The sequence below is a fragment of the Nycticebus coucang genome, chromosome 8, assembly GCF_027406575.1.
Source record: "Nycticebus coucang isolate mNycCou1 chromosome 8, mNycCou1.pri, whole genome shotgun sequence".
Lineage (NCBI taxonomy): Eukaryota > Metazoa > Chordata > Mammalia > Primates > Lorisidae > Nycticebus > Nycticebus coucang.
Window position 1 is genome coordinate 89,597,018 of NC_069787.1, and position 123,467 is coordinate 89,720,484.

The window sequence follows — 123,467 nt, forward strand, 5'->3', positions numbered from 1 at the left end:
CAACGCCCAGCTATTTTTTTGTTGTTGCAGTTTGGCCGGGGCTGGGTTTGAACCCACCACCCTCAGCATATGGGGCCGGCGCCCTACTCACTGAGCCATAGGCACCGCCCTTTATTTTTTTAGAGACAGAGTTTTATTTTATTTTATTTTTTTTTTTTGGCCGGGGCTAGGTTTGAACCCGTCACCTCTGGCATATGGGACCGGGGCCCTACTCCTTGAGCCACAGGCACCACCCAGAGACAGAGTTTTATTTTGTCGCCCTCAGTAGAGTGCCATAGCGTCACAGCTCACAGCAACCTCCAGCTCTTGAGCTTAGGTGATTCTCTTGCCTCAGCCTCCCGAGGAGCTGGGACCACAGGTGCCCGCTACAACACCTGGCAATTTTTTGGTTGCAGTTCAGCTGGGGCTGGGTTTGAACCCGCCACCCTCGGCATATGGGGCCGGCGCCCTACTCACTGAGCCAGAGGCGCCTCCCATTACCTAAAACATTCTAATTCCCTTTCCTCTCCTTTAAAACCAAAGTCCCATGCATTCTTCCGTTTCTTACATCTATCTGTCTCCATTCTACTCACCCCAGTTCAGGCATTAATCACATCACATCACATCTATCCTACTCCACCCATCTTCCACGGAGGCTCCCTCTCACTCAATCCACAATGTTCAAGATTGTCAGAGCAATACTCATGCTATACATCACCCTCTGCCCCCCCAAATCCTACTGTCCTCAACCTCAAGGTCCTGGACAATTCAGGCCCACGTTTCCAAACATGGCCCTCCCTAACTCTACCCAGCTGGGACTCAAGGAACACCAAGCTTAAAGTCTGTGTTTATATCCTTTTCTAATCGGAAGTCTACTGCTTTTCCCTCCCCTTCAAAATCCTGCCCTATTTTCCAGTTTAATCCACTGCTACCTCCTTCATGAAGTATCCTCTACTAGTTCCAGTCCACAACAGTCATACCTTTTATCCCATGATCACCTTTTGAGGGTTTTTTTTGTTTTGTTTTGTTTTTGTTTTGTTGTTGCAGTTTGGCTGGAGCTGGGTGTGAACTGGCCACCCTCGGCATATGGGGCTGGTGCCCCACTCACTGAGCCACAGGTGCCACCCCATGATCACTTTTTTACAATGGCCACATCACTCATTTGTGACAGGATTAACTGCCTAAGGACAGACGTAATTCATAGGTATCTCATGAGGTTGCCCCTTTATGTACGACTGACTTTCTACCATTTAAACAGCACGCTCTTTGAAAGCACTAAAAATGTACTGTATGTCTCTGGTCTCCCACATTGCCTATGGCATGTGTTTGACAAAATCTTACTAAAATCATGAATGTTTGGAGAATAAGGAAAAGAGCAGACGAGGTCACTGGGAAGGAGGACAGATGGCAAGGCAGTGAGGGATTCCAACAAGGAGGGAGACGGGCAGAAATGAAGGAAAGAAGACTGTAGGGTACAGCTTTACATTTCTTTAAAAACTGCATTTCTGGGTGGCGTCTGTGGCTCAAAGGAGTAGGGCACTGGCCCTATATGCCGGAGGTGGCAGGTTCAAACCTAGCCCTGGCCAAAAACTGCAAAAAAAAAAAACAAACAACAACAACAAAAAAAAAACCTCTGCATTTCCTATACTGATTTTGTCATTTTGAAAAACAATCACCCTAACAAACAAGCTTTGCTATTTTTCAACAAGTGATCACTTGCTGATCACTTATAGTGTGACTATGGCAAGGCAGGGCTCGGTGGCTCAGGGCTATAATCCTAGCACTGAGAATTCTAGACCAAGGTGGGAAAATCACTTAAGCTTAGGAATTCAAGACCACCCTAAGCAACAGTGACCAAGAGTTAGCCCCTGTCTGTATTAAAAATAGAAAAACTGGGCAGCGCCTGTGGCTCAAGGAGTAGGGCGCCAGTCCCATATGCCGGAGGTGGCAGGTTCAAAGCCAGTCCCGGCCAAAAAACACACACACAAAAAAAAAATAGAAAAACTGGCTTGGCACCCATAGCTCAGTGAGTAGGGCGCTGACCATATACACCAGGGCTGGTGGGTTCAAACTTGGCCTGGGCCTGCTACAACAATGACAACTACAATAAAAAAAAAAAAAAAAAAAAAATGCCGGGTGTTGTGGCTACTTGGGAGGCTGAGGCAAGAGAATTGCTGAAGCCCAAGAGTCTCAGGTTGCTGTGAGCTGTGATGCCACTTTACTTTAGCAAAGGGTGTCATAGTGAGACTCTGTCTCAATAAAAATAGAAAAACTGGCCAGGGTGGCGACTGTGGCTCAAGGAGTAGGGTGCTGGCCCCATATACAGGGGGTGGTGGGTTCAAGCCCAGCCCCAGCCAAAACTGCAAAAAAAAGAAAAGAAAAAGAAAAAAAAAAAAAGAAAGAAAAACTGGCCAGGCATGGAGGCTCACGTCTGTATTCCTGCCACTCTGGGAGGCCTCTGTGGCTCGAACCCCACAAATCAGCACTACTCAAATCTAGAAGAATATTTCTGCCCTTACTGGTCCTGCATGGCCATTGCCACATATGAGGGAGGACCAAATAACAAAGAGTGGTAGGCTGGAAAAGACACCCAACCACCTGTCCTGTGGGCTCCTGCAATCCCATCTTCATCTGAGTTAAAAATCCCCTACATTATACCTGGAAGGGAAGGCAGACCTGGAGGATACGCTTTTGGATAACTGGTCCCAATAAAGGAACTTTATTCACCATCCAGCGACGCGCCCTAAAGTGGGTTCTCCAAAAGCCTATGGGTCCCCTAAATGAGAGAGAAGACCCGGTATTCTATCCTTACCTCCTTGTAAAGGACCCCCCTAGGAAAGGGACCCTCCATCCCTCAAGCTTATTCAGTATGCTGAACAGAATTCACCAGCCATTCAACCAGACCCAGCCAGACCTAGCCCAGGACTGTTGGTTATGCCTGAAAAGGCATGCCCAACCTTATTACATAGGCATGGGCATAATGGCCCCCCTAGACATCCAGACCAACCTCTCCAGTTGCCCCCACATGACTCCCCCTTAACCCTGGGAGACCTTACTGGGAAAGCCACCTGCCTGGCTACTGCAGGATATGACCTGTCAAACTTCCTCTTCGCTGATATCTGTAATTCAACCACAATTCTAAACCCTCTCTGGTCCACTTTGTGCAAAATGGCACATGGCTGATGTGCACCTCTAGCTTAACCAGTTGCTTCATTGCTACTCCCCTGAATGGCCAGCCCAGCTTTGCCCCGCAATCCATGTGCTTCCCAGTTCTATATTTATAGCAGCCCAGGAGAGGGCCTCATCTCCTCATCCAGCCTCATTGCCCTACGAAAACAGGCCCCCCTCCTAGTACCAATGCTGTTGGGACTCAGTGTGGCAGGGTTGGCAGCAGTGGGTACAGCCACCCTAGTGGAAGGGGAACTAGAACTGGCTGCTATAACCCAGCACATTGATGAAGACCTTGGGAGTTTGCAATCTGCCACAGACCTGCTTCACAACCAAGTCCTTAGTGCAGTGGTTCTCAACCTTCCTAATGCCGCAACCCTTTAATACAGTTCCTGTGGGTCATGACCCACAGGTTGAGAACCACTGCCTTAGCAGAAGTAGCCCTCTAGAATAGGCAAGGACTAGACCTCTTATTCATGACTCAAGGAGGTCTATGTGCCATCTATGCCAACAAGTCAGGAATAATTTAAAACTACCCTCCAAAAGGTATGGGACAATCTTAACAAAAGACAAAAAGAATGGGAGGTTTCCGGGTCCTGGTTCCATAGTTCCATGGCTCACCACTAAGGACCCTTAATCCTTCTCCTCTTAGGGCTACTCATAGGACCGTGTGTACTGAATTGAATTATTAGCTTTATAAAACAGAGAATAAAACTCATGGTAATTGGAACCCAATACCACCCCAGCCTGGAACAAGATGAGCCAACGCTTTGACTCAGCGCATAACATAAGTGGGGAATGAAGTGCCTAGAAGGCCAGACTGACTCCATTTTGTGATAGGCCTATGCAGGCCCCTAACTTGCACTCTCCCCACCATGTTCCGCTTGGCCAGCGCTATCAAACTGCATGGTTGGCAAGAACAGCCAAAACCCCAGAAATAGCATAAACGCAACCATCTCCTCCCCTGCAAACCTTTCTGTTAACCATGCAAAACTCTGCTTCTATAAAATTCCGGTTCGCTCCCCCTGAACCCTCCCCGCTAGAAAGAGACTACAAGGAAACCTAACCCCAGGTCGAGAGTTCTTTAGGCATGAGCCTGCTCTTTATCACCGGCAATAAAGCACTTGAACCCTAATTCTTTTTTTTTTTTTTTGTGGTTTTTGGCCGGGGCTGGGTTTGAACCCGCCACCTCCGGCATATGGGACCAGCGCCCTACTCCTTGAGCCACAGGCGCCGCCCTGAACCCTAATTCTGTCTCAGTGTGCTGGTACTCTGTCCATAACCCTGTACTCCCGTGGGCACAACAGCATGACCTTTCATAATAAAATATATGTGAGTGTGATAATTATGCACAAATGTTTAAATGTCAGGCTTAGAGACTACAATTTTCGGATTGCGGCTACCTTCACTTTTCTTCCACTTTCCTATGTCATCTGTCTCTAAAGAATACGCTTTATATGCAAAATTGGGTGAAAAGGCAAGAGTCCGAGGAAAGCAGGATTCCAAATTCCCTAGCGGACACAGGGTTGTGAAGAAGTCCCCGAGAGGCACGGACGGAATCCCATCCTTAGGCCGTCCTCCGCGAGCCCCGCGTCCGCACAGCCCTCCCCACCGTCCCCGCACGCCGCCGGGCGTCTCACCCACTCCGGCCGCGGACCCACAGCCGACCCTCCAAGTGAGCCATCGGCCGCCGGGCCCGCGCCTATCTCCAGGCTGCCCATGTCGCGCACGCGCGTCGCCTCCCCGGGCCCTCCAGAGCCTCTCTAGCAATCTGGGAGGGCCAACATCTCTGCTGCTCCCGGCGCCGAGGAGGCGGTGGGCGGCCACCCGGCCGGCGGCGTGGGAACGCGGCCTCCCGGCGGGGGGCAAAACCTGTCCCCCATACCTCTCATCTTTCCGCGCGTGGCACCTCCCTTCCACGCTCAGATCTCAGATGCCCCGTCACGCCCCAGAGCTTGATCTGGCTGAGCCTGTTTCCCCTTATCCCTCCCATTGTGTCTGCGGAGCTGCCCTGGAGGCCCCTGTCCCTGAGGGAAGAAAGGGACCCAAACTGTGGTAACAATAGGGAACAGCTCAGGGTCTCCCCCTTACTCCAGACCTCTGGAATCATTTGCAAGGTCCACGACTGTCAATATACAAAATTATAAAATTTAGTTTATAAAACTAATTAACTTTATTTGCAATTCATGAATCAGGACATTGTCCCATTCTTTAAAATAGAAGAGTTCTCACATGACAAAACAGTGGTCTTGTAAAGTGACAAGGAAATGATAGAATAAATGATAGACTAAAAAGCGGGTTGGCTAACGTCGGGTTACTTTTCTAACCAGAGTTAAAGCAGAGGCTCGGCGCCTGAAGCTCAGCGGCTAGGGCGCCGGCCACATACACCTTAGCTAGTGGGTTCGAATCCAGCCCGCCCTGCCAATCAACAATGACAACTACAACAACAAAAGAGAGAAAGGTAAAGCAGAGGGGATTTCCTTCCTGTGGTGACTCAGGCCTCTTTCTGATTGGTTACTGTGAATCTCTTGTTTTCAGGAAAGACCGATCTGTTTGGGGAGTTCTTTACTTCCTCAAAGTTTCAGTTTAATTATATGGCATTAAGCAGGAGTGACTCCATTTTTTAAAAAATTATTATCATTGAGGGCGGCGCCTGTGGCTCAGTGAGTAGGGAGCCGGCCCCATATGCCGAGGGTGGCGGGTTCGAACCCAGCCCCGGCCAAACTGCAACAAAAAAATAGCCGGGTAGGGCGGCGCCTGTGGCTCAGTGAGTAGGGCGCCGGCCCCATATGCCGAGGGTGGCGGGTTCGGACCCAGCCCCAGCCAAACTGCAACCAAAAAAAAAAAAAATAGCCGGGCGTTGTGGCGGGCGCCTGTAGTCCCAGCTGCTCGGGAGGCTGAGGCAAGAGAATCGCGTAAACCCAAGAGTTAGAGGTTGCTGTGAGCCGTGTGACGCCACGGCACTCTACCCGAGGGCGGTACAGTGAGACTCTGTCTCTACCAAAAAAAAAAAAATTATTATCATTGGCAGCAACTGTGGCTCAAGGGAGTAGAGCGCCGGCCCCATATGCCGGAGGTGGCGGGTTCAAACCCAGCCCCGGCCAAAAACTGCAAAAAAAAAAAAAAAAAAATTATTATCGGGCGGCGCCTGTGGCTCAGTGAGTAGGGCGCCGGCCCCATATGCCGAGGGTGGCGTGTTCAAACCCAGCCCCGGCCAAACTGCAACAAAAAAATAGCCGGGCGTTGTGGCGGGCGCCTGTAGTCCCAGCTGCTCAGGAGGCTGAGGCAGGAGAATCGCATAAGCCCAAGAGTTGGAGGTTGCTGTGAGCCGTGTGACGCCACGGCACTCTGCCCGAGGGCGGTACAGTGAGACTCTCTCTACAAAAAAAATAAAATAAAATTATTATCATTATTCCCCCCACCCCGGCCTGGTGTGTTGGGGCTTCTTACCCAGCTCTGTTAAAAACAAAAGCCTCTCCTAATCTTGTTTAACACAACTAAAGGGGTTAATGCCTGGCCTGCCCCAGGGCCCTTTAGGACCTGCTCAGATCCAGTGACACCGGTCCCGGGTTGTTAACATATTTTAAATATCGCTCTTGAGGGGAAAAAGACCTAAGCTGTGGACTAGAAGGAAATCCTTGAGGAGGCCAAGTTCTCCTCCCAGCTACTCCTTCGCACTTGTAGACTGACCTTTGAATCTGGGTGGGAAAAGAGTTCTTTCAGTGCTGCTCCAATCCCCAAATTAACCCTTTAGTTACTGGGTCATATGAATGATTCAGTCTTGGACTGTAGAGCAATGAAAGAGGAGGGGGATGCACAGGTTGGGGACAACTGGTATCAGAGGGCTATGGGATTAAGGACCTTTTACATTTTCCTCTGATTACCTTAATTAATTAATTAATTAATTTTTATTTTTGAGACAGCATCTCACTATGTCAGCCTCAGTAGAGTGCTGGGGCATCATAGCTCACAGTACTCTCAAACTCTTGGGCTTAAGTGATACTCTTACCTCAGCCTCCCGAGTAGCTGGAACTACAGGTGCCCACCACAACGCCTGGCTTTTAGAGACTGGGTCTCACGCTTGCTCAGGCTGGTCTCTAACCCATGAGCTCAGGCAATCCACCAGCCTTGGCTTCCCAGAGTGCTAGGATTACAGGTGTGAGCCACTGTGCCCAGCCTTGATTACCTTAATTTCTGAGCCAGCAGAAAGTAGTTTCTCTAGCATGGTCTGGCTGCTAGGATGTTAGTGAAGGTAGGGGGTACAGGGAAGCATCTAGTTGTAGAACCATAATTGTTTTGCTGGAAATGTTGGAGTGTAACAAGTAGGACACAGGCTTTTAAGAGAGAAGTTAAAAAGACCAGAGGAGACTTTAGGAGGAAGATGTAATGAAAAATCAAGTGGCTAGGTGGTCACAGGGGCCAGGCATCTCCTTGATGAACACTGTTACCAGTGTAGACAGGGAACTCATGCTATCGACTGCCATCCCATGAGGGCTGTAGGTCAGTGATGAGGTCTGGGTAACCCATCTGAGGTTTGTCTGGGGATAGTGTTACAAACACTCAGGCCTTCCAGGCTAGGCAATAGGTTTCATGAATGGCAAAATATGGATGTGATTCCTGACATGAGGAGTGGTGGGTACTAAAGAAAGACTTTGAGATCTTTAAAGAAAAAGGCTGTAATTTAGGTGGAATAGTGGTCTGTCTGGAGCAGCGAGGCTATGGCAACTTTTACAGCCTCTGTAGGGATGACAAGCGTAGTACTTTTCAAATACAGTTGAGCTTTAAACAACCCTGGTTTAACCTGCATGAGTCCACTTATAACAGACTCTCTTCTGCTTCTGCTGCCCCCGAGACCGAAAGCCAACCCCTCCTTGTCCTCAGCCTATTCACCATAAAGATAACGGAGAAGGAAGATGTTTATGTTGAGCCACTTCCACATACTGAATAGTAGAATAGTAATTATATTTTCTCTTCCTGTGATTTATCTTTTCTTTTTAGAGACAGAGTCTCACTTTATTGCCCTCAGTAGAGTGCTGTGACATCACAGCTCACAGCAACCTCCAGCTCTTGGGCTTAGGTGATTCTCTTTTTTGTTGTTGTTGTTGCAGTTTGGCCAGGGCCGGGTTTGAACTTGCCACCTTCGGTATATGGGGCCGGCGCCCTACTCACTGAGCCATAGGCACCGCCCGGGCTTAGGTGATTCTCTTGCCTCAGCCTCCCAAGTAGCTGGAACTACAGCCACCTGCCAGAATGTTCGGCTATTTTTTTGTTGCAGTTTGGTCAGAGCTGGGTTTAAACCCACCACCCTCAGTATATGGGGCCAGGGCCCTACTCATTAAGCAACAGGCACTGCCCCAATTTTTTTTTTTTTTTTTTTTTTGAGACAGAATCTCACTTTGTCACCCTGGCTAAAGTGCCGTGATGTTATCATAGCTACCACCAACCTCAAACTCATAGGTTCAAGCGATCCTCCTGCCTCAGCCTACAGAGTAACTAAATACTATAAGCACCCACTACCATGCCCAGCCAATTTTTCTAGTTTTAATAGAGATAGGGTCTCAATCTTGTTCTAGAACTGGCCTGGAACTCCTGAGCTCAAGCAATCCTTCTGCCTTGGCCTCCCAGAGTACTAGGATTATAGGTGTGAGCTGTGTCCAGCCCCTTATGATATGTTTATTGATATTTTCTTTTATTTGTTTATTTATTCACTTATTCATTTATTCAGTTGTTTTTTTTTTTTTTGAGACAGAGCCTCAAGCTGTCGCCCTGGGTAGAGTGCCATGGCAAGATCATTCCTGTAATCCTAGCACAATGGGAGGATGAGGAAGGTAGATAGCCTGAGCTCAGGAGTTTGAGACTAGCCTGAGCCAGAGTGAGACCACTCTGAATACAGCTGGGTGTTGTGGTGGGCACCTGTAGTACCAGATACTTGGGAAGCTGAGGCAAGAGAATTGGTTAAGCCCAGGAGTTTGAGGTTGTTGTGAGCTGTGATACCACGACACTCTACTAAGGGTGACAAAATGAGACTCTGTCTCAGTAAATAAGTATTAGTTCATACATCCCATGAACAAAAAATGTTGGACAAAGCCCTCCCCAGGTTGGGGATTTTAGTATTATAAGGAGCTAAGATTAATATTGTCCATTCTTTCAGCCTTGTGTGCAGGCTCCGTGGCTCTTTGGTAACAATCTGTGGTGGCGTATTGCTTAACTTGTCTTTCTCCAGACATTCTGGTAGAGTAAGTCGCTGTAGTTATCTCAGGGCTGTAAGGAGGTTCCGTTGGTCCTAGGAAAAACTTAAAAGAATTGCATCAGTGTACAGGAAGTTACAAAGTTCTGTTCAGCAGTTTGTGCTGAGACCTCTCTGTCTCTTCTCTACTTTGTCTGAGACTGCCGTTGCAAGGCCACTGGAGCTGAGATAACACTCACTGTTCTACACCTGTTCAGTCAAAGCCACTTAGCACTGGCTCCAGTTCTGTTGTGAACCCTGAAAACTCTTTTGGAATATGAGGGAGCTAAGACACTCGAGAATTGTAAAATTTTAGTTATAAAGCCAGTCACAATAGCTCACAGCAACAAGTATTTTAAAACAAGACAAGGGGCGGCGCCTGTGGCTCAGTCGGTAAGGCGCCGGCCCCATATGCCGAGGGTGGCGGGTTCAAACCTGGCCCTGGCCAAACTGCAACCAAAAAATAGCCGGGCGTTGTGGCGGGCGCCTGTAGTCCCAGCTACTCGGGAGGCTGAGGCAAGAGAGTCGCTTGAGCCCAGGAGTTGGAGGTTGCTGTGAGCTGTGTGAGGCCACGGCACTCTACCGAGGGCCATGAAGTGAGACTCTGTCTCTACAAAAAAAAAAATAAATAAAACAGGAGAATCACTTGAGCACAAGAGTTTGAGGTTGCTGTGAGCTATGACGCCATGGCACTCTACCAAGGGCCACAAAGTGAGACTCTGTTTCAAATAAATAAATAAGATACTGTATTTATAAAAAATAAATAAAACTTCTTTGGTTCAAGTGATCCTCTTGCCTCAGTCTCCCAAGTACCGAGGACTATCGCACCTGCCACACCACCTGGCTATTTTTTTATTTTATTTTTTATTAAGTCTTTTGTACATAGATCATAAATACATTTATGCCCATTTCAGTGTGTTGATTATTTGTACAAATTGGAGTGCATACATTATACTAATCAGCATAGCTTTCATCTCATTTACCCAATTATAGCACTAGGACATTTGTGTTCTACACATGATAGAACCAACTTGTACTTGCAATGTGCTCCATAGTTGGGGTCCCCCTACTATCCCTCCCACCCTGGCTATTTTATTTTTAAGAGACAGGGGTCTCACTCATACTCAGGCTGGTCTCAAACTCCTAGCTCAAGCAATCTACCCACCTCAGCCTTCCAAAGTGCTAGGATTACAGACGTGAGCCACTGCACCTGGCCCAAGGAGGTGATTTTCTTTTCTTCTTCTTCTTTTTTTTTTTTCAGTTTTTTTTGACCGGGGGTCAAGTTTGAACCCAACACCTCCAGTATATGTATGGGCCCGGGGCTCTACTCCTTTGAGTCACAGGCGCCGCCCCTAAGAAGTGAATTTTTAAAATGATACTTGTCAAAATGGGTGCATCAGAATTACTGCAATTGTCTATTGTTACTACCTTTATAAATAAACTTTTGAAAGTCTATACTACTTAGATTAGTCTGTGAAATACTGAGTTATGATGAAAAGAGCAGAGAACTGAGGATTCTCCTTCAAATAGTCCTATTTATTTCTCTGTAAAGCATTCATTCCCTGAGATTTTCTTTTTTTTTTTTTTTGTAGAGACAGAGTCTCACTTTATGGCCCTTGGTAGAGTGCCGGGGCCTCACACAGCTCACAGCAACCTCCAACTCATGGGCTCAAGCGATTCTCTTGCCTCAGCCTCCCGAGTAGCTGGGACTACAGGCGCCCGCCACAACGCCCAGCTATTTTTTGGTTGCAGTTTGGCCGGGGCCGGGCTTGAACCCGCCACCCTCGGTATATGGGGCCGGCGCCTTACCGACTGAGCCACAGGCGCCGCCCACCGAGATTTTCTTATATATTTAATTTGTCTTTTTCCTTCCGCTAGACGGAGCCTTTATCCTTTTTGTGACGGTGTTCTCAGAACCCTGGATCGTAGCTGCCATAAAGTAAATGCTCAGTAACTCTTAAATGACTGTCATAAACATACACGCACCTCTCCTATCAGCATAGCTTTAAAAAAATATATGTAAGATAATACTAATGGATCTGTAAAAGGAAATAGACAGAGTGGGAGACCAACACACCTCCCTGCAAAACACACCAAGCAAACCAAAAACAACGAAGAACTTTTTTTTTTGTGGTTTTTGGCCAGGGCTGGGTTTGAACCCACCACCTCCAGCATATGGGACTGGCGCCCTACTCCTTGAGCCACAGGCGCCACCCAACAACCAAGAACTTTTAAAACTCAAAAGCAGAATAATGAGTGCTTTACTGTCTATATTTCTGAATTTGTTTCATAATTAACATGTATTACTTTTACAAAGGATATTAAATGTTGCTTCATCTTTCCTTCCAACATTGAAGCCTTTGTATGCTTCTGAGGAGCTGGTCAAACCTATTCCTGGGTGTTAGTTAGATGCTCACTAAGATGAAAGGTGACAAGAAAGTGCATAACATGAGGACTATGTTTAGGATTACTCTACAAAACATAACTGCTTGGACTTTTTAAAAAAAAGTTCTATACTCCCAGCTGCTCGGGAGGCTGAGGCAGGAGAATCGCTTAAGCCCAGGAGTTGGAGGTTGCTGTGAGCTGTGTGAGGCCACCGCATTCTACCAAGGGCCATAAAGTGAGACTCTGTCTCTACAAAAAAAAAAGTTCTATACTAATAATCCTTTCTATAGCTGATATGGTCTGCCAGCACCCATCTGTCATCCATAGTGACCAGAGTTTTGTTCTGTTCGTGGCAGAGTTCATTGCACAGCATGGGGTGACCTGCCAGGCTGAATTCTCTCCCAGCAACAGGGGCTACAAATCACAATAAAGTTATTGGAAGACTTGACCTAAATTCACAGCAAAACTTCATTTATTCCACCATCTGGTTTTAAAAGGGAAAAAGTGGCTCAAGTAGCTAAGGCGCCAGCCACGTACACCTTAGCTGGTGGGTTCAAATCCAGCCCAGGCCTGCCAAACAACAATGATGGCTGCAACAACAACAACAAAAAAAGCTGGGTACTGTGGCGGGCACCTGTAGTCCCAGCTACTTGGGAGACAGAGGCAGGAGAATCTCTTGAGCCCAGGAGTTGGAGGTTGCTGTGAGCTGTGATGCCACGGCACTGTACCCAGGGCAACAGCTTTCGACTCTGTCTCAAAAAATAAATAAATAAGAAAAAAGTATGTGGGTGTGTTTCTGCCTGTGCATTTCTTTTAGCACTACTGCTTAATCTAGAAATTTATGAGAAATAGACCAAAGCTTAACTGTTTATCTTTGAAATATGATTTTTTTTATTTTCTTCTTTCACCTATTTATATTTTCTTATATTTCTACAATAAATAAGTACTGCTTAGGTAGAAAAGAAAATGATAGAAAAGAAACACAGTTAACTACCAAATCAAATTCTCTGGATGAGACAATGCCCCACCAGATGGGCAGGCTGTGGAAAAGAGGGTGCTGCTGACTTCTGGCCCACTTCCCATCCTTCCTGAACAATGGTAAGGTTGAGGGCTAGACCGTGGGTGGCCTATTGGATAGCACTCCAAGCTCAGGGCAATGTATATGGTACCTCATTAGGAGAGCAGGTGACAGCTGATCTCCTGTCCAGAGAATCTTTTGGGCAGCTATACTGATCACTGCAACAGACAAGGATAAATAGACTTCTTCATATCTTAGAATCTGCATTAAATTCAGCAACAGCAGTGATTCTGTAGTGCCTCCCAGCACACAAACAGGTTGACTTTATGAATTTCTACAAACCCAAAACCTCATTTCCTTTTCTTTTGTAGAGACAGAGTCTCACTTTACCACCTTTGGTAGAGTGCCATGATGTCACAGGACTCACAGCAACCTCTAGCTCTTGGCTTCTGCAATTCTCCTGCCTCAGCCTCCCGAGCAGCTGGGACTACAGGCGCCCGCCACAACACCTGGCTATTTTTTTTTGTTGCAGTTCAGCCGGGGCTGGGTTTGAACCCGCCACCCTCGGTATATGGGGCCAGCGCCCTACTCACTGAGCCACAGGCGCCACCCCAAACCTCATTTCCTTTGTTTCCTCTCTTGACTCCATCTAGGGATACTTCTGTCTGGAGACTTACAGGCTGGTCAACTGGAGACCACATTGGGCACACACTTTTTTTTTTTTTTTTTTGACAGAGTCTTACTTTGTCGCCCTTGGTAGAGTGCTGTGGCATCACAGCTCATAGCAACCTCAAACTCTTGAGCTTAAGCGATTCTTCTGCCTCAGCCTCCCAAGTAACTGGGACTACAGGCACCTGCCTAAATGCCCAGCTATTTTTTGTTGCAGTTGTCATTGTTGTTCAGTTGGCCTGGGCCGGGTTTGAATCTGCCACCTTGGTGTATGTGACTGGTGCTGTAACCATTGTGGTATGGATGCTGAGCCCAGGCCCACACTTTTGAGTTATTTTCCTTATGGTATCATTGCAAATCATAGATAATCTTCCTGGGGATAATCCAAATATTTTTTTTTTTTTTTTGTGCTTTTTGGCCGGGGCTAAGTTTGAACCCACCACCTCCGGCATATGGGACCGGCACCCTACTCCTTGAGCCACAGGCACCACCCAGATAATCCAAATCTTCATCAATTTTTTTCTGAGAGTGAGAAAACTAAATTTCTGTGATTAAGAGCAGGGAAACTTGGGCGGCGCCTGTGGCTCAGTCGGTAAGGCGCTGGCCCCATATACTGAGGGTGGCGGGTTCAAACCCGGCCCCGGCCAAACTGCAACCAAAAAATAGCCGGGCGTTGTGGCGGGCGCCTGTAGTCCCAGCTACTCGGGAGGCTGAGGCAAGAGAATCGCTTAAGCCCAGGAGCTGGAGGATGCTGTGAGCTGTGATGCCATAGCACTCTAACTTAGGGGCATAAAGTGAGACAGAGTCTCACTACAAAAAAAAAAAAAAAAGAGCAGGGAAACTTGGGCAGCGCCTGTGGCTCTGTGAGTAGGGCGCTGGCCCCATATACCAAGGGTGGTGGGTTCGAACCCAGCCCAGCCAAACCACAACAAAAAAAAAAAATAGCCAGGTGTTGGGCAGTGCCTGTGGCTCAGCGGGTAGGGCGCCGGTCCCATATGCCGGAGGTGGCGGGTTCAAACCCAGCCCCGGCCAAATTAAAAAAAAAAAAATAGCCAGGTGTTGTGGTGGGTGCCTGTAGTCCCAGCTACTCGGGAGACTGAGGCAAGAGAATAGCCTAAGCCCAAGAGCTGGAGGTTGGGCTGTGATGCCACAGCACTCTACTGAGGGCGACAAAGTGAAACTCTGTCTCTAAAAAAAAAAAAAAGAGAGAGAGGGCAGCGCCTGTGGCTCAAAGGAGTAGGGTGCCGGCCCCATATGCCAGAGGTGGTGGGTTCAAACCCAGCCCTGGCCAAAAACTGCAAAAAAAAAAAGTGCAGGGACACTTACTTTTAATAGATGTTCCTTTCCCATATACCTGGTAGATGCCAATTACTGTCAAATTGACCAACGTGCCCTCCCTTTAACTGCAACTGGCAGACCAACCAGTTGTTAATATGCTCCCAGGAAGAGCAGGACTTCCTACCATACCCCTTGACTCTGGGTTCTACCCTGCTTCTTCTTTTTCAGAGCTCCCATTTGGACCACAACTGCTCACCTCCAGCCCCCATGATAACAGAACCCTCCCAGACCATCCCCTTTAGACCTGGCACAGGCCTAACCAGCATCTGCCTACTCATAACATTGCCCTCCCTCCCTGGGAAGCTGAGGCATCTTCGGGGTTTTTGGTCTTCTAATTCTAAGATTTTATAAGCTCATCCCTGAGCTAAGGTGGCATGGTTGCTATAGCCATCTAAATGCTGAGTGAAGTAGGCACCTCCCTGCAGACCCAAGAGAACATGGTGGGACCCAACACTTGTTGAGAATCTTACTATGTACCTTGAATTGTGTTTGATTTCCCAGGGACCTTATCCCATTTATTCCTCATGGCCACCTAAAAATAGCTACTTCCATTTTACAGACAGAGGAAACAGAGGCTCAAAAAGATGAGGCCCTCTGTCCAAAATCACACATTTAGGAAGTGTTACAGTTAGGAGTTACAGAGTTGAGAAATGATTACCCAAAGATGCGTTATGGTTTCCCCTCAAGAGGAAGGTATCCCTTAATCCCATCAGCATGGGGTCTCTGGCATCTTCCAAGTCCAGCTTGTGCCTAGTCTCTGTGGACTGAACAGCCTTGTCAGCTGTCCTTGTTTGCCAGCATCATCTCAGAGTGAGTGACATTGCCACATGGTCTGAACACCGCCAGCTCTGTGCAAAGGTGCTGTGGCTCAGCCACTGCCATGGAAAGGCCTGATCCACTCCCTAACTGCTGTCATTACCCTGAGGTGGTGACTTCTCTCCTAACCCTAGGGCTAAAAAAGCCTTCCCAGAAAGAGGACACGACACAAAATCTCTTCTTTCACCACCTTTCCAGGGCTTCTAGATTCCCATCTCATTCTGCCTACCCAGAAACATGGGGAGAACTGAAGCCCCCGGGACCTTTGGCCACATCTTATTAAAAAAATATCATAAGGATGGTTGTATTAGTCAAGGACCCCCAGAGAAACACAATAAACATAGAGAGACATTTATTATAAGAAATGAGGTCGTGTGATTGTGGAGGCTAAATCACACAGTCTGCTAACTGCAAGCTGCAGACCCTGGCAAGCTGTTAGTTCAGACTGAAAGCCTGAGGTCTATAGTGTAGCTTCCAGTCTGAGTTTGAAGGTCTGAGAACCAGGAGTGCCAAGGGCAGGAGAAGATCAATATCCCAACTCAAATAGGCAGAAAGAGAATTCAACCATCCTCTGCCTTTTTGTTCTTTCTCTTAAGGCCCTCAGAAGACAGGATTGTGCCCACCACACTGGGAAGGGCCTCTGCTTTACTCAGTTCACTAATTCAAATACTGATCTCTCATAGACACAGCCCGAAATAATGTCTAACCAGACTTCTGGGCATCCTGTAGCCTAGTCACGTTGATACATAAAATTAACCACCACAATAATGGTAGATTAGTTCCCAAAATTCAACACAATTCCACCTTTTGGCCAGGTGCTGTGGCTCACACCTGTAATCCCAACACTTGGGAGGCTGAGGTGGGTGGATTGCCTGAGCTCACAGGTTTGAGACCAGCCTGAGTGACAGTGAGACCTCATCTGTAAAAATATCTGGGTATTGTGGTGGGCATCTGTAGTCCCACCTACTTGGGAGACTGAGGTGGGAGAATCACTTGAGCCTAGTTTGAGGTTGCTGTGAGCTGTGATGCCAGAGCACTCTACCAAGGGCGACAGAGTAAAACTCTGTCTCAAAACAAACAAACAAATGAAAAAAAAAAAAAAATTCCACCTTTTTACCACTCCTGGACACAGAAATTAACTCAAAACAATGATCCCTTTCCTCTTTTTATAATTTTGAAAATCATATACCAGCGGTTCTCAACCTGTGGGTCGTGACCCCTTTGGACTGTATTAAAGGTTCGTGGCATTAGGAAGGTTGAGAACCACTGATATATACCATTATGTTGGAATCCCATTCTAGAAACCTGCAGGTTTCTATGAAGGGACGGTCAGACAAAGATAGGCACAGCCTTTTATGGAGTGAAAAGAAGGCCTTAGCCGGGTGTTGTGGTGGGCGCCTGTAGTCCCAGCTGCTCGGGAGGCTGAGGCAAGAGAATCGCGTAAGCCCAAGAGTTAGAGGTTGCTGTGAGCCGTGTGACGCCACGGCACTCTACCAGAGGGCGGTACAGTGAGACTTCTGTCTCTACAAAAAAAAAAAAAAAAGAAAAGAAGGCCTTACAAAAAAAAAAAAAACTCATTTTCAGAGGTCCAGGCACTAAACTTTGCTTGGATGAGCCAATCTGCCTTTTTTGGTGGTGGTTGTTGTTGGGTTTTGTTTTGTTTTTGTTTGTGAGACACAGTCTCATCTGTCACCAAGGCCGGAGTGCAGTGGCGTCATCATAGCTCACACCAACTCAAATTCCAGGGCTCAAGTGATCCATGTGCCTCAGCTTCCCAAATAGCTGGGACTACAGGTCCTGTCACAACGCCCAGCTGTTTTATTGTTGTAGTTGTCGTTGTTTGGCAGGCCCGGGCTAGTTTGAACCTGCTAGCTCCGGTGTATGTGGCTGGCGCCCTAGTTGCTGAGCTACAGGACTGAGCCCAGAATAACTTTTTTTTTTTTTCAGACAGAGTCTGACTATGTTGCCCTCGGTAGAGTGCCGTGGCAACCTCCAACTCCTGGGCTTAAGTGATTCTCTTGCCTCAGCCTCCCAAGTAGATTTTATTTTTTTGCAGTTTTTGCTGGGGCTGGGCTTGAACCTGCCACCCCCGGTATATGGGGCCGGCACCCCACTCCTTGAGCCATAGGTGCCGCCCAACACCTGGCTATTTATTTTTTGTTGCAGTTATTTAGCTGGCCCAGGCCTGGGTTTGAACCTACCACCCTCAGTGTATGTGGCTGGCTCCATAACCACTGTGCTACGGAACCTGAGCCACCAGAATAACTTTTTTTTTTTTTGAGACAGAGCCTGAAGCTGTCACCCTAGGTAGAGTGCTGTGGCATCGCAGCTCACAGCAACCTACAACTCCTGGGCTCAAGGGAGTCTCCTGCCTCCGCCTCCCAAGTAGCTGGGACCACAGGCACCCGCCACAATGCCCCGCTATTTTTTGGTTGTAGCCGTCGTTGTTGTTTGGTGGGCCCAGGCTGGATTCGGACCTCAGGTGTATGTGGCTGGCACCTTAGCCACTTGAGCCACAGGCACACGGAGCCCAGAATAACTTTTTAAAAGCCTTCTGGGAGGGCAGCGCCTGTGGCTCAGTTGGTAGGGCGCTGGCCCCATATACCGAGGGTGGCGGGTTCAAACCCGGCCCTGGCCAAACTGCAACCAAAAAAAAAAAAAAAATAGCTGGGTGTTGTGGAGGGCGCCTGTAGTCCCAGCTACTCGGGAGGCTGAGGCAAGAGAATCGCTTCAGCCCAGGAGTTGGAGGTTGCTGTGAGCTGTGTGAGGCCACGGCACTCTACCGAGGGCCATAAAGTGAGACTCTGTCTCTACAAAAAAAAAAAAAAGAAGCCTTCTGGGAAGAAGATTTGACCTCCCCCCTCAGTCCTGTTTAAAATTCAAGTCTGAGTCCTGGACGTATTGAGGAAAAGAAACAACTTATTTGTTTCAGCTGCTGTTTTTCAGGTTTCTATTAGAGGTGAAAGCATTATTCGTGGGTTCTGAATTTGGAACTTGTAGTGCAGTGGTTCTCAACTAGGATTTTCCGGTGATTTTGTTCTCTGGTACATCTGACAATATCTGTAGACATTTTTGATGGTCACAACTGGAAGGGGGTGCTACTGGGCTGTGGTAGGAGACACCAGGGATGCTGTTAAATATCCTACATGCACAGGACAGCCTTCTACAACAAAGAATTGTCTGATGCGGGTGGCAGCAGGTGGCTCAAAGGGCTAGGGCGCCAGCCCCATATGCCAGAGGTGGTGGGTTCAAACCCAGCTTCAGCCAAAAACTGCAAAAAAAAATAAAAATAAAAATATTAAAAAAAAAAAAAAAGAATTGTTTGATGCAAAAGGCCTGGGATTGAGAAATCTTGCTGCAATGGGATGCTGTCTGGTGATCCTGGGTATACAGAGAAAAAGCATTTGTTCAGGAACATGCTGTAACACACCACATGGTGACTAAAGCTATAATGTGGCTCGGCACCTGTGGCTCAAGCAGCTAAGGCACCAGCCACATATACTAGAGCTGGAGGGTTCGAATCCAGGCTGAGCCTGCCAAACAACAATGACAACTACAACCAAAAAGTAGCAGGGCACCTATAGTCCCAGCTGCTTGGGAGGCTGAGGCAAGAGAATCGCTTAAGCCCAGATATTGGAGATTGCTGTGAGCTGTGATGTCACAGTACTCTACGCAGGGTGACAGCTTGAGGCTCTGTCTCAAAAAAAAGCTATAATGTTAGAGGAAATGACAAGAGAGAGAATTTTGGTGTGTGCTCTTTACTTTCACTGTTAGCAGAGTTCTGCAAGAGAATAGTTAGAGATTAAAGAAAATACAATTTTCAATAGCCGGGCGTTGTGGCAGGTGCCTGTAGTCTCAGCTGCTCAGGAGGCTGAGGCAAGAGAATCACGTAAGCCCAAGAGCTGGAGGTTGCTGTGAGCCGTGTGACGCCACGGCACTCTACTGAGGGTGGTAAAGTGAGACTCTGTCTCTACAAAAAAGAAAATACAATTTTCCTAAGCAGATGTTACTCTGCCTGGGCTTTTTAATAATAATCCCATAGATTGAACCCAAGGAATATTCATAGTAATGGATTCAAGTATTTGACAAAAGAGGCAACATAATTTTAGATTGGGCTGAATTTAATTGCTCTAAGTGCACTTATTAGAGATTTTTAACTTGACTGAAGTAATTAATTTTTCGCTTGATTAGTTGGCTAAAGACTACTTTAACAGACAACCTCCTGTGCATTCAATAATTGGGATAGAATCAATAACGTGATGGCTAATTTTACTTTTTTTTTTTTTTTTTTTTGCAGTTTTTGGCTGGGGCTGGGTTTGAACCCGCCACCTCAGCATATGGGGCCAGTGCCCTACTCCTTTGAGCCACAGGCGCTGCCTGTAATGGCTAATTTTATGTGTCAGCTTGACTGAGCACAGGATGCTCAGATGTCTGGTTAGACACTATTTCCGGGTGTCTATGAGAGATCAACATTTGAACTGGTGGACTGACTAAAGCCAAGGTCCCTTCTTAGTGTGGGTGGGCACAATTCTGTCTGTTGAGGGCCTCAATAGAAAGAAAACAGGGCATGGTGGCTCATGCCTATAATCCTAGCACTCTAGGAGGCCAAGGCAGATGGATAGCTGAACCTCAGGAGTTCACTTGAGCCCAAGGGTCTAAGGTTGCTGTGAGACTCTAGCTCTGAGACAAAGTGAGACTGTAGCTCAAGAAAAAAAAGAAAAGGAAAGGAAAGAAAAAAAAGAAAGAAAAAAAAGCAAAGAAAGAAAGAAAAAACACAAAAGGGCGAGAAAAGTCAAATTCTCTCTCTGCCTTGAGTTTGGATATTGACCTTCTGTCCTTGACGTCTCTCATTCTCAAGCCTCAGGCTCAGACTGGAATCTACACTATTGGTTCTCTGGCTCTCAGGCCTTCAAACTACACCACTGGCTTTCTTGGGTCTCTAGCTTGCAGTTGGCAGTTTGTGAGGCTTCTCAGTCTTCACAACCATGAGCCCAACTCCTTGTAATAAATCTCATTGTAGGGCGGTGCCTGTGGCTCAGTCGGTAAGGCACTGGCCCCATATACCGAGGGTGGCGGGTTCAAACCCGGCCCCGGCTGAACTGCAACCAAAAAATAGCCGGGCGTTGTGGCGGGCGCCTGTAGTCCCAGCTACTTGGGAGGCTGAGGCAAGAGAATCACTTAAGCCCAGGAGTTGGAGGTTGCTGTGAGCTGTGATGCCACAGCACTCTACCCAGGGCCATAAAGTGAAACTCTGTCTCTATCCAAAAAAAAAAAAAAAAATCTCATTGTATTTTTTTTTTTGTAGAGACAGAGTCTCACTTTATGGCCCTGGGTAGAGTGCCGTGGCCTCACACAGCTCACAGCAACCTCCAACTCCTGGGCTTAAGCGATTCTCTTTTTTTTTTTTTTTTTTTTTTTTTTTTAATTTGGCCGGGGCTGGGTTTGAACCCGCCACCTCCAGCATATGGGACCGGCGCCCTACCCGCTGAGCCACAGGCACTGCCCTTAAGCGATTCTCTTGCCTCAGCCTCCGGAGTAGCTGGGACTACAGGCGCCCACCACAACGCCCGGCTATTTTTTGGTTGCAGTTCAGCCGGGGCCGGGTTTGAACCTGCCACCCTCGGTATATGGGGCCGGCGCTTTACCGACTGAGCCACAGGCGCCACCCAATCTCATTGTATTTTATATATTATATATAAAATAATTTTAGTATATATGTATGGATTATATATGCATATGTGTACAGTATATATACATACATTTGTATAATATGGCAGGTCCTCAAATAACATCATCTTTTCAATGTCATTTTGTTATAAAGATGAGGGGAAAAAACTCAATTCCCGGGAGGCACCTGTGGCTCAGTGTGTAAGGCACCAGCCTCATATACTGAGGTTGGTGGGTTCAAACCTAGTCCCAGTCAAACCGCAACAAAAAAATAGCCGGGCGTTGTGGTGGGCGCCTGTAGTCCCAGCTACTCCGGAGGCTGAGGCAAGAGAATCGCTTAAGCCCAGGAGTTGGAGGTTGCTGTGAGCTGTGTGAGGCCACGGCACTCTACCAAGGGCCATAAAGTGAGACTCTGTCTCTACCAAAAAAAAAAAAAATTCAATTCCCAACCAGGGGCACTGTCAGTGTGGAGACTGAACACTTTTCTCATGTCCACATAGGTTTTCTCTAGGTACACCAGTTTCATTTCACATCCCAAAGATGTGTATGTTTGTCAAGAACCAGAGCAGGGAAGGGGAGCAAACCAGAGTGGAATTAGTGGGGACTGAGAAAAATACAGCATAAGAGAAGACATAGAAACAAAAAATGGGATTCGGGAGGTCTGACTGAGCTGATGGCTGCAGCCAGCCCCAAAGCCCCAAATCAGCTTTATTTTATAGTATCTGTACAGGGTGGTCCAGGAGGAAGTAGCATAAACAATATGGGGAAATAGCATAAACAAAAGACACGATTTTGGTCTTACAGTACAGGTGTAAATGTAAATAACTTTAATAAAGACAGATCATCTTGTTAATGGTTTCTACTCAACTTCGTTAGCATATGACAAGAAGTAAGAAGGGAAAGATCACGAGGATCTCTGCATAGTTAACTAGACAAAGAAAGGGCTACGTGACTTCTGGCAGAGGGAGCACAAAGAAAGGAATATGGTTGTTTCAGGAATGGAGGAGAAGTAGTTGGGGGTTAATTCTCTGAATGTCCCCCAGGCTGTGGGGGCCCTGCTGCCTTACCGCCCGCTCTCCACACCTGTTAAGCGAATTGACATGTCTCAATTGTCCTGAGTGAGCATAGGTGTGCATATGCAAGTGTGGCTGCGATGGAATGGACTGTCCATGTCTGGTTTACACCATACACCTTGTGCTGCCAGGACTCTGAACTGGAATAATTGGGTAAGTATTTATCTTATTTACTTTTTTAAATCTCTCTTAAATATACATATAGTTTACAGCTTACATTTATTTCAATGTTTAAGATTTGAAGTGTTTTGCATCTTCTTTTTTGAGACAGAGCCTCAAGCTGTTGCCCTGGGTACAGTGCTGTAGCATCACGGGTCACAGCAACCTCCAACTCCTGGGCTTAAGCGATTCTCTTGCCTCAGCCTCCCAAGTAACTGGGACTACAGGCGCACACCACAGTGCCCGGCTATTTTTTTGGCCTGGGCTCCATTCGAACCCACCAGCTCTGGTGTATGTGGCTGGCACCTTAGCCGCTTGAGCTACAGGCTCCCAGCCAAGTGTTTTGCATCTTTATTTAGAATTTTGGTGATGTTTCTGTGAACGGGAAATGTCTCTTTCTCTCTCTGTCTTTTTTTTTTTTTTTTTTTGAGACAGGGTCTCTGTTGCCCAGGCTGCAGTGCAGTGGCATCATCATAGCTCCCTGCAGCCTCAAACTCCTGGGTTCCAGTGATTCTCCTCCCTTAGCCTTCCTAGTAGCTGGGATCATAGGCACGTGCCTCCATTTCCTGCTTATTTTTTCTATTTTAGAGATGGGGTCTCAATCTTGCTCAGGTTGGCCTCCAACTCCTGGCCTCAGGTGATCCTTCCACCTCAGCCTAAGAGTGCTAGGATTATAGATGTCACCTTCCAAACCTGGCTGAGGAATTTAACTCTGATTTAGTATCAATTAGCCTATGGTAAAATTGGTTTCATTATATGTTGTTTTGCTTAAAGTTGCAGTTTCCAAGAACCTCTCAATGATTTTAAGTGAGAACTCACTGTGTCTATACATATATAAATTTTAATTATACATATATATGATATAAACATTATACAGGGTGGCCATAAAGTTCATGTGCAATTTAAAATAGTAAACTAACTAAACTAAAATAGTAAACTAACACAAACTTTATGGCCACCCTGTATGTATTCTCATATTTCTCTGGTGATCCCTAATACAGATATGTGTATGTGATAATAGGCTAAACTAAATGAAGCTGACATTCCAGAAATTGCTTGGTTTAATGTGAACTAAGGGAAGAAATCCCAAGACATAGATGGAAGCCAGCTATAACAAGTTTGTTTTCCACCCAGTGCTTCCAGAAATTTCAGAGTTTGATGTTTACTACAGTTTTGAAATTAGAGGACATCACAGCAGAGCATAATTATTTGGAAAATGCGTGGGTGATTAGGATTAATGAGGTTAATGAAATTCTAGCAAGTGGGCTAGAAAAGTCCTGAAAGAAAAGATACATAAAATTACTGGGGAGAGCTTCTTTTAGAGAATAATTGTAGCATTTATCCTAGTCCAAGAAGCAAAGAGGAAACAAGCCAAATTCCAATACATAACTGACCTTTTCACGTACAGTAGTTTATAATAGAGCTTTACAAAAAAAATATAAAAATTATATATATGTAAATTATTATTTTTTTTTGTAGAGACAGAGTCTCACTTTATGGCCCTCGGTAGAGTGCCGTGGCATCACACAGCTCACAGCAACCTCCAACTCCTGGGCTTAAGCGATTCTCTTGCCTCAGCCTCCCGAGTAGCTGGGACTACAGGCGCCCGCCACAACGCCCGGCTATTTTTTGGTTGCAATTTGGTCGGGGCCGGGTTTGAACCCCCCACCCTCGGTATATGGGGCCGGAGCCTTACCGACTGAGCCACAGGCGCCACCCTATGTAAATTATTTATATATATATATAAAATAGAGCTTTACTCTCCAATACATAACTGACCTTTTCACATACAGTAGTTTATAATAGAGCTTTACAAAAAATATATAAAAATTATATATAATATAAAAATTATATACATGTAAATTATTTATATATATATAAAATAGAGCTTTACTCTCCAAATTTTATTTTGCATCCCAATCAGTAAGCTTTTTTTTTTTTTTGTAGAGACAGAGTCTCACTTTATGGCCCTTGGTAGAGGGCCGTGGCCTCACACAGCTCACAGCAACCTCCAACTCCTGGGCTTAAGTAATTCTCTTGCCTCAGCCTCCTGAGTAGCTGGGACTACAGGCGCCCGCCCCAACGCCCGGCTATTTTTTTGTTGCAATTTGGCCGGGGCTGGGTTTGAACCCGCCACCCTCGGTATATGGGGCCGGCGCCTTACCAACTGAGCCACAGGCGCCGCATGCTCCAATCAGTAAGCTTGATGCCAATATTTTAAAAAGCAGCCCCTTCGGGGTGGCGCCTGTAGCTCAAAGGAGTAAGGTGCCGGCCCCATATACTGGAGGTGGTGGGTTCAAACCTGGCCCCAGCCAAAAAAAAAAAAAAAAAAACTGCAAAAAAAAGAAAGCAGACCCTTCTAATTCTAAAAAATACTTAGATCCTGGTGCAGTGGCTCATGCCTATAATCCTAGCACTCTGGGAGGCTGAGGCAGGTGGATTGCTTGAGCTCACGAGTTTGAGACCAGCCTGAGCAAGAGCGAGACCCCATTGCTAAAAAATAGCTGGGCATTGTGGTGGGCACCTGTAGTCTCACTACTTGGGTAGGGGGAAGGGGAGCAAAGAGAATCACTTGAGACCGAGAGTTTGAGGTTGCTGTGAGCTATGACACTATAGCACTGTACCAAGGGCAACAAAGTGAGACTGCCTCAATAAATAATAAATGAATAGATAAATAAAGTAAGAAATACTTATGGAGATACTATAGAATTTTCTCCATGATTATCCTCTTCTCAGGTTGCAACAGTTTCTGGCCAGGGAAAAGAAACCAGAAATGACAAAAGGGGAACAGGATGAACTCATTTCAGATGAGCAACCTTTGGGGCGAGCCTTGTTCCAGGCAAAACCAGTGAAGAGGAGACATTACTCCTGCCCACCTCTAACTAGGGAGAACCAGCCTGGCCCTCCTGAATGCTTTTTGGGGAGTTCTCTACACTCAATCTGTAAAAGCATTCCTGGTGCAGAATATTGGTGTTATTAGGGCACAGGGCAGTCTTTAAGATACCTTTGGAAGATATGGGTGCAGCCATATTTTAGCCATGCCTTTCATGTGCCCTTGATGCTCCTCAAGGCATCCTAGAAGCCTCAGATGTGAAGGGAATTTAGGAATTCCCTCGAGTATTGGGGCTCAGCTTCTCCTTGGCTCTTTCATCGTTCAACTAAGAAATAAGAAATACAGGGCGGCGCCTGTGGCTCAGTGAGTAGGGCCCCAGCCCCATATGCCGAGGGTGGCGGGTTCAAACCCAGCCCCTGCCAAACTGCAACAAAAAAATAGCCAGGTGTTGTGGCGGGTGCCTGTAGTCCCAGCTACTCGGGAGGCTGAGGCAAGAGAATCACTTAAGCCCAGGAGCTGGAGGTTGCTGTGAGCTGTGTGATGCCACGGCACTCTACCGCGGGCCATAAAGTGAGACTCTGTCTCTACAAAAAAAAAGAAATAAGAAATATAAATATCATCATCTATACTCTAAAATGGTGGAAGAACAAGATTACCAGGGAACATTATGGTGGCTTAAAGGTACACACATGAATATATCTAAACTAGAGACACAATCACTTTTTTTGGCTAATTCTCTGCAGCCTGTAATAATCTGTAGTGAAGTAGTAACAATAACCCCCCATCCCATTACCATGTGCAGCATTTGTCAACATTTCATTATATACAGTATCATTTTCCCTGCCAGGAATGCTTTCCTCTTATTCAAAGTCCAAGTCAGTGCTAGTTCCCTTGAAGCTGTCTCTAACCTCTTTCAGGATCAATCCCTTCCTTGGCTCTCTGAAGTTCTCTTAATGTTAGGTATCACATACTGCCTTTTGTATCCACCTGCCCTTGCCCTTGACATTCCAAGGTCTAGATCTTATTCTCTTATCTTCCTCCTATATCCCTTTCTTTTGTTCTTTTCTTTCCTTCCTTCTTTTTCTCTCTCACCTCTCCTCCCCTCCCCTTCCCTTCCTTTGACAGAGTCTCAGTCTGCTGCCCAGGCTAGAGTGTCATGGCATCAACCTAGCTCACCAGCAACCTCAAAACTCCTAGGTTCAACTCCTGTTTCAGCCTCTGGAATAGCTGGGACTACAGGTGGCCTCGACAATGCCAGGCTAATTTTTCTATTTTTAGTAGGGATAGGGTCTCACTCTTGCTCACGTTGGTCTCACACTCCTGAGCTCAAGAGATCCTCCTGCCTTGGCCTCCTAGAGTACTAGGATTATGGGCGTGAACTCCCTGCCCCTCTCCTAGAATTCAGTTTCTTGCATAGATGTCTTCAGTAAGTTACAATGTATAGTGCTTGATAGGATGTGTCCAAACTCAGTTTATTTTACTTAATCCTCAAATGGATACATTAAGTTTGCCCAAGGTCACAAATTCCTACTGGTAAGTGGCAGAGCTAGGTTCTGCCATATTTACAGGCTGAAAAGAAATTCCAGTCTATGTTTGATTGGCTTCTGGAAGAATCTGAATTTCAAATCTAAAGTCCAATAATACCTTGAAACTGATAGATTACAACCTATAATGCAAAGTTTATAATTTCCAAGGCCAAAGCTCTGCTTTGGGAGAATCACACTCACAGAACGAGGGGTCAAAAAAAGAAACAAGGTCCCTAGAGTGTGAGGCAGGAGACCTGGGTTCCTATCCCTCCATGGGCCTGCTTGCCCATCTGTTAAATAGGATGGTGGTGGCTGGACTAGCGACTCTAAGATGCAGTGGGTCCACAAATCGATGCTAACAATTTTGACGGCTGGGAGCTGTGGGTAAGCTGGCCTGAAAGTCCTCCTTCCACTTCACAGATTTGCACCAGCAAAGGCCAGCAGCCCATCTGGAGAGCTGGTGTGGAGGTTGGACGACAGGACGACAGGCCCTGGAGCAGGGATTTGGCCAGTGCCTGGGGACTCAATTATAAAGTGCAGGGAATGGGATGCCTTGACCCTCCCGCCCCCCAGAAGAACACTGGGGTAGAACCCTGGGGAAGGAAGCACGGAGGGTCGGAGAGTCGGGCAGTAGTGATTAAGAGGCAGAGGCCTGCATTCCCACCAAATGTCCTCGCTGAGGCGCTGAGATCCCCAGCAGGTCACCGCCGCTCCCTGGGCCTGTCATCCCATCTGTGTCACGTGGATAGGTAAATATTGGCACTAGCGGAAGGTGGAGACAGCCGGAGGCAGTAGCTCCCACTCAGGGGTCCCAGGGATGGCACGCCCATCAGCTCCCCGGTCCTGTTACGGCCCCACCAGCAGGCACCCGCGACAACTCCTGAACCAAAGGTCGCCAGAAGCAACTCTTCTGCGTGGTTTTCCCTCGCTGGGAACAACTTCCGATCTCCTCTAGGAAGCTAGGAGGCCTGCGCGTCTCGGTGTTCTACTTGCCTGAGATTGGCTCCCCGGGAGGGTACGTGAAGCCCCGGGACCAAGAAAACCCTCCCATTCTCCATGCCCAGAAGGGCGTGTTTCGTGGCCATCCCTGACCCTCCCTGAGCTCCTAACAGGGCCTGGTTCACTGTTAGCAGGAAGAAATCTGAGAGGAATTAAAAGGCAAAGGAGGCGGCGCCTGTGGCTCAGTCAGTAAGGCGCCGTCCCCATATGCCGAGGGTGGCGGGTTCAAACCCAGCCCTGGCCAAACTGCAACCAGCGACAGTGAGACCCCGACTCGTGAAAAAAATGGAAAAACCCAGCTGGGCGCCGCGACGAGCGCCTGTAATCCCAGCGGCTTCCGGAGCCTGAGGCAGCGGGGTGCCCGCAGCCCGAGTCTGAGGTTGTGGTGAACTACCACGCCCACTGCACTCTGCTCAGGGGCATAGGGTGGGACCCTGTCTCAACAAAACAACAACAAAATAGCCGGGCGTTGTGGCGGGCGCCTGTAGTCCAGCTACTCGGGAGGCTGAGGCAGGAGAATCGCTTAAGCCCAGGAGTTGGAGGTTGCTGTGAGCTGTGTGATGCCACGGCACTCTACCCAGGGCCATAAAGTGAAACTCTGTCTCTACAAAAAAAAAAAAAAAGACTTTAAAAAAAAAAAAAGGCAAAGGAATGAATGGGGGTCAGAGAGAGCATCTTGCAATACAAAGGAGGAGGGAAGATCTTTCTGTTTTCCTACTTAGGGCTTGGGCCCCATCCCAGGGTGTTAATGGCTTGAACCTTAGGCCTAGCTTACCCTCTTCAGCCAGTAAAATGTTACCCAGCTAACCAGACAATTGCCCAGCCTCAAGATCCTCATCTGCGTACTAATGATCTTGTCTTAAGAGACACCAGGAGTGCACAGCCAACCAGCAGCTATCAGGGATGTCTGAACCTCATTTCTTCCAAGCCCCTCAATACAGCCCACCATCATAAGCAACTTCCTACAACCCAGGCTAGTCAATTTCCTTCCCTCCTTAAAAGCCTTCCATAGCAAGCTGGATCAGGGACACCTTTCTTAGAGACTAGATTAGGGTTTGTGTTGGATGCCAGGGAAACAAAGGTGGCTTGATTGTAGGGAGCTCACATCCACTGAGGAGACACATACTTAAAAAACCTAGCCAAGCCTAAAGTCAGTGACTGGGGACTCAATTATGAACCAGGGAGACAGGGCCTCAGTTCACATAGGGCTTACAGTACAGTGGGGGAGGCCAGTAAGTATACAGTGTTAATATAGTATGACAAAAAGGGCTGTGACCAGGATATAGCAGGTCACCACACTAGCACAAGGGAAGGGGATACTTAATCCAGATGTGAAGCAGAAAAGAATTACTGGAGAAGGGCTTCTCAGCTAAGTTTTGAAGGATAAGTAGAAGTTTTCTAGGCGAAAGTGATACAGGGTTCCCCGTTCAGGGCTGGACAGGGACCCCCCATTTTCTAAGCCTGGGTGAACTCAGAGATCAGTCTCATCACAGACTCCCATCTCTGAGCACAAACAGGTTCTTTGCAGGCTGCATTCTCTGAACCTCAAACAAGGTCATGAAAAAAGCAACTGGAGTGGTCTCTTATCTGGGCTACTCCTCCCGGCAGTAGGGAACACATATCCTACAGCCTCACTCATATATATGTTACATACATAGTGCTACATTCCTCTGCACTAGCCAGTATTAAAATTATTTTCTGGATAGGGTGCTGGCCACATACATCCAGGCTGGCGGGTTCAAACCCGGCCCAGTCCAGCTAAAACAACAATGACAACTGCAACAACAACAAAAAATAGCTGGGCATTTTGGCTGGCACCTGTGGTCCCAGCTACTTGGGAGGCTGAGTCAAGAGAATCGCTTAAGCCCAAGAGTTTGAGGTTGCTGTGAGCTGTGATGCACGGCACTCTACCAAGGGTGACATAGTGAGACTCTGTCTCAAAAAAAAAAAAAGTTATTTTCTGCCCACAGGCCCCTGGCCAGTAAAGACATGTTCCAGACATGCAGTCCATCTTCCCAAAACCCAAGCAGTACAGAAACCCCTAGACAGAAGGCCCACATGGATTCCATGTTCCATTGCTAGAGGTTCTGTTCCCCCTTTTGCTTAGCAATCTTTGCATCTATAAATTCTGCCCTTTCACTTACTTGCATGGTCTGTGGACTCATTCTTGAACCTCAAGATCAAGCACTTGGCAGAAAAGAGAAATTCTATCTACAAAAGGAAGATCTCTCTATTCTCCTAGTTAGGGCTTGGGCCCCATCCACTCCCAATCACAGTGGCTGAGGTTTGGGACTAATGTCACAGCAAGCCTCCCACCCTGGTGTGTGTAGGGCCCCTTTTTTAGGGGCCTTTTTTTAGGGTTTATGTAAGTGTTCTGGCTGTTGAAAAAGGACTGTCCAGGCAGATGACATCAAAGGGTCGGAGCAGTTTGGAGGCCTAACTGTGCTCCTCTCTTTGTTGTTAAATCCAGAAAATCCCTAGGAACATGCTTCTCATAGCTGCCTCCACTCTAGGCAGGGCTTAACAAGGGAGGTGACAATGGTAAGGCAGGGTGGCACAGTAAGTGCTATAGATATTTTCTGTTGTTGTTACATACATATGGGCTAAACTTGGCAGACCTTAGCAAGGATGCAGGGAATGAAGTAGGAGGCAACAAGGGCATTAAACACAATCGTAGAAAACACCTGTAATACTTACAATGTGCCAGGTACCGTTCTAAATGCTTTGTGTATTTTATCTCATCCTATCTTCATAAACTCTACAATTTTTAAGTATACTATTATCCCCATTTTACAGATAAGAAAGCTATAGAACAGAGAGCTAAATAATTTGCTCATGGTGTGACACTCAGGGTTCTACTTTGGGACCCTGAGTAAATGATAGTACCTTTTACCGGGAGCATGGTTAAAGCTTCAGGACTGTGGGTAGTGAGTTTTAGTTCGGGTATGTAGAACCTGGGTTACCTGTTACCTCTCATACCAAAGCTTATATGATGGTTTCCAACAAAGGGTAGAGTACAGAATTCCTGAAGGGCTTCTGGGGTTGTCTTTGGCCCAAATGTAGGTGCCCCAACATGTTATATGGCAGGCATCATGGAGCATGTCTTGCTTACTGGGGCCTGATCCAGTTGTGATAGATTAGCCCCACAGTGCTGACCACAGAAGCACTTCTGAAGTCTAGACACACAGCCAAGATGGGCCTGGCTTTTTTTTTTTTTTTTTGAGACAGTCTTAAGCTGTCGTCCTGGGTAGAGTGCTGTGGTGTCATGGCTCCAACTCTTGGGCTCAAGTGATCCTCGGGCCTCCCAGAGTGCCAGGATTACCGCATGAGCCATCGCACTGAGCCTGGGCCTACCTCTTGACAATGAAAGTCAACCACTTGTGAAAAACAGCTCCAAAGAATAAAAACCCCAACCTTGGTTTCCAGATCCTTGTGTTTCCTATGAACTGTAGGATGACATATGATCAGGGAAACTGGAAATTGGGACTAAAAGCATTTGTTCTAACAGATATCTAACAGATAGCAGAACAAAGCATTTGTTCTAACAGAACCTTGAGCTTCTGAGGCCTCAATGGACTAATGGCCACGTCCAATGGCAGTGTCAGGCAAAGTCTGGGGTTCTTTAAGCTTGTGAAAACTCCAGAGCTTGACTTCTGATGCCTTTGCTGCAGATACATAAGGAAAACATGTCAGGGCCAGAGTAAGCCCAGGATATCCTTTAAATATTTCTGATTCCTCACCAACCCAGGAGACTGTTTACTTTGAATCCGGTAAAGGACCTACCTCCTGAACTACACAGTGAGATAGTAGTTCATGAATATACATAGTTCCTTATTCCCTGTTAGCATCTGCCCTTCCTTCACCCATGGGCATTACACTTAAGGTTAATGGGCACAACAAGGTTAGCAGCAAAGACCTGTTCACATCCTGCCTCTGTATGTAAACCATTTTTCTTTCTTTCTTTTTTTGAGACATACTCTCACTATGTCGCCCTCGGTAGTGGCATCACAGCTCACAGCAACCTCAAACTTCTGGGCTTAAGCGATTCTCTTGCCTCAGCCTCCCAAAGAGCTGGGACTAGAGGTGCCAACCACAACGCCCGGCTATTTTTTGGTTGTAGTTGTCATTGTTGCTTGGCGGGCCTGGGCTGGGTTCGAACCTGCCAGCTCCGGTGTAGCTCCGGCCGCTGAGCTACAGGCGCCGCCGAGTATAATGGGCTTTTGCTATGTATGTAGTGCCTACAGCACTACTCACTCAGCGCTCGAAAGTGGCTAAGAGTTATGCTCTGCATTTTTCAGACGCGAAAACAGGTTTAGAGGCTGGGGGTCTCTCCCAAGTTCACTCGGAGGGGAACGGGAAGAGCTGGGGTGAGTCTAGGTTGTCCAATTTTGGGCTAAGAGGAGGATGCGCGCGGCGCGGGGCTTCGCGTGAGGCCTGCCTCTGGCTTCGGTGGCGGGTGGCCGGGAACTGCCGGACAGAGTCCGACCAGCTCTCCGGAGCGCGGGGACGCGTGCGCACACGCTCACAACAGACTTCCGGGAGCCCGGAAGAGCCGGAAGCTGAGGCCTCTCTCGCTTCCGGCTCGGCCATTGTTTTCGCTTGTACCGGTGGCAGAGGTATTTGGTGTCGTTCCCGAGTGATAGTCGCGAGTGGGTGCGGGACCCGGACAGGGAAGGAGGCGCGGCCAGGGCTGGGGTCGCCGACTCCCGGCGGGACCGCGCTTTGCCCTGCAGCGGGCGGCGCGGTCCCGGTGACGCTCAGAAGCCGCCCCATGTGGAGCCTCTTCTTTGTCGCATTCCTATAACCAGCCGGGCTTAGCACGGAGCCGGGCACCTGAGAATACAGCTAGGAACGGGGTAGACGTGGCCAGGTGAGAGGCGCCGCAGAAGCCTGGTTTTACACGAAAGGTAGATGGTCGTTTTCCCAACCTTGCACTGGGTGACAATGCAAACCTTTAGGAATGGGTCACCTTCACGCTTAGAATTTCAAACACTAAATGTGATTTGGAAATGCAAAAATCCAGTTGAAATAAGCTGCTGGGCCTTCGGAACAGTAAAGGAAGTAGGAAAATCTCCTGAACTCCCTAATTGTGTGAGGTTTTACAGCAGAGACTAAAGATTATTTAAAAGTCCTTTGTCTTTTTAAAGAAATTGAGGTTCAGAGAAAGATAGCTTATCCAGGAATCTGGTGAATTGGAAGCACAACACGGATGCCCTTGTTACACTAAGGTGCTCCTTTTCAAAGTTTTCCTCCACTTTAGTATCAGCCGAATGAGTTGCATTCATTCATTTTCCAATGTCCTTCTGTGTGCCATGTATGCACATGTGTAAAAAGACGAATGGAAGTCATCCCTGCCCTTTGAGTCCTTTGAGAAAGAGGGGGAAGATAGTCGTTTAAACCACAAATAATTAGTGTTGAGAAGTGCTCTAGCACAGAATTCAGAATGAGGAGATAACAAACTTAAGCCTTCAGAGCTCAAGAAGGCTTTCTAGGGGAGGTGCATTGAGTAGAAAAAGATCTCATATTTTCTGACTCCATCTGGTTCCTTTCCTTTAGTAGCTTTTCAGCAGTTAGGAGGGTGAGAGTGGTGAATTTTGCATGAAAGAGTTAAATAGTGGAGTTTCTTCCTGGAGCCATCAGGAAAGCCTTCAAGAGAAAATGACATTTGTTCTGGGTCTTGACAGATGTGTTTGTCAAAAATGGAAAGGAAGAAAAAAAAGTCCAAACGGGGAAATATTATGTTGTTTCTGGCAATGTCTTTAGAACTTTAGTTCCAAATTTTATTGTGCATCTTTATCAGTAAAAGAGTTTTGATTATGCACTCTCTTGGGTGGTGCCTGTGGCTCAAGGAGTAGGGCGCTGGTCCCATATGCCGGAGGTGGCAGGTTCAAACCTAGCCCTGGCCAAAAAAAAAAAAAAAAAACAAGCCTGATTATGCACTCTCTATGTAAACTTATTTGCAAGTTAAAGATGTGTACTACTATAAAAATACTAATGCACATCATAAAACATTAAATGGACATTAAATAACAGCTTGGTATTTTCTTTGGAGTATTTTGCATTTCCCACATTGGAGACCATTGCTGTCTTTCTAACCTGAGTACTTGGGAAGAGTGGTAGGGGATGTGGCTGGATCAGCCATTTGAGGCTGAAACGTGAAGGGCTATGAATGCTAGGCATAGACCAGGGGTGGGATACCTGCAGCCTTGGGGCAACATGTGGCCTTCTGGATCCTTGACTGTTGCCTTTTGACTAAATCTAAACTTCCTGTATTAAAAAGATTTGTTCTGTAAAATTTGGATTATATCAGAGGTCTATAGACATTTAGGTTTTATCCTGTAGGAGATTGGAGCCACTGAAATTTTAAGAAGGGAAGTCACTTGGAGAGATGCTTAGATTGACAGCCCTGCTTGTGTACTTCTTTCTCAGGAGTTTTCCTTTTTAACTCATTGGAGGATCTGTCATCAGCCTGGAGCTGAATACTTTGGAGATTCTGATTTCTCTTTTATTTCTCCCATTACCCTTTTCCCCAACCCTGCGAAACAGCTCCTAAGTGCTGAACTACAGACCATCATTTTAAGCAGACCAACTGCAGCTGGAACAAGCTTCTATTTGGGGTCACAATGACCACTGGAGGCAGGGGAACTTTAGGTCTTGTCCCCAGGAATGCTATTTTCCAGAAACAGGAGGGACGCCTGAATGTGAAGCAGGAGCCAGAGAGCCAGACGTGGGGACAGGGCTGCAGTCTTCAAAAGAACCACCCTCCTGTCTGTGAAATCTTCCGGCTGCACTTTAGGCAGTTATGTTACCACGAGATGTCTGGGCCACAGGAAGCTCTGAGCCGCCTCCGGGAGCTCTGCCGCTGGTGGCTGATGCCAGAGGTACACACCAAGGAGCAGATCCTGGAGCTGCTGGTGTTAGAGCAGTTTCTGAGCATCCTACCCACGGAGCTCCGGACCTGGGTACAGCTCCATCACCCCGAGAGTGGTGAGGAGGCTGTGGCTGTGGTGGAGGATTTCCAGAGACACCTCAATGGATCAGGAGAGGTGAGCAGCTGAGTCTAGCATGGCATCTGGAACCATTCTCTAGTGCTTGGGTTAGCCTGAAAATAGGCATTCTACATTCCTCAGGCTCTAGACTGGTTTGCCTTTAGGATTCCTGAACTTGTTCCATGGATAGAGGGGAAATAGTTTTGTGCTCCAAGCCATACACAAAAATGCAAATCCCAGCTAAATTCTGCAGATCACTTTGTGAAATACTGTGTTCTGAGCCTAGCTTTACCCTGGAGATCCACACAACACTCCTGTCAGACAGAGGAACTTCATGCTGGTTAGAACAAGAGGTTGAGGGAGGTGGACCTTTGGTTGTGCTGATAACATAACCCTCTTGTTCTCATTGCTCTCTTTCTCGGATTTCTCAGAATCAATTCTCTCCTTCCTGCCTCATAGGTTTCTTATGGGAGATGATATTTTTGGTTCTTGTAACAGTTTGTACCTTTTGCTAACTCTACAAACCAAACTGGGGCATTTTTGCCTCTTTAATTCTAATTTTGATTTTTCCCTGCTTCCTGAGATTTTCTCCAATTTAAAGCCACGATAATGCAAACTATAGAAAACATTGGAAAGAATCGGCAGTATGATATATTAGAACGTCTGGCTTCTAGGACCACAGTGCTAGAGAGCTCTGTCACAGTATACTTCAGTTGAGTTCAGCCAGAGAAGCAGAACCAGTAGGAGAGGAGGGTGTGTGTCTGTGTACGTGTAAAGAGGTTTGTTACTAGAAAGTGGATTAAGTGATTCTGGGGCTGGGTAGGCAAGTCTGAAATCCATAAGGCAGGCCTTTAGGGAGGGCAGGCTGGAACTCTGGCACAGGTGAAGCTGCAGTGCACAGTTGAAATTTCTTCGCGGAACCTTCAGCTCTGCTTGGCCTTGCAGCAGATTGAGTTAGGCTGATTTATCCATCTGCTGTCTAGGATAATCTCCTTTATTTAAAGTCAACTGATTCAGGACTCTAAGCACATCTACAAAGTACTTCACAGTAACAGCTGGATGTTTGATTAGTACCAAGTCGACATATCAAAAGATCTTTATATCTAGCTGGGCGTTGTGGTGGGCGCCTGTAGTCCCAGCTACTCGGGAGGCTGAGGCAAGAGAATTGCCTAAGCCCAGGAGTTGGAGGTTGCTGTGAGCTGTGTGACACCACAGCACTCTACCAAGGGTGATAAAGTGAGACTGTCTCTACAAAAAAAAAAAAAAAAGATCTTTATACCATGAATAAGTTAGCTACCCCTGTTGAGTCTCAAATTGTTTCTGTGTAACCTGAGCAGAGTACACTAGAGTTCCCTCAATGTTATCTGTTTGCACTTTTTTTTTTTTGAGTCGCACTTTGTCACCCTTGGTAGAGTGTCATGGTGTAATAGCTCACAGCAACCTCCCACTCTTGGGCTTAAGCGATTCTCTTGCCTCAGCCTCCCAAGTAGCTGGGACTACAGATCCCAACACTACACCTGGCTATTTTTTTTTTTTTTTTTTTTTTTTTAGAGACAAATTCTTTTGTTGCCGTCGGTAGGGCTCTGTGGTATCACAGCTCACAGCAACCTCCAGCTCTTGGGCTTAAGCGATTCTCTTGCCTCAGCCTCCTGAGTAGCTGGGACTACAGGTGCCACCCTCAATATATGGGGCCAGCGCCCTACCCACTGAGCCACAGGCACCGCCTTCCTGTTTGCACTTTTTGAGGAAAAATTAGTATATAAAATTTCCCAGTCTGGGTGTGCTGGCTTATGCCTGCAATCCTAGCACTCTTGAGAGGCCAACAGGGTGGGGATTGCTTGAGCTCACAAGTTCAAGACCAGCCTGAGCAAAAAGCAAGACCTCAGGCAGCGCCTGTGGCTCAAAGGAGTAGGGTGCTGGCCCCATATGCCAGAGGTGGCAGGTTCAAACCCAGCCCCGGCCAAAAAAACAAGACCTCATCTCTACTAAAAAAATAGAAAAAACTACAGCAAGAGGGTCACTTGAGCCCAAGAATTGGAGGTTGCTGTGAGCTGTGATGACACCGTGGCACTCTACCCAGGGAAACAGCTTGATACTCTGTCTCCAAAAAAAAAAAAAAATTCCCAAATCCCCAGCATATTATTTTATTAAACTCTTATTAAAGACTGATTACGTATCTATCACCAGGGAATCTGTTTCAGTTGATGAAGATTTCATTTGAAGGCCTGGGGTAGACATTTTTCCAAGACCAGCCAGTACACGTTTGTCTTTAACAAATCCATCATCAGTCATCATTTTCTGTGGGTAAACAATAAGCTCACATGAACAAATCAGCGATCATGAGGATCCAGACAGCAGTTGGGTCAGCCGTGGCAATAACAAGTAGCTGATGGGGCGGCGCCTGTGGCTCAGTGAGTAGGGCGCCGGCCCCATATGCCGAGGGTGGCGGGTTCAAACCCAGCCCCAGCCAAACTGCAACAAAAAAATAGCCGGGTGCTGTGGTGGGCACCTGTAGTCCCAGCTACTTGGGAGGCTGAGGCAAGAGAATCGCTTAAGCCCAGGAGCTGGAGGTTGCTGTGAGCTGTGTGATGCCACGGCACTCTACCGAGGGCCATAAAGTGAGACTCTGTCTCTACAAAAAAAAACAAGTAGCTGATGACATGTTTATTTATTTATTTATTTATTTATTTTTGGCCGGGGCTGGGTTTGAACCCGCCACCTCCGGCATATGGGAAGGCGCCCTACTCCTTGAGCCACAGGCGCCACCCGACATATTTATTTTTTATTTTTATTTTTATTTTTTTTAGAGACAGAGTCTCACTTTATTGTCCTCGATAGAGTGCTGTGGAGTCACAGCTCACAGCAACCTCCAACTCCTGGGCTTAGGTGATTCTCTTGTCTTAGTCTCCCCAGTAGCTGGGTCTATAGGTGCCTGCCACAACACCTGGCTAATTTTTGTTGTTGTTGTTGTTGCAGTTAGGCCAAGGCCGGGTTCTAACCTGCCACCCTCAGTGTATGGGACTGGTGCCCTACCCACTGAGCCAGAGGCGCCTCCCTGATGACACATTTAGAGTGCCATTTAACTAAGATGGTGGAAGGAAAATTTCCCTATTTCCTTATGCTTTGTTTAAGCAGAAGTGAATGCTCCCTCCCTGTAGCCTCAGAAGTGACTGTCAAGTCACATCCAAGACAGTGACAAGGGACTAAAGTTGACAAGCAAGGCAGTTGAACACTAGTGGCTCCAGCCTTGGATTGGGTCTTTGGACTCTATTTCTTGCTCTACCACTGCTGTCAGTGTTAAGTTTTCTGGCATGATGGGCGGCCCCATATACTGAGGGTGACAGGTTCAAACCTGCAACAAAAAATAGCCCGGTGTTCTGGCAGGCACTGTAATCCCAGCTTCTCCGGAGGCTGAGGCAAGAGAATCGCCTAAACCCAAGAGTTGGAGGTTGCTGTGAGCTGTGACGCCAGAGCAATCTACCAAGGGCCACGAAGTGAAACTGTCTCAAAAAAAAAAAAAAAAGTTTTCTGGCATGAGGACAGGAGGGCAAGCTTGTCTTTCCTAGCAGGGGTTCAGAAAACGTTCATAGAATTGCTAAACAGGCTTTTCCTTGGCAGCTTTTCCTTTCCAGGAGGAGATTAACGAGGATGAGGGCAAATCAGAGTCATTCTGCTTATGGGGAGTAAGCCTTTCTATCACAGCAGGAAGAGCATGTGCATGTGTGCACGTTGGGGCTAGGAAAGGGGTGTCGGGTGATCCCTGGAGGGCTACAGAATTATACAATTTGCAAAATGCTCTTATATCCTGTATCTTTTTTTTTTTATTAAAGTTTTTATTTATTTATTTTTTTGCAGAGACAGAGTCCCACTTTATCACACTCAGTAGAGTGTTGTGGCGTCACAGCTCACAGCAACCTCCAGCTCTTGGGCTTAGGTGATTCTCTTGCCTCAGCCTCCCAAGTAGCTGAGACTACAGGTGCCTGCCACAATGCCCAGCTATTTTTTTGGTTGCAGTTTGGCTGGGGCTGGAGCCCTACCCACTGAGCCACAGGCACCACCCTATATCCTGTATCTTATTTCAACTCCTACCAGGTTTACAAAATAAGCGTTGCAGTAAAATGAACACAGATTAATTAGCTTGTTCAAGATAACATATCTAGTAAGCATTCCCTTATCCACAAGATTTAGTTCAAGTGTGGTTATTGGTTTTTACTCCCAAGTGTGAGGAACAGGCCAGCTTCCTACATTCTAAGCCACTAGCTTTTCTCTAGTGTAAGAGTTAGTGTGAGGTCTTCATGCCTTTTAAGAAAAGAAAACCGGGCGGTGCCTGTGGCTCAGTTGGTAAGGCGCCAGCCCCATATACTGAGGGTGGTGGGTTCAAACCCAGCCCCGGCCAAACTGCAACCAAAAAATAGCTGGGCGTTGTGGCGGGCGCCTGTAGTCCCAGCTACTCGGGAGGCTGAGGCAAGAGAATCGCTTAAGCCCAGGAGTTGGAGGTTGCTGTGAGCTGTGTGAGGCCACGGCACTCTACCAAGGGCCATAAAAGTGAGACTCTGTCTCTACAAAAAAAAAAATAAAAAAAGAAAAGAAAACCTATAAGTCTGAGTCCTAAATAGTGAACGAGAACTATACTAGCATTTATTTGTCAATGAATTACAAAGTTGTATTACCACAGTGCAGTTAACTGCTACCCTGTTTTCCCGAAAATAAGACAGTGTCTTATTTTAAGGTGTGCTCCCAAAGATGCGCTAGGTCTTATTTTCAGGGGACGTCATATCTTTCCCTTAAGTAGGTCTTATTTTCGGGGAAACGGCACCTTCTGCCAATACCCACAGCTCTTGCATTGGAGAGCTATGACCACCAGTTCTTGTAGCTATTTAAATTGCACATGAACTTTACGGCTGCCCAGTATGAGAACTTTCAGTGGTGAGCTTGAGAACAACAGACCTCAGGGAGCCTTCCACCAATATGTTGAGAGGTACGTATTAAAGACAGTACCCTAACATCTCAGTAGATGTAACCCAATAGTGTAAATCCAGCATTGCTTATTGAAGGAAAAGTTATTTACACCTTGTGCTGTGCTATGTACATGCCAAGTGTGAGTTTATGAACATACTTTATTTGGATAATTTTTTTTATTAGTTTCCTTCATTGCGTGTATTTATTTATTTATGTTTTTTGCAGTTTTTGGTGGGGGCTGGGTTTGAACCTGCCACCTCCGGCATATGGGGCCAGCGCCCTTCCCCGTTGAACCACAGGCGCTGCCCTGTATTTGGATAATGTTTTAAGTTTTCTACTCCATTACTGGTAAACACAGTAACTATGGGATTATGAGGAGCTGGTCTGATGACAGGCAAGGGTTAGAAAGACAATGTCTATGCTCTGAGGTATTCTCCAGATCTCTAAAGAATGTTGTCTGGGGCGGTGCCTGTGGCTCAGTGGGTAGGGCACCGGCCCTATATACCGAGGGTGGCAGGTTCAAATCCAGCTCCGGCCAAATTGCAACAAAAAAATAGCCAGGCGTTGTGGCGGGCACCTGTAGTTCCAGCTACTTGGGAGGCTGAGGCAAGAGAATCGCCTAAGCCCAGGAGTTGGAGGTTGCTGTGAGCTGCGTGACTCCGTGGCACTCTACTGAGGGTGATAAAATGAGACTCTGTCTCTGTAAAAAAAAAAAAAAAAAAAAAAAAAGAGAGAGAATGTTGTCTGATCTTATTCGACTTGTTACGTATAAATTATTGGGGAGAGGTAGTACATATGAAAACTGAGTTTGTAGATACACTAAAATCTCTTAGCAAAACGTTAAGAAGTCAGTCAGCAAATATCAATTGTGTATCAGTTTTGGGCCAAGTATTATTTTGGAGCAAGTGATTGAGACAAAGTTCTTACTTTCCAAAAACTTATATTTCAGTGGAGAAAAATAGACAATAAAGACAAATAATTTAAAGATCAGTGCATGCTGTATAGAAAGTCTAATCAGTTAATCTGAGAGTGACTATCCCTGCATTGTTAGTTTGATCAAGGGACGCTTCTCTGAAGAGAACACATCTTTGCTTAGGAGAATCAGAAAAAGTTATCTTAAGGTTTATCAGCCACTGTGCTGGGGTATCACTTCACCTGTCAGCTTCAGTAGCATTTGTGAATAGTACACCTATAGATACACATACCTATACTTTTTTATTTCCTATATGCTTCTGATTTTTTTTTTTTTTTTTTGAGACAGACTGTTACTGTGTCACCCTCAGTAGAGCGCCGTGGCGTTGCAGCTCACAGGAACCTCAAACTCTTGGGTGTAAGCGATTCTCTTGCCTCAGCCTCCCAAGTAGCTGGGACTACAGGTGCCCACTGCAGTGCCTGGATGTTTTTTTGTTGCAGTTGTCATTGTTGTTTAGCTGGCCCGGGCTGGGTTTGAACCTGCCAGCCTTGGTGTATGTGGCCGGCACTGTAACCACTGTGCTACAGGTGCCCAGCCTGATTGTTTCTTTCTATGGGTTAAGGTACTGAATTACCCTCATGGTTCTCTATTCTAGATGGTTCTTTTTTTTAATTCTTTTTTTTTGTGGTTTTTGGCCGGGGCTGGGTTTGAACCCACCACCTCCGGCATATGGGACCAGCGCCCTACTCCTTGAGCCACAGGCGCCGCCCTCTAGATGGTTCTTTTTAAGGAAATTTGTGTCTGAAGTCCTGACACAGAGTGGAAATAGTTGTACAATCAGGCTTCAGGCTCCCACCAATGGGTTGACAGAGAATGACAAGTAGGATTGCAGCCATACATTCCTTTTTTTTAGAGTTCTGTGGTGTCACAGCAACCTTCAGTTCTTGGGCTTAGGCTATTCTCTTGCCTCAACCTCCTGAGCAGCTGGGACCATAGGCGCCCGCCACAACGCCTAGCTAGCAGCCTTAGATTCTGATTTGATGGACTTTTTCCCCTGTACTAGTAGGGTAGGAAGGATACTATGGCTGTTCTTTTGTTTGGCTTTTGTTCTGGGGGAGATTGACGTAGAGGTTTTGAGGTCAATACCTTCAAGAAAGCTCTTTTGTACCCAATTTTGTTTCCTTGTCTCTAGGTTACAACTCCAGCACAGGAACAGGAAATGCACTTGGAGGAGATGGCAGCTCTGGGTGCAACAAAGGAATCCCCTCCTACCTCACCGCTCAGTGGAGGCTCAGTCCCTGGAGCCCTCTTGGAGCCTCTTCATGACCCAGGGGCACATCACCTTCCCAATGTGCACTTTGGTACTCATGTCTCCAGCTCTGGCATAACATCATGCCTCCCTTCTCTTCTCTAAGTCTCCTTTTCTTCATTTCTGCCCATCTCTCTTCCTGTTAGAATCTCTCACTACCCTGCCATCTGTCCTTCCTGGTGACAGTCTGTTCCTTTTGTTTGTTCACCAGTCATTTATGATTTTAGTAAGGTTTGTCAAGCGCATGTCATGGGCAAGGCACTGTTGGAGACCAGAGAGATACAGTACATTTGTAACTGCTTTCAAAGAGCTTGCTGTTTAGATGGTAGAGTCAGTCCCTTGCATATGCATAAACTCATGTAAGAAGGGGTAAACTAGTAAGATACATATAAATGACGTCTGTCCTTAGGCATTTGATCCTGTCACAAATGAGCCAGGTAGCTGTTGGAAAAAGGAGATCACAGGATAAGTATGAACGTTGCAGACTGGAACTGGTAGGGGATGCTTCACGAAGGAGGTAGCAGTGGATTAAACAGTGGAAAATAGGGCAGGATTTTGAAGGGAAAGAATAGTAGTAGGCCTGTGATTAGAAGAGTGTAAACAAAGACTCCAAGGTGAGCATTCCTTGGGTCTCATTTGGGTATAGTCAGGGAAGGCTATGTTTGTTTCTTGTTTATTTGTTTGAGACAGAATCTGACTTGTTCGCCCTTGTAGAGTGCTGTAGTGTCTTAGCTCACAGCAATCTCAAACTCTTGGGTTCAAGTGATCCTCTTGCCTTAGCCTCCCAAGCAGCTGGGACTACAGGCGCCTGACACAGTGCCCGGCTGGTTTTTTTTTTTTTTTTTTTTTGAGACAGAGTCTTACTATGTTTTCCTCAGTAGAGTGCTGTGGCGTCACAGCTCACAGAAACCTCAAACTCTTGGCTGTAAGTGAATCTCTTGCCTCAGCCTCCCAAGTAGCTGGGACTGCAGGTGCCCATCACAACGCCTGGCTATTTTTTTTTTTTTTTTGTGGTTTTTGGCCGGGGCTGGGTTTGAACCCGCCACCTCCGGCATATGGGACCAGCGCCCTACTCCTTGAGCCACAGGGGCCGCCCAACGCCTGGCTATTTTTTATTGCAGTTGTCACTGTTGTTCAACTGGCCCAGGTCAGATTCGAACCCTCCAGCCTTGGTATATGTGGCTGGCACTGTAACCAGTGTGCTACAGGCACCAAGCCAGCTCAGCTATTTTTTTTTTTTTTTTTTTATTTTCTTGGCCCAGCTATTTTTTTTTTTTTTTTTTTGAGACAGAGCCTGAAGCTGTCGACCTGGGTAGAGTGCTTTGGCATCACCACTCACAGCAACCTACAACTCCTGGGCTCAAGCGATTCTCCTGCCTCCACCTTCCAAGTAGCTGGGACTACAGGTGCCCGCCACCTGGGTATTTTTTGGTTGCAGCCATCATTGTTGTTTGGCAGGCCTGGGCTGGATTCAAACCTGTCAGCTCTGGTGTATGTGGCTGGCGCTTTAGCCGCTTGAGCCACAGGCGCTGAGCCCTGGCTATTTTTTTAAAGATGGGGTCTCACTCTGGCTCAGGCTGGTCTCCAGTCTGTGAGCTCATGCATTCCACCTCCCAAATGCTGGGATTACAGGTGTGAGCCATCACGCCCGGCCTCCAGGGACTATGTTTGGAAACCTGGACCTTACTTGTCCAGGACCTTGAGGTTGAGGCCAGTAGGATTTTGGGGAGCAGAGGGTGATGTATATCATGAGTATTACTCTGACAATCGTGAACATTGTGGATTGAGTGAGATGGAGCCTCCATAGAAGATGGGTGGAGGAGTGGCGCCTGTGGCTCAACGGAGCAGAGTGCTGGCCCCATATGCTGGAGGTGGCGGGTTCAAACCCAGCCTGGGCCAAAAACTGCAAAAAAAAGAAAAAGAAGATGGGTGGAGTAGGATAAATGTGATGTGATTAATGCCTGAGCTAGGGTGATTGGAATGGAGAAAGATAGATGTAAGATAATGTCATGGAAGAATGCATGGGACTTTGGTTTGAAAGGAGAAGGAGGTGAGTTACAACGTTTTAGATAATAATGGATTTTTTGATAGAACTTGGGGAGCGGAGTCAGGAAGGTGGTAAGAACATGCATTTTAGACTCTGAACTTCAGTGCTATGGGATACCCAAGTGGAATGTCTCATAGACAAGTGGAAGCGTGTAGCACAGGTCCAGGAGAGAAACGAGAAGTGAGAGCGGTGTTAAAGCAGTGATGGTCAGTGAGATCGCTGACAGGGAGAAAAAGGAAGCCCTGGGGTCTGAGCTTCAAGGAGTGTCCATAGCAACAGGGCAAGAGCAGAAAGAGGAGCCAGGGCATGAGGAACTGGAGCTGAAGGGGCAGATCAGGCGTGACTGGTGCTCGGGAAGCCATGGGAGAGCGAGTGTGTCCGGAAGAAGAGCTCCCTACAGGGAGGTTGAAGACAGTGAGGGCTGGAGGAGCGCTGAGTTCTCAGTTTGACAGGGACCTTCTACTGTGCCCTCCAGGGAAAACTGACAGCACCTTGGGATAATGCTTTTTATACAAGAGGGTCGGAGTCAGTGTGTGTGGAGCTGCGTGAGTTCTCTTGAACCCACCCATTGGGAACATAGATCTTATGGGAGCTGAGGGCAGGGCTTGTCCCACTCAGCTTTCTTTCCTCCCTCAGCTCAACTTGTTTCCCCGGTTCCTGCCTTTCCCCAAGCTGGGAGCTCTGGAGACCAAGCAGGAACAACTGTGCTTCGGATGGTCAGGTGCCAGGTGAGCTTGGTTCTTTCTGTTTTTCCTGAGTTCCCTTGTCTGTGGCCCAGGAATGGCCAGAGCTGCCAGCTCCAGGACCCTGCCTCATCTGAGACTGTGCCTGTGTCTCTCCTGCTAATTGCTTCCCCCGGGGCTGGGTCGCTCCTGCTGAGTTAATGGACTCTGTCTTGTCCTGGACTTGTCCTTTGGAAATGTCATCCCAGCTCCTGTGTCCCATTCCTTTTCCCATCAAGAGCCTGTAGCCTGCGCCCTCTGTACCCCCTGTAACTCTGCCTTCAGGCTGGGAATGTTCTTGAGCAACAGAAGCTTGTCATTCCAGGACACTGCGGCATGTGAGGACCTGTCTGTGGATGACACTGAGCAGAAGTGGAAAGGTCTGGCATTCAGTCAGAGAGCCCCGTACTGGAACGTGATGCTGGAAAATTACCACAGCTCGGCCTCGTTGGGTAATGATTCTGTTCCTCAGTAACTAAGAGTCTGTTTTCTTCATTATATGCCTTATCTTTTCTAATGTTTTATTAGGAAAATTTCCAAACATAGGTAATTAGAGTGAATAGTGGAGCGAACCTCTTTGTACCGTCACTTGGCTTTACCGGGGTCAACATTCCCTTTATTTCATTACTGAATGATATAGGTAATCTGACAGTTAAGTTCATGAACTCATTTTAGAAAAAGTACAACATACCTACCTTATTGCTGAATACCACTATGGGGCACCTTCAAAGTACTCCCCTTGGGAAGCTCTACACTGATGCTAGTGCCTCGTCTACCCTTCAAGGCAGTTTTTCCTGGAATGGCCTTCAGAGCTGTTGTATTCCCTTTGAAGTCCTGAATGTCATCAAAATGTCTTCCTTTCAGGCTTGGCGCCCGTAGCTCAGTGAGTAGGGTGCCAGCCACATACACTGCAGCTGACGGTGGGTTCAAGCCTGGCCTGCTAAAACAACAATTATAACTGTAACAGAAAAATAGCTGAGCATTGTGGCAGGCACCTGTAATCCCAGCTACTTGGGAGGCTGAGGCAAGAGAATCGCTTAAGCCCAAGAGTTTTGAGTTTGCTATGAGCTGTGTCCCCACAGCACTCTACCGAGGGTGACATAATAAGACTCTGTCTCAAAAAAAAAAAAAAAAAAATCTTCCAGGGCGGCGCCTGTGGCTCAACGGGTAGGGCGCCGGTCCCATATGCCGGAGGTGGCGGGTTCAAGCCCAGCCCCGGCCAAAAAAAAAAAAATCTTCCAATATTTCCTTTATCTTCAGGTCTTAAAAATGTCATTGGGCATCAGATCAGATTAATAGGGATTGTATTTCAATACAATTACTTCTTTACTGGCTAAAAATACCCTCCCAGGGCCACATGAACTGGTACATTGTCGTGAAGTAAGAGCACGAGCGACACCTTTCTCATGCCACGATCTTCAGTTAAGATTTTCCTAATTGTTTCTCTGTTGAGGTTTACTTGGTCTCCTGTGCTTCTCAGTCAGCCAGCGATTTTGACATACAACTCAATAAATTTTTGCAAAGTTTTCATCAGTTCTGCTCATTACTGGCTTCCCTGACCACTCTTCATCAGTGATCCCTTCTCTCCCCTCAGAATAACTTTGTTGTTGTTGTTGTTGTTGTTGCAGTAGTCATTGTTGCTTTAGCTGGCCGGGGCCTGCTTTGAACCTGCCAGCCCTGGTGTATGTGGCTGGCACCCTACCCACTGAGCTATGGGCACTGCCCAGAAAAACTTTTAATCCATTTGTACTCTCTCGTTTTCTTCACAGTGTTACCCCATAAATGTGGACTAATATTTCTCTGATTTCATCTCCACTTTTGTCAAGTTTAACAAGAAATTTAATGAGTTTTTTTTCTCTAATCCAACATTCTCTCAATGTCACACAAAAACACACAAGAGCAATAATGAACACCACTCACTAAGACGCCAGCACACATCAACATGCACAGCTGTGAGACAGTAATTGGCCAGGGTTATGAAACTTTACTGTGTTGTTGGTACAGTGCTGCCAACATAAGCATGCGGTGGCAAGTTCACCACTTAATTGTTAGTGGCAAGTTCACCACTTAATTGTTAGACCTCATAGGATGGTTTAGTTGGGCTGTTTTTAGTTGTAAGATGGATGGAGAGTCACTCCTTGAGTATTGTAAGTAGGGTGCTATGTGTTAGGCTTCATGAAGTTGGAACCCAGACCAAACCAGTCAGCTAAACCACACTGTGAGTCAGGGGCTTGTAGAGATTGGGCCTAACTCAGGGCAGCCTGGGGGCCTGAGCAGAAAAAGCAAATTAATTTTTATACCTGTGTTCCAATGTGAATATAATGCAGCTGCTCACAGCATATCAGTTGCCACTATGCTTGTCCTGCTGCCTCTGCCCGTTATATGTACTCTTGAGTCTTTTGTCCCTCTCCTAGTTCCTTCCTACTTCTGTTCCCTCATTATTATTATTTGCTATGGCTCCTAATGTCTTGACTTCTCTCCATTCCTACTTGTAATTGCCTAAATTTTACCTTATTTCAAGTTCCACATTTATTTAGAGAGGCATTCTCATTGCCACAGCCATTGAATACCTTCTTTGTTTGGACTGAGTTATGACCCAGGCCACGGCACAGGCTCATAACTAACCTACAGCTTCCCTAGGATCTAGTTCCTGGCCCTGGTCCAGTGACCTATGGTCCATTCTGGAATGCTCTACAAAGTGTCCTGCTCTAAGACTTGAGCAGGGGAGTTTCCTGGTAAGTTTATTGAAGGGAAGGTCCTCTGATTGAGAAGTTTAGGACAATAGTCAACTCTGGAGAAGGCTGACCTACTGACCCAGACATCTTCAACTTTCCATAGGCTAAATGTCATGATGACTGTGGCCCTGTTTCTATATGACTGATGGAAACACATCAGTTGGTACTTCCCTATGACCATGATTACTCTTGCCTTCTAGATTTTAGATTCACAAATTCCAAAACACAGGAAAAATATTCACCTTTATGTTCTGTAGAACAAGATCTTAAAGACGTATTTTAATTCATATTTCAATATTGGTGCCTTCTTAATTTTCATGAGACCGTTTGACTGGCTCATACCAGTTTGGTGCTCTGGGGACCAGTAGCATCTTCACAGCTCTGCTGTCCCCTTCAATTGAACACTGTTCACCAGCATTTGTGAACTCATAGCTTCTCTAAATCTTGTCATAGTCCTTCATAGTCCTATCATCCAAGTTCTCCCCTTTTTTCATGCTTTCCTAATTAATACCCTCAATATAAATCTGCAGTCAACTTCCATCTTTTCCCTCTTTCTTTCTTATATTTGACTTGAAGTATTTGGTGGTATTCTGTCTTCTGGCCTTTTTTCTGAGAACTGTGGAAAGCAACTTAGAGTTCATTATTTTACTAAGGACACATAGCACCACAGTGACTTCTGTAGGATGACACCATGCTTTATAGTCTTGTCTTGTCATTTCTGATAGTCCTTTTACTTTTTTTTTTGAGACAGAGTCTCACTTTGTCACCCTCTGTAGAGTGCTGTGGCTTCATAACTCACAGCAACCTCAAACTCTTGGGCTCAAGCAATTCTCTTGCCTTAACCTCCTGAATAGCTTTGACTATTGATGCCTGCCACAATGCCTGGCTAGTTTTTCTATTTTAGTAGAGATGGAGGTCTCACTTTTTCTCAGGCTGATTTAGAACCTGTGAGCTCAGGTAATCCTCCTGCCTCAGCCTCCAGAGCACTAGGATTACAGGTGTGAGCCACTGCACCTGGCCCTCATAGCCCTTTTAATTTGGCTCTTTTGGATCAACATCTGCTTGTCCTGGAGTGTTTTTTTTTTTTGATACAGAGTATCACTATGTCACCCTTGCTAGAGTGCTGTGACAACACAGCTCACAGCAATCTGGAACTCTTGGGCTTAATCTTCCCTTGCCTCAGCCTCCCAAGTAGCTGGGACTACAGGCACTGGCCACAGTCCCTGGCTATTTATTTATTTATTTAGTAGAGACGGAGTCTCACTCTACCACCTTCAGTAGAGTGCCATGATGTCACAGGACTCTCAGCAACCTCTAGCTCTTGGGCTTCCGCGATTCTCCTGCCTCAGCCTCCTGAGCAGCTGGGATTACAGGCGCCCACCACAACGCCCGGCTATTTTTTGGTTGCAGTTCAGCTGGGGCTGGGTTTGAACCTGCCACCCTCGGTATATGGGGCCGGTGCCCTACTCACTGAGCCACAGGCACCACCCATCCCTGGCTATTTTTTTGTTGTAGTTATTGTATATCAGGCCTGGGCCAGGTTCGAATCCTCCAGCTCTGGTGTATGTGGCTGGTGCCCTAACCTCTGAACTATGGGTGCTGAGCCTGTCCTGGAGTCTTTCTCCCATTCTCATCAATCTGACCACATTTTTCTTCCTTGTTATTCTGTCTCTATGAAAAAATTGGTCTACTTCGCATTTACTCTTCTTAATCTGTCACCTCATGTCTTAACCTGCCCTTTTCCCCCAAATACATAAGCTTTTTTTTTTTTTTTTTTTTTTTGAGACAGAGCCTCAAGCTGTTGCCCTGGGTAGAGTGCTGTGGCATCACAGCTCACAGCAACCTACAACTCCTGGGCTCAAGCTGTTCTCCTTCCTCCACCTCCCAAGTAGCTGGGACTACAGGCACCCGCCATAGTGCCCCGCTAGTTTTTGGTTGCAGCCATCATTGTTGTTTGGTGGGCCTGGGCTGAATTCGAGCCTGCCAGCTCAGGTGTATGTGGCTGACGCCTTAGCTGCTTGAGCCACAGGTGCCGAGCCAAATACATAGGCTCTTGATGATTCTGTTTCTTCAACTGGAGAAGAAATAAGTAAAAGTTGTTTTCTTCCTTCTTTTGATAGCAGGTGAGAGCAAGATGGAGAGTTCAGAGTTAACTTTGAAGCAAGAAATTTCTAATGTATCAGAGTTATCTGATAGCACATTGGGGGTACCCTTTGGCCTGGTTCCTGGGGCACCAGTGTCTGGAGATGTCCATGAAGATACATTCAAAACGCTAGAAGGGCAACCCTTAGATGAAGAAGAGAACAGACTACAAAGTGATTTTTTGGAAATAGTAGATGAGGATAAGGAAAAATACAGGTGTGAAGAATATAAGGAAGTTGAGGAAAACCCAAATCTGTCCTCCAATCCTGCTGAACATGGGGGAACTCGAAAGGGACGGAAGAAAACCTATCAGTGTCAGGAATGTGGGAGAGCCTTCAAAAGGAGTTCACACCTCATTGGCCATCAGAGAATCCACACTGGAGAGAAACCTTATGAGTGTAATGAATGTGGTAAGACCTTCAGGCAGACTTCTCAGCTTGTCGTTCATTTGAGAACACACACGGGGGAAAAACCCTATGTGTGCACTGAGTGTGGAAAGACCTATCGCCATAGCTCCCATCTCATTCTACACAAGAGACTCCACAGTGGGGAGAAACCTTATAAATGTAATGAATGTGGAAGAGGTTTCACTCAGAGTTCCCGACTCATTGACCACCAGAGACTTCATACTGGGGAAAAACCTTATGAATGCAGTGAATGTGGAGAGGCATTTATTCGGAGTAAAAGTCTTCTCCGACATCAGATTCTTCACAGTGGTAAGCAACCTTACGAGTGTAATGAGTGTGGGAGAGCTTTCTGTTCCAACAGAAATCTTATCGACCATCAGAGAATCCACACTGGGGAGAAGCCTTATGAGTGTAATGAATGCGGCAAGGCCTTTAGTCGGAGTAAATGCCTTATTCGACATCAAATCCTCCACACTGGGGAAAAGCCATACAAATGTGGTGAATGTGGGAAAGCCTTCCATCAGAACTCTCAACTTGCTGACCATGAGCGAATTCATACTGGAGAAAAACCATTTGAATGTAGTGAGTGTGGTAAAGCATTCAGTCTGAGTAAATGTCTTATTCGACACCAGAGACTTCACACAGGTGAAAAGCCCTATAAGTGCAGTGAGTGTGGAAAATCCTTTAATCAAAACTCACACCTCATTATACACCAGAGAATTCACACTGGTGAGAAACCCTATGAATGTCATGAGTGTGGAAAGGTCTTCAGTTATAGCTCTAGCCTAATGGTCCATCAGAGAACCCATACTGGGGAAAAACCCTATAAATGTAACGATTGTGGGAAAGCCTTCAGTGACAGCTCCCAGCTCATTGTGCACCAGAGAGTTCACACTGGAGAGAAACCTTATGAGTGTAGTGAGTGTGGGAAATCCTTTAGTCAGCGTTCCACTTTTAATCACCACCAACGAACTCACACTGGAGAGAAGCCCTCCAGTCTGACTCAGTCAGTTTCTTAAGGCCTGGTTCTCTGAGACAGAGAGCAAAGACCTTTGAGTTAAGCTTTCTTTATAAGGATGCTCTCCCTGGTCTCCCCTTGGAAGTACTAATCAATTTGAACCTGCCTGTTTTTCCTCGGGTCAGTAAGTTCAGAGAGTGGGAATAACTTGCCCACCATGAACAAAGTAAGGACTACATATTTCTATAACTTGTAGATTTTGTTTTCTTTTAATTTGAACTATATCTAATTTCTTAGTTATACATATTATAATCAGACTGTGTGCTTCTCAAAAGATGAATAGATTGTTTTCTACCCTAATTTCTCCATTTTGCTGTTTATATAAAGTCATTCTATAAGACTAATTCATTCTGCTGCTTGACTACAGCAATCTTTTTTTTCTTTACGGAGTCTCATTCTGTTGCCCAAGCTAGACTGTTTTGGCATTATAGCTCCACAGCAACCTCCAACTCTTGGGCTTAAAGTGATTCTCTTGCATCAGCCACCCTGGTAGCTGGGACTACAGGCACCTATCACAACGCCCAGCTTTTTTTTTTTTTTTTAGAGAAAGGATCTCATTCTTGCTCGACTGGTCTCGAACTCCTGAGCTTAGGCAGTTCACCCAGTTTGGCCTCCCAGAGTGCTAGGATTACAGGGGTGAACCCCCCATGCCTGCCCTTTATTTTTGTTAAACTTATGTTGATTTGACCTTAAGATTTGAATTAGATGGTGTTCCAATGTGCAAATGTTCTTTAATTGCCTTGAAAATTATGTGTTTCTGTATATTTTCTTACCTTTGAGGTCAGCTATGTATCTATTCTTTTAGCATATAGATAACACTTTGTAGTATCAGTTGTTAAATAAATAATTTTAAAATCTCAACTCTCAAATGGAATTACCCTTGAAGTGCGTGTGATGTCTAGCTACCACCAACCAGAGCAGATGCTTCTAAAAATGGACATATATCTCATTTTAGAATATCACATACTGGGGCCCTATTGATATCTTCTAATATGTTCTCGGAAATCTTACTTGTGTTACTTCACCCTTAAAAGGTTAATAGGGGTGTGTGTGTGTGAGAGAGAGAGAGAGAATGTGTGAATGTGTTTGTATCTACTTATTGGTTGGGCAGTCACATCCCCACATCCCACTGATAATGTACTTTGCCCTGCATGCCGACTCTAGTTCTGAATTTGCTGATTCTACCCTACTTTGCACATAACAGGTTAATAAGAAAGTCAAAATTTATGGCAAAGAAGACTTGACTTTCATAGCTGTGATACAGATGATTGAAAATCCAGGGTGGCGCCTATGGCTCAGTGGGTAGGGCACCGGCCCCATATACCAAGGGTGGCAGGTTCAAACCCGGCCATGGCCAAACTGCAACAAAAAAATAGCCGGGCATTGTGGTGGGCGCCTGTAGTCCAGCTATTGGGAGGCTGAGGCAAAAGAATCACCTAAGCCCAGAAGTTGGAAGTTGCTGTGAGCTATGACACCATGGTACTCCTCCCAGGGTGATAATGTGAAACTGTCTACAAAAAAAGAAAATCCAGGTAGAAGCATTCCTTAATTAACAGTGATGAGGTTTGTGGCAAGGTAATAGATTCGCACTAAACTTTGCCTTATGAACTAGTCCTGTCTACCTACAACCACTATCTTAATTTAAAGATGAGATCTAGACCCTTATTATATGTGTCCTCTAGGCCCTCTTTCCCCAAAGACATAAACAGGAAATCTCAGAGGATTTCCTTTCTTTCTACAGTCATAGGTCAATGATGAGCTTGAAGAACTTTTTCCTTCTACCCTTGCACTTGGGTCCCAGTGCTGGAGCTGGTCTTTGGGCTGGTGTCCACCCCTTCTCTTCCCATCTTCTAAACTTCTTTTAACAGGCTGACAGGATCAGGCAATGTCAGATATGTAACCTGCAGGGAGCTTTTATGTGTTTTTAAGAATTAGATGTGATTCTGGGAGAGACATCTCAGACATGGTTAGAAAAAATGTTTATTGGGGCCATAAAGAATATTACTGAACCTAGGACACAACTGAAAATTTGCCATTCATGAATATGCATTTTATTTTATTTATGTATTTATTTTTGAGAGTCTCTGTTTCCCTGCGTAGAGTGCTATGGCATCATAGCTCACAACCTCAAACTCCTGGCCTCAAGCCATCCTCTTGCCTTAGCCTTCCCAGTAACTGGCACTACAGGCGCCTGCCACAACGTCCAGCTATTTTTAGACAGGGTCTTGTGTTTGCTCATGCTGGTCTCAACTCCTGAGCTCAAGCAATCCACCCGCCTTAACTTCCCAGAGTGCTAGGATTATAGGTGTGAGCTACCTCACCCAGCCTCTATCAATTTTTTTTTTTTTTTTTTTGAGACAGAGCCTCAAGCTATCACCCTCCCAGCAACCTCCAACTCCTGGGCTCAAGCGATTCTCCTGCCTCTGCCACAATGCCAAGCTGTTTTTTGGTTGCAGCCATCATTGTTGTTTGGCAGGCCGGGGTTGGATTTCAACCCACCAGCTCAGGTGTCTGCGGCTGGTGCCTTAGCTGCTTGAGCCACAGGTGCCGAGCCTTTCTTTCTTTCTTTCTCCCCCTCTTCCCCCCCGCAGTTTTTGGCCCGGGTTGGGTTTGAACCTGCCACCTCCGGCATGTGGGGGCACCCTACTCCTTTGAGCCACAGGCGCCACCCTCTTCCTTTTTTAGAGACACTCTCACTTTATTGTCCTTGGTAGAGTGCTGTGGTGTTACAGCTCACAGCAATATCCAACTCCTGGACTTAGGCGATTGTCTTGCCTCAGCCTCCCAAGTAGCTACAGGGACCCGCTAGAATGCCCGACTATTTTTTTGTTGCAGTTTGGGGCCTAGTTCGAACCTGCCACCCTTGGTATATGGGGCCAGTGCCCTACTCACCTGAGCCACAGGTGCCACCCCTGATTTTTCTATTTTTAGTAGAGATTGAGGTCTCGCTTTGCTCAGGCTAATCTTGAACTTCTGAGCTCAAGCAGTCCTCCCACCTTGGCCTCCCAGAGTGCTAGGATTACAGGTGTGATCCATCATGCCCAACCTCTATCAAATTCTGTTCCTACTATAAAGGAAATAGCCAAGGCTGAGTAATTTGATAAAGAAAAGAGGTTTATTTGGCTATTGGTTCTGCAGACTGTATAAGAAGCATGGTGCCAGCATGTGCTTCTGGTGAGGGCCTCAGAAAGTCTTTTATATATATGTAATTAGAGCTCCTTTGTATACTGGGGGTGCCAAAAAAATGTATACACCTTTAAAATGATGTGTATAACTTTTTTTTTTGGAGATAGAGTCTCACTTTGTTGCCCTTGGTAGAGTGCCGTGGCATCACAGCTTACAGTAATCTCAAACTCTTGGGCTCAAGAGATCCTTTTGCCTCAGTTTTTCATTTTTAGTAGAGACAGGGTCTCTTGGTCAGGCTGGTCTTGAACTCATGAGCTCAAGCAATCCACCCACCTTGGCCTCCCTGTTCCTGTTAATATACATACTGTAGTACATGGCTTCTCCTCCATCAGGGAATCCATAGTGTAGAAAAAGGATGTCAGTGAAGAGTATGACAGAACTTCCAATTTATTTTTAAAATTCAGACAGAATGCAAACCCAGGACACTTAAGGTAGTCAAACATGATTTTAAAGGTGCTAGGAGCCAGACACCTGCCCACCCACATACCTCTTAAACACACATTCCACAGCTAACCTCCAGCCCTGGTCATTCAGCTTCTAAACCAATTAGGAAATGTGAAGAGACTGTGGAGTTCGTGAGTACAGTCCTATTACAACCTCTGTTAAGGAGTCAACCTGGAGTGCTACGAAGGATGCATTCATGAAAACCTCTTGGGGTTAGGGGCTGTCTTAGTCTGTTTGCATTGCACTACTATAAAGGAAATATCCAAGGCTGAGTAATTTGATAAACAGGTTTATTTGGCTTTTGGTTCTGCAGACCATGTAAGAAGCATGGGGCCAGCATCTGCTTCTGGTGAGGGCCTCAGCAAGACTTTACTTGTGGGAGGGAGAAGGGGAACAAGTGTGTCATATGGTGAGAAAGGGTGCCAGAGAGAAGGGGAGGTGGCAGGCTCTTTTAAACAACCATCTCTCCATGTGAACTAATAGAGCAAGAACTCAATACTATAGGAAAGCAATTCATGAGAGTTCTGACTCCATGACCCAGCACCTCCGCTAGGCCCCACCTCCAGCAGTGGGATTCAAGTTTTGATATGAGATTTGGAGGGGCAAATATCTAAACTGTATTATGGACAAATTGTGAATCTGTGTGTAAATATTTAGATGGTGGCACTATGAAAAATAGATAACAAATCCCCTACCCTTAACATTAGGTAGTACCCCTCTCGCCATGAGTAAAGACTTCCTGAGGCCCTCACCAGAAGCAGATGCTCGCTCCATGCTCCTTATACAGTCTGCAGAACCAAGAGCAAATACATCGCACAATTTATCCATTTAAAGTATACAGTTTAGTAGTTTAGATTATTTACTATATATGTGCAACCATGACTATAGACAATTTTTTTTTTTTTTTTTTGTAGAGACAGAGTCTCACTTTATGGCCCTCGGTAGAGTGCCGTGGCCTCACACAGCTCACAGCAACCTCCGACTCCTGGGCTTAAGCGATTCTCTTGTCTCAGCCTCCCGAGTAGCTGGGACTACAGGCGCCCGCCATAACGCCCAGCTAGTTTTTGGTTGCAGTTTGGCCGGGGCCGGGTTTGAACCCGCCACCCTCGGTATATGGGGCTGGCGCCTTACCGACTGAGCCACAGGCGCCGCCCAACTATAGACAATTTTAGAACATTTTCATCACTTCAAAAGGAGACTTTACCTTGCCCTTTAGCTATACCTCCATCCTTCCAAATATACTCTTACCCTTATGTTGTCCTTAATTTTTATTATGGAGAATTTTAACTACACAAAATATAGGTCACATGTAATGCAATTAAGTTTTAACACCACCTGTGAAACAAAGCCTCTATTCCTATCTTCCAATTTATAGTAAATATCAGGGATACACAAATCCATTGATTTTTGGTTTAATCAATATGAGACCTAGACTCTTCAAAAAACCAGTGGGAAAAAAGTGGTAGAGCTATTCTAGATTAAAAGAAACTCTTCAGAGACACAGCAGTCAAATGCAGTGGGTAAACCTTGATAAAAAAAAAAGTAGCTGTGATATCTGGGGAACAATGAGGAAATTGGAATATAGAATCAATATAATATTAATATTTCATTTGATGATGTAGAATTATTTGTAGATTTTTAAGTGTGACTGGTAGTTATATAGAAGGATATAAACCCTTTCTCTCACTGTCTCTGGTGAGGATTGCTGCAGCACTCTGTAGGTAAGTTTTTCTAATAAATGGTTGTACTGATTAGCCTGGTGTTTAGTGCTTCTATCTTTGGAGTCCCAAATCGGCCCCATCTTGGGACAGTTTGGAGCAGTCTCTTTTTTTTTTTTTTTTTTGTAGAGACAGAGTCTCACTGTACCGCCCTGGGGTAGAGTGCCGTGGCGTCACACGGCTCACAGCAACCTCTAACTCCTGGGCTTCCGCGATTCTCTTGCCTCAGCCTCCCTAGTAGCTGGGACTACAGGCGCCCGCCACAACGCCCGGCTATTTTTTTTTGTTGTTGCAGTTTGACCAGGGCTGGGTTTGAACCCGCCACCCTCGGCATGTGGGGCCGGCGCCCTACTCGCTGAGCCACAGGCGCCGCCCTGGAGCAGTCTCTTATGAAGACTCTTCTACTGACGCATTTGGGGGGATTCCAGCCATGAGTTCAACACTTTCACTTTTATACTTTTGAAGTATCTTTTGATCCTTTCTTATGTCCTGAGAGACATATCCTCAAATAGATTGTGGATTTCCAAATGGAAGCATCACATTACCATGATTTTTACAAATAAAGTAAGACCTGAACAATTGAATGTTGATTTCATTTACCCAAACATCTGTTGGAATTCCTTTGGCTATAGATGTCATGATACAGAATTGGCTCTTTGGCTCTGAATATTTAGGCAATTATATCTCAAAAATAATTTGGTTTCTGAGCAGTGACATTCTGGACTGGATGAATAGATTTTTGTAGGAATAATATATGATTGTAGATAAGGGCAACAAGCTAGGTGGGGAGCTGGAATTTTTATTATTATTATTATTTTTTATTTTTTGAGACAGAGCCTCAAGCTGTCACCCTGGGTAGAGTACTCTGACATCACAGCTCACAGCAACCTCCAACTCCTAGGCTCAAGCTATTCTCCTGCCTCCACCACCCAAGTAGCTGGGACCACAGGTGCCCGCCACAATGCCCGGCTATTCTTCAGTTGCCGCTGTCATTGTTTGACAGACCCGGGCTGGATTTGAACCCGACAGCTCAGGTGTATGTGGCTGGCGCCTTAGCTGCTTGAGCCACAGGCTCTGAACCTTTTTTTTTTGAGACAGAGCCTCAAACTGTCACCCTGGGTAGAGTACTCTGACATCACAGCTCACAGCAACCTCCAACTCCTGGGCTCAAGCTATTCACCTGCCTCCGCCTGCCAAGCAGCTGGGACTACAGGCGGCTGCCACAACCCCCGGCTACTTTTTTTTTTGGTTGCAGCCATCGTTGTTTGGCGGGCCCAGGCTGGATTCGAACCCGCCAGCTCAAGTGTATGTGGCTGGTGCCTTAACCGCTTGAGCCACAGGTGCCGAGCCTGGAATTTGTATTTTTAATATGCATCCAAGTCATACTTGTGCTTTTGTAAAATTTGAGAATGACCAGACTAGAATATTAGTGAATAATTATTACTCCCTGGGACAGGAGCAAACTGAATCAGAGTTAATGAACCAACCCAAATTTTTGAGTCGGTGAAAAGGAAGACCAAGTTGAACATCATAATTGCCCTAATGTACATGACTATTTTTAAGCATTTCCTGATGCAGTGGCAATAGTCTGTGCTCCTTGCTAGAGCATCCTGAGTTCTCCCAGCATCAACTGTGGGGGTGTGAACTTGTATAGGACTTACCATCTGTGGCAGAGTTGTGCCACCTACATGAGCTGATGGAAAGGAAAACTCCAGGGGTATGCTTTATTCATTACATATTTGTTGATCGATGAACTGCTTCAAAAGCTCAATTTTCAGATGACTTCTTTATAAATATTCCCTGGTTTATCTCTTCCTGTCCTATACAGTGACAACACCCAAATTTACATCTCCACCTGTGATTTAGAACGCCAAATTCCTATTCCAACCACCTGTTTGCCATTTCCTCTTGAATGTCTAATTGGGATCTGTAACTTACACATCCAAAAAAAAAAAAAAAAAAAAACTATTAATCCCTCTCCCTAACCCTGTTCCTTTTAGGCTACACCATTTCCAAAAGACAATCTTGCGTTGTTGCTCTGATCAATAACCATAGAGTCATCCTTAATTAGCAATCAACTCATTAGCAAATCATGCTGGCCATGCCTTCAAAGTATATGAAGAACCATTTCTCACCACCTCCATCACTTTCAAACTATTGCAGCCCACCATCATTCCTTACCTGGAGTATTGCATTAGTGCCTGAATCGGGGAGCCGATTCTACTCTTAGCCGCCTTCAGTCTAATCTCAAAAGGGCAGCCAGTGCAAACTTTGAAAAGTAAGTTGTGGAATGAAACTTTCATGCAAGGTATATTTGACTTGAATACACCCAGTGGGACAGGGCGTTCACCTTTTTTTTCCTACTGTAATCGCAGCACCTGGCCCAGTGACATAGTAGGCAGCCAATATGTATTTTCATATGCTGCCAATAAGCCATAGCTGACTCTGGCTTTGAGATTGAAGATGCAGGATCTGCGGAAACAAAGATGACCTCGCTGCTCAACCGGAGCTGGAGGTGTGACTTCAAGGAGTCTCGTTCTATGGAAGGTAGCCTGGCAGCCCAGTGGATTGGTTTCGTTTCTTCTCGCCCTACCCGAGTCCCTTCCTGGGTCCTCTTCACATTGCCTGAAGGCGCCCAGGCTCCCAGCCAATGAAAGGGCAAAGCCCGGGTGGGAGGCGGGTCCAGAGCGCTAGTGCTCCCGGCTGTGCTAGCGAGGGGGCGGGGGTACTCCGGCCCCGGGCACAGAGATGCGGATCCCTCCTGGAGCCTAGAAGGGCCGGAGGGTTAGGTTAGGGTGGGAGTTAGTGGGAGTCACTGACGCAATTCCTTCTCTGCTTTGTTCCAAGATGCGGGTCCGCAGCGTTCGGTGAGGGGTGCGCAGCGTCCTGGCGTGGGGGTCTTGCCAGGTTCTGGGAGAGTGTGGGGCGCACCGGCTGGGAGCCAGGCCTCCTCCTCTGCGGCTGCACGCTGTTGAGACCGGCGCGGCCTCCTCGGGGTCTCTGCAGCCGCCTCCTCTTGTTCAGCGTTGCCTCTTTGTCTTGGGTTTAGTCTGCAAGTCCTCGTAGCTGCTGGTCGGACCAGGCTGGTGGTGGTGACAGAAGTGTGTTATCCCTGCCATCCTAGCCGGTGGGCTGTCTGCGTAATAGGGATCCATGGTCCGCCCAGGCTCTCAGAGGTCTCCAGAGCCCCTGAGTATTTGACTCAGATCACCAGTCCAGTCCGTTACTCGTGAGGAAACTAGGGTCCAAAGAGGAGGGCAGAGTCTTTCCCAACGTTACTCATTCATTTATTCATTCAACAAATGTTTCTTGAGCACGAGCCCAGTAGTGTGCTGGGTCCTGGGATTACAGTTGGCATGTAAGACAGAACTAAATTCTGTTAACGAAGGAATCGAACAAGCTTGAAGAGCGAAAGGAGATGCATATTATGAGGCCTAGTAATCCTAATAAATGGGTAATCAGAAAAAATTTATTTTCTGGAGCTCCATTTAAGCCTTATTTCTTCCTGTTTAAAGACACTTGACTCAGCAAAATTCCTATCTTGTCCCCACTTGCAAAACTTTCTGTGCAAGGCTGGATTGCAGAGAACTTCTCAATTGGAATGCATCTTGCAGTTAGAGGCTTTTATACATCAACAGAACAGGTGAAAAGGCTGGTTGTGGGGTGATGGAATGAGGAGTTTCTTCAGACATTGAGGGCTTGTCACTCACTAGCTGTATGACTTTTGGTGAGTCATTCAATCATGAAGTCATGAGTTTCATTTTCTCGTCTTTAAAGTAAAAATGATCTTCCTTACTGCTCACAGTTCTTTAACAAGGGAATTTACCCAAGGGTGAGACACTGCCCTGAGTGTCTTCTTGGAGTTGAAGTCTCAGAGAACTCAATCATTTATTTCTATTTACAGTGATTCAAGACCCCGTCAGGATCTTCTTCACTGAACCCATGGAAGAGATCAGGCAAGATCTGTGCTGGGCAAATCCTTGGATTGAGGCTGCTGTGCATAGGAGTGCAAGTGAGTCATTCCTTTCTCTCCTGGTCAGGTGAGACCTGGATTGTAAAGGCGGAACAGGAATCCTGCCTGCTGAAGGTATGGGGACCAGGGTTGAAAGGGAGCATTTCCCAATGGTTATTTATCAAACAGGAGAGAAGTACTGAAGTGAGGGCTAGGGTCTGGACCTTAATGAGTAGAGTTTGGGGTAGAAGTATTGCTGATAGAATAGAACTCAAAGTTGGGCACCATGAGACTTAGACTTGAGTCCTAGCTTTCCTTTAAGTTTCAGTCTCCATGTCTTTACATTTAGAAGTAAGACTAGGTAGTCTGAGAGGTCTCTTCTAGTTCTAACATTCTGAGACTCTTCAGGTAGTGGGACTTGGTCAATCTCTAGGCCCTTGGATAGCTATTGAGACAGAATTGCCAAGAACGCAAATATACCGCCATGCTATTTCTCAGATAATATGAGACATAAAAAGAATAAACAGATGGAGGAGGGATGGTGGTGGTGATGTGCAGATTCACCTCTCACCATCCCTTTAGATGTACTTAAAATACTAGATAGAATCCTGAATTTGTTTAACATTTCAAATCAAACAACACTTACTGAGACTTCTTTGTGCCCATGCACTGTGTGGCATCTACAGGTGAGTATCATGGGTACTATTCTGGGAGCTTAGAGCTTAATGTGTACATGGGAGGGTGGGGGACATAGACATACACACAAACCATTGTACTATAAGGCAAACTCTGTATCACAAATTTATTACTGTTTTTTTTTAAATGCAGAAATTTTTTTGTTGTTGTTGCAGTTTGGTTGGGACCAGATTTGAACCTTGGCATATGGGACTGGCGCGCTACTCATTGAGCCACAGGTGCTGCCCTAAATGCAGAAATTTTTATATGTCAGGTATATTAGTTTTTCCATTGTGGTGTTAGCCTTTGTTTTAGGCCTTTTCCTGACAGTAAGTGGTCCATTTATATTTTCTTCTATTTTTTACTTTTTTTTTCTTAAAACTCAATTATGGTTTAATTTACTTACACTAGCTTTTAGTGAGAACCACAATACACATAAATTTTAAAACAGAAGAGACAGCATATCATAACAGATCTGCGTCAAAGTGAAGTTACTCTAGTTATTACAGTATGCAAAAAATACATGGTAAAACAATTACCTGGTTAGAATTAGCTGATTAATTTTTGTTTTCTTTTTTCTTTTTTCCCCATGAGCAGAGAAGAGACAGAAGAACTCTGTCTAAAGGATAAGGTATTTTCCCCACTAGAACAGTGAGGATATAGACCCAGTTGTATTTTTCATTTTCAAGTCACCAAAAAAGTGACATCACGAGGAAACAGGTAACAGTAGTTAATCCAACGTAAAGACCTATAGGAATACAAAATATTCTCGACAACATTTAAAATACTGAAGAAAGAAAAACAAAACATTTGTGTGGCGCCTGTGGGTCAGAGGAGTAGGGCGCCGGCCCCATATGCCGGAGGTGGCGGGTTCAAACCCAGCCCTGGCCAAAAACTGCAAAAAAAAAAAAAAAAAAGAAAAACAAAACATTTCATTTGCTCCTAAAATGTACCTGCAACACAATCACTCTGTGATGGGAAAAGAGAACAGGAGCTAATTTGGATGGGAACACCTTGACAACAGTTGGTACAATAAACAGAGTGGCACCACTCGATAAAGCAACAAATATTTTCACAACAGAAGGATCGAAGGTCAGAGGCGAAGCCAGAAATAAAATATCTTCTTGTGTGATGTCAAAAAGTATCCGGAAATGCTGGCTATTTGGTACTATACACTCATGAGGCACCCTAACAACCTTCGGTACTCCTGTAGTCCCTGAGGTATGGAGAACATAGGCTAAGCAATGCTTTAGCCTCATGTCCATATGTCCTTCCCCTTTTTCTTCATTGCAGTTCTCGGAACTCATGCTGTCTTTTATCATTTCTTTTACACAGTGCTCTTTTCTATCACTTAGCATCAAGTTCACCTCACCATTTTCCCACTGAAGTGTGAAGAGTAGGTCATTATGTTCAACTGTAAATGTACCATAGTTCAATAATGTTTCATAGGAAGACCTGAATTTATTAATTTGCTTTTTTTCAATAAGGATATACTTTAGGTTACATTTTTTCATTAAATAAGTTGATAGTGATGATGGTAAATCTGGATTAATAGAAGCATAAGCAGCAGGGACTTGGAGAATTCCTAAAATCCAAGAGGGTAAATTAATCCCAGGCTGGCAGTAGAGACCAATTTCTCGAATTCCTTCAAAGTCACAGTGTGATAGAAGAAAATTTGATAATCCCGAAGCAACGGTAACCACAGTCTTGTAGGTAGAATAAAGTGGAGGCTGGTTGTTACATTCATTAAAACACACAGCTACTTTGTCCAAATAAAGAGAGGCAGCCTGATGCACCAATTCCTGAAGAGTCATTTCACTGAAGTTTATCTAAACAACTTGTAACAGAGAACTCACGCATCTGTATAATAACTCTGACGTTTTTCTACTTTTGATTTCCAGTTTCCTGGTGGTTGCTACAGAGAAGGCAAAATCCATTCTTGTTATCTCAGGTTTTCATTTTGATTCATGTAGTCCCAAATGTATTCCCTCCAGTAGAGAATACTGTATCTACTGGATGCCCAGAAATTTCTGGGACCAGGTCTCGCGGAGGACAGACCTAACAGCCTGTCAGGGACACTGCTAAACTCCAGAAGCTGTGGCTCAAGGGAGTAAGGCGCCAGCCCCATATGCTGGAGGTGGCGGGTTCAAACCCAGCCCTGGCCAGAAACTGCCAATAAATAAATAAATAAAGAAAGAAAGAAATAAAGAAGAAAAGCATACTTAAAAAAAATAAAAATAAACTCCAGAAGCCATAAAGCTGCCTTGCAGCGCGGCCTATTTTTTACCTTTTTTTTGAGACAGAGTCTCACTATGTTGCCGTCAGTAGAGTGGTATGGCATCACAGCTCACAGCAACCTCTAACTCTTGGGCTTATGCGATTCTCTTGCCTCAGCCTCCCGAGCAGCTGGGACTACAGGCACCCGCCACAACGCCCGGCTATTTTTTTGTTGCAGTTTGGCTGGGGCTAGGTTTGAACCCGCCACCCTTGGCATATGGGGCCGGCGCCCCACTCACTGAGCCACAGGTGCCGCCATGTAGTTGTCATTTTTGTTTTAGCTGGCCTGGGCCAGGTTCTAACCCGCTGGCCTTGGTGTATGTGGCTGGTGCCATAGGCACTGTGCTATGGGGGCTGAGCCTTTTTTTTTTTTTTTGAGACAGAGTCTCACTGTGTTGCCCTTGGTAGAGTCCCATAGCATCATAGCTCACAGCAACCTCCAGCTCTTGCCTCAGCCTCCCGAGTAGCTTGGGACTACAGGGGCCCACCACAATGCCCGGGTATTTTTTGTTGCATATGTTATTGATTAGCTGCCCTAGGGACAGGTTTGAACCTGCCACCCTCAGTATATGTGGCTGGTGTCATAACCACCATGCTACAGGCACCCGGCCTCCTTTCAGCTTTTACGTTTCACTCATTTGTATTTTTTTGTTTGTTTTGTTGGTGGTTTTTTTTTTTTTTGCTTGCTTGTTTTCAACGTTTTTATGTTTATTTTTATTTTTTTTTTTGAGACAGAGTCTCAAGCTTTCACCCTCTGTAGAGTGCTGTGGCATCATAGCTCAGAGAAACCTCAAACTCTTGGGCTCAATCGAGCCTCTTGCCTCAGGTTTCCTACTTTTAGATGAGACAAGGTCTTGCCTTTGCTCATGCTGGTCTCGAATTTGTGAGCTCGTGCAATCCACCTGCCATGGCCTCCCAGAGTGCTAGGATTAAAGGCGTGAGCCACTATGCCTGACCTTAAGATGATACCTTTTTTTTTTTGAGACAGAGTCTCATTTAGTTGCCCTGCTCACAGCAACCTCCAACTCTTGGGCTCAAGCGATCCTCTTGCCTCAGCCTCCTGAGTAGCTGGGACTACAGGCACAATGCCCAGTTATTTTTAGAGATGGGGGATCTCACTCTTGCTCAGGATGGTCTTGAACCTGTGAGCTAAGGCAGTTCCCCCACCTTGGTCTCCCAAGTGCTAGAGGCGTGTGCCACCAAAAGGTTTTATTTTTTATTTTTTTCTCATGAAACTTTTTTTTTTTTTATTGCAGGTTAATTTGATGGTAGAAACAAGCAAATCAAAATATTTGAATTTGTTAGGTAGAGTTCCTTATGTCCTGCATCCAAAAGGTGTGCCATACACCCCTACCTTGTACCTACCCCTAACCCCTCTCCTTTGTTCCCCCTCCCCCCAACTTGAATTTTTTTTTTTTTGAGACAGAGCCTCAAGCTGTCCCCCTGGGTAGAGTGTTGTAGCATCACAGCTCACAGCAACCTCCAACTCCTGGGCTCAAGCGATTCTCCTGCCTCAGCCTCCCAAGTAGCTGGGACTACAGGCGCCTGCCACAACACCCAGCTATTTTTTTTTTTCAAGGCACATTTAATTTAATATCAAGAGTGCAATACAAAAGGCTCAAATACAATGAAGGAACACATTCCCCCATTAACACCAAAAGACAATGCTCTTTTAACATGTGCCTGTCCAATGGAATGGGTATTTCATAAAGTTTGCTACTGGAAAAAATAACGCAGTGAGTCTCATCACAGCCAATATCCTTAGACAATCTAGTTATGAAATGAATGTTTGTTTATAATGCTTGAAGCAGTTTAAACCTGAATTTGAGACCACACCTTCACATTTGTACAGTCCTCAGTAAGATTATCTACAGTTTTTGCAACCATTCAAAGAACAAAACCATTGATTAAAACCACATGGATGTAAGGTTCAATCAAGTAATACAGAGCCTCAAACTAAATGGTTAAAGTATTCACTACTTGTACTGACATCTATTATTTTTCTCATGACTATTAAAAGTTGTTTCTTAGCAAATGAACTCTTTTTTTTGCCCCCATAAAGTGGCAAATGAACTCTTTAAAGGTAAAATTCACTTCATTTGAATTTTGACCCAGAAGTTCGACAAGAATCATGAAGTCCACAGTCTTATTGGCAAAACTGATACACAGTGTCTCTAAGTCACTATGCTCAAGGTTAAGAGCAATGCTTATTCCGTTTTACATTTTACTGGAATTTTACATGTTCAGTTCATGATTTAAAATCTCTAGGTTTTCATTCCTCCAAATTGTCTGAAGACACACTGTGCCACAGACTTAAGACTTCTGTTTCTCCCTCTATTTTCTTCAAACAGAAACATTTCTCAAGTGTCTACATGTTTTAGAAGGGGAATTTTTCAGAGGTAGCCACTTCTTAGGAACTGTCTGACAGCATCAGGCCTCTGAACCAAGGGGAAGGAGAAGAGAAAAGAGCTGAAACCCAAGGTTCATCTGGTAAGTTTTACATTAACCATTACAAGCTGGACAGTGTAAGAATGTGGCTTTTTTTTGGCTCAAAAAGTCTGAGTCTTGGTGTGGAAATGAGTACTTGGCCGTCCCACCACAGCTTTCTCATAGTGGGACTGTCAGGGAAGTCTTGACTGGGGAGTATGATTTGTTTACCTATCAGGCGTAAACTTCCAGGCACTCAGTTCGTTTTGGGCTTGTTCCAGTTTGTCTTTAGTCTGTTCCAGTTCACCTTTCATTTTTAGGAAAAACAAGTTGATCGCTGGGTCTACCGTTGTTGATCTCAGTTGGGCACCCTCGGCTGCTGGACTTGCTTGAGGTACTGGATTTGAGTGGTACGCTCTTGCATCTCTTGTTCCTTGGTTGCTAGTCTCATTACAAGGATGTTTTCCCTCCGCGCAGACTCCTGTTGTTGCTTTAGTTTTTCTTCCGACTCCCTTAAGCCAGTTATGTCATTGGCGGCGCCTGTGGCTCAGTCGGTAAGGCGCCGGCCCCATATACCGAGGGTGGCGGGTTCAAACCCGGCCCCGGCCAAACTGCAACCAAAAAATAGCCGGGCGTTGTGGCGGGCGCCTGTAGTCCCAGCTACTCGGGAGGCTGAGGCAGGAGAATCGCTTGGGCCCAGGAGTTGGAGGTTGCTGTGAGCTGTGTGAGGCCATGGCACTCTACCGAGGGCCATAAAGTGAGACTCTGCCTCTACAAAAAAAAAAAGATCTGTGTACTTGCTCTCCAAAGCTTGTACATATGCTTCATATTGTTTCCATCTTAAAATTAACTCATCTCGTGCCATCACTTTGAAGTCTGTCTCACTCAGTCGAACCTTTTTGGGAAGAGGTTCTTCGTTGGTCATCTTGAATCCTCTCCAGACCGAGGCCGAGACCGCGCTGCTCGCCCGCCGCCTGCCCCGCGGCAGCCTCAGCGTTCCCCTTTATTTGCGGGTCCGCCCGGCTATTTTTTGGTTGCAGCCGTCATTGTTGTGTGGCGGGCCAGGCTGGATTCGAACCCGCCAGCTCAGGTGTATGTGGCTGGTCCCTTAGCCGCTTGAGCCACAGGCGCCGAGCCCCCAACTTGAATTGAAATGAGTTCTTCTCCTATGTGGGTATGAATTAGATTGTTTACTGGCTTCATATTAGTATTTAGTGCATTGGATATTTGCTTCTTGTGGTTTTTTACTAAGAAGAATGTGTTTCAACTCCATCCAGGTTAATACAAAGACAAAGTCTTCATCTTTTTTTTTTTTTTTCTTTTGTAAAGTCTTCATCTTTTTATGGCTGAATAGTATTCCATGGTATGCTTATACCACAGTTTGTTAATCCATTTCTGAGTTGATGGGCGTTTAGGTTGTTTCCACGTCTTGGTGATTGTAAATTAAGTTGCAATAAACAGTCAAATGCATATGTACTTATGATAAAATGATTATTTTTGTTCTTCAGGGTAGCTCCTAGTAATGGGGTTGCCGGGTCAAATGGGAGATCTAATTTGAATTCTTTGAGGATTCTCCATATTTCTTTACAAAGAGGCTGTATAAGTTTGCATTCCTACACTCATTTGTCTTTTGAATTTATTTTCAATGATTTCCTCTTATTTCTTACTCCTTTGCAGTTAATCAATAACGAAGGACCATTGCTCAGAGAGACCCAAACAGGCAGGTGATGCTTGCTTTCCTGGGTAAAGCCTCTTTCTCCCTTTCTTTCTCTCTCTCTCTGCCTCCATCTGGGAATCCGACTCTGCTTTTCCTAGGTTATTCACAGCCCGAAATGGATAGTTGTCCTGGGGTCAGAACACTTACCACCAGTCTCACAGATTTGTAGTTTGGAGATCTATGGGGCCTTATTGGTCTTCATCCATTTGCAGGCTGTCTGACGTTGTGCTTTTGTGCACAGCTACCTAGATACCCCTAGTGTCGTGCTGGCCCCATGGCCGCATCTTTACCCCCTCCAAACTTCTTTAGCTAAGACCCCACTCTTCAGTGCCTGGGAATTCTTCCAGGATTTCTGAAGGAATTTCCCAGTCAGTCAGGCAGAGGGCAGCAAATAGTTTTCTTTTGATGAAACTCTTCTCAAACTGGTCCTCCCTGATCTCCTGTGCTAGTCTTGCTTCCTCCTCAGGTCCCCCAGAACTGCCCTGGGTTTCCTTTCAGGGCATCCCTGTGCTTTTTCATTCTCCCACTCTACCACTTCTAACCCAAGTCCCTTTCTCAATAAACTTATACATTTTCATGACTTCCTCTGTCCTCTGTCATAGCGTTCTCAAATTTGCATTCCTGATATATTCCTCCTCCCCTAGTCTAAAGTATTCCCATATTCCCATCTTGCTAGTGACACTACCATTCTTTTTTTTTTTTTTTTTTTGGCCGGGGCTGGGTTTGAACCTGCCACCTCTGGTATATGGGGCAGGCGCCCTACTCCTTGAACCACAGGTGCCACCCAACACTACCATTCTTTTTTTTTTTTTTTTTTGTAGAGACAGAGTCTCACTTTTATGGCCCTCGGTAGAGTGCCGTGGCCTCACACAGCTCACAGCAACCTCCAACTCCTGGGCTTAAGTGATTCTCTTGCCTCAGCCTCCCAAGCAGCTGGGACTATAGGCGCCCGCCACAACGCCCGGCTTTTTTTTGGTTGCAGTTTGGCTGGGGCTGGGTTTGAACCCGCCACCCTCGGTATATGGGGCCGGCGCCCTACCGACTGAGCCACGGGAGCCGTCCAACACTACCATTCTTGATTCTCGGGCCTGGATCTGATGACCTTGGATTATTTCCTTCAACCATCTTCTATATCCAGTCTAATGTATGTGGATGCTTTCCTGAAAATATCTGGATTTCATTCTTAGGTGCAGGGTCTTTCTATTATTTATTTGTTCATTCAACAAACATTTGTTGGGCACCTACAAAGTGCCAGGCCCTCTATTGGTTATCCCTACTGCATTCCTAAAGTTGTCTCCCAACTCATTTCTCTTTTTTTTTTTCCCTTCTTTCCCCTCTCTGATCCTTCTGGGCTAGTCTTCCCCAAAGGATTATTTTCCTAATTCCATTATAGTTTGTAAGTTAAGGAGGGCACTGTTAAATAAGCTGCTGAGATAGCAGCACTGTTCTGGGAAAACCAGGTTATATAATTATCCTACTCCTAGGTGACATTTCTTGGATTCTTTTCTTTTTATTTCCTTTAATTTCCTCCCCATAGGATACCCCAGATGTCTCTTTCCTTTGTTTTCCACTTCATGAAGCTGAGAGAAACATGAATGTTCTGGGAGGTGGTGGAGGAAAGAAATAGGGGAATTAAAAAGAAAAAAAAAAAAGAAATATGGGAACTAGGGGAAGCGAATGGTGATTGTGAATAATGATCCTTGAAAAACTGTATTGACAAGTGAGAAAGAGAAGGGAAATAGCAAGAGAGAATAGCAAAGTGGAAAAAAGAATACAGAGTGAAGAAAGAAAATTAAAGGTTGATTTCACTCTTCTGTTTAGAACTTGTTTCCCATGATATTATTTTGTATCCATATTTTTTGTCTTATAATGTCATTGTTCTGGCTAGAATCACTTCAGGCAACTTCTTTCATTTCTTTATTTGTTCATTCAATAATGACACAAAAAATTTTGAATTTTTATGATGTGCTTGGAATACAGAAGTAGACAGGATGAACCAATCCCTGCCCACATGAAGATTATTTATAGTGTAATCCCCTATGTATTTTTGAGTACATCAACCCTGTGCTACCTTCCTCTTGAGAAAAAATTATTGCTTAATCTCTGGAGCTCAGCCGAACTTCTGCCTTTATAAAACCCCTACTCCAACATTCTAAGCCCTAGTAAGTGCTCCCTTCCTCCCCCAGGCCTCTTCATCTCCTGCTTGGGTAATTTGTAAATTTTAAATTTGCTCTCTCTTTTTTTTTTTTTGCTATACTACTCCATTGTTACCTCCTTAAAGGTAAGTATGATATCACATGCTTGTATTGGTTTGCTTGGGCTACTATAACATAACATCATTAAAAAGGGGGGAAAAAAATTGGAGGAGAAAACATAAGACCATAGACTAGACAGCTTAAACAATAGAAATTTATTTTCTCATGGGTCTGGAGGCCAGAATATCCAGATGACTGGCAAGTGTGGTTTCTAGTGAAGATTCTTATTCTAGCTTAGAGAAGCTACCTTCTTTTTTTGTTTTTTTTTTTTTGCAGTTTTTGGCCGGGGCTGGGTTTGAACCCGCCACCTCCAGTATATGGGGCCGGCTCCATACTCTTTTGAGCCACAGGTGCCGCCCAAAGGCTACCTTCTTGTGCATGTGCATGTGGGGAGAGAAAGCATGCTTATGTCTCTTCATTCTCTTCATGTACGGATACTAATTCCGTTGGATCAGGACCTAGCCTTATGACCTTTTTTGTTTTTTTCTTTTTTTTTTTTTGAGACAGAGTCTTGCTTTGTAGCCCTCAGTAGACTGCTGTGGCGTCACAGCTCACAGCACCCGCAAACTCTTGGGCTTAAGTGATTCTCTTGCCTCAGCCTCCTAAGTAGCTGCGATAACAGGCATCCTCCACAACCCCGGGCTATTTTTAGAGATGAGGTCTCTCCCTGGCTCAGGCTGGTCTCGAACCTGTGAGCTTAGGCAATCAACCCACCTCAGCCTCCCAAGTGTTGGGATTACTGGCGTGAGCCATGGTGCCCGGCCCCCTGATGACATTTTTAATCTTAATTATCAGCTCAGCACCATAACTCAGTGAATAGGGTGCAGGCCACATACACCAAAACTGGCAGATTCGAGCCTGGCCTGGGCCTGCTGAACAACAATGATAACTGCAATCAAAAAACAGCTGGGCGTTGTGGCTGGTGCCTGTAGTCCCAGCTACTTGGGAGGCTGAGGCAAGAGGATAGCTTTAGCCTAAGAGTTTGAGGTTGCTGTGAGCTGTGACGTTACAGCACTCTACTGAGGGTGACATAGACTCTGTCTCAAAAAAAGAAGAAAAAAACCCCTTAATTATCTTCTTAAGGGGTATGTCTCTAACCACAGTCACATTGGGGGTTATGCCTTCAACATAAGAATTTTAAGGGGGCTCGGTGCCTGTAGCTCAGTGGTTAGGGTGCTCGCCATATGCACGGGGCTGGTGAGTTTAAACCCAGCCTGGGCCTGCTAAACAACAATGACAACAACAACAAAAAAATAGCCTGGTGTTTTGGTGGGCATCTGTAGTCCTAGCTACTTGGGAGGCTGAGGTAAGAGAATCACTTAAGCCCAAGAGTTGGAGGTTGCTGTGAGCTGTGACGCCACAGCACTCTACCAAGGACTATATAGTGAGACTCTGTCTCGAAAAAAAAGAATTTGAAGAGGGCAAAAACATTTAGTTTATAACAATACCGCTTTAAATTTTCCCTGTTTTAGACCCAGAACAGTGGTAGAGTAGGATGTGCTCAGAAATTGTTAGTTTAAAAAAATGTGTGAAGAGGGCAGCTCCTGTGGCTCAGTGAGTAGGGCGCCAGCCCCATATACTCAGGGTGGTGGGTTCAAACCCAGGCCCGGCCAAACTGCAAAAAAAAAAAAAATAGCCAGGTGTTGTAGCAGGTGTCTGTAGTCCCAGCTACTCTGGAGGCTGAGGCAAGAGAATTGCCTAAACCCAAGAGCTGTGGAGGTTCCTGTGAGCTGTGATGCAACAGCACTCTACCGAGGGTGACAAACTGAGACTCTGTCTCGGAAAAAAAAAAAAAAAATATATATATATATATATGCGTACACACACACACATATAAGAAGAGGGCGGTGCCTGTGGCTCAGTGGGTAGGGCACCAGCCCCATATACCAAGGGTGGCGGGTTCGAACCCAGCCCCAGCCAAACAGCAACAACAAAAAAAAATGTATGAAGAAAGGAAAAGTTGGCGGCGCCTGTGGCTCAGTCGGTAAGGCGCCGCCCCCATATACCGAGGGTGGTGGGTTCAAACCCGGCCCTGGCTGAACTGCAACCAAAAAAGAGCTGGGCGTTGTGGCGGGCGCCTGTAGTCCCAGCTACTCGGGAGGCTGAGGCAAGAGAATCGCTTAAGCCCAGGAGTTGGAGGTTGCTGTGAGCTGTGTGATGCCACGGCACTCTACCGAGAGCCATAAAGTGAGACTCTGTCTCTACAATAAAAAAAGAAAAAAAAAAAAGAAAAGAAAAGTTGCAGAGAAGATTAGCAATGGAAATGAAAATCAGAAAAAACTATCAACTTTCTCACAGAACTCTGGAGGTGAGTTTATTTGCTATCCTGCTGTGTTCTGTGGTTCCCTGGCTTCTCACTGAGCTTTCTCCACCTGCTTCATCCTGTATGATTACCAGACATAGCAGCAGCTGGATGTGAGTGAATTCAGGATCCTAACAAGTACCCCCCACTCTCCCACCAGTCTCTTTGCCTACCCTTCCTATCTTAGGCATGAGTCTGTTTTTTCTGTACCTTTGTATGGGATGAGTGACACCTATACTTCCAGTCTCTGTAGTCCATCTCGAGTATTCACTATCAGATATGTCTCTCCTTTAGAATGTGTGACTCAGTTAATCAGAAAGCTATGAGAAAAATGGAAATTGGTCAAACTTTTTAAAAAAGCAATAGACAGTACTGTAAAGCAATTTTACTCTTCTGACCCAGTAACTTACTCATGGAACCTTTATCCTAGGAATATATTTCAATAGAAAGAAAACTGTATGTATGAAGAGATTGTGATAGCATTATTATTATTATTTTTTTTTTTTTTGTAGAGACAGAGTTTCACTTTATTGCCCTTGGTAGAGTGCCGTGGCGTCACACAGCTCACAGCAACCTCCAACTCCTGGGCTTAGGCGATTCTCCTGCCTCAGCCTCCCGAGTAGCAGGGACTACAGGCGCCCGCCACAACGCCAGCTATTTTTTTGTTGCAGTTTGGCCGGGTTTGAACTCGCCACACTCGGTATATGGGGCCGGCGCCCTGCTCACTGAGCCACAGGCGCTGCCCGATAGCATTATTGATAGTGGTTGAATCTTAGAGAATAACAGAAATATCTAACACTGGCAAAATGGTAGGAAAACCGTAAGGAATTCAGTTAACTGGTATAGTATGTACCCATAAAATGATCAAATGAAGATTAAATAGCAATGTAGAAACATATAGAAAATTAAGTGAGGAGGATTAGGGAGATGTTGGTCAAAGAATATAAAATTTCTTTCTTTTTTTTGAGACAGAGTCTCACTTTGTCACCCTGGGTAGACTGCTGTGGTGTCACAGCTCACAGCAACCTCAAACTCCTGGGCTTAAGTGATTCTCTTGCCTCAACCTCCCAAGTAGCTGGAACTACAGGTGCCTGCCACAATGCCCAGCTGTTTTTTTGTTGTAGTTGTCATTGTTTGGCAGGCCCTGGGCTGGGTTTGAACAGCTCTGGTGTATGTGGCCAGTGCCCTAGCCGCTGAGCTACAGGTGCTGAGGCAAGGATATAAAATTTCTATTGGGCAGGAGGAATAAGTTCAGGAAATCTATTGTACAACCTGGTGATTATAGTTAACTTGAAAATTGCTAAGAGCAAATTTAAAATGTTCTCACCACACCCAAAAAAAAGTATGTGAGGTAATGGATCTATTTATTGCTTGATTTAGCCATTCCACAATTTGAACATATAAAAACATCATGTTTTGGGCGGCGCCTGTGGCTCAAGGAGTAGGGCACTGGTCCCATATGCCAGAGGTGGCGGGTTCAAACCCAGCCCTGGCCAAAAACCACAAAAAAAAAAAAAAAATCATATTTTACATCATAAATTTATACAGGTTTTATTTCTCATTTAAAAAACAAATTAGTGGCTCTGTGCCTGTAGCTCAAGTGGCTAAGGCGCCAGCCACATACACCAGAGTTGGTGGGTTCAAATTCAGCCTGGGCCTGCCAAACAACAACAGCTACAACCAAAAAAAAAAAATGGCTGGGCATTGCGGCAGGCCTCTCTAGTCCCAGCTACTTGGGAGGCTGAGGCAAGAGAATCACTTGAGCCCAGGAGTTGGAGGTGGCTATGAGCTGTGATGCCATGGCACTCAAGCCAGGCTTGAGGCTCTGTCTCAAAAAAAAAAAAAAAGAAAAGAAAGAAAGAAATTGGTGAAAATAAGCGGGAGAAGTGGGTTGTAAAATTATATCTATCATATTTTTAATTATCTAACTATGCATATAGATAAGTCTGAAGAGTAACATAGTAAAAAGAAAATTAGTCATGTCTTAGTATTATGGTTTTAGCTTTTGGTTTTTTTTTACAGCCCAAACCCTTTCAGATCTGAGGTCTGCCAGGGTTACTTCTATCTCCAGAGTTTCATGTCAAACCAGTTGGGAAATTCTTGCTCATTCCTGACACTTGATTTCATGTACCAGCCCCTCTTCATTGTGCTATCCTCTACCCCCAGCCTTTTGCCATCCTTAGATACTTCGCTATTAATGCCATGCAAGGTCCTATCAGAATTTCTCCTGTCATGCTTTAACTAACTTCTTTCCTCTCAAGTTCATCTAGAAACACAGTCCGTCTGACTGATAACATGGTGAAAAGCAGACAGATGAAACTAGCACGTAAAGCTGGATCCAGCTACACACCAGTTCCTATAAAGTAGGCTGTAATGTTACTAAGCTCTAATTACAGGGCTTACATACTGGCACGTAAACTAGGCCTAGTCCTAGACCTAGAGCAAAAGATGAAATCTTAGTCACACCCTCAGGTAGAGTCATGTGTTACTATGCTATAAAATAACTTTTGAGCCCCTGTTATGTACCAGATTTTATATCATTAGTACTAGGGGAATAAATGAGCAAGAGCTAAAAGCCAAACTCATCTGAAGATTAATCATTTGACCTACTGAACTAATCATCTTTCAGTTTACTTTTTCTAGGAACAGATTATAGTTGAGCCTACCATTAGGATTTTGATGGCTCCAATTCTGAGTATAGAGAATGAGGCAGGAAGAAACCAGGGTGGGCTTTATGTTATTCATTGCGCATTCTGATCCTGGACCTTTGGGGCTTTTCTCAGCCCCTGGCTTTCCGTAAACCTTTACCTTCGCCTGTATGCTAACTGCAGTTTTCTCATCTTTTTGATCAGTTCCCCTACCTTTGAAGACTAATCCTTCCATATGCGCCCCTTTGGTCTACTGCATCTCTTTCCTCAATTCTCTTATAAATTCTCCCTCTTCTAGACAGTGAACAGGTGACATGTGCAATTTCTGTTTCTCCTGTCAGATGGTGAAACTGGGATTGAGGAGATGTTGATTCCAAAGCATCATTCCTGAAAAGTCAGAATTGCATTATATTTTCAGGAGAATTCCACAGAAGACTTTGCCAAGGAAGTCAAAATTTAGAAAGCTCCTCTAAATGGAAAGAGAAGACTAGAGAGGCATTGGAATGCTGCAAGTAGGAGAAAATGAGGAGAAAGACGGGGAACTTCAAACATAAGACAGGTAAAGACAGTAAAGCACTTACAGAAGTGAGTGACCAAGAGTCTGGAAAAGACAGTAGTCAACGCTATGATCCTGTAACAAATACAAGAGTTCAAGCTGAAAGGAGACAGTATGTATGTGCGGAGTGTGGGAAAGCCTTCAGTCAGAGTGCAAACCTCACAGTACATGAGCGAATCCACACAGGAGAGAAACCCTATAAGTGTAAGGAGTGTGGGAAAGCCTTCAGTCATAGCTCCAACCTTGTTGTTCATCGGAGAATCCATACTGGATTGAAGCCCTACACGTGCAGTGAATGTGGGAAGTCTTTCAGTGGTAAGTCACACCTCATTCGACACGAGGGAATCCACAGTGGGGAGAAAACCTATGAATGTAAAGAATGTGGGAAAGCCTTTAGTCGGAGTTCAGGCCTTATTTCACATCACAGAGTTCACACTGGGGAGAAGCCCTACACTTGTATTGAATGTGGGAAAGCCTTTAGCCGTAGTTCAAACCTCACTCAACATCAGAGAATGCACAAAGGAAAAAAAGTGTACAAATGTAAAGAGTGTGGGAAAACTTGTGGTTCTAATACAAAGATTATGGACCATCAGAGAATTCACACTGGGGAAAAGCCTTATGAATGTGATGAGTGTGGAAAAGCTTTCATCTTAAGAAAGACACTTAATGAACACCAGAGACTTCATCGTAGAGAAAAACCTTACAAATGTAATGAATGTGGGAAAGCTTTTACTTCTAATCGAAACCTCATTGATCATCAGAGAGTTCACACTGGAGAGAAACCCTATAAATGTAATGAGTGTGCGAAAACCTTCAGGCAGACTTCGCAAGTTATTCTACATTTGAGGACCCACACTAAAGAGAAACCCTATAAGTGTAGTGAGTGTGGGAAAGCCTATCGATACAGCTCACAGCTTATTCAACATCAGAGAAAACATAATGAGGAGAAAGAAACCTCGTAAGTAACAAATGTTGGATATAGGGCTGACTGGCTAACTGCTACTCTTCTGAAAAGCAGTTTTTAAGTATCATCAACCTTAATTCTACTGTGAATCTGTACAGGGAAAATAATCAGAAGTAGACAAAGATTAACAAAAGGGATATTCATGCCAGCATCATATATAACTAAGAAAAGAAAACTAGATTTTTAACAGTATGGGGTTTATCTATAAGATAGTTTTGCAGCCATAATAAACATTTTAAAAGAATATTTAATGACATGGGGGAATCAGGGCGGTGCCTGTGGCTCAGTGGGCAGGGCACCGGCCTCATATACCAAGGGTGGCAGGTTCAAACCCGGCCCCAGCCAAACTGCATCAACAACAACAAAAATAGCTGGGCATTGGGCAGCGCCTGTGGCTTAGTGAGTAGGGTGCTGGCCCTATATGCTGAGGGTGGTGGGTTCGGACCCAGCCCCGGCCAAACTGCAACAGAAAAATAGCCGGGCGTTGTGGCGGGCGCCTGTAGTCCCAGCTGCTCTGGAGGCTGAGGCAAGAGAATCGCGTAAGCGCAAGAGTTAGAGGTTGCTGTGAGCCGTGTGACGCCACGGCACTCTACCCAAGGGCGGTACAGTGAGACTCTGTCTCTACAAAAAAAAAAAAAAAAAATAGCTGGGCATCGTGGCGGGCACCTTTGGTCCCAGCTACTCGGGAGGCTGAGGCAAGGGAATCGCCTAATCCCAGGAGTTGGAGGAGCTGTGTGATGCCATGGCACTCTGCTGAAGGTGATAAAGTGAGCCTTTGTCTCTACCAAAAAAAAAAAAAAAACATGACGCGGGGGAATGATTTGAATAAAATGTAATGTAAAGGAAAGAAAAACCAATGAAATACATTCCAAATTAAAAAAATATTTATGCTTAGAAAAAATGGGAATGAAGTAAACAAAACTAAAATGTTAAGGCTGGGCACAGTGGCTCACATCTATAGTCCCAGCACTCTAGGAGGCTGAGGAGGGTGGATTGTTTGAGCTCAGGAGTTCAAGACCAGCCTGAGCAAGCATGAGAACTGTCTCTAAAAAATAGCCAGGTGTTGTGGTGGGCACCTGTAGACCCAGCTACTCAGGAGGCTGAGGCAAGATGAGGTTGCCGTGAGCTTTTATACCACAGCACTCTACCAAAGGTGACAAAGTGAGACTCTGTCTAAAAAAAAAAAAAAAGGTTAACAGTGATTATCTCTGGGTTATGGGATTATAGGTGATTTCTATTTTCTTCTGTATACTTTTCTGTGCTTTCTAGATTTTCTACAATGAGAAGGTACTACTTTTTTTTTTTTTTTTTTTTTTTGTAGAGACAGAGTCTCACTGTACCGCCCTCGGTAGAGTGCCATGGCGTCACACGGCTCACAGCAACCTCTAACTCTTGGGCTTACGCGATTCTCTTGTCTCAGCCTCCTGAGCAGCTGGGACTACAGGCGCCCGCCACAACGCCCAGCTATTTTTTTGTTGTTGCAGTTTGGCTGGGGCTGGGTTTGAACCCGCCACCCTCAGCATATGGGGCCGGCGCCCTACTCACTGAGCCACAGGGGGCGTGAGTGCATGCTCATTTTCAGTCAGTAGTGTTATGCAAGGTACATAGAATGTACAGTCCTGGGACCACACCCTAACACTGGTACTTACTGCAATGGAACAATTTACAAGTCACTTCCTATTAGAGCGTATTTCCTGTTTAATAATATAACACCAATCCTTCATCTTTTGCAGTTTTAAGATAAACTGACATTAGAGTTGTCAGAAAAGTATATAATATCACTGTTAAATTCAAGGAACACAGCAGAAATTTACTGAGGCTCTGCAGATGATGGAATACTACCAAGGCTCTATCTTTTTAATATATGCCCAACAGCCAGAAAAAAAAAAAAGAATTAATTGTAAGCTTAAAAAATTTTTAAAAGAGATATAGTTACCATTAACAAAAACTAGCAGAAGACTGTCTTCATGTGTTCTGTAGAGCTTAGTAGCCACAAATGTAGACGTTGGGGTCAGAGAGATCTGTGTTCTAATCCCTGGTCTGCCATTTACTACCTTATCAATTTTGGACAAATCAAAAGCTGCCCTGAGCCTCAGATTATATACAAAAGTGAATAGTCACCTACCTCACAGGGTGGTTGTGAGGATTATTTGAGATAATGCATGTAACATACGACATGCCTGGCACATGATAAATGATAATAGCTTAAGTGTAGCGCACTGGAACGTGTTTTTCTTGACAGTTTATAGAGAGTGATTCAAATGAAGTTTTGCTTAAGGTAGCACTTAGGATATTTTCAGGTGTAGTGAACAGAATACCAAGTACTAGTAGCCGAGTGTAAGAAAAGTGATTGTTTGCTAAAGGGGACCTCTAGAGACAAATAGTTCCGTGTTTGGTTTCCCAACTCAGCAGTTCATCAGACTTCCCTCTCAATTCCATAATTTTCTGCATACTGACTTTCACTTTTTTGTAGTTACATGGCTGCAAGACAGTAGCCAGTCTATTCACACAAGTCTTTCAAAGTCAGGAAGTGAGGAAAGGAACTCAGGTTTTCTTCACCTAATTTCTTTCTTCTATTATTGAGAGAAATCTTTCCCAGAGGAAGGAGTGTTAAACAGTCAATACTAGAGATGTTCCTCTGCCTTCATGACCAGCCCTTGAGAAGGCCTTAGTGCATCTTTACTTTTTAAAACTTTTTTAAGTCCTTAGCTCACAGTCCATCTGGGAATACTCAGAATATCCTTATTTTCAACTCAGCTATTCTTCATATACAGTGAATCCCTATGTCCAAGGTTATTTGTTTTAAGCAGATAGTGATTTATTATTTCAGGAATTATTGAGGATATGTTATTTCATTTAATCCTCTGAACGTGCATGTAAGAAAATTTAGTCTCAGTGAGATTTTTTGTTTTTTTTGTGGAGACAGAGTCTCACTTTATGGCCCTCGGTAGAGTGCCGTGGCCTCACACACTCACAACCTCCAACTCCTGGGCTTAAGCGATTCTCTTGCCTCAGCCTCCCGAGTAGCTGGGACTACAGGCGCCCACGACAACACCCGGCTATTTTTTGGTTGCAGTTTGGCCGGGGCCGGGTTTGAACCCACCACCCTCGGCATATGGGGCCGGCGCCCTGCTCACTGAGCCACAGGCGCTGCCCTAGTCTCAGTGAGATTAACTGGCCAGTAAGTGGTTGGAGCCAGAATCTGAGCTCAGATCTGACTTTTGACGTTCATGCTTTCTTCATTATACCAAAGTGCCTCTGCCCTCCATAGTGGTTCTATATGTGAGAGGGAGTCCAGTTGGGGTTCTCCTGGGTGGTCATCTTTGTCAGAGGTTGAATATATCTGGACAATTATTTGACCATGGTTTAGTTTTTATTTTATTTTGTTTTATCTATTTTTTTTTGAGACAGAGTCTCACTATGTCACCCTCGGTAGAGTGTTGTGGCATCATAGCTCACAGCAACCTCAAACTCTTGGGCTTAATTCTCTTGCCTTAGTCTCTGGAGTAGCTTGGACTACAGGCACCCACCACAATGCCCAGCTGTTTTTTTTTTGGTTGCAGTTGTCATTGTTGTTTAGCAGGCCTGAGCCCATCTTGAACCCACCAGCCTCAGTGTATGTGGCCGGTGCCCTGCTCACTGAATTACAGGTGCCTGTTTTGAGCATGGTTTTTTAAGGAAGATGCTATCAATCTTCTGTAGTGAGATTTATGGCTTATCTTTGTACCTCATAATTTTGTTGTTTTTTTTTTTTTGTTGTTGTTGTTTGTTTGTTTAGCAGGTCTGGGCCAGGTTTGAACCCATTAGCCCCGGTGCATGTGACTGGCACCCTAACCACTGAGCACAGGTATCCAGCCCTCATAATTTAGTTTTAAGGGTTATACAAAGAAAGAAGTGAAGTTGTATAATTATATGAAAAATGATTATTTGGTTTGTCCAATTTTGATAGGATAGTGGTTTACATAATTTTGTGATAGAATAGCCTTTTTTGGTATGGTTATCCAAAGTAGGGTTTGGAGGGCCTGGAACAGACTTGCAGCGTTCAGGGAATGGGGCTATTGTATCACCCTTAGCAGAGCTGTTGATATTCCCCGTTGCTGAGCAGATACTCTTCAACAAAAACATTTTTTTAATCACTGTGTCATAGTGTCGTGTCTAAACTACTTTTTTTCAGATAGGCTTACTTTTTCATCTTAGAAGGCTTTGTGATCCTCGAGAGTAAAATATCTTTTAGGAAGGTCATGTCATCTTGTACTCAGTGATCTAAATACAGGAAATCTTCACATTTCTTGTGTCGAGCAAGCTAGGATTATGGTCCTTTGAGGAGACTCACCCATCTCCTCGGCTGATACTTGCATTAAGCTGCATTAGTAAAGGTCCCTGGATCCTTCAGTTAAGTATTTTGCAATATAATTTGAACTGATAACCCACCTTCCTGTAGAAGTCTGCCAGGACCACCAGCTGTTATCTCAGTCCACGTTTTTTTTTTTTTTGAGACAGAGTCTCATTACGTTGCCCTTAGTAGAGTGCTGTGGTGTCACAGCTCACAGCAATCTCAAACTCTTGGGCTTAAGAGATTCTCTTGCCTCAGCCTCCCTAGTAGCTGGGACTACAGGCGCCCAACACAACACCTGGTTAGTTTATTTTTTGAGAATTTTTTTTTTTTTTTTTGTGGTTTTTTGGCCAGGGTTGGGTTTGAACCCGCCACCTCCGGCATATGGGACCAGCGCCCTACTCCTTGAGCCACAGGCGCCGCCCAAGAATTTTTTTTTTTTTTTTTTTGGCCGGGGCTGGGTTTGAACCCGCCACCTCCGGCATATGGGACCAGCGCCCTACTCACTGAGCCACAGGTGCCGCCCTCTGGTTAGTTTATTTTTATTGTTTTGTTGTTGCAGTTGCCATTTAGCTGGCCTGGGCTGGGTTCGAACAGCATTGGTGTATATGGCTGGTGCTGTAACCACTGTGCTACAAGCACCAAGCGTATCTCAATCCATGTTAAGCATGCAGCCCTTGCCATCCCTTCAAGTTCTTTCACAGTACCCTTTGGAATTCAGGGATTTCCCTCTGACTGTGTTTTCTTTTCTTTTTTTTTTTGAGACAGAGCCTCAAGCTGTCACCCTGGTTAGTGCTGTGACATCACAGCTCACAGCAACCTCCAACTCCTGGGCTCAAGAGATTCTCCTGCCTCCACCTCCCAAGTAGCTGGGACTACGGGTACCCGCCACAACGCCTGGCTATTTTTGGTTGTAGTTGTCATTGTTGTTTGGCAGGCCCGGGCAGGATTCGAACCCGCCAGCTCAGGTGTATGTGGCTGGTACCTTAGCCGCTTGAGCCACAGGCGCTGAGCCTGAGTGTTTTCTTTACCTTGTCCTAATGGAAACCTGGGTGTTTCCTAAGGGCAGTGCTCATTCTGCAGTCCCTCAGTTGCTAGTTTTTGCCTCCCTCAACTCCTATAGCCAGTCCATTTCTTCTGTTCTCCTTCAAAAACCCAGCTCTTTTGAAGTGTACATCACTAGACTACTGTGTACTACCCTTCCCGTTTTTGTCATCTGCCAGCCTCTTGTGCATTCACATTTTTTTTTTTTTTTTTTTTTTTTTTTTTTTCTTATGATTCTTTTGTTTTCAATTTCATTGATCTCTGATTTGATTTTGGATATTTCTTTTCTTCTACTGAGTTTAGGCTTAGATTGTTCTTCTTTTTCCAATTCCATAAGATCTCTTGTGAGATTGTTGATGTGCTCTCTTTCAGTTTTTCGAATGTAGGCATCTAAAGCGATGAATTTTCCTCTCAAAACTGCTTTTGCAGTATCCCACAGGTTTTGGTAGCTTGTGTCTTCATTGTTGTTATGCTCAAGGAAGTTAATGATTTCCTGTTTTATTTCTTCCTGCACCCATCTGTTATTCAACAGAAGATTGTTTAGTTTCCATGCCTTTGGGTGGGGTCGAGCATTTTTGTTAGAGTTGAGTTCCACCTTTAGTGCCTTATGGTCTGAGAAGATACAAGGTAAAATTTCAATTCTTTTGATTCTGTTGATATTTGTTTTGTGTCCCAGGATATGATCAATTTTGGAGAATGTTCCATGGGGTGATGAGAAGAATGTATATTCTTTATCTTTGGGGTGGAGTGTTCTATATGTGTCTATCAAGCACAGTTGTTCTAGAGTCTCATTTAAGTTTCTTATATCCTTGTTTAATTTCTGTTTAGAGGATCTGTCCAGCTCTGTAAGAGGAGTGTTAAAGTCCCCTGTTATCATGGTATTATCAGATATCATATTGCTCAGACTGAGTAAGGTCTGCTTCAAGAATCTGGGAGCATTTAAATTGGGTGCATAAATATTTAGAATTGAAATGTCTTCTTGTTGTATTTTTCCCTTGACCAATATAAAGTGACCATCTTTGTCTTTTTTGACTTTAGTTGCTTTAAATCCACATGTGTCTGAAAATAAGATTGCAACTCCTCTTTTCTTCTGAATTCCATTTGCCTGAAAAATTGTCTTCCAACCCTTGACTCGGAGCTTTAATTTGTCTTTTGAAGCCAGGTGTGTTTCTTGCAGACAGCAAATGGATGGCTTGTGTTTTTTAATCCAGTCAACCAATCTATGTCTCTTCAGTGGGGAATTCAAGCCATTAACATTTATTGAGATAATTGACAAGTGTGGTAGTATTCTATTCGTCTTATTTTGTGAGAGTCCATTGCTTAGTTTTATCTTTTGCATCAGTGTGGAGGTTAGGTTCTGTCCTTTAATTTCTGAGTTCTTACTTTGCTGCTGATCCATTGTGGTGGTCAGTGTGCAGAACAGGTTGAAGTATTTCCTGTAGAGCTGGTCTTGTTGTGGCGAATTTCCTCAATGTTTGTATATCCGTAAATGATTTGATTTCTCCGTCAATTTTGAAGCTTAGCTTAGCAGGGTACAGAATTCTGGGCTGAAAATTGTTCTGTTTAAGTAGATTAAAGGTAGATGACCATTGTCTTCTTGCTTGGAAAGTTTCATTAGAGAAGTCTGCGGTCAATCTGATGGATTTGCCCCTGTAGGTCAACTGGCGCTTACTCCTGGCAGCTTGCAGAATCTTTTCTTTGGTCTTGACTTTGGACAGGTTCATCACAATGTGTCTTGGAGAAGCTCGGTTAGAGTTGAGGCGACCTGGGGTCCGATATCCCTCTGAAAGCAGTGTGTCAGAATCTTTGGTGATATTTGGGAAATTTTCTTTTATAATATTCTCTAGTATGGCTTCCATTCCTCTGGGGCATTCTTCTTCCCCTTCTGGAATTCCTATAACTCGTATGTTGGAACGCTTCATAAAGTCCCATAATTCTGACAGTGAACGTTCTGCTTTCTCTCTCTTCTTTTCTGCCTCTTTTACTATCTGAGTTATCTCAAAAACTTTGTCTTCTACCTCTGAAATTCTTTCTTCTGCATGGTCTAACCTGTTGCTGATACTTTCCATTGCATCTTTAAGTTCCCTGATTGACTGTTTCATTTCCTTCAGCTCTGCTATATCCTTTTTATATTCTTCATATCGTTCATCTCTTATTTGATTCTGTTTTTGAATTTCCTTTTGGTTATTTTCCACTTTATTAACAGTTTCCTTCATTGTTTCCATCATTTCCTTCATTGTTTTCAACATGTGTATTCTAAATTCCCTTTCTGTCATTCCTAACATTTCTGTATAGGTGGAATCCTCTGCAGTAGCTACCTCATGGTCCCTTGGCGGGGTAGTTCTGGACTGGTTCTTCATGTTGCCTGGAGTTTTCTGCTGATTCTTCCTCATGGGTGATTTCTTTTATCTGTTTACTTGCCCTAATTTTCCTTTCAATTCCTCTTGCTCTTTAAGTTCTTGTGCCTGTGGACTAAGGGTTACAGGACCAGAAGGGTGAGAAGGTTTAAGAGCAAAAAAGCGATGAAAGAAATGAGGACCGAGTGATAAGAAAAAAAAAAAATGAAAAAAAAGAAAAATAGAGAAAGGAGAGTGGTTGGGTGAAAGGAATATTGACAAAAAGAAGAGAGGCACAGAAAGATGGAGACAGAGCAATATAGGTGTACAGTAGGGTACTTTGATACAACCTTAAAAAAAAAAAACACCTTCTGGGGGTGCCAAGTGGGGTGGTTCCCTTGAGGTCAGCAGCTCTTTGCTAACCTGATCAGACACAGTACCCCACCTCCACCAAGTAGAGAGGAAAGACAAAAATGCTATAAATCAAACCAAAACAAGCAAACAGAAAACCTTACGGGATAAAATTGGCTGGAAAAACCAAATAATAGTGGTAGAAACACTAACAAAAATGAAGTTCTGATTATTGAAATAGGCAGCAATGGGAAATTATAATTAAACTAGAAAAATTGAGAAAGAAAAAGGGTCTGTATGGAAAAGGTTGAACTTAAAAAACAAAACAACAATCTAGAACGTCAAAATAAACAAAAAAAAAAACCAAACCAAAAAAAAAAAAAAAAAAAAAAAAAAAAACCAAACAAACAAACAAAAAAAAACACACACGCAACCAAAAACAAAGCAGTATGTATATGGACGTGCATTCACATTTTTTCATTTATGTTTTTGGTCCCTTGACTATTCCTGAGGAATATGACGAGGCAATAATTTTAGCCACAGACATCCTGGTTGCATAGAATTGCTGCTGTGTGGAATAAAAATGTATATGCTCTTTTTTAGTTCAGAGGAAAATGTAAACATTTCATTTGATACAGCCTTGATTAAAGGTCTTTATTTAAGGCAAAGAATTCTGCTGAGAGAGGAAAGTATCTCCCTGGATTTAGAGGTTTTCTTTTTTTTTTTTGTAGAGACAGAGTCTCACTGTACCGCCCTCGGGTAGAGTGCCGTGGCGACACACAGCTCACAGCAACCTCTAACTCTTGGGCTTACGCAATTCTCTTGCCTCAGCCTCCCAAGCAACTGGGACTACAGGTGCCCGCCACAAAGCCCGGCTATTTTTTTTTTTTTTTTTGTTGTTGCAGTTTGGCCGGGGCTGGGCTTGAACCTGCAACCCTCGGCATATGGGGCCGGCGCCTTACCAACTGAGCCACAGGCGCCGCCCGAGGTTTTCTTTTTTAATATACTGTATTAGGTCTTACTTGGAAGAAAATCGAAATCAAAAAGAGCTTTAAGTAGATGAGTAATTCTGTTGAATCTAAGTCCCATAAGGTTAAATGTCATTGCAGCTTTGTATCCTCAGTGATAGACTTTTCTTTTTTTTGAGACAGAGCCTCAAGCCCTGGGTAGAGTGCCACAGCGTCACTGCTCACAGCAGCCTCCCAACTACTGAGCTTAAGTGATTCTCTTGCCTCAGTCTCCTGAATAGCTAGGACTACAGGCACCTACCACAATGCCCAGCTGTTTTTTGGTCATTGTTTGGCAGGCCTGGGTCGGATTCGAACCCGCCAGCTCTGGTGTATGTGGCTGGCACCTTAGCCGCTTGAGCTACAGGTGCCACCTGACAGACTTCTGTTTATGGTTTTTTCCTATACAATATAAATAAAAAGTATGCTCATATTGTTACATTGTCTGTAATCACCTTAGATGTTAATAAAACTGGAGTTATAAAATTCTTGTTGGAGGAAATAGTGATAATTTGTCCAATAAACATCTGCTGTTCTTATAAATTTCACTGATGTTTTTTCTTTTTGCTTCCTTCCTTTGTTCAGAGTGGGAAGAACACAGTTTAATCTGCTTTTCTTTAAGCAGCTGTTTGTAGAATGAAGTGATTCTGGCTTGCTTCTGATTCAAACATTACATGAAGTTTGTTATTTTTACATTTATAACACATAAATGAGAGCTTTCTAGCAATTAGAAATTTTCTTTCTAAGCTTGGCGCCCATAGCACAGTGGTTACAGCGCCAGCCATATACACCAAGGGTGGCAGGTCCGAACCTGGCCTGGCCAGCTAAACAACAATAATAACTGCAACAAAAAATAGCTGGGCATTCTGGTCCGCGCCTGTAGTCCCAGCTACTTGGGAGGCTGAGGCAAGAGAATCACTTAAGCCCAAGAGTTTGAGGTTGCTGTGAGCTGTGATGCCACGGCACTCTACCAAGGGCAACGTAGTGAAACTCTGTCTCCAAAAAAGAGAAAAAGAAATTTTCTTTCTTTTGTTTCCTGAGAGGGCTCATACATTTATTTTTTGTCTTATCCCCTCTCAAACCCAGCTATTGTATAGACGCCAGTTGGCTGTGTAAAACCAGCCATGTTCTCGCTAGGCCATCTCTACTCTAGAAGATAGGTTTGTCAGGGTAAAAGGGAGATGCCAGACTCCTTTCTGGGCATTGCAGATACAGGACCTGACTAGTTCCCACTCCTACTGATTTATTTCAAATCCAGATAGTACAATATGACTATATGGATTATAGACATGAAACGCCTTCAACTAGTCTTTGAAACATAAGGACTCCAAATGTGAGAATCACGAGGGATAATTTCATACCTATGGATAAATTTATCAGGCCTACGAATCAGCATATCTGGAGTGGAGTCTCGAAATTGATATAAAACAAAATTTTTGCAATGGGTATATGAGGAAAATTTTCTGTTAGGAGCCTTGACTCTTTCCATGACTATTTTTATAATGATTATCCGTTTTCCCTCAGAAAAACCTATAAATTACAAAATTATTACGTTATATCAAAGGTTGTATAATCATATGACATATTAGCAACCAGTTTACTGAGTTGAAAGGAAATGCTATCACATTTGCATAGTTTATCCACAGAATTTAGCAGGAATGAGTGTTTTTCAAAGGTAGAGCAGAACAATATGGCAAGCTATGTAGTCATGAAGCCCTTCAGCAACAAAATACCCAGAAATGCAGGATAAAATTGAAACTTTTTTTTTTGAGACAGAGTCACTGTGTTGCTGTCACTAGAGTGGTATGTCATCACAGCTCACAGCAACCTCAAACTCTTGGGTTTAAGTGATTCTCTTGCCTCAGCCTCCCAAGTAGCTGGGACTACAGGCGCCTGCCACAACGCCCGGCTATTTTTTTTGTTGTTGCAGTTGTCATTGTTGTTTAACTGGCCCTGGCTGGGTTCAACCCACCAGCCTGGGCACCGTACCTACTGAGCTACGGGTGCCGCCCAAATTTAAACATCTTTTTAAATTGCTTTCAAGAAAATGAAATAAATATCCAGAGCTGAAAACGAGGAGGACGAGGAAGCCAGAAGATAGTGAGTGATGCACCTTTGGTTACCATGAGGCAGTTCAGTGGTCTTGGTAACCAATGGATGCCAGGCCACTCTACCAAGGGCGGTAAAGTGAGACTTTATCTCTACAAAAAAAAAAACAAACCAAAAACCAATGGACTTGTATCAGCCATGCAGAGGCAGTATTTGAGTTCTTGGGCTTGCAAGAAGTGGAAGATTGGGCTCAGCACCTGTGGCTCAAGCAGCTAAGGTACCAGCCACATACACCTGAGCTGGTGGGTTTGAATCCAGCCTGGGCCTGTCAAAAAACAATGATGTCTACAAACAAAAAATAGCTGGGCCTTACGGTGGGCACCTGTAGTCCCAGCTACTTGGGAGGTGGAGGCTGGAGAATCGCTTGAGCCCAGGAATTGGAGGCTGCTGTGAGCTGTGATGTTACAGCACTCTACCCAAGGTGACAGCTTGAGGCTCTGTCTCAAAAAAAAAAAAAAAAAAGAAGTGGAAGATTGGAACCACAAGAAGCCCAGATGCTTACAGAGCTACACTCTCAGTGAAAACATGCATTAGGAAAAAGCCAGCAGCAAAGGAAGATAGCAATGAAGATTGTGGAACTTGTCCCTGGCTTTAAGTGGAAAACAAGTCTCTCTAATAATTGGAATAATGAGCCAATTCTCATAGTTGTTTGTGGCTCAAATTTGGGCAGCACCAAACCAAGAAAGTAGTATAAAATCACCATATACATATTTCTGAGTAGTTACTTTAAAATTAATAAAATTTGGCTCAGCACCTGTGGCTCAAGCGGCTAAGGCGCCAGTCACATACAGCTGAGCTGGGGTTCGAATCCAGCCCGGGCCTGCCAAACAATGATGTCTACAACCAAAAAATAGCTGGGTATTGTGGCAGGTGCCTGTATTCCTAGCTACTTGGGAGGCAGAGGCAGGAGAATCACTTGAGTCCAGGAGTTGGAGGTTGCTGTGAGCTGTGATGCCATGGCACTCTACCCAGGGTGGCAGCTTGAGGCTCTGTCTCAAGAAAATAAAAAAATAAATAATGAAATTTGGTGGATGTGCAGGCTAATTTCTATAATCCCAGCTATTCTAGAGTCTGAGACAGGAGGATCACTTAAGTCTGGATTTTGAGAACAGCCTGGGTAACAGACCCCACCTCAAGTTTTTTTAAAAAATGAGCTGGAGCCTGGCATGGTGGCTCATGCTTGTAATCCTAGCACTCTGGGAGGCAGAGGCTGGCTGATTGTCTGAGCTCATAGGTTTGAGACTAGCCTGAGCAAGAGCAAGACTCTGTCTCTAAAAATAGCAGTATGTGGTGGACGCCTGTAGTCCCAGCTCGGGGTGAGGCAAGAGAATCACTTGAGCCCAGGAGTATGAGGTTGCTGTAAGCTATGACGCCATGGCCCTCTATTCCGGAGCAACAGAGTGAGATTCTGTCTCAATGGAAAGGCAGCCACCATTTCCCCCTTTGTTATTTCTACCACATAATGGGTCAATATTAGCATATTACTCTTCTTCCAATAAAAATCCCAGTCTTGGCTCAGCACCCATAGCATAGTGGTATGGCTCCAGCCACACACACCGAGGTTGGCCGGTTCGCACTCGGCCCGGGCCAACTAAACAACTGCAACAAAAAAATAGCCAGGCATTGTGGCAGGTGCCTGCAATACCAACTACTTGGAAAGCTGAGGCAAGAGAATTGCTTAAGCCCAAGAGTTGGAGGTTGTTGTGAGCTGTGATGCCATGGGACTCTACCCAGGGCAACATAGTGAGACTCTGTCTCAAAAAAAAAAAAAAAAAAATCTGGGCAGCGCCTGTGGCTCAGTGAGTAGGGCGCCGGCCCCATATGCCGAGGGTGGCGGGTTCGGGCCCAGCCCCGGCCAAACTGCAACAAAAAAATAGCCGGGTGCTGTGGCGGGCGCCTGTAGTCCCAGCTACTCCGGAGGCTGAGGCAAGAGAATCGCTTAAGCCCAGGAGCTGGAGGTTGCTGTGAGCTGTGTGATGCCACGGCACTCTACCAAGGGCCATAAAGTGAGACTCTGTCTCTACAAAAAAAAAAAAAAAATCCCAGTCTTCTAATTTTTCAGATTGCTCAGGTCCTCTACTCCTACCAAACACTCCCTTTCCCCAGCCTATTTAGATAGGCCTCCAATGAATGTCAAACAATGGGCAATGGGATTTCTATTTCCCTCCAAATCAGAGAGGATGGTTGAGGTTTTATCTTCCCTCAAGCTTTCCAGTGGCTTTTCACAGGTGCCGCATCCCGTTTTACAACTCCCTTCACTATGACTCCCTCCTACTAGATCCCTCTCTGAGGATGTAAAGATAAATGGGGGAGATACTGTCCAACAGGGACATCCAGATATGGAATAGATCCTTCTAAGTGACACTGACCAGATTCTAGCCACCATGTATGCTCTTTAGTTCCTAGATAGACTGCTCTGTAACTAACACTGAACTATATTGGAGAAATCCATGTGTGATAGTTAATTTTAACGTGTCTACTTGGGCCATTGTACACCCAGATATTTGGTTAAAAATTCTGAGTGTGGGGCGGCGCCTCTGGCTCAGTCGATGGGGCGCCGGCCCCATATGCCAAGGGTGGCAGGTTCAAACCCGGCCCCGGTCAAACTGCAACAAAAAAATAGCCAGGCGTTGTGGCGGGCGCCTGTAGTCTCAGCTACTTGGGAGGCTGAGGCAAGAGAATCGCTTCAGCCCATGAGTTGGAGGTTGCTGCGACCTGTGTGAGGCCATGGCACTCTACCAAGGGCCATAAAGTGAGACTCTGTCTCTACAAAAAAAAAAAAAAAATTCTGAGTGTGGTTATGAGGGTGTTCTGAATGGGATTAACATTTGAATCTATAGACTGATTGTCTACCCTAACATAAATGAGTCTCGTCGAATCTGTTAGAGGCCTGAGTAGAAGAAAAAGGCTGAGTTAAGGGCGAATTTGCCCTCTCTTTCTGTCTTCTAGCTGGAATACTGGTCTCTTCCTGCCTTAGGACTCAGACTGGAACTTACACCTTTGGCTTTTCTGATTCTTAGGTCTTCAGGCTCCGACTGGAACTATACCTTCACCTCTTCTGAGTTTCCAGCTTGCAGGTCTAGGGGATTTTCGGCCTCTATTACACATATGGCATTATATAAGATCCTTAGTTGTAGGTCAGTCCCATTACAATGTGCATTAAAAACAACTCTGGTAGAGAAGGATTTTATAGAAAGATAAAAAAATATAATCTTTTAATTTAGACTAGGATTTCATTTTTAGTTCATCAGTACTATCTTGTCTTGTTTTAATTTTTTTGTGTGTGACAGTCTCACTTTGGTTTTTTTTTTTTTTTAGAGACAGAGTCTCACTTTGTTGCCCTTGGTAGAGTGCTGTACCATCACAGCTCACAGCAACCTCCAGCTCCTGGGCTTAGGTGATTCTCTTGCCTCAGCCTCCTGAGAAGCTGGGACTACAGGCATCTGCCACAACGCCCGGCTATTCTTCAGTATATGGGGCCAGTGCCCTACTCACTGAGCCACAGGCACCGCCCTCCGTCTCACTTTGTCACCCTTGGTAGAGTGCTGTGACATCATAACTCACAACAACCTCAAACTTTTGGACTCAAGTGATTCTCTTGCCGCAGCCTCCCGAGTAGCTGGGACTACAGGCACCTGCCAAAATGCCCAGCTATTTTTAGAGATGGTGTCTCACTTTTGTCCAGGCTGGTCTCAAACCTGTGAGCTCAAGCAGTCCGCCCACCTCAGCCTCCCAGAGTGCTAGGATTACAGGTGTGAGCCACCTGGCTGATCAGTAGTATCTTGAATTATCAGTCCACAGGTGGCTCCTGTGGCTCCAAGGGGTAGGGTACGGGCCCCATATGCCGGAGGTGGCGGGTTCAAACCCAGCACCAGCCAAAAACTGCAAAAATAAAAAATAAAAAATAAATTGAATTATCAGTCCTCTGCCTGCAGCCTCTCCTCAAATGCCTATTTCAAATTAATTTATTTCTTAATTGTTTGCTCACCTGTACATTTGGGAATTTTGGTTGTTTTTTTTTTTTTGTAGAGACAGAGTCTCACTGTACAGCCCTCGGGTAGAGTGCCGTGGCGTCACACGGCTCACAGCAACCTCCAGCTCTTGGGCTTAAGCGATTCTCTTGCCTCAGCCTCCCGAGCGGCTGGGACTACAGGTGCCCGCCACAACACCCGGCTATTTTTTTGTTGCAGTTCGGCCGGGGCTGGGTTTGAACCCGCCACCCTCGGCATATGGGGCCGGCGCCCTACTCACTGAACCACAGGCGCCGCCTTTTTTTTTTTTTTTTTTTGAGACAGAGCCTCAAGCTGTTGCCCTGGGTAGAGTGCTGTGGCATCACAGCTCGCAGCAACCTCTAACTCCTAGGCTCAAGCGATTCTTGTGTCTCCGCCTCCCAAGTAGCTGGGCCAACAGGCGCCTGCCACAACACCCAGCTATTTTTTTTTTGTTTGTTTTTGGTTGCAGTCATCATTGTTGTTTGGCGGGCCCAGGCTGGATTTGAACCCGCCAGCTCAGGTGTATGTGGCTGGCGCCTTAGCCACTTGAGCCACAGGCATGGAGCCACATTTGGGAATTTTGAATACCAGGAGTGTGTGTGTACATAAAGCAGAAGCTATGTATTGTATTCCACAACTATCCCAAATATCTGGGCCACTTTACATAGCTTCTGTATAGTTAGTTGCACCTTGGTCAAGGCTAGGGTGTTCCTATCCCAACTCCATCACTCCACAAGGTTACCATGTCTTTCATCTTGGGGCAAGAGTGAGAGTGCTTCAAGTTTCCTGTCAGATGGGCACTAGGCAGAATACACTAAATGACAAAACAGGAGCCCTGGGCTGACCATTGACAATTCCTAGTCTTGACCAGCCAACAACTCTGTGGTTACATCATTCTAGGCCATTGCTTTGTAGGTGTGTGGATGATTACAGGCTCGGTGTTCAGTGGTCTCAGCACAGTTGGTTATTTTGGCTGCTCCCATTACTTTTGTACTTTCCCAGTAGAAACACCTGGTAGGCAAGAATGTTTTTCAGTCTTCCAAGGGTTCAGTGGACCTGACAGTATAGTTTTTGTCCCCTTTGTTTCCAGTCCCATAGTGCATAACCCCCATCCAATGGGTCTGCAGGGGAATAGAAGGGGGGCCTTGAGTTACAAGTAAAATTATTTATTTATTGAGACAGAGTCTCAAGCTGTTGCCTTGGGTAGAGTGCCGTAGTGTCACAGCAACCTCCAACTCCTGGGTTTAAGTGATTCTCTTGCCTCGGTGTCCCAAGCAGCTGGGACTACAGGTGCCCACCACAATCCCCAGCTATTTTTTGATTGTAGTTGTCATTGTTGTTTGGCAGGCCTGGGCTGGATTTGAACCCACCAGCTCTGGTGTATGTAGCTGGCATCTTAGCTGCTTGAGCTACAGGCACTGAGCCACAAGTAAAATAATTTAATGTGGGGGCAGGGACTACATCAATAGTTTAAAACCAGGCTGGTTAGGGTGCTGGCCGCTTGGTAGGTTCAAACCTGGCCTGGGCCTGCTAAACAAACAACAACAATACCCAGGCATTGTGGCAGGCGCCTGTAGTCCCAACTACTTGGGAGGCTGAGGCAAGAGAATCACTTGAGCTCAAGAGTTTGAGGTTGCTATAAGCTATGACACCATCGCACTCTATGGAGGGCGACAAAGTGAGACTCTGTCTCAAAAAAAATAGTTCAGAATCTACCCATTCATGCTCTGAGAACCTAACTATCTCTTACTTCTCTTCCTACTTGGTTGGCTGCTGCTTCTCAGTAGCATCCTTTGTTTAGTCCTTCTTACCCTTTTTCTTACTAGCATTTATCACTACCTCACACATTTTTGTATTTGTATGTTTTCTGTCTACCCCCCACTAGAAATGTAAGCACTGTGAGAGCAGAGACTTTACCTCTTCATTTATGTCTCCAGTACCTGGAACAGTGTTTGGCAGATGGCAAACACTCAGTTAATAGTAGTTGAATGAATGAATGAGTAGTGGCTGGAATGTTTAAGTATGTATTTAATGAAAGCCAGGATAGAACATATGGAAATAAACAGCATAGTAAACATGTTTATTTGGTTATAACATTTGCTCATTCAACAGACATTCATCTACCTCCCAGTATGGCTCCAGATGCTAGATACATGGGATCCAGACAGGCATGGCCCTTGTCCTTTTGAAGCGTGGTTCCAGCTGTAGTCCCATGTAGAGGTTTCTATTCCAGAAGTCCAAACCTAAGAGACTAAAGACCACAGAGAGGGTCAGAGTTCCAGTTTTCTAAGTTTACGCAGGGTGATGGATAACTGGAATAACCTCTTTCAGGAGTTTCAACTTGATTACTATTTAATATCAGAGCTCCATTATTTCATCCTGTGGGCAAGTAAGTGAATTCACAAAAGAATGATTTATAAGCCATGTTATTATTTAGAGTGAGAAGTGTCATAAGTAAAAAAAGAGACCAGAAAAGTCCCCCACAGGTCATTCAGATGTATCAACGTGAATAGAAATGCAGATTAAAGCAGAAAAGTCCAAGTCTTAGAAGAAGCAACAGGCATCCTGAAGCCTTGGGCCCTGTCTTTCATCTCAGCATCCTTCGGGTCTGAAACACACAAGCCCTGACTCACAGGAAAAGAGGCACCAGGACCCAACCGCCCAGGAGCTCCGCCCCTCCACCTCCTCTGGGAAAACCGATGAACCATAGAGATGCGGTTCCTAGAGAGCCGGGATTGGGGTGCGGGGAGCCGCCGGAAGTTGCAGTATCCACGGCTCAGCCATTATTTTGGGTTATGGCTGTTGCCATGTCCCGTTCCGGTGTCAACTCCTAGCGGCCTGGCGCTGAGCCTGCGCTACTTGAGGCTGGAGCCGCAGCAGGAACCCCTGGTGAGCGGGGTGGTCTCAGGGGCGGGCGGACGTGCGCGGAGGGCGGCCTGGGGCGCCTGCTGGTACCGCACACCCCTCCCTGGCGCTGATTCTGGCACAGCTCCTCCTCTGCTGCAGGTCAGGGTTCAACGTCGCCTCGGCTTAGACACACCGCTAGCTTAGGGAAGGTATTGAGGACAGCAGCTCTGAGTTTGTGGGTGTCTGTGGACTGGTGTTCGCGTCTAGTACAGTGTGTTGCCGCTTTGAACACAGCCGCCTCTGTAGCCAGATGTCTCAGCTCACGCCTTTCTGCTCTCCCCCGATCTTCTTTGAGATTGATGCACAGGAACATTTTGAAACTTTCCTAGACGAGTGTCCCCCACATTTCTCGGGGCGGGTTTCTTTTTAAGGCATAGACCAATGATCATCTCTTAATTTTTGTAATAAAATGGTGTTTAAATAACAAACTTAAACCACCCATACCACCAGTACTTCTGAGAATGCATTTTAACACTAAAACTGTAGACTCAGAATAGATGCTGTCCTTAGCAAAAAAAAAAAAGAAAGAAAGAAAAGTCATTGCTAACACGTGATTATGTCCAATTATTTTTTTCTCTTTTTATAGCTTTCCAGATTAAAGCTTTATCATGAACTAGTGTTCGGAAACAATTGTTTTAGAATAGTTGTTTGGCTTTCATATGTCTCTTAGATGGAATTACGTTGGATTTTTGGAATTAGAATCCCTGAGTTAAGAATTTAGCAGAAAACTGTCTAAAACTCACTCTATCAGTGCTGGAGTGAATAAATGAGTTATGATACATTCTTGTAATAATAACTGAGCGGCCTTGAATGAATCACTGAGCTCCTTGGATCTTTTTTTTTTTTTTTTTTGAGACAGAGCCTTAAGCTGTCGTCTTTGGTAGAGTGCTGTGGCATCACAGCTCACAGCAACCTCCAACTTCTGGGCTCAAGCGATTCTCCTGCCTCTGCCTCCCAAGTAGCTGGGATTACAGGCGCTCTCCACAACGCCCGGCTATTTTTTGGTTGCAGCCATCATTGTTTGGCGGGCCTGGGCTGGATTCGAACCCGCCAGCTTAGGTGTATGTGGCTGGCGCCTTAGCAGCTTGAACCACAGGCATCGAGCCCTTTTGTTCGGGGTCTTTCTTTGTCACCCAGATTGGAGTGCAGTGGCCTGGTCATAGCTTACTGCATCCTCAAACTCCTGGGCTCAAGGGATCCATCTCCCTCTCTCTCTCTTAGCTTTCTGGAATAGCTAGGACTACAGGTGCATGCCAGCATGCCTGGCTAATTGTTTTTTTTTTTTTTTGAGACAGAGCCTCAAGCTGTTGCCTAGGGTAGAGTGCTGTAGCATCACAGCTCACAGCAACCTCCAACTCCTGGGCTCAAGCGATTCTCCTGCCTCCGCCTCCCAAGTATCTGGGATTATAGGTACCTGCCACAATGCCTGGCTACTTTTTGTTTGCAGCCATCATTGTTGTTTGGCGGGCCTGGGCTGGATTTGAACCCGCCAGCTCAGGTGTATGTGGCTGGCGCCTTAGCCACTTGAGCCACAGGCGCCAAACCGCCTGGCTAATTTTTAAATTGTTTTGTAGAAGACAGGGTCTTACTATGTTACTTAGGCTAGTCTCCAACTCTTGGCCTCAAGTAATCCTCCTGCTTTGGCCTCCTAAACTACTGGGATTACAGATACGAATCACCACGCTGGGCCCTTTTGCTTTATTTATTTATTTATTTATTTTTGAGACAGAGTTTTACTTTGTCACCCTTGGTAGAGTACTGTGGCATCACAGCTCACAGCAACCCAAACTCTTGGCTTAAGTGATTCTCTTGCCTCAGCCTCTCAAGTAGCTGGGACTACAGGCGCCCACCACAACGCTCGGTTATTTTTGTTGTTGTTTTTGTTGTCATTGTTGTTTTAGCAGCCCTGGGCCAGGTTTGAACCCACCAGCCCCGTCTATGTGGCTGGCACCCTAACCACTGACCTACAGGTGCCAAGCTGGGGATTAACTTTCTTTTTTTTTTGCAGTTTTTGGCCAGCGCTGGGTTTGAACCCACCACCTCCAGCATATGGGGCGGTGCCCTACTCCATTGAGCCACGGGTGCCACCCGAGATTAATTTTCTTACGATAAAAGATTGTGTACAAACTAACAAGACTCAACACCCTAATAGAAACATGACCAATATATATGAATAATTATATATGGATATAATTGAAAAAATACATAAATGACTCTTAATATATTTATTTATTCAAAATGCAAGTTAACAATTTGTCAGAGATCCCAAAGTTTGATAATTATATTGGTGAGAGAGTGAGAAAATAGGCACTTCCGTACAGCTCTTGTTGATGGGAGTGTAAACTGCAAGTTGGTACAGTCCTAACGAGGGCTAATTGGTGGTGTCAGAATTAAAATGCACATGCCTTTTGAACCTACAGTTCTGCTTTTTTTTTTTTTTTCGTAGAGACAGAGTCTCACTTTGTTGCCCTCCGTAGAGTGCTGTAGCATCACAGCTCACAGCAACCTCCAGCTCTTGGGCTTAGGTGATTCTCTTGCCTCCGAAGTAGCTGGGACTACAGGCACCCGCCTACTTTTTTGTTGCAGTTTGGCCGGGGTCAGGTTTGAACCCGCTACCCTCACTATATAGGTCCAGCGTCCTACTCACTAAGCCATAGGCGCTGCCCTATAGTTCTGCCTTAAGGCACTTTTCCTATTTCTGCCTACATACCTGCAAACTGACATATGCTCACAGTTATCTATGATAATATTGTTGGTAATAAGAAAAGATTGAGGGGCGGCGCCTGTGGCTAAGCCAGTAAGGTGCCGGCCCCATATACCGAGGGTGGCGGATTCAAACCCGGCCACAGCCAAACTGCAACCAAAAAATAGCCGGACGTTGTGGCGGGTGCCTATAGTCCCAGCTACTCCGGAGGCTGAGGCGGGAGAATTGCCTAAGCCCAGGAGTTGGAGGTTGCTGTGAGCTGTGTGAGGCCACGGCACTCTACCAAGGGCCATAAAGTGAGACTCTGTCTCTACAAAAAAAAAAAAAAAAAAAGAAAGAAAAGATTGAAAACTGGCTAAAACTCCATCAGCGCTGGAGTGAATAATGAGTTATGATTCATCCTTGTAATAATACCATGCATTCATAAAAACAGGGAGAGAGGCTATGTACTGATAGGAAAGGTCTATAGGATATATTATTAACTGAGAAAAGAAAGAATGCAGCACATTATTCATGTTTTTACCATTTATGGAAAAAAAGAATACAAAACATGCACTCAGCTGTATATATACAATAGCTGGAAAGGTATAAGGTACAGGTATTCTTTTTCTCTCCAAAGAAACTAATGGAGAGAGGGAAACTACACAGTATGAATTTTATACTTTTAAATTTTGGATCAAATGAACATACTATCTATTTTTTTTTTCTTTTTTTTTTTTATTGTTGGGGATTCATTGAGGGTACAATAAGCCAGTTACACTGATTGCAATTGTTAGGTAAAGTCCCTCTTGCAATCACGTCTTGCCCCTATAAAGTGTGACACACACCAAGGCCCCACCCCCCTCCCTCCTTCCCTCTTTCTGTTCCCCCCCATAACCTTAATTGTCATTAATTGTCCTCATATCAAGATTGAGTACATAGGATTCATGCTTCTCCATTCTTGTGATGCTTTACTAAGAATAATGTCTTCCACTTCCATCCAGGTTAATACGAAGGATGTAAAGTCTCCATTATTTTTAATGGCTGAATAGTATTCCATGGTATACATATACCACAGCTTGTTAATCCATTCCTGGGTTGGTGGGCATTTAGGCTGTTTCCACATTTTGGCGATTGTAAATTGAGCTGCAATAAACAGTCTAGTACACGTGTCCTTATGATAAAAGGATTTTTTTCCTTCTGGGTAGATGCCCAGTAATGGGATTGCAGGATCGAATGGGAGGTCTAGGTTGAGTGCTTTGAGGTTTCTCCATACTTCCTTCCAGAAAGGTTGTACTAGTTTGCAGTCCCACCAGCAGTGTAAAAGTGTTCCCTTCTCTCCACATCCACGCCAGCATCTGCAGTTTTGAGATTTTGTGATGTGGGCCATTCTCACTGGGGTTAGATGATATCTCAGGGATGTTTTGATTTGCATTTCTCTAATATATAGAGATGATGAACATTTTTTCATGTGTTTGTTAGCCATTCGTCTGTCGTCTTTAGAGAAAGTTCTATTCATGTCTCTTGCCCATTGATATACGGGATTGTTGGCTTTTTTCATGTGGATTAATTTGAGTTCTCTATAAATCCTAGTTATCAAGCTTTTGTCTGATTGAAAATATGCAAATATCCTTTCCCATTGTGTGGGTTGTCTCTTTGCTTTGGTTATTGTCTCCTTAGCTGTACAGAAGCTTTTCAGTTTAATGAAGTCCCATTTGTTTATTTTTGTTGTTGTTGCAATTGCCATGGCAGTCTTCTTCATGAAGTCTTCCCCCAGGCCAATATCTTCCAGTGTTTTTCCTATGCTTTCTTGGAGGATTTTTATTGTTTCATGCCTTAAATTTAAGTCCTTTATCCATCTTGAGTCAATTTTTGTGAGTGGAGAAAGGTGTGGGTCCAGTTTCAGTCTTTTACATGTAGACATCCAGTTCTCCCAACACCATTTATTGAATAGGGAGTCTTTCCCCCAAGGTAAGTTCTTGTTTGGTTTATTGAAGATTAGGTGGTTGTAAGATGTTAGTTTCATTTCTTGGTGTTCAATTCGATTCCAAGTGTCTATGTCTCTGTTTTTGTGCCAGTACCATGCTGTCTTGAGCACTATGGCTTTGTAGTACAGACTAAAATCTGGTATGCTGATGCCCCCAGCTTTATTTTTGTTACTAAGAACTGCCTTAGCTATACGGGGTTTTTTCCGGTTCCATACAAAACGCAGAATCATTTTTTCCAAATCTTGAAAGTACGATGTAGGTACTTTGATAGGAATGGCATTGAATAGGTAGATTGTTTTGGGAAGTATAGACATTTTAACAATGTTGATTCTTCCAATCCATGAACATGGTATGTTCTTCCATTTGTTAATATCCTCTGCTATTTCCTTTCTGAGGAGTTCATAGTTTTCTTTATAGAGGTCCTTCACCTCCTTCGTTAGGTATATTCCTAGGTATTTCATTTTCTTTGAAACTATGGTGAAGGGAGTTGTGTCCTTAATTAGCTTCTCCTCTTGACTGTTATTGGTGTATACAAAGGCTACTGACTTGTGGACATTGATTTTATATCCTGAAACATTACTGTATTTTTTGATGACTTCTAGAAGTCTTGTGGTTGAGTCTTTGGGGTTCTCTAAGTATAAGATCATGTCGTCAGCAAAGAGGGAGAGTTTGACCTCCTCTGCTCCCATTTGGATGCCCTTTATTTCCTTGTCTTGCCTAATTGTATTGGCTAGAACTTCCAGCACTATGTTGAATAGCAAAGGTGACAGAGGACAACCTTGTCTGGTTCCAGTTCTAAGAGGAAAAGCTTTCAGTTTTACTCCATTCAGTAAAATATTGGCTGTGGGTTTGTCATAGATAGCTTCAATCAGTTTTAGAAATGTGCCACCTATGCCTATACTCTTCAGTGTTCTAATTAGAAAAGGATGCTGGATTTTATCAAATGCTTTTTCTGCATCTGTTGAGAGGATCATGTGATCTTTATTTTTGCCTCTGTTAATATGGTGGATAACGTTTATGGACTTGTGTATGTTAAACCAGCCTTGCATCCCTGGGATGAAGCCTACTTGATCATGATGAATGACTTTTTTGATGATAAGCTGTAATCTATTGGCTAGGATTTTGTTGAGAATTTTTCCGTCTATATTCATGAGTGAGATTGGTCTGAAATTCTCCTTTTTGTTTGGGTCTTTTCCTGGTTTTGGTATCAGGGTGATGTTTGCTTCATAGAATGTGTTGGGGAAGATTCCTTCTTCCTCAGCTTTTTGGAATAATTTCTGCAGTACAGGAATAAGCTCTTCCTTGAAGGTTTGATAGAATTCTGGAGTGAAGCCATCTGGACCAGGGCATTTTTTAGTTGGAAGCTTTTTTATTGTTTCTTTGATCTCAGTGCTTGAAATTGGTCTGTTCAGGAGGTCTATTTCTTCCTGGCTAAGTCTAGGGAGAGGGTGTGATTCCAAATATTGATCCATTTCCTTCACATTGTCAAATTTCTGGGCATAGAGTTTCTGGTAGTATTCAGAGATGATCTCTTGTATCTCTGTGGGATCAATTGTTATTTCCCCTTTATCGTTTCTGATTGAGGTTACTAGAGATTTTACTTTTCTATTTCTAGTTAGTCTGGCCAATGGTTTATCTATTTTATTTATTTTTTCAAAAAACCAACTCCTTGTTTCATTAATTTTCTGAATGATTCTTTTGTTTTCAATTTCATTGATCTCTGATTTGATTTTGGATATTTCTTTTCTTCTACTGAGTTTAGGCTTAGATTGTTCTTCTTTTTCCAATTCCATAAGATCTCTTGTGAGATTGTTGATGTGCTCTCTTTCAGTTTTTCGAATGTAGGCATCTAAAGCGATGAATTTTCCTCTCAAAACTGCTTTTGCAGTATCCCACAGGTTTTGGTAGCTTGTGTCTTCATTGTTGTTATGCTCAAGGAAGTTAATGATTTCCTGTTTTATTTCTTCCTGCACCCATCTGTTATTCAACAGAAGATTGTTTAATTTCCATGCCTTTGGGTGGGGTCGAGCATTTTTGTTAGAGTTGAGTTCCACCTTTAGTGCCTTATGGTCTGAGAAGATACAAGGTAAAATTTCAATTCTTTTGATTCTGTTGATATTTGTTTTGTGTCCCAGGATATGATCAATTTTGGAGAATGTTCCATGGGGTGATGAGAAGAATGTATATTCTTTGTCTTTGGGGTGGAGTGTTCTATATGCGTCTATCAAGCATAGTTGGTCTAAGGTCTCATTTAAATCTCTTATATCTTTGTTTAATTTCTGTTTAGAGGATCTGTCCAGCTCTGTAAGAGGTGTGTTAAAGTCCCCTGTTATGATGGTATTATCAGATATCATATTGCTCAGACTGAGTAAGGTCTGCTTCAAGAATCTGGGAGCATTTAAATTGGGTGCATAAATATTTAGAATTGAAATGTCTTCCTGTTGTAGTTTTCCCTTGACCAATATAAAGTGACCATCTTTGTCTTTTTTGACTTTAGTTGCTTTAAATCCACATGTATCTGAAAATAAGATTGCAACTCCTCTTTTCTTCTGAATTCCATTTGCCTGAAAAATTGTCTTCCAACCCTTGACTCGGAGCTTTAATTTGTCTTTTGAAGCCAGGTGTGTTTCTTGCAGACAGCAAATGGATGGCTTGTGTTTTTTAATCCAGTCAGCCAATCTATGTCTCTTCAGTGGGGAATTCAAGCCATTAACATTTATGGAGATAATTGATAAGTGTGGTAGTATTCTATTCGTCTTATTTGGTGAGAGTCCATTGCTTAGTTTTATCTTTTGTATCAGTGTGGAGGTTAGGTTCTTTCCTTTGATTTCTGAGTTCTTACTTTGCTGCTGATCCATTGTGGTGGTCAGTGTGCAGAACAGGTTGAAGTATTTCCTGTAGAGCTGGTCTTGTTGTGGCGAATTTCCTCAATGTTTGTATATCCGTAAATGATTTGATTTCTCCATCAATTTTGAAGCTTAGCTTAGCAGGGTACAGAATTCTGGGCTGAAAATTGTTCTGTTTAAGTAGATTAAAGGTAGATGACCATTGTCTTCTTGCTTGGAAAGTTTCATTAGAGAAGTCTGCGGTCACTCTGATGGATTTGCCCCTGTAGGTCAACTGGCGCTTACTCCTGGCAGCTTGCAGAATCTTTTCTTTTGTCTTGACTTTGGACAGGTTCATCACAATGTGTCTTGGAGAAGCTCGGTTAGAGTTGAGGCGACCTGGGGTCCGATAGCCCTCTGAAAGCAGTGTGTCAGAATCTTTGGTGATGTTTGGGAAATTTTCATTTATAATATTCTCTAGTATGGCTTCCATTCCTCTGGGGCATTCTTCTTCCCCTTCTGGAATTCCTATAACTCCTATGTTGGAACGCTTCATAAAGTCCCATAATTCTGACAGTGAACGTTCTGCTTTCTCTCTCTTCTTTTCTGCCTCTTTTACTATCTGAGTTATCTCAAAAACTTTGTCTTCTACCTCTGAAATTCTTTCTTCTGCATGGTCTAACCTGTTGCTGATACTTTCCATTGCATCTTTAAGTTCCCTGATTGACTGTTTCATTTCCTTCAGCTCTGCTATATCCTTTTTATATTCTTCATATCGTTCATCTCTGATTTGATTCTGTTTTTGGATTTCCTTTTGGTTATTTTCCACTTTATTAGCAGTTTCCTTCATTGTTTCCATCATTTCTTTCATTGTTTTCAACATATGTATTCTAAATTCCCTTTCTGTCATTCCTAACATTTCTGTATAGGTGGAATCCTCTGCAGTAGCTACCTCATGGTCCCTTGGCGGGGTTGTTCTGGACTGGTTCTTCATGTTGCCTGGAGTTTTCTGCTGATTCTTCCTCATGAGTGATTTCTTTTATCTGTTTCCTTGCCCTAATTTTCCTTTCACTTCCTCTTGCTCTTTAAGTTCTTGTGCCTGTGGACTAAGGGTTACAGGACCAGAAGGGTGAGAAGGTTGAGGAGCAAAAAAGGGATGAAAGAAAGGAGTACCGAGTGATAAGAAAAAAAAGAAAGATAGAGAAAGGAGGGGAGTGGGGATAAGGAATATTGACAAAAAGAAGAGAGGTACAGAAAGAGGGAGACAGGGCAATATAGGTGTACAATAGGGTACTTTGACACAACCTTAAAAAACCCCACCTTCTGGGAGTGCCCAGTTGGGTGGTTCCCTTGAGGTCAGCAGCTCTTTGCTAACCTGATCAGACACAGTACCCCACCTCCACCAAGTAGAGAGGAAAGACAAAAATGCTATAAATCAAACCAAAACAAGCAAACAGAAAACTTTACAGGGATACAGTTGGGTGAAAAACCAAATGATAGCGGTAGAAACACTAGCAAAAATGAAGTTGTAGTTATTAAAAAAGGCAGCAATGGGAAATTATAATTAAACTAGAAAAGTTGAGAAAGAAAAAGGGATCTGTATGGAAAAGATTGAAATTAAAAAACAAAAGAACATCAACAACGTCAAAATAAACAAAAAAAAGAAAAAAAAAACCAACCAAACAAAAAAAAAAGAAAAAAATACACAACCAAAAACAAAGCAGTTTGTATATGTTATTGAATATTGTCTGGGCAACATGTGGTCTTCTGGGGTATGTGATGTTAGTCACAGTTCTGATACGACTGGAGGCTGCTGATTTCTCAAACCCCAGCAGGTAGACACCCTAAATCTCTCTTCAGCCTACTTAAAAGGCACTTTGAACTTGTAATCTTGCTGAGCAGAAGCTTTCCCAGCTTTCTCGCTGGAATCACTGCTGAAGTGGCTATCCGCTTACCCAGAGTGCCAAAACCGGTCTCACTCTGCCCCTGAGGGTTAGGGCTGCAAGGCAGCTCAGACCCCACCCTTAGGCTACTTGGTTGCTGGGTTACAAGCTCCCACCCGTTTCTAGCTCTGTGACCCTGAGGGCCGAGCTTGCCGGGGCAGATCACTGACAATGGTTCCGTGTGACCCACCGCCAAACACTATTAGCTCCGTCTGGCTCAGCGGCTCAGACTGGGGCCCTAGACAACGGCCAAAGTTCTCCGCACTCCCGCTCAGGCCTTCCCCAGGGCAGTTCAACTCAGTGCCAAGCCCAAGGACATCAAAACAGTTCATAGGTAAGGCCTTTCTGGTTTGCAGTCTCGCTGCTACTGAACTTACAGTTGTGGGCGGGTTTAGACGGATTGAACACACGTGACCACTTGCCGGTTTTCCACTGTTTTAGTCCTCCTCTTGGGGTCCAGAAGTCTCTCGCTGACTGTATCCTCATAGGAGTGATGATAGGCAGTTCCCACCAGCCAGAGATGCCTGGAATCCTATCTCCCCAGACTCACGGTGCCCAGATGCAAGGAAGCTGTTACTCGGCTGCCATCTTGCTCCGCCTCCCCCATACTATCTATTTTTAAAAATAACTAGGGAATGGCTCGGCGCCTGTGGCTCAAGTGGCTAAGGCGCCAGCCACATACACCGGAGCTGGCGGGTTCGAATCCAGCTTGGGCCCACCAAACAACAATGATGGCTGAAACCAAAAAATAGCTGGGCATTGTGGTGGGCGCCTGTAGTCCCAGCTACTTGGGAGGCGGAGGCAGGAGACTCGCTAGAGCCCAGGAGTTGGAAGTTGCTGTGAACTTTGATGACGGCATTCTACCCAGGGCGATAGCTTGAGGCTCTGTCTCAAAAATAATAATAATAATGATAATAATAATAATAATAACTAGGGAAAATGTAAAGGAAAACCTCTTTAATGGTTGCTCATTACTTATGGGATGTGATCACCTCTTTGTTCTACTTCTCAGTACCCTTTAGAATTTGACTTCTGTTTGCCTCTCCCCCCACTAGTCCTGCAGTCTTGCCCTTAGAGTTTGTTTTCCTTCTCTAGCTTGTAAAATGCATTTCTAACACAGCTATTTATGCTGTCACTCCCTCGCTTTTGAAAAGGTAGTTTCTTTCTTCATGGACTGGCTTTCCTGATACACCAGTGGTCTTTATTTTTCCTTAAAGCCCAATCCAAAGTTGCCTTTCATAGGCCAGGTGCAGTGGCTCACGCCTGTAATTCAGGGAGGCCGATGTGAGTAGATTGCCTAAGCTCATGAGTTTGAGACTAGCTTGAGCCAGAGTGAGACCTCGTCTCTAAAAATAGTTGGGTGTTGTGGCGGGCGCCTGTAGTCCCAGCTACTCTGGAGGCTGAGGCGAGAGAATCACCTGAGCTCAAGAGTTTGAGGTTGCTGTGAGCTGTGACGCCACTGCACTCTACGGAGGGTGATAAAGTGAGACTCTGTCTCAAAAAGAAGACAAACTTGCCTTTCATGGGCTTCTATGTTCTTCTATTAGTTGGACTTACACATAAGTTATGTTTATATTCCTGTCTCCCCTGCTTGGTTATAAGCAAGGGCTTTAAGGATCTGTGTGTTACATAAAATTAATGAGGATACATTCATGTCATTGATGGTGATATAACTGTTATAACCTTAAAAGTTTAAAAATATTTGTACTCTTTGGCCTAGCAGTTTTTCTTCTAGAACTTTACCTTGAATAAATAGGTAGAGATGTAACTCAAAATTAGCAAGGATAGTTATTGTGGCCTTATTTATAATAGGAGAAGATTAGAAATAATCTAAATATGTTGCAAAAGGGAACAACTTAAGTATGAATAGAACTCATTCAGCTCTTAAAAATAATAAAAGAATATTTAGGGCGGCGCCTGTGGCTCAGTCGGTAAGGCGCCGGCCCCATATGCCGAGGGTGGCGGGTTCAAACCCAGCCCCGGCCAAACTGCAACAAAAAATAAAAATAGCCGGGCGTTGTGGCGGGCGCCTATAGTCCCAGCTACTCGGGAGGCTGAGGCAAGAGAATCGCTTAAGCCCAGGAGTTGGAGGTTGCTGTGAGCTGTGTGAGGCCACGGCACTTTACCGAGGGCCATAAAGTGAGACTCTGTCTCTACAAAAAAAAAAAAAAAGAAAAAAAAAAAAAGAATATTTAATATCTTGTCCACAACTTAATTTGTGAAATCAATACAGTTGACTCCAATTTGTGACCCAAATTGGTGCATAGAAAAAGGACTGGAAGGATATAGTTCGTGACAATAGAAGTGATATTTTTTGATTTTGTATGTGTTTTTAGTTTTATAAATTTTTTGTTTTAAAATTGGAAAAATAAATGTTATTTCTAAAGAACAGATGAGTTTTCGAGAGTAGCAGGCCTAAGTTCTATATAATAAAACCTTATTCAAATTTATCCAAATATTTTGACTTAACAAGATGAACAATTTTCAGAGAATTAAAAATGCAGTAAAGGGTGGTGCCTGTGGCTCAAGGAGTAGGGCGCTGACCCCATATACTGGAGGTGGCGGGTTCAAACCCGGTCCAAGCCAAAAAAAAAAAAATGCAGTAAAGCTACACAGAACTTACTTCAGCTTTTCTTTGTTTATTAAGAAGGTGTTAGGATTTTATCTCATATATACCAGGATTGAGATTAGTTGTTGGCTCTGCTGAATATAGGAAAGAGTCCTAGCTACAGAAAGATAATAATTAACATTTAAACTCACGTACCAGGCACTGTTCAAAAACTTGAAATGTAGTTAGATGTCAGATTCTCAAAACAACCCCATGAAGTAGGAACTAGTGAGGTAACTTGTTTAAGTTTATATAGGAGTAGCCAGGGCAGGGTACCCGTTGTTAGAGTGTTAAAGAGTTTATTGGAACTAGATCCTGTGAATAAAGACCAAAAGAATTTCACGTGTTTAGTTTTAGCAGTGGTCTGGGTAACATGAGTGTATGTTGCTAGAGCCTTAGGCAGTAGGCTTCTGACAGAGGAAGCACTCTTCTGAACCTAGAACCTTGCATTCACAGAGTTTCTCTTTATTGCTGGGAGTTCACTAGGTTCTGGAAAGCTTGGTTATTTCTCTGGGTTAACTTTTAACCATGATTTCTTGAGGTCTTGTAGATGATATTCTCCAAACTCTCAGAAAGAAGTCAAGAATTAAGGGGACTTGGAAAGGAACCTTTCTTAAAAGACAACAATGACAAGAGAAAACTGGGCCCACGGTGCTCTGAGACAAGAAGGTCTTGTGAAAGGAAAGGATGATACCTGGAAATGGGGAACCAGCTTCCAAGGGAGCAGCTCTTCTGTTTGGGAGACCTCCCACCTGCACTTTAGACAGTTGCGTTACCATGAGACCTCTGGACCCCAGGAGGCTCTAAGCCGGCTCCGGGAACTCTGTCGCCGTTGGCTGAGGCCAGAAGCACGCACCAAGGCACAGATCTTGGAGCTGTTGGTGCTGGAGCAGTTTCTGAGCATCCTTCCTGGGGAGATTCGGACCTGGGTGCAGCTCCATCGTCCTGGGTGTGGCGAGGAGGCTGTGGCCCTGGTAGAGGAGCTGCAGAAAGACCTCGATGGACCAGCACTAAAAGTGAGAAAGGTGGGGAGGGGTGGGGCCTGTTGGGATGGAGGGAAGGAAAAAATTGAGACTGGGCCGCTGGGCAATCCTGCGATTTTCATTAATAATTAATAGCATACTAAGCAACACTAATACTAATTCAAACAGGTTCATGAGCTATTTAGATGGTAGAATATCTCTACAGAGAAATGGATTTGTGTGAGGTCCTTGAGCCCAACTCAGAATCAACACAAAAGCATTGACTTTGTTTTTATCTCTGGGTGATTCTGCTAATGCTGAGTTTGATTCAAAGATCGGAAGAAAGTAATGTTTGTAAGTGTTTGCTTAAACAGAAGCATGTGTATTATTTCTCTAAGTCTGTTTGGAATGGCGATGTGCCTGGAGTATAAAAGGCAGTGACATAACAAGAATAAACCTTTCCAGATCTGGCTCATGTGCCCCTGCTGGGGTTTCTGCAAGCCAAAGGATTAAGTTGAGATAATCTTTCTGATTAGATTTTTATCCTTGACCATTAGGTTGGGATCTTAATATAGCCTCTTTTGTGTGTGATTTTTTTTTTCTGTAAATCTGTAGCCCACTGAAACATTGCTTAGTAAGAAGTCTGATGCCACTCACACTTGGGAGTGGCATCAAGGATGGGTTGAACAAGGAAGAGGAACAAAGAAGAATTTTAGAGCCATATATTTCATTACAAATTATGCATCTTTCTCATTGGAGATAAGAAAACTGAGGCAGGGCGGTGCCTGTGGCTCAAAGGGGTAAAGCACTGGTCCCATATGCCGAAGGTGGCGGGTTCAAACCCAGCCCCGGCCAAAAAAAAAAAAAAAGAAAACTGAGGCAGACATCTAGCTAGCCACAAAGCCAAGTGTCTTAGTGCCTACTCTAGTATTACTTGTATTGGAGCAGGGATAGGTAAAGGGGTAAATAAGTAGAAAAGATGTGATTTAACCCAAGTCTGATCTAAAACTAGGTCTGAAGCTAAAGTCTGTGCTCTTAATTACTGCTTGTTACTTCCCATTCCCTCCTTAACCCACACCCAGGTCTGGCTTCTGTTCCCATCGTTCTGTACAGTCTCCTCTGGGAGAGGTCACCAGTGCCATGAGTGGGGCTAGAGGGCACCTCCATTGTTCTCAATGCAAAGCTTTACTGCTGTTTTGATGCTCCATACTTGAGGTGGGTCTCTCGGATCACACAGTTCTAGATTATGGGCAGAAAGTGGTCCATGGTGGTTAGGTGAGTCTATTGTCTGGAGGTACAAGAAGAGCCAGCTTATTTTGCTTTGCTTGTCTCCAGGTTCCAGTCTTTGTCAAGGATCAGGACATTCTTCAGGAGATGGGCACTCTAGGAACAACACCTCTTATACCCACTGGCAGCCACATACCAGCTGAAATTTGCCCCAATCCTCTTACTGAACAAATGGTGTTCAACCTCCAGGATCCTCAACATGGTACTTACTCAGTGGCCTTGACTTTAGACTTTGCCAGGACCCTTTCTTTTTTTTTTTTTTTTTTTTTTTGTAGAGACAGAGTTTCACTTTATTGCCTTCGGTAGAGTGCCGTGGCGTCACACAGCTCACAGCAACCTCCAACTCCTGGGCTTAGGCAATTCTCCTGCTTCAGCCTCCCAAGTAGCTGGGACTACAGGCGCCCGCCACAACGCCCGGCTATTTTTTTGTTGCAGTTTGGCCGGGGCTGGGTTTGAACCCGCCACCCTCGGCATATGGGGCCGGCGCCCTGCTCACTGAGCCACAGGCGCCGCCCCATGCCAGGACCCTTTCTGTGTCTTGTTGCCCTACACCCGGGAAGCTGCTTCTTATATGATAGAAATCTCTTGCAGTGTCGGTTTATTTTTGCTGTTCTTGCCATTCTCTCACTTGTCCTTTCCTGGTTTCCTTTGACCGTGTATCCATTGTTACTCCTACTCTTATTCCAGCTCTGCATGTGGGGGTTACTCAGCAAAGGTTTGTAGATCTTTTTTTTGAGACAGAGTCTTACTTTTTTATCCCGTGTAGAGTACTGTGATGTCATAGCTCACAGCAACTTCAAACTCTTGGGCTTAAGTGATTCTCTTGCCTCAGCCTCGCGAGCAACTAGGATTACAGGCGTCCACGTCCACCACAACACCCAGTTATTTGTGTTTTTATTTTTTTTAGGGATGAGGTCTTGCTCGGGTTTAGGCAGATCTCGAACCTGTGAGCTCAGGCAATCCACCCACCTCAGCCTCCCAAGTGTTAGGATTATAGGCGTGAGCCACCAGTCCCAGCTTTTTTGTTTGTTTGTTTGTTTGTTTTTGAGAGAGAGTCTTACTTTGTTGCCCCTGGTAGAGTGCCATGGCATCATACCTCAGAGCAACCTCAGACTCTTGGGCTCAAGTAACTGGGACTAGGTGCTTGTCACAATGCCTGGCTCTTTTTAGAGACCGGTCTTGTTTTAGCTCAGGCTGGTCTTAAACTCATGAGTTTAGGCAATCCGCCCACCTTGGCCTCCCAGAGTACTGGGATTACAGACGTGAGCTACCGCACCCACTCTTATTTTATTATATTAATATAACCATCACTGCCTGGGACTGGGAGTTCTGAATTTCTGACTTGTAGGAGATGTTAGACTTGAGATGGTCAGCAAGAACAATAATCTCACATGCAGCTTTTTCTCCTCAGATTCTCCCGCCCATGAAGCTTCTAACCTTTCCCAAGAAGAGAACCCAAGAAATCAATTAATGGCACTTATGCTCCTAACAGCCCAGCCCCAGGTAAGGTTTGCATCCTCTTGCCTTCTTAATCTGCGTTCCCTAGTTGTGGCTGAAGTGCCCTCTCTCATCCCAGTGCTTGGGTGTCTAGTTCCCATCTCTAAATCAAGGTCCATGCTGCTGGAAGATACACTTTACATGTGGTTTCTTTATGTCTTCCTCACAGCTCCATAATGTATCCCACCCTCCCATGTGAAAGGAAACTTTTGCTAGACATTTTTTTTTTTTTTTTTTCAGTTTTTGGCCAGGGCTGGGTTTGAACCCACCACCTCCAGCATATGGGGCTGGTGCCCTACCCCTTTGAGCCACAGGCGCCACCCATGAAAGGAAACTTTTGGTGTGGGAGCCTCTGGGTGTTGGGAATCTCACACACATCTGTTATTTCAGGAATTGGTGATGTTTGAGGAGGTGTCAGTGTGCTTCACTTCAGAGGAATGGGCTTGTCTGGGCCCAATTCAGAGGGCCTTGTACTGGGACGTGATGCTGGAGAATTATGGAAATGTCACCTCCCTAGGTAAGGACTCTTCTTCCTATAATTCTCACCTTTATTTCATCAGCTTTTATTTGTTTTCTCATTCTAAAAGTAGTATATACTTATTTTGGAAAACAAAATACTAGAAGGAAAAAACTTCCTTAACCCCACTATTTGCATATAACTATCAACATTTTGATCTATTACCTATTTTTCTCTATGTTTGAGTTTTTTATATTGTCTAAATATGTGTGTGTGTGCATACAGTTTTATAGCTTGCCTCCTGTGTTCTTATTCTTATATGGTAAACACTTTGCAATTACTACCTGCATTGACTAGATGATTTGTGTCATGATTCAGTTAAACATTTACTTATTTTGGATAATTACTGTAATAATCTTCTATCCTTGTGCCTAAGGGCTTTGCAAATTTCTCTCTCTTTTTTTAGAAATACAATTACTAGGCTAAGTGTTTGAATTGCATTAAGGCTTTTGCTTCATAGGGGCAAATTACCTTCCACAGTGATTTCTGTCCTTGGTGTTCTTATCAGTAGTGTATAAGACCATTCTTTTTGCTCTGCCCTCATTTGTTCTAAGTAATCCCAGTGTTTTAAATTGTTGCTGGGGTGATTTTTTAATTTTAATTTAATTTAATTTAATTTTTTTGAGACAGAGCCTCACACTGTCAACCTGGGTAGAGTGCTGTGGCATCACAGCTCACAGTAACCTCCAACTCCTGGGCTCAAGTGATTCTCCTGCCTCTGCCTCTCAAGTAGCTGGGATTATAGGCTCCTGCTACAACGCCTGGCTATTTTTTGGTTGCAACTGTCACTGTTGTTTGGCAGACCTGGGCTGGATTTGAACCTGCCAGCTCAGGTGTATGTGGCCAGCGCCTTAGCCTCTTGAGCCACAGGTGCCAAGCCAGGGGTGATTTAAAATGTAACATCTATTCTGGCTTGGCGCCTGTGGCACAGTGGTTATGGTGCCAGCCACATACACCAAGGGTGGTTGGTTCAAAGCTGGCCAGGCCAGCTGAAAGAACAATGACAACTGCAACAAAAAAAAGCTGGGTGTTGTGGTGGGCGCCTGTAGTCCCAGCTACTTGGGAGGCTAAGGCAAGAGAATTGCTTAAGCCCAAAAGTTTGAGGTTGCTGTGAGCTGTGACGCAACAGCACTTTACCGAGGGCAACATAGTCTCAGAAAAAAAAATTGTAACATCTATTCTAAAGTAGATTTCTTTGATTACAAAATAAGAATATTTAGGTGGTACCCATAGCTCAGTGAGTAGGGTGCCGGCCACATACACCGAGGCTGGCCAGTTTGAGCCTGATGCAGGCCTGCTAAACAACAATGACAATTGCAACCAAAAAATAGCCAGGTGTTGTGGTGGGCACCTGTAGTCCCAGCTACTTGGAGGCTGAGGCTAGAGAATCACTTATGCCCAAGAGTTTGAGGTTGCTGTGCGTTGTGATGCCATGGCATGCTATTGAGGGCAACATACTGAGATTCTGTCTCAAAAAAAAAAAAGAAAAAGACTATTTAAAAAATTTTGTTAGGGCGGCGTCTGTGGCTCAGTGAGCAGGGCGCCGGCCCCATATACCGAGGGTGACGGCTTCAAACCCACCCCCCGCCAAACTGCAACAACAACAAAAAAATAAATAAATAAATTTTGTTAGCCATTTGTGCATCCAACAAACAGTACCCATGATGTGATCCAACTGTGAAAATAATGTCATTCTGTCCTTAAAGAGCTTTCTGTAGATTGGAGGATAATTATAGAAAGAATAAGTATATAAGGGAAGATAATTATACAAAGAATAAATAAATACATAAGGCAAAGTAAAATAATTGGTGCAAGAGTGGCATAAGCCTGATATGATGGAAAGGCAGAGAACAATGCAAGCAGTTCCATTCTGGGGATTAGGAAAGGCCCCATCAGGGAGGTAGTGTTTGTGCCAGAAGGTGAAGAAAGGTAGGACTTTGTTTGGAAAAACTGACATTAAATACTTAGGAAATTAATCACAAAACCAAATTTTGACTGAAATACAGATTTATAGTATCAATTTAAATGGCTACATAGTATTCCAGTGTCTGTGTAGCATGCTGGTCTTTTTTTTTTTTTTTGTGCAGTTTTTGGCTGGGGCTGGGTTTGAACCTGCCACCTCCAGCATATGGGGCCGGTGCCCTACTCCTTTGAGCCACAAGCACTGCCAGCATGCTGTGTTTTTACATTGATAGTTTGATGATCCTGTATGTTTCTATTCAGGAAGCATTACTTACCATTATTTCGTTTTTTCTGTGCTGCCATTGTGTCTGTCAGGCATGTTTGAAAATTGTCTACAACTTGCATATTTCTGGTAACATTTATTCCTTGGAATTGGAGTTTTTTTTTTGATATTTTCTAATTGACCATTGTGTACATATATGAAAATATTTTTTGTTACGTTAATTTTTTTTTTTTTTTTGCAGTTTATGGCTGGGGCTGTGTTTGAACCCACCACCTCTGGCATATGGGGCCAGCGCCCTACTCCTTTGAGCCACAGGCGCCACCTGTTATGTTAATTTTGTAACCAGAAACCTTCTTAATTATTTTATTGTCTAAAGTAATTTGTACTTTATTTTTCACTTTTGAGCTTATATCCTTTAGTATCTCAGCAGTGACAATCGTGGGTCAAGCCATTTGTACGTTTTATGCTTTGATACATATTACCAAACTGTTTCTACCATGATGTACCAATTAAAAACCTGCAAAAGAAAATATAAAAGGAAAAAAAAGAAGAAGAATACAAGAGAGCCCATTTCCCTTGTAGGTGGTATTTTAAATAAATCTTCACTAGATAGATGAACAATACCATATCTTTTTTGTTTTTCATTTTTTTGTTTATCAATATAGTTGAAATCTCACTGAAATCACTTTACCCCTATTCATATCCTTCTTATGTATTTTTTTTTTTTAGAGACAGAGTCTCACTTTATCGTCCTCAGTAGAGTGCAGTGGTGGCACAGCTCACAGCAACCTCCAGCTCTTAGGTTTAGGTGATTCTTTTGTCTCAGCCTCTCAAGTAGCTCACACTACAGGCACCCGCCACAATGCCCAGCTATTTTTTGTTGCAGTTTGGGGGGGCTAGGTTTGAACCTGCCACCCTCGGTATATGGGGCCGGTGCCTTACCCACTGAGCCGCAGGTGGCGCCCTCTTCTTATGTATTAGAACTGCTAACCTTATGTCAAGTGTTGCAGATTGTTTTCCCATTTGTTCGCCTTTCAGTTTTTGGAGAGTTACTGTTTTTTTTTTTTTGTAGAGACAGTCTCACTGTACCGCCCTCTGGTAGAGTGCTGTGGCGTCACACGGCTCAAAGCAACCTCTAACTCTTGGGCTTACGTGATTCTCCTGCCTCAGCCTCCCGAGCAGCAGAGAGAGTTACTGTTTTTTAAGACTTAGAAAATCTTTTATGTAGTCAGAGTTAGCAGTATTTTCTTTATGGTCTTTATGGTCTTTTCCCCAATAAAACTATTTTTTTTTTAAACCCACTTGCCAGCCATCGTGATTCATAGCTATTTAATGTAATTCGGGCATTTTGGGAATCTGAGACAGGAGGATTACTTGAGGGCAGCAGTTTAAGACCAGCCTGGGCAACATAGCAAGACCTTGTCCTTATAAAATATAAAAAAACTTAGGGATAATGACCCATTCATAGAGTTCAGCTGCTTGGGAGGCTGGGCCAGGAAGATCACTTGAGCCTGAGAGTTAGAGCTGTGATCGCGCCACTGCATTTTAGCCTGGGTTATTAAGCAAGACCCTATCTCCCAAAGATACAAAAACTCAATTCTATTTGCTTAAAATATTTTCATTGTTTAATTTTGGTATTAAGCTTTAGTCTCTCTTGATACTTACCTTGATACACAGAATAACATGGAATCTTTTTGTTGAAACACAAGTGGGTTTCAGTAGTATGGCATTTACTCTTTTTTAAGAATTTTTTTTTTTTTTTGGTAGAGACAGAGTCTCACTTTATGGCCCTCGGTAGAGTGCCGTGGCCTCACACAGCTCACAGCAACCTCCAACTCCTGGGCTTAAGCGATTCTCTTGCCTCAGCCTCCCGAGTAGCTGGGACTACAGGTGCCCGCCACAACGCCCGGCTATTTTTTGGTTGCAGTTTGGCCGGGGCCAGGTTTGAACCCGTCACCCTCGGTATATGGGGCCAGCGCCTTACTGCTGAGCCACAGGCGCCGCCCTTTTTTAAGAATTTTTAAAGGGTGGCGCCTGTGGCTTAGCGGGTAGGGCGCCGGGCCCATATGCTGGAGGTTGTAGGTTCAAACCCAGCCCTGGCCAAAAAAAAAAAAAAAAAAAAGAATTTTTAAAGGCGGCACCTGTGGCTCAAGGAGTAGGGCACCAGTCCCATATGCCGGAGGTGGCAGGTTCAAACTTAGCCCTGGCCAAAAAAAAAAAAAAAAAAAAAGGATTTTTAAATAGACTTTATGGATCAGTTGGCTAATTTTATGAAAAACACACTTAACCATGGATTCATACCTCATGCTGTACACTAAAATAAATTTCAGATGGGTCTATGAGTTAAACTGGAAAAAAAAAGAAATAAGAAAGTGGAATTGCTTGATTATTGTAGCTCTTAGAGGAAGGAGAAGTTTGAACCATCTTTAATAAATAAAATGTGCTCTAACTCTAATGTTGTTGTGGGGTTTGGCAAGGGAGACACCCAGTTATATTCCCATTGACCTAGTAATTCTGATTTGAGAATACCTTAAAGAAATGGTTCAAAAAGAAGGAAAAGAAGTAATATGTCTAAAGATAGTTCTAGATGACTATAATGGTTAAAAGTTAGACACAACAAATTCCCCATGATAAAGTACTAAGCAGACTGTGTTTTGACCTGGTGGTATATTACAACTCTGTGTATTCAATTTCTGTACATTGGTAAGCTGTGGTAGAAAAGCAGACTCCTAGGCAGAGTGCAGGGGCTCACGCTTGTAATCCTAGCATTACTGGTGGAGGGTGAATCGCCTGAGCTCAGGAATTTGAGACTAGTTTGAGCTAGAGGAGACCCTGTCTGGAAAAAAAAAAAGCCACGTGTTGTGGTGGGCGCCTGTAGTCCCAGCTACAAGGAACCTGAGGCAAGAGAATCGCTTGAGCCCAAGAATTTGAGGTTGCTATGAGCTATGACACCATTGCATTCTACCTAAGAGTGAGACTATGTCTCAAACAAGTAAAAAACAAAAGCAAAGCAAAGTAAAGCTGACTTGCAGATAGTTTGTACACACTGCTCTAACATGTAAACAAACGATTTGCATATGTTTATTTAAGAGATTGGACTAGAATTTCAAGGAAAGTATTCAAGAAATATTTTATACTTCCCATATCAGGGTTGCCCCCTGCCTTAAAGTATATTCCAGTTGGAGAGAGAGACATTCACCCTAAAAATTGACAAATGCTATAATAGAAGTATGTACAAGGTGCTATGGGAGTCCAAGAAGCCTAGGGCTGTGGAAGGATTAGGAGAGAGGGAGAAGGAAGTGGATGGTTCAGAGAATGATTTATAACAGACTTACTGAAGTATAATACACATACCGTAACACCATTTAAAGTGTACAATTCCTACTCGGGAGGCTGAGGCAAGAGAATCGCTTAAGCCCAGGAGTTGGAGGTTGCTGTGAGCTGTGTGAGGCCACGGCACTCTACTGAGGGCCATAAAGTGAGACTCTGTCTCTACCAAAAAAAAAAAAAAAAGTGTACAATTCATTGGTTCCATGTTCACAGAGTTGTGCAATCATCACTGTAATCAGTTTTAGAACACTTTCTTTTTTTTTTTTTTTTTTTTTTTTTTGGTTTTTGGCTGAGGCTGGGTTTGAACCCACCACCTCTGGCATATGGGACCGGCGCCCTACTCCTTGAGCCATAGGCGCCGCCCAAGTTTTAGAACACTTTCATCACCCCTGAAAGAAACCTTAACACCTTCAGCAGTTCACCTTCATTCACCCAAGTCCTTCCTCAAACCTAGACCTAGGCAACTGCTAATCTTTCTGTCTCTATAGATTTGTGAATTCTGGACATTTTATATAAATGGAGTCATGAAATATGTGGTCTTTTGCTTTTACTTAGTGTAGGGTTTTTTTTTTTTTTTTTTTTTTTAGAGACAGAGTCTCATTTTGTCACCCTCAGTAGAGTGCTCTGGTGTCACAGCTTTAGCAACCTCCAGCTCTTGGGCTTAGGCGATTCTCTTGCCTCAGCCTCCTGAGACACTGGGATTACAGGCGCCCGCCACAACGCCTGGATATTTTTTTGTTGCAGTTTGGTCGGGGCCGGGTTCGAACCTGCCACCCTCTGTATATGGGGCCGGTGCTCTACTCACTGAGCCACAGGCGCCGCCCTAGTGTAGGGTTTTGAAGGTCCATCCATATAGTAGCAGGTATCAGTATTTCCTTCCTTATTATTGCTAAAGAGTATTCCATTAAATGCATGTATCTATATTTTATTGATCCATTTGTCAATTGATAGAAGTAACCACTTAGGTTACTTCCACTTTTGGGCTATTGAATAATCCTACTATAAACATTTGTGTACAATTTTTTGTATGGACGTATGTTTTCATTTTTCTTGGATACACACACACACACACACACACACATATTCAAATACATATATATTAGGGGTAGTATTGTGGGGTCATGTGGTAACTCTGTGTTTAATTGTTTGAGGAACTGACAGACTGTTTTCCAAACTGGCTAGCAGCATATTAAGGTTCTGATTTCTCCATATCCTAATACTTGTTATTATCTTTTTGATCATAGCCATCTATGTGGGTCTGAGATACTTCATTTTTTTTTTGACTTGCATTTCCCTTTTGACTAATGATATTGGACAACTTTTTATGTTCTTTTGACTATTTCAATATCAGTTGGTCAGTTTCTGTGAAGAAGGTAGCTGGGATTGTGATAAGGATTGCATGAATGTGTAGATCAATTTGGAGAGTATTACCATTTAACAATATAAGTCTTCTATGAACATGAGGTTTGTGTACATTTATTTAAGTTTTTTTTCTTTTCTTTTTCCTTTTTTTTGAGACAAAGTCTCAAGCTGTCGCCCTGGGTAGAGTACTATGGTGTCACAGCTCACAGCAACCTCAAACTCTTGGGCTTAAGCTATTCTCTTACCTTAGCCTCCCAAGTAGCTGGGACTGTAGGCGCCTGCCAAAACACCTGGCTATTTTTTTGTTGCAGTTGTCGTTGTTTTAGGTGGCCTGGGCCAGGTTTGAACCCAACCAGCATTGGTGTATGTGGCCGGCGCCCTACCCATTGAGCTACAGCACTGACTCCACAGTACTCCATGGCACTGACTCCATAGCCGTCCTTTTTTTGTTTTTTTTGAGACAGAGTCTTACTATGTCATCCTTGGTAGAGTGCTGTGGAATCACAGCTCACAGCAACCTCAAACTCTTGGGCTTAAGCGATTCTCTTGCCTCAGCCTCCCAAGTAACTGACTACAGGCACCCACCACAACATCTGGGTATTTTTTTTTGTTGAGACAGAGCTTCAAGCTGTCGTCCTGGGTAGAGTGCTGTGACATCACAGCTCACAGCAACTTCCAACTCCTGGGCTCAAGCGATTCTCCTGCCTCAGCCTCCCGAGTAGCTGGGACTACAGGTACCTGCCACAATGCCTGGCTATTTTTTGGTTGCACCTGTCATTGTTGTTTGGCGGGCTCCGGCTGGATTCAAACACGCCAGCTTGGGTGGATATGGCTGGTGCCACGTTTTCTTTTGTTATTCTTTTCATCTATTTCTCAGCATCGTTTATATTTTTACATCTGCTTTCTGAAGACAAAAACCTTAGAAGTATCTCAGAGTGACTTGTGTGGTAATCCATTTACACACAAACATCGTGTCAGCATAACATTCTGCTTTGTATCATCAATTAATGAAATGTTTTGCCTTTCTGTATGTATGTAAAAAGATACACTTCTAGGATGTTTTAACATCATTTGAAGATCCTGTTCTCACAAACACAGGGACATGGTAACATGTGCATTTTTAATTCCTTTTACCAGAATGGGAGACCATGACCGAGAATGAGGAGGTGACATCAAAACCAAGGATTTCTCAGAGAGCAGACTCTCAGAAGGGAACATCAAAAGGATTTCAAGGAGGTGTTCACCAGGTCCCTGATTTTGAGGAAGAGTGTGAATGGCAAGTTATGTCAAGTCAGTGGGAAAATGAAATGGGGGAAAGGACAGATACAGTGAAGAAAAGTTCCCTTTGTGAACAAGACAAGAAGAAAAGGGCTGCTCCACCAGAAAAACGAGGCCAAACGTGGAAAGAATTTGGAGAAAGCTTGACTTTAGGTTCAGCTATTTCTGAAAGTTTAGTAGGTACTGAAGGAAGGAAGTTTTATAGATGTGATATTTGTTGTAAACATTTCAACAAAATCTCCCATCTTATAAACCATCGGAGAATCCATACTGGTGAGAAACCTCATAAATGTAAGGAGTGTGGAAAAGGCTTTATTCAGCGTTCAAGCCTTCTCATGCATTTACGGAACCATTCTGGGGAGAAACCTTACAAATGTAATGAATGTGGGAAAGCATTTTCTCAAAGTGCTTACCTTCTAAACCATCAGAGAATTCACACTGGGGAGAAACCTTATAAATGCAAAGAGTGTGGAAAGGGCTTTTATAGACACTCAGGCCTTATTATACATCTAAGGCGCCATTCAGGGGAGAGACCTTATAAATGTAATGAGTGTGGGAAAGTTTTCTCTCAGAATGCTTATCTCATTGACCATCAAAGACTCCACAAAGGGGAAGAACCTTATAAATGTAATAAGTGTCAGAAAGCTTTCATTCTAAAGAAGAGCCTCATTCTGCACCAGAGAATCCACTCTGGGGAAAAACCCTATAAATGTGATGAATGTGGAAAAACCTTTGCTCAGACCACTTACCTTGTTGACCATCAACGACTCCACAGTGCAGAGAACCCTTACAAGTGTAAAGAATGTGGAAAAGTTTTTATTCGAAGTAAAAGCCTCCTCTTACACCAGAGAGTCCACACAGAAAAAAAAACCTTTGGTTGTAAAAAGTGTGGGAAGATTTTCAGTTCTAAGTCCAACCTCATTGACCATAAGAGGATGCACAGCAGAGAGAAACCCTATAAATGCTCTGAGTGTGGGAAAGCCTTCACGCAGAGTGCTTACCTTTTTGACCACCAGAGACTCCACAATGGGGAGAAGCCTTATGAGTGTAATGAATGTGGGAAAGTTTTTATTCTGAAGAAGAGCCTCATTTTACACCAAAGGTTCCACACTGGAGAGAATCTCTATGAATGTAAAGATTGTGGGAAGGTCTTTGGTTCTAACAGAAACCTCATTGATCACGAGAGACTCCACAATGGGGAGAAGCCGTATGAATGTCGAGAGTGTGGGAAAACCTTTATTATGAGCAAAAGTTTCATGGTCCATCAGAAACTCCATACACAAGAGAAAGCCTACAAATGTGAGGATTGTGGGAAGGCTTTCAGCTATAATTCAAGCCTGCTTGTACATCGGAGAATCCACACTGGAGAAAAGCCTTTTGAATGTAGTGAGTGTGGAAGAGCTTTCAGTTCAAACAGAAATCTTATTGAACATAAGAGAATCCACAGTGGTGAGAAACCCTACGAGTGTAATGAGTGTGGCAAATGCTTCATTCTGAAGAAAAGCCTCATTGGACATCAGAGAATTCACACAAGGGAAAAATCTTATAAATGCAGTGACTGTGGGAAAGTCTTTAGTTACTGCTCAAACCTTACAGCCCATCAGAGAATCCACACTGGTGAGAAGCCCTATGCATGTAATGAGTGTGGGAAAGGCTTTACTTACAATAGAAACCTTATTGAACATCAAAGAATTCACAGTGGGGAAAAAACCTATGAATGTCATATATGTAGAAAAGTTCTTACCTCTAGCAGAAATCTTATGGTACATCAAAGAATCCACACTGGAGAGAAACCTTATAAATGTGATGAGTGTGGAAAAGACTTTAGTCAGAATAAAAATCTTGTTGTACATCAGAGAATGCACACTGGGGAAAAACCTTATGAGTGTGAGAAGTGTAGGAAATCCTTTACTTCTAAGAGGAATTTAGTTGGCCACCAGAGAATCCACACAGGAGAGAAACCCTATGGGTGTAATGATTGTAGTAAAGTTTTTAGGCAAAGAAAAAACCTTACTGTACATCAGAAAATTCATACAGATGAAAAACCTTGTGAATGTGAGGAGTCTGAAAAAGAGTACTCTCAGACTTCAAAAGTTCATGTTCCACAAAAAATCCATACTGTGGAGGAATTCTCTTGGCTTCAAAATGCCAATGAGTCCAAGGTAGACATTCAGAAAATCTAGTGTCATAAGTAAAATGGAGTATAATTCCTGACTATTGAAGTAATTGTTGGAGGGATGATAAATTTTTCTTCCAAGGAAAAAAACTTGAGACCAGCGCTTTCATGGACAAATGAGTTGCATATAGAAAAAAGTTAATCTAGACTTTTAAGTCTATAAAATAAACACAATTCAAATCTATAATAATGTAGGTATAAATGATAGCAAAAATGTCTTTGTATTAAGAAGTAGACATTGTTTCTGAAAATATGTATAATAGGCATCTAAAGATAGCATCGCTGCTATGGAAAGTCTATATAAACACATGGTCCAGAATGTGAAATGGATAAGAGTCTGCTGTTTGAACACAACCTAAGAAGAGCACTGGATGTGGAATCAAAGGACCTAGGTTTGTGTCTGGCTCTTTCCCTTATTACCTATGTGGTGTTACTGAGTCTCTAAGCCTCAATTTCTCTGTCAGTCAAATGTTGACATATTGCCTACCTCACAGGGTTGCTGTGAGTGTTAAATGAAAGGGTATTTGTAAAAGAACTTTGTGAAATTATTCAGTTGTCCATAAAATTAGATAAGAGGTTTGGTTATAGTCTGAACGTGACAAAAAGTAAGATTGTTAAGTCAGTATTAGCATGAGGGAGATTCCATGAAACTCAAAAATAACTCATTTTTATACAAGGAAGTGTAGTGAATAGTGAACTTTGGAATTTAGTGATTTAAGAAGAACTTTTTTTTTGTTTTTGAGACAGAGTCTTAGTTTGTCACCCTCAGTAGAGCGCTGTGGAATCATAGCTTACAGTATCCTTAAATTCTTAAGCTCATGTGATCCTTGCCTCAACCTCCCGAGTAGCTGGGACTACAGGCACCTGCCACAACGCCCAGCCATTTATAGAGACAGGGTCTTGCTCTTGATCAGGCTGGTTTTGAACTCCTCAGCTCAAGCAAAGCACCACCTTAGCCTCCCAGAGTGCTAGTATTTAAGACAGCGGTTCTCAACCTATAGGTCACAACCCTCAGGAACTGTATTAAAGAGTTGCAGTTGGCGGCGCCTGTGGCTCAGTCGGTAAGGCGCCGGCCCCATATACCGAGGGTGGCGGGTTCAAACCCGGCCCCGGCCAAACTGCAACAAAAAAAAAATAGCCGGACGTTGTGGCGGGCGCCTGTAGTCCCAGCTACTCAGGAGGCTGAGGCAAGAGAAATCGCTTAAGCCCAGGAGTTGGAGGTTGCTGTGAGCTGTGTGAGGCCACGGCACTCTACCGAGGGCCATAAAGTGAGACTCTGTCTCTAGAAAAAAAAAAAAAAAAAAGAGTTGCAGCATTAGGAAGGTTGAGAACTACTGATTTAAGAATTTTTTAAAATTCAACTTTAAGATATCTAAGGGAGTAGATAGGTTATGTACCTACTTGCCAAGGAAAACAATTTATTTTCCGGCCTTTAAATTTAAACTTAACAGATATAGAATGTCAAAATGGAAGGACAGTTTTATGTTGCTTTCTTCAACCTGAATCACGCCAGGTTCTATAATAATTACAAAGGGACATAATCCTTAACCACAATAGCTGAGCAGATGATTCTTAACTTTTTTCATTTCATTTTATTTTAAATTGATGCATAGTAAATGTACATGGTTTCAGGGTATGTGATCATTCTCAATTCTAGTCACCATTTCATCATTGCAGTCATGTGATAATTTGTTACTTATGAAACATTCTGTCCCAGCACTTAATTTATTACATAAAATTTCCTGCCCAAGCCCTTCAAGTTCTGACTGAGCCAATGTAGAGTCCACTTCTGGGCAGTCAGTGCCCATTACGTCTGTGAACCAACCATTCATTCAGCCTGTGACATTTTGTACATTTGTGGGTTTAATTCAGCCTGTATTCTTGAGCTGATAATTTTTTGGACTATAAATACCTGAATGTCAGGATTGTGTTTTCGAATACTAGTAATGTCAAAGTGGTGTATTGATTATAATAAATGTTATTAATTCCTAGTTCCTGATTAGAATGAAAGGTACCTAAGAGTGAAAATTGGAAAGGGCTCAGGGTTGAGTCTTAAGACCTGGATGTGAGTAGGAGTACTTACTTTACTTCTTCGAGCCTTGATTTCCTCATCTGTTAAACAGGAGGAAGAATTATCTACCTCACAGATTTAGGAGGTAATAAATATGAAAATGCTTCACGTCCATGGTATAGAAGAATCACTCCAGGTTCTATAATAATTACAAAGGGACATACATACTTTAACAGTAGACAAAGCTGTCATTTACCTCTTAACCAAGTTACAAAATGTAACATTGCTAAAACTGAGAAGGCCCACATACAATGTACCTTCTCCTGTGATGTAATAAGCCAAAAAATGTTCAACCTGAATTTAATCAAGCTTCTTAGATCTAATTATCACTTTATAGGAAATACAGGAGGCAGAGGAACAAAAGAAAAGATATCACGAGAAACAGATAAATCTAGAACGTGGGGTATTGTATAAGAAAATGGCCCCGAATTCTTCAAAATGTCATTATAATGGAGAAG

General features: G+C 44.4%; 3 protein-coding genes and 2 pseudogenes across 9 annotated transcripts in view; 3 read left to right on the forward strand and 2 right to left on the reverse strand.

The window, feature by feature from the left end:
• The window catches only part of LOC128591599 (zinc finger protein with KRAB and SCAN domains 7-like), a 12,302-nt pseudogene extending 7,324 nt beyond the window's left edge, over positions 1–4,978 (reverse strand). The window contains exon 1 of the transcript XR_008381590.1: positions 4,788–4,978. The product of XR_008381590.1 is annotated as a zinc finger protein with KRAB and SCAN domains 7-like (transcript). The remainder of the gene's footprint in view (positions 1–4,787) is intronic.
• A 27,432-nt stretch (positions 4,979–32,410) lies between these two features.
• Positions 32,411–51,958, forward strand: LOC128591715 (zinc finger protein with KRAB and SCAN domains 7-like). 6 transcript variants are annotated; one of them, XM_053599407.1, is made up of 7 exons: positions 32,433–32,726; positions 34,403–34,902; positions 41,910–42,078; positions 44,710–44,801; positions 45,121–45,247; positions 47,436–47,530; positions 49,651–49,829. In XM_053599407.1, the coding sequence occupies exons 2-7, from the start codon at positions 34,480–34,482 to the stop codon at positions 49,681–49,683; spliced, it is 939 nt and encodes a 312-aa protein (XP_053455382.1). In that variant the 5' UTR covers positions 32,433–32,726; positions 34,403–34,479; the 3' UTR covers positions 49,684–49,829. The 6 variants fall into 6 exon arrangements, with proteins under 6 accessions (XP_053455380.1, XP_053455382.1, XP_053455379.1 ...); XM_053599405.1 differs by lacking the exon at positions 47,436–47,530 and having other exon boundaries at positions 32,411–32,472; positions 49,651–51,958; XM_053599404.1 differs by lacking the exon at positions 47,436–47,530 and having other exon boundaries at positions 32,433–32,763; positions 49,651–51,958.
• A 6,925-nt stretch (positions 51,959–58,883) lies between these two features.
• On the forward strand, positions 58,884–76,650 carry ZNF660 (zinc finger protein 660). Its single transcript, XM_053599428.1, has 4 exons — positions 58,884–58,992; positions 60,350–60,532; positions 65,701–65,839; positions 75,040–76,650. Exon 4 carries the CDS (start codon positions 75,221–75,223, stop codon positions 76,214–76,216), a length of 996 nt encoding a protein of 331 aa, XP_053455403.1. The 5' UTR covers positions 58,884–58,992; positions 60,350–60,532; positions 65,701–65,839; positions 75,040–75,220; the 3' UTR covers positions 76,217–76,650.
• Positions 65,832–66,861, reverse strand: LOC128591737 (pre-mRNA-splicing regulator WTAP-like; annotated as a pseudogene).
• Positions 76,651–93,610: 16,960 nt separating the features above from the next.
• Positions 93,611–119,020, forward strand: ZNF197 (zinc finger protein 197). Its single transcript, XM_053599427.1, is given in 7 exon segments — positions 93,611–94,279; positions 106,895–107,360; positions 108,642–108,795; positions 110,005–110,096; positions 110,481–110,607; positions 118,622–118,854; positions 118,856–119,020. Coding segments are annotated over 6 exon segments (1,050 nt in total). The 5' UTR covers positions 93,611–94,279; positions 106,895–106,970; the 3' UTR covers positions 118,910–119,020.
• Positions 119,021–123,467: the final 4,447 nt, after the last annotated feature.

What these genes read in the sequence shown, in the direction of transcription:
- LOC128591715 (XM_053599405.1), top strand. Translation starts at nt 34,480, where the DNA reads ATGACCACTGGAGGCAGGGGAACTTTAGGTCTTGTCCCCAGGAATGCT. An exon ending in CCTTCCCAATGTGCACTTTG is followed by an intron (nt 42,079 to 44,709) that starts GTACTCATGTCT and finishes TTCCTCCCTCAG; the next exon opens with CTCAACTTGTTTCCCCGGTT. An exon ending in CCACAGCTCGGCCTCGTTGG is followed by an intron (nt 45,248 to 49,650) that starts GTAATGATTCTG and finishes TTCTTTTGATAG; the next exon opens with CAGGTGAGAGCAAGATGGAG.
- ZNF660 (XM_053599428.1), top strand. Translation starts at nt 75,221, where the DNA reads ATGAGGAGAAAGACGGGGAACTTCAAACATAAGACAGGTAAAGACAGT.